Genomic DNA, 136,866 nt, shown 5'->3' on the forward strand with positions numbered 1-136,866 from the left:
ACCGCATCCACCATATGTGGGGTTCAGCTCAATAGTGGTAGGCACTGCAGTCAGAGACAGTGACACAATGGCACAGTTCACAAAGAGGATTTGCCTGTTTTCTTTATTCTCATCCACAAGCAAAATATAAGGCCTTTACATTCAGGCAAAGATACAAAATAAATTCCTGCTCGGCTGAGCACTAACTAAACATAAAATTACCCTTTCTATACGGGCGGCCTACTACCAGCCACACGACACAATTCAAAATAAACTCAGTGTCCTTTTTGTTGCTTTAGCAGACTTCAGCAGCAATGGTGAAAGCCAGTCAGTTCAACCAGTCCCCCACCCAGACATGCTCATAGTGCAAACCTTTATAGTCCAGAAATGAGCTGAGCTCCATCACCTGGTGGAGAGCTCTATATGAAACCTGTTCTGGACAGGAAGGGAATGAGGAGCCCCGCTACCAACCTGCATCCTCATTCCATTAAAATCCAGGCCCGACAACACCATTTACCAAAGTCCTCAGCAAACTATGTTTTGCTAAGGCAGACCATCTTTCCCTGGATTTCTGATATCTCACCCAGGTTTCCTAGTTGAGATATCCACCTCCTGTAGCGTAGTACATGGTATATGAAAGAAACCTAGGCGAAATATAACGATTCTCTACTACTTTTCCACAATGGATAGATAGATAGATAGTGGAAAGATACATAGAAAGATAGATAAATAGATAGATAAATTGATAGATATATAGATAGATAAATAGATAAATTGTTAGATAGATGGTTAGATAGATAGATAGAAAGATAGTGGAAAGATAGACAGTTAGAAAGATAAATAGATATGTATTAGATAGAAAGATAGCGGAAAGATAGACAGTTAGATAGAAAGATAAATAGATGTTTGATAGATAGCCATGTTATAGATGGATAGCTAGATAGCTAGTTAGAAAGATATTAGAAGCTTGATAAATAGATATGCGTATACATAGATAAATAGATATATGGATAAATAGATAGATGGTTAGAGAAATATATATGTAATGTATAAATAAATAGATAGATAAATAGATAGATAATAGATAAGTAGATATGTGATAGAGAGATAAATAGATAAATAGATAGATAGATAGATAGATAAATTGATAGCTCTTAGAAGCTAGATAAATAGATAGATAGATAAATTGATAGATAGATACATGTATAAATTGTTAGATAGATGGATAGATAGATAGAAAGGGAGACTTCCGGTTCTGGCGCGTACATGGGAAGACGCGGGTGAGAAGCGCTCCATGACCCACGGCCCGAAAATCAGGGAGCCCACATAATTAGGGGCTTAATACCCCATTTAAAATCTTCCCAAGGGGTCCTGGGGACATCATATGGATAAATACCTGCTGAAGGGTGGCTCCCAAGAAGCGCAGTGCTCCCTCCCACAAAGAGAAGACAGGCAGCAGCGGGGAAAGATGGTGGCGACAGCAGAAAGATCCCACAAGCAAACGAGATCTGCTTCTCAGCCTCCTCAGCGCCAAGCAGAAGCAACGGCCAGTGATACAGAGGAGGATAAGCTCCAGGCGCCTACCGACCAGGATCTATCAGTGTCCTGTAGATCAATGGCGATAGAAGTTGCTAAATTACAGGCGCCAGATATAAAAGCCACACTTGAAGCGACGGTTTCATCGGCATTACAACAACTACAGAGAGAGGTATTACGGCATACTACACAGATTGCTGAAATGGAACAAAGAATAAACCTAGTGGAGTAGGAACTGGAGAAGGCCCAATCACAAACCGGAGAGGTACTCCACCATAATCAAGCCTTCAAAAATAAGGTAGAGGACCTGGAAAACCTCTCCAAACGGAGCAACTTGAGAATTGTGGGTTTGGCAGAATCAGTCCCCCCGAACCAACTGTCTCAAATTTGTGCGGTAGAAACACTGCAAGCTTTAGGGCTGCAAGGCTCATTTACTGTAGAAAGGGCGCACAGGTTGGGGTTTCAAAAATCCCCAGATCATAACTGTAACGGACCGTTCAGCACACAACTCCGTTCAGACGATATCCTCCTTTCAATGCACAGGCAGCTACTGCAAGCACCAGTCTGCCGAACTGCAAACTACACGAACACTGGAAACCGCGGAACAGGAAAAGCATACAATCGGCTTACACTCCTGGCAATCAGCACACAATCCAATTCCCCCAATAACGAGACGGCACTTCGTTTTGAGGTCAAGCAGAACTGACTGTACTTCAAGTACAGCCTCTTTTATTCATAAACCACAAACATAGTACTGCCCACAGGGTTTTGAAATACAACCAATCAGTAATATACAACACATACAATGTAAGTACAGCAACCAATCGTTCACGCCCCCAGAGGACCAGAAGGGAGACTGCGACACAGGACAGATACAACATATCCCCACAATGCATCATGGTTTCCTCCTCTCTGTCCCGGAGACAACCGAGGAGCAATCCAATTATCTCTCAGGACAAAGGGAAATCACCAATACACATGTGTAGACAACAGGACAGACATCACCATTTAAACACACAATGGGACAATGGCACAATAGAAACACACCCAGCATATTCCTCCCAAGCTGACAAGTTACACTTATTATAAATTGTTACAACTTTGTGAGTTTACATTGTACATACATATAACTTACATCAATTTAAACAGTATAACTTGGGGACAAACCTATCCAAAATTTACTTGAATAGGTTCAGGGGTTTAAAAGTTAGTAAAAGTATCTTAAAGGGCTGTAATCCAGGGGCAGGAGGTGGGCAAACAGCCCCCTCCAAAACACTGTGGCGAAGTGGCTTTCGCCACATATCTTCCCATTCGGGGGGAGACTAACCAGGTAGCTGACCTTCTGTCGGTCAGTGCCTGAGTTAGTCGAGTCAACCACCCACAGTAAATTACAATCAACAAGGCAGCTCCCCCTCAATAATATACAATCTGCAGTGCAGTCCCCCCCCAACACTTGGTTACTGCACCCGTGGAATTTTGTAGCTTGTTTCGGACCCATGGCTTCACCATGGCTGTGTTGGGCACTGGTCTCTTGGCTTTGTGGGTCATTGAGTGAGCAGAGACCGGCAGTAATCTGCCCTGGTGCCAGCGCTTCAGCTGGGGGGACCTGCAGATAGACAAGCCTGGGACAAGGGGACAAAGGAGGGCAGAGGCCAACTGTGCTCTGCCCAGTTGCCAGCTCTTCCGCTGGAGCAATCGGGGTATAGTCCTGCCCGGTGACAAAGGGAAAGTTAGGGCAGAGGCCAGCGGCGCTCTGCCCAGATGCCAGCTCTTCTGTTGGGAGGGGGTCAGAGGAAGCTAACGGCTCCTCTACTGACCTCAGTACCTCGGTAGGGGTTAGCTGTGGAGGGTAGGGATCGCTTACCTCCTCCTCCTGATACTCACACTGCCGCTGGAGATCTGGGCCGACTGCCCAGCATCCATGTAGGGCTGGTAGAGAGACTTCGGTCCCATCTCCCCTTGCCTGCTGGGAGTCCTCCCAGGACCAGTCTAGGAGGTCTGCGACCTCCGGTACTTCTGGTCCCTGTTGGGGGAGAGGACCTACTGTCTCTTCTCCCATGAATACACACTGGCGCTGGGGAGTCAGGACGGCACCTTCAGCTCCCTGTAACTCACACTGCCGCTGGGGAGCAAGGACGGTACCTTCAGCTCCCTGGGACTCACTTGGCTGCTGGGGAGAGAGACCAACTATCTCTGCTCCCTGCAGGACACACTGCCGCTGGGGAGGAAGGACAGCGCCTTCAGCTCCCTGTGGATAACTTGGCTGCTGTGGAGAGGGACCAACTGTCTCCTCTCCTAAGGGTACACACTGCCACTGGAGAGAGAGACCGGTTGTCTCTGCTCCCAATACAATACTCGGCTGTTGGGGAGGTAGGACGGCACCTTCATCTACCTGTAACTCACACTGCTGCTGGGGAGCAAGGACGGCATCTTCAGCTCCCGGGAACTTGCTCGGCTGCTGGGGTATCTCCCCCCTGTCTACCGCTGCCATGGCCTGCAGGTACTCTCTGATCCTCCACTTCACGATCTGGACGAGGCCCTCCGCAGGGTTGGGTCCCAAGAGAGACAGCACCCCATTAACCTCTCTATCAAACTCCTCCTGAGTGTAGCAGGGCTCCATGCTTGCTCTGCTGATTTTGGTTCCTTTTTAGATAGGGGCGCTGTACGGGTACTAGCGTTGCCCTCAGTTTGTAATCCAGGAACTGGTGTTGCCTTGTAGCTGTCCTTCTGGGCCGTGAGAATGATCCCGTTGCTTTCCACCAATTATAACGGACCGTTCAGCACACAACTCCGTTCAGACGATATCCTCCTTTCAATGCACAGGCAGCTACTGCAAGCACCAGTCTGCCGAACTGCAAACTACACGAACACTGGTAACCGCGGAACAGGAAAAGCATACAATCGGCTTACACTCCTGGCAATCAGCACACAATCCAATTCCCCCAATAACGAGACGGCACTTCGTTTTGAGGTCAAGCAGAACTGACTGTACTTCAAGTACAGCCTCTTTTATTCATAAACCACAAACATAGTACTGCCCACAGGGTTTTGAAATACAACCAATCAGTAATTTACAACACATACAATGTAAGTACAGCAACCAATCGTTCACGCCCCCAGAGGACCAGAAGGGAGACTGCAACACAGGACAGATACAACATATCCCCACAATGCATCATGGTTTCCTCCTCTCTGTCCCGGAGACAACCGAGGAGCAATCCAATTATCTCTCAGGACAAAGGGAAATCACCAATACACATGTGTAGACAACGGGACAGACATCACCATTTAAACACACAATGGGACAATGGCACAATAGAAACACACCCAGCATATTCCTCCCAAGCTGACAAGTTACACTTATTATAAATTGTTACAACTTTGTGAGTTTACATTGTACATACATATAACTTACATCAATTTAAACAGTATAACTTGGGGACAAACCTATCCAAAATTTACTTGAATAGGTTCAGGGGTTTAAAAGTTAGTAAAAGTATCTTAAAGGGCTGTAATCCAGGGGCAGGAGGCGGGCAAACAGCCCCCTCCAAAACACTGTGGCGAAGTGGCTTTCGCCACAATAACCTGGGACAATTCAGACCAAGGCCCACTATTGTAAAGTATTTGAACTATGCAGCAAAGGAAGCAATCCTTAATAAGTACAGGCGTAGCCCACATCCGGGGGCATAAGGTGCTGCTATCAGTGACTATTTAGCGGAAGTTGCAAGGCCCAGGAGAGCTTTATCGCACATCTGCTCCACATTGGTCAAAAAAAAAATCAAGTTTGCTTTGCTCTACCATGCAACACTAAGAGTTTTCCGACCTGATGGCTGCACGGAAACTTTCCTTACTCTGAAGGAGGCAATGGAGGTGATGGATTTAGAGGATGGTTTTCCTACTTCTGAAACAAGCCACAGAGGGGAAGGCTGGCGGGAAGAAGACGGTGAGAAAAGGCACCAACAAGACGTAGATCTCCTAGATCAGGGGTGGCCAACCTTACAGACACAAAGAGCCAAAAAAAAACAAACATATTTACACACGAATCACTGTATTTTTCACCTTACAATATGCACCTAGGATTTAACAAAGAAAAATTTGAGAAAAAAAAAATATTTTTCATCAGACCTCAGATCAGACTCCCATTGCTCCCATGCTTAGATCAGACCCCCATTGCTCAGATCAGGACCCCCCCCCCCATGCTCAGATCAGACCCTATTGCCCAGATCAGGACCCCCATGCTCAGTTCTATCATTTAAAAAAAATCTCTTCCCTCTCCTGATCAGGCACTGGGTTCCTGCTCGGGCACCTGCTACTCTGCAGGTCTGACACGCTCTCCACTGTGACCTGATGAGCACAACGTCAAGTCATAGTGCGTGTCTCCAGGTACTACGTTCTCACACTGTGTGCATCAGGACCTAGTGGAGAGTGAGCTGGAGCTGCAAAGTAGCAACAGTGCCCGATCATGAAAAGAGATCTGAGCATGGGGTGGAGAGTGAGCCGGCCTGACTGCTTCTCGGCTCCACAGCTAGAGCTGCAATTGAAGAAGCAAAGAGCCGCATGCGGCTCAAGAGCCACGGGTTGGCCACCCCTATCCTAGATCTTCAAGTAACTTGGACTTGCCAGAAGTCCTTCATTCTCAGGATCAAAGATCAGTATGGGACTAATGTCAACTTTTAACTTTTTTCTGTTGTCCTGAAATGTCAGGGTGTTATGCCTAAATTAACAGGTTTATCTAGTCACATTTATGATAGACGGAAATGAGTGAGTATTGATTGTATACCATATATAAGAGGGAGAAAAGAAAGGGAAAAATTAACTGTTGGGAGGACAACTAGATAAATAGTGCTTAAGGGAGGTGGAAGTAACGGTGTAAAATGATAGATTAAGGTAAAGTGCAAGATGGCAAGTGGCGACGACTATGCCAAAAAAGGTGCGAAAAAAGAGAAGTCCATTAATTATAAGTTATCGTTGTTTTTCAAATGTTGGGGTGTTGGGTTAGAAAGGGGGATGGGAAAACAGAAAAAGGAATAAAAGAGGAGTCTATACACACATTCCATGTTGAAAGGGTGATCAATCTAAAGAGACAGGTCTTTCCGGTCAGGGAGTGTCTTCTGCAGACAACGCTTCGATGGAGATAACATGAGAGTTGCCACTTGGAATATAAAGGGTCTACGATCCCAGTTCAAACGTATGATGGTCTTGAGACACTTAAAAAAACTCAAGATAGATGTGGCTTTGCTCCAGGAGACACACCTGGATGAACAAGACTTCTGGAGACTCTGCAAACTTTGGGTGGGCCAGGTACTAGGTTCCTCTTCAATGGGGAGGAAGGGAGGAGTTATTATCCTAATACATAAACGCCTACAATATTATATCAAATTCATGTCAATGGATGGTGAATGAAGATTGATCAAAATAGTCTTAGAATTCCCGGGGGGGATTACTTACACTATACAACATATATTCTCCTAATCATTCCTAGCAGGGATATTACCACAAACTAGAATCAGCAATACTCCAAGAGGGGAAGGGCCACATTTTGGTAGCAGGGGATTTCAATAGAGTGCATAATGAGCTGGAAGATAGAAGACAACACCTCCTTCAGACCACATCATAATCCTAGGCGTGGTTACACACTTTCCCCGCTACTCCAATGGAGAGGGAATATACATACTTCTCACATGCTCAATCATCTTGTCTAGGCTGGATTATTTCCTAATATCCCCCCGACCTTCTAATGAAGGTAAAAAACATGGAGATTGCTGACCTTGTTATCTCAGACCACGCCCCAGTAGTACTAGAGGTTGTAGATAATATCCCAAAAGGTACGGATTTTATATAGAGGCTACCACACCAGCTAACAACAGATGAAGCCTTTTTAGACAAGTTAAAAGAATGGTGGGGGGAGTTCTCTCAAGACAATGACAGTCATAAATAAATAATGTGAAATACCAGCTCACTATATCTGCGGTTATAATGTATCCGCGTGCTCGGTGTCCTGGTTTTTCAACCTCCTGGTTCAGGTACATAGAGAATGGGTAAATTCAGACTCCAGCACTCACTTTTTTCGAAGTATCAAGTTCTCCATTTTATTCAATAGTTGCACACGGACAGTACAGGGCTCAAGATCTCTCTTGGTACAGGCTGTTTGACGCGTTTCGAAAAGTCTTATTCGTAACAGTGGAGTGCATTTGGCGCTTTCAGGTTTATATAGGAAATCAAGTGTGTTTGATTGGCGCTATAGTTACTCCCACCTGTGACTATGCACTGGGTGGAGAAAAAAAAAAAATAGCATGGGGGGGTCAAAATTTCTCCCCTTTGCACAACACTTGTTTCCAATGGTTATCACCTGCAGCGACAAAGTCATTCCAATCAAATGTCTGACATACATAGAGTTACATAATATTTCATTAAAAACAAAGTTGTTTCAGTATGTACAAATATCTCTTCCAGCATATTAAAATTGCATAGCATAGAAAAATAAAATCCCATTACTCCAATCATGCATGCAGTTCCTAAAATGCACAAAAAAATAAACCCACCACCGCTTCGCCCTATAGTCAGTGGTATAGGGTCTCTAACTGAAAGATTAGGCAATTGGTTGGACTGCATAATTCAACCTATGGTCAAGAGGACACCGGGTTACATCAAGGACACATCAGAAGTCCTGCGATCATTTTATAACAAAAAATGGAATTCTGAATACAAATGGTTGACGGTAGATGTGGTCGCATTATACCCCTCTATCCCACATCCTATTGCACTTGAAGCATTGGAGTATCATCTCCACAAGTACAGTGGTTATGGAAATGAATTTATAGATTATGTCCTGGATGTAACCCGCTTCCTCATGTGCCACAATTATTTTTTATTCGACAATGTGTTCTACCTCCAAATAAAAGGTGTTTCAATGGGGGCCAAATATTCCCCAGCTCTTGCCAATTTAACCATGATCTACTGGGAGCAAAAATATATATATAATGTCAATAATCCTTTTGCACACTGTTTGAGCTGGTATGGCAGGTACATCGACGATCTGCTCATAATATGGAGTGGCGATGTACCTGCCATACATAAGTTCGTACAGTATATTCAAAATAATAATTATAACCTCAAATTTACATACAGTGAGGATTCTAGCACGATGAATTTTTTAGATTTAAAATTGACAGGTATTCCTAATAAGGTCATACAAACAGAAACGTACCGCAAAGAAATTGCGGGGAATACAATTCTAAAGGGCGGACAGTCATCACTGCCACCATACTATTAAATCCATCCCAGTCGGAGAATTTATACGGGCCAGGAGAAACTGTAATACACTGGAGGCCTTCAAACGTGAATGCCAAATTATATGGAGGCGCCTCTTGGAAAGAAAATATCCTGAGTGGATGATTTCAAGAGGATTACAAATAGCTAAAAACAATTGTAGGGAATCATTGCTCTTCAAAAACAAAAATAAGAAAAACAAAAACAATAATACTACCAAAAGAAAACATGGCAAAAATAAATGTAGAAATGAAAGGATACAAAAACAAGCAGATTACACTGCAAGAACTAACAATAATACTGAGGAACCAAAAGGTATAACAGAAGACCCAAATGAAAATAACAAAAATGAAATTAAAAAACCACAACCTACTCTAGTACTGACATATAGTCGCCAATATAATTCAATACGTAATATTGTTAACCACTTCCCATCTGGGCCCTTTGCCCCCTTCCTGACCAGGCCAAATTTTGCAAAACTGACATATCTCACTTTATGTGGTAATAACTTTGGAACGCCTTTATTTATCCAAGTCATTCAGAGATTGTTTTCTCGTGACACATTGTACTTCATGATAGTCATAAATTTGAGTCAAAATATTTCACCTTTATTTATGAAAAAATCCCAAATTTACCCAAAAATTTGAAAAATTCGCAATTTTCTAAATTTCAATTTCTCTGCTTTTAAAACAGAAAGTGATACCTCATAAAATATTTATTATTTAACATTCCCCATATGTCTACTTTATGTTGGCATCATTTTGGAAATGTCATTTTATTTTTTTAGGACGTTAGAAGGCTTAGAAGTTTAGAAGGAATTCTTCAAATTTTTAAGAAAATTGCCAAAATCCACTTTATAAGGACAGAGTTCAGGTCTGACGTCACTTTGTGGGGCCTACATAGTGGATACCCCCATAAATGACCCCATTGTAGAAACTACACCCCTCAAGGTATTCAAAACCGATTTTACAAACTTTGTTAACCATTTAGGCGTTCCACAAGAATTAAAGGAAAATGGAGATCAAATTTTAAAATTTCACTTTTTTGGCAGATTTTCCATTTTAATCAATTTTTTTCTTTAACACATCGATGGTTAACAGCCAAACAAAACTCAATATTTATTACCCAGATTCTGCGGTTTACAGAAACACCCCACATGTGGTCATAAACAGCTGTATGGGCACACGGCAGTGCGCAGAAGAAAAGGAACTCCACATGGTTTTTAGATGCCATGTCCCATTTGAAGCACCCTGATGCACCCTTACAGTAGAAACTCCCAAGAAGTGACCCCATTTTGGAAACTAGGGGATAAGGTGCCAGTTTTATTAGTACTATTTTTGGGTACATATGATTTTTTGATCATTCATTATAACACTTTATGGGGCAAGGTGACCAAAAAATTGGTTGTTTTAGCACAGTTTCTATTTATTTATTTTTACAGCGTTCACCTGAGGGGTTCAGTCAAGTGACATTTTTATAGAGCAGATTGTTACGGACGTGGCGATACCTAATATGTATACTTTTTCTCATTTATTAAAGTTTTACACAATAATAGCATTTTTGAAACAAAAAAATTATGTTTTAATGTGTCCATGTTCTGAGAGCTATAGTTTTTTTATTTTTTGAGAGATTTTCTTATGTAGGGGCTCATTTTTTGCGGGATGAGGTGACGGTTTTATTGGTACTATTTTGTGGGACATACGCATTTTTGATCACTTGGTGTTGCACCTTTTGTGATGCAAGGTGACAAAAATTGCTTGTTTTGACACAGTTTTTATTTTTTTATTTTTACGGTGTTCACCCGAGGGGTTAGGTCATCTGATATTTTTATAGAGCTGGTTTTTACGGACGCGGCAATACCTAATATGTATACTTTTTTTTATTTGTTTCACTTTAACACAATAATAGCATTTTTGAAACCAAAAAAATGATGTTTTAGTGTCTCCATGTTCTAAGAGCTATAGTTTTTTTTATTTTTTAAGAGATTTTCTTATGTAGGGGCTCATTTTTTGCGGGATGAGGTGACGGTTTTATTGGTACTATTTTGTGGGACATACGCGTTTTTGATCACTTGGTGTTGCACCTTTTGTGATGCAAGGTGACAAAAATTGCTTGTTTTGACAGTTTTTTTTTTTTTACGGTGTTCACCCGAGGGGTTAGGTCATGTGATACTTTTATAGAGCTGGTTTTTACGGACGCGGCGATACCTAATATGTCTATTTTATTTTATTTTTTCTATTTTTAATTTTTTTTTTTTATTCCTTACTTGGGAACTTTTTTTTTTTACATGTGAAACTTTATTTTATTTTATTTTTTCAACCCTTTATTTTTATTTTATTTTTTTTACACTTTTCGTCCCCCATAAGGTCATACAAGACCTCTGGGGGACATTTGCTTCACTTTTTCTTTCTTTTTTTCACAGTTGATTTCTCCTGTAACTGGGGCTGACATAGTAGCCCCAGTTACAGAAGAAATGCACCCCTATAGAGGCTGTACAGCAGCAATCCTGCGCTGTACAGACTCAGAGCAGGGCTGATCGAGGTCTCTGAGAGACCTCACACAGCTCCTGCACACTCCGGTCACGGCGGTCACATGACCGCCGGGCCGGAACAGGAAGCGCTGTGCGCTTCCTTCTCTGCAGACACAGCGCTCGGTGAGCGCTGTGTCTGCAGCGATCGTGAAGGCAGGGACACCTGGGCACTGTCCCTGCCTTCTCTAAGGGTTGCCCTGCTGTCACTGACAGCGGGCAACCCGATCAGCAGCTGCACGATTAGCGTGCAGCTGCTATTTCTGACAGGACGTTCTAAAACGTGCTGTCAGAAATAGACGTCCACCCATAGGACGTTTATATCCTATGGGCGGACGTGAGGCGGTTAAAAAATACCTCCCAGTTTTGTACGAGGACAATATACTCAATACTGTACTCAATGAGGGTTGCAGGATTGTATCCAAAAGACCACAAGCAATAGGAAATTCCTTGTCCCCGTCCATGTTTACACGTGAATCTTGTCCACAAATAGACACATGGCAGACATACAAGGGCTTTACACGCTGTGGCAGTCAGCGCTGCCGAACTTGCAACTACGTACAAAATACAAAAACCTTTTGCAATGCAGATCAGACACAGACTTATAATATAAAGTCCTACATAAATTGCAATACAAAAGCAGTAGTTTATGTGATCCTCTGCGAATACTGCAACAAAATGTACATAGGATGCACCATAAGGAAATTTAAAAACCGCATCTTAGAACACCTGAATTATATAGATAATCCCTCTTATACCAATATATCAAACGCAGCCAGACACTTCATTGATAGACATAATCGTAGCCCCAAATACTTCAAAACATATGCTATAGAACAGGTAAAAATACCTATTAGAGGAGGAGACATAAAACATCAAGTTAATTTGAGAGAGGCCTATTGGATATTTAAATTGGAGACAAGATATCCAAAGGGCCTTAACCTAAGAAGGGAGATTATGCACTTCTATTGATTATTTATGGTGACAAATGGTTTAACATATTTATGCCCTTATCCTGTTCCTTCTTCTGTTTTGCACTCATATTGTGTATGAACCATATTGATGTATACAATTACAGGCATGTTTCTCAACAATTTTTCTTGAAAGAGAAACCAAAAAATAACGCACATATAATGTGAACGGATCCTGATGTAACGCAGTGTTTTTCCTAGCAGAGTTTTCTTTTCTTTTCATGTCAGTCTCTTCTTTTTTTGTTTTATTTTTCTATGCTATGCAATTTTAATATGCTGGAAGAGATATTTGTACATACTGAAACAACTTTGTTTTTAATGAAATATTATGTAACTCTATGTATGTCAGACATTTGATTGGAATGACTTTGTCGCTGCAGGTGATAACCATTGGAAACAAGTGTTGTGCAAAGGGGAGTAATTTTGACAGCCCCATGCTATTTATTTATTTTTCTCCACCCAGTGCATAGTCACAGGTGGGAGTAACTATAGCGCCAATCAAACACACTTGATTTCCTATATAAACCTGAAAGCGCCAAATGCACTCCACTGTTACGAATAAGACTTTTCGAAACGCGTCAAACAGCCTGTACCAAGAGAGATCTTGAGCCCTGTACTGTCCGTGTGCAACTATTGAATAAAATGGAGAACTTGATACTTCGAAAAAAGTGAGTGCTGGAGTCTGAATTTACCCATTCTCAGTCATAAATAAAGTCCTGAATTATTTTGGGACACAGCAAAGGCAGTTTTGAGAGGACATATTATAGCCTACACGGTGGGGAAAAAAAAGAAATAACAAAAAAATATGACGAGGCCGCAAAATAGCTGAGAGAAATATTCACCACTTTTTTAGATAACCCGTCAGAATTGCATAAAATCCATTGGGTAACAGCAAAACATAACTTTAATTATTATATGGAGATCTAAATGGCTAGCTGATCGTAAAAAGGCAGATTTTTTCAAATATGGCAATAAGGCGGGTAAAATATCATCGAACCTGTCAAAATCATTTAATAGTCGACTTACACACACAATATGTGAGACTGTTTTTTCGTCACATATTGTACTTCATGACACTGGTAAAATGAAGTCCAAAATATTTTTTTTTTTGCATCAAAAAATACCTAATTTACCAAAAATTTAGAAAAATTAGCAAATTTCTAAGTTTCAGTTTCTCTACTTCTGTAATACATAGTAATACCCCCAAAAATTGTGATGACTTTACATTGGGGATGTTACAAGGCTTAGAAGTTTAGAAGCAAATCTTGAAATTTTTCAGAAATTTACAAAACCCCAATTTTTAGGGACCACTACAGGTCTGAAGTCACTTTGCAAGGCTTACATAATAGAAAGAACCCAAAAATGACCCCATTCTATAAACTACACCCCTCAAGGTATTCAAAACTGATCTTACAAACTTCGTTAACCCTTTAGGTGTTGCACAAGAGTTATTGGTAAATGGGGATGAAATTTGAGAATTTCATTTTTTTGCCTAATTTTCCATTTTAACCCATTTTTTCCACTAACAAAGCAAGGGTTAACAGCCAAACAAGACTGTATCTTTATTGCCCTGACTCTTCCGTTTACAGAAACACCCCATACGTGGCCGTAAACTACTGTACGGCCACACAGCAGGGCGTAGAGTGAAAGGTGCGCCGTTTGGTTTTTGGAAGGCAGATTTTGCTGGACTGGTTTATTTACACCATGTCCCATTTTAAGCCCCCCTGATGCACCCCTAGAGTAGAAACTCCCTAAAAGTGACCCCATCTAAGAAACTTCACCCCTCAAGCTATTCAAAACAGATTTTACATAAGTCGTTAACCCTTTAGGTGTTGCACAAGAGTTATTGGCAAATGGGGATGAAATTTGAGAATTTCATTGTTTTGCCTAATTTTCCATTTTAACCCATTTTTTCCACTAACAAAGCAAGGGTTAACAGCCAAACAAGACTGGATCTTTATTGCCCTGACTCTGCCGTTTACAGAAACACCCCATATGTGGCTGTAAACTACTGTACGGCCACACAGCGGGGCGTAGAGTGAAAGGTGCGCCGTTTGGTTTTTGGAAGGCAGATTTTGCTGGACTGGTTTAATTACACCATGTCCAATTTGAAGCCCCCCTGATGCACCCCTAGAGTAGAAACTCCCTAAAAATGACCTCATCTAAGAAACTAAACCCCTCAAGGTATTCAAAACTGATTTTACATATGTCGTTAACCCTTTAGGTGTTGCACAAGAGTTATTGGCAAATGGGGATGAAATTTGAGAATTTCATTTTTTTGCCTAATTTTCCATTTTAACCCATTTTTTCCACTAACAAAGCAAGGGATAACAGCCAAACAAGACTGTATCTTTATTGCCCTGACTCTGCCATTTACAGAAACACCCCATATGTGGCCGTACACTACTGTACGACCACATAGCGGGGCGTAGAGTGAAAGGTGCGCCGTTTGGTTTTTGGAGGGCTGATTTTTATGGACCGGTTTATTTACACCGTGTCCTGTTTAAACCCCCCTGATGCACCCCTGGAGTAGAAACTCCCTAAAAGCGACCCCATTTTGGAAACTACGGGAAAAGGTGGCATTTTTTGGGGACTATTTTTAGGGTACATATGATTTTTGGTTGCTCTATATTACATTTTTGTGAGGCAAGTTTACCAAAAATTGAAATTGTGAAATTTCATCTCCATTTGCCATTAACTGCTGAGGAACACCTAAAGGGTTAATAAAGTTTGTATAATCAGTTTTGAATACCTTGAGGGGTGTAGTTTCATAGATAGGGTCACTTTTAGGAAGTTTTTACTCTAGGGGGGCATCAGCGGGGCTTCAAAAGGGACATGGTGTCAATAAAAAAGGTTATCAAAATTCCAGAAACCATGTCGGTCCTTTCCTTTTGCGGCCTCCCTTTTACTGATACAGCAGTTTACGACCACAAATGTGGCATTTCTGTAAACTGCAGTATCAGGGTAATAAATATAAACTTTTGTTTGGTTGTTAACCCTTGTTTTGTTACCGGAAATAACGGATTGAAATGGAAAAGTGCCAAAAATAGCGGTTTTGGCACCGTTTTTTTTTTTTTTTGACCATGTTAATCTGGGGGGTTGGGTCATGGGATATTTTAATAGAGGAGATTCTTAAGGACGCGGCGATACCTAATAAGTCTACTTTTTTTTTACAATTATTTAGGTTTTTGACTATATTATCCTTTTTGATACAAAAAAAGTTTTTTGTATCTCTAAAGTCTAAGTGTCATTTTTTTAATTTTTTTTAATCCGATTATCTTATGCGGGGGCTCATTTTTTGCGGGATGAGCGGACGGTTTTATTGGCACTATTTTGGGGGCTATATGACTTTTTGATCGCTTGCTATTAAACTTTTTGTTATGTAAGGTGACAAAAAAAATCTTTTTTTGCACCTTTTTTTTTTTTTGGACTGTGTTAATCTGGGGGGTTGGGTCATGGGGTATTTTTATAGAGGAGATTCTTATATAGAGGACACAGTGATACCTAATAAGTCTCCTTTTTTTACATTTATTTAGGTTTTAGACTATATTATCCTTTTTGATACAAAATTTTTTTTTACATGTACAACTTTACCTTTATTTTCCCTGCCTAACCCAAACTTTCCCTATGCTTTCCCTATGTACCTGCGGTATAGATGGGGGCTGCTGGGGCACAGATTGGTTCCTGGGGGGCACAGATTGGGTGATGCTGGCACCGATGGACACGACGTGCAGGCAGCTCCTCTCTCCTCCGGCTCTGGAACACAAAAGGAGGAGGAGAGGAGCGCTTGCATCTTTTGAATCTGTACATGTATGGCGGAAGTTACCACCTTAAAGATGGCGTCCGCTCAGGGAACCTATTATGTTGCATTAATAGCCCAAAACCTCAAGCATGCTACTCTAGCAATTACTAGAATATACTAATACATGCCTGCAGGTGGCAGCACTGTAAAATAAACACAAATAGTCAATTCCAAATTGTCAATCCTACTTTGAGCGCGGCAGGTTACAGGTGTGGTAGGTCCTGTTTACACCTAGTTCATTCTTTACAATCTTAAAAACTGCACTGCTCTTCAACAACTCCAATCAGACCACTTTGGTGTGTGTTGATATTCATCAATACGCCAATCACTGTTTTCATGCCACAACGCCAATCACTGTTTTCATGCCACACATCTGTTAGCTTTTCCTGTATTGGTCAAACCAGATAGGCAAAGATAGTGAAGCACCACAATAGATCTTTTTCTAAAATCAGCTTTTATTATATTCACAAACTTGAGAGGAATACAGGCATATCAAACAATTTAACCGGTTTCCCGTCTGTCACCCGACCAATAAAAGCATTGTGGCAGGCGCAGCACTATGAAGTGCCTTTTGCGCTGTGGCATTAGAGGAATTTTGATATCTCTGACTTTTTAGTCCAACCAGACTGTCTGTTTCTCTGTAATTCCTCTAACGCCATTCTATGGAAACAGTAGGTTTAAAGAGCACACCAAATGCTTGGAATACCTTCTTAATTAACTTCAACTTTTCTTCATATACAGTCCTGATCAAAAGTTTAAGACCAAGATCATATTTTACATTGTTGGATCTTAACAAGGTTCCAAGTAGAGCTTCAACATGCAACAAGAGGAAATGAGAGTGAGACAAAACATTTTTTGAGCATTCAATTAATTGAAAATAACAATTAAACTGTAACAGGCTGTTTTTCAGCTGATCCAAATTTTAGGACCACATGCCTTTAACCCCTTAAGGACTCAGCCCTATTTCACCTTAAGGACTTGGCCATTTTTTGCAAATCTGACCAGTGTCACTTTAAGTGCTGATAACTTTAAAACGCTTTGACTTATCCAGGCCATTCTGAGATAGTTTTTTCGTCACATATTGTACTTCATGACACTGGTAAAATGAAGTAAAAAAAATACATTTTTATTTATAAAAAAATACCAAATTTACCCAAAATTTGAAAAAATTTGAAAATTTCCAAGTTTCAATTTCTCTACTTCTATAATACATAGTAATACCTCCAAAAATAGTTATTACTTTACATTCCCCATATGTCTACTTCATGTTTGGATCATTTTGGGAATGATATTTTATTTTTTGGGGATGTTACAAGGCTTTTAGGGTACTTTCACACTTGCGGCAGGACGGATCCGACAGGCTGTTCACCATGTCGGATCCGTTCTGCGGCTATATCGCCGTGCCGCCGGACCGCCGCTCCGTCCCCATTGACTATAATGGGGACAGGGGCTGAGCTCCGGCGCAGCACGGCGGTGCACGGCGAAAGGCCGCCGGACTAAAATTACTGCATGTCAGGCTTTTTAGTCCGGCGGCTTTCGCCGTGCACCGCCGTGCTGCGCCGGAGCTCCGCCCCCGCCCCCATTATAGTCAATGGGGATGGAGCGGCGGTCCGGCAGCACGGCGAAATAGCCGCAGGACGGATCCGACATGGTGAACAGCCTGTCGGATCCGTCCTGCCGCAAGTGTGAAAGTACCTAGAAATTTAGAAGCAAATCTTGAAATTTTCAAAAACCTAATTTTTAGGGACCAGTTCAGGTCTGAAGTCACTTTGCGAGGCTTACATAATAGAAACCACCCAAAAATGACCCCATTCTATAAACTACACCCCTCAAGGTATTCAAAACTGATTTTACAAACTTTGTTAACCCTTTAGGGGTTCCACAAGAGTTAATGGCAAATGGTGTTAAGATTTCAGAATTTAGATTTTCTGGCAAATTTTCCATTTTAATTAATTTTTTTCAGTAACAAAGCAAGGGTTAACAGCCAAACAAAATGCTATATTTATTGCCCCGATTCTGTAGTTTTCAGAAACACCCCATATGTGGCCGTAAACGACTGTACGGGCACACAGTAGGGCGTAGAGGGAAAGGTGCGCCGTATGGTTTTTAGAAGGCAGATTTTGCTGGACTGTTTTTTTTGACACCATGTCCCATTTGAAGCCCCCCTGATGCACCCCTAGAGTAGAAACTCCATAAAAGTGACCCCATCTAAGAAACTAAACCCCTCAAGGTATTCAAAACTGATTTTACAAACTTTGTTAACCCTTTAAGTGTTGCACAAGATTTAATGGAAAATAGAGATACAATTTAAAAATTTAACTTTTTGGGCAGATTTTCCATTTTAATATTTTTTTTCCAGTTACAAAGCAAGGGTTAACAGCCAAACAAAACTCATTATTTATGGCCCTGATTCTGTAGTTACAGAAACACCCCATATGTGGTCGTAAACTGCTGTACGGGCACACAGCAGGGCGCAGAAGGAAAGGAATGCCATACGGTTTTTAGAAGGCAGATTTTGCTGGACTGTTTTTTTTTACACTATGTCCCATTTGAAGCCCCCCTGATGCACCCCTAGAGTAGAAACTCCAAAAAAGTGACCCCATTTTAGAAACTACGGGATAGGGTGGCAGTTTTGTTGGTACTAGTTTAGGGTACATATGATTTTTGGTTGCTCTATATTACACTTTTTGTGAGGCAAGATAACAAGAAATAGCTTTTTTGGCACCGTTTTTTTTTTGTTATTTACAACATTCATCTGACAGGTTAGATCATGTGGTATTTTTATAGAGCAGGTTGTCACGGACGCGGAGATACCTAATATGTATACAATTTTTTTGATTATGTAAGTTTTACACAATGATTTCATTTTTGAAACAAAAAAAATCATGTTTTAGTGTTTCCATAGTCTAAGAGCCATAGTTTTTTCAGTTTTTGAGCGATTATCTTGGGTAGGGTATGATTTTTGTGGGATGAGATGACGGTTTGATTGGTACTATTTTGGCGTACATGCGACTTTTTTGATCACTTTTATTACCTTTTTTGCGAAGTAAGGTGGTCAAAATTTCAATTTTATCAGAGTTTATATTTTTTTATTTTTATGGCGTTCACCGTGCGGGGAAAGTAACATAACCGTTTTATAGATCAGGTCCTTACGGACGCGGCGATACCTAATATGTGTAGTGTATTTTATTTTTTATTCAGTGATAAATGTGTTTTTTTTGCTTTTGCAATTTGTATGAATTGTATTATTGTATGGCTCAGTATGGTGGAACTGTAAGTAAACATACATATAACCAGATCAGTATACAGTTCTAATCACAATACTAACAATAGGAACATTATATAACTGTTCTAAATAGCTATTTTGGCCTCTCTGCTTCCATAAAACACAGCTCTTAGTGGAGTGAATGTCTGTTCAGTTCCTCTCCTCTTGTGTAATGATTATAGCAGCTCCTGCTAGGGGGATTTCCCAGACAGGCTGTGTGTGAGGCTGGCTGTGATTGGTCAAAACTCCTGCTGTGTGTGAGGCTGGCTGTAATTGGTCTAGACCAGTGATAGGCAAACTGCGGCTCTCCAGCTGTTGCAGAACTACAACTCCCAACATGTAAAGACTGCCTATAGCTTTCAGCCTACAGCAGGGCATGGTGGGAGTTGTAGTTTTGCAACAGCTGGAGAGCCGCAGTTTGCCTATCACTGGTCTAGACTCCTGCCCAGCAACAACAGTTTAACTCTATGCTTTCTGTTGTTTCTGCTGTGTCATTGAGCTTACCTTACATTATATAATGAATCTTAACCACCTCAGCTCCCCTAGCTTACACACCCTTAATGACCAGACCACTTTTTACAATTCTGCACTACACTACTTTCACAGTTTATTGCTCGGTCATGCAACTTACCACCCAAATGAATTTTACCTCCTTTTCTTCTCACTAATAGAGCTTTCATTTGGTGGTATTTCATTGCTGCTGACATTTTTACTTTTTTTTGTTATTGATCGAAATTTAACGAAATTTTTGCAAAAAAATGACATTTTTCAGTTTCAGTTGTAATTTTTTTTTTTTAAAAACGACATCTATATATACATTTTTCTCTAAATTTATTGTTCTACATGTCTTTGATAAAAAAAAAAATGTTTGGGTAAAAAAAAAAAATGGTTTGGGTAAAAGTTATAGCGTTTACAAACTATGGTACAAAAATGTGAATTTCCGCTTTTTGAAGCAGCTCTGACTTTCTGAGCACCTGTCATGTTTCCTGAGGTTCTACAATGCCCAGACAGTAGAAAACCCCCACAAATAACCCCATTTCGGAAAGTAGACACCCTAAGGTATTCGCTGATAGGCATAGTGAGTCCATAGAACTTTTTATTTTTTGTCACAAGTTAGCGGAAAATGATGATTTTTTTATTTATTTATTTTTTCCTTACAAAGTCTCATATTCCACTGACTTGTGACAAAAAATAAAAACTTCCATGAATTCACTATGCCCATCACTAAATACCTTTGGGTGTCTTCTTTCCTAAATGGGGTCACTTGTGGGGTAGTTATACTGCCCTGGCATTTTAGGGGCCCTAATGTGTGAGAAGTAGTTTGAAATCAAAATGTGTAAGAAATGCCCTGTGAAATCCGAAAGGTGCTCTTTGGAATGTGGGCCCCTTTGCCCACCTAGGCTGCAAAAAAGTGTCACACATCTGGTATCGCCGTACTCAGGAGAAGTTGGGGAATGTGTTTTTGGGTGTCATTTTACATATACCCATGCTGGGTGAGATAAATATCTTGGTCAAATGCCAACTTTGTATAAAAAAATGGGACAACTTTTCCCATTTTTTTTATACAAAGTTGGCATTTGACCAAGATATTTATCTCACCCAGCATGGGTATATGTAAAATGACACCCCAAAACACATTGCCCAACTTCTCCTGAGTACGGCGATACCACGTGTCACACTTTTTTGCAGCCTAAATGCGCAAAGGGGCCCAAATTCCTTTTAGGAGGGCATTTTTAGACATTTGGATCCCAGACTTCTTCTCACGCTTTAGGACCCATAAAATGCCAGGGCAGTATAAATACCCCACATGTGACCCCATTTTGGAAAGAAGACACCCCAAGGTAATTAAAGAAGTGATACCTGACTGATCCCCGATGCTTGCTTCCCAATCACTGGTCACAGCGGTCATATGTTTGGGTTGAGAGTGACTTTAGAAGTACAGGGACTAGTGAGGACACTGAAAGCAGCAGAAGGAGAGCGACAGGGGATCAGAAAGGTATCTCTAAATTTATTATTTTATGCCACTCCAATCAGTTTTCAAAAATAAATTTTACTTGGAATTACAACCTCTTCTTAATCCAGAGCGCCGGTGCGTTCTCTAACAGCTGATCAGCGAGGATCCTGGGTGTCAGACCCCTACCAATCAGATACTGATGACCTATTCTTTGGATTAGGTCACCAGTAGTGTTGAACGAATTGAAACATGTGAAGTAGAATTCAATTAGAAGTTTAGGAAAAATTTAGTTCAGCCACAAAGCTGAATTTCCTTGGATAAGGTGAGTAAATTTAATTTTTTTCAACCCAAAAGGTCATATTGAACTAGCGTATTACCTTTTTTAACGGCTGTTAGATGGTTACACTTCTGTCTAAGTGGCTGGTAAAAACGGTCCCAATGATTAATAGGCTGAATGGGGTTTTAACATAGCGCTTCATGACAAATTAATTCGTAATGAATCACACTGTCAAAATTCGTCGAAGCTGGCGAATCAAATTTTTTAAAACTTCGTTCATCTCTAGTCATCAGTATAAAACTCTTAAAAAAAACTTTTAAAGGAGACTGCCAGACCAAACCTCACAATTAATATAGACATTTGGAGCCTAAAATGACATCTGGACCCTGTTCTTTTTGTCTGAACCCAAGACCTGGTCGTTAACTCTCTGTGTACTGGTCTAGTTCCACATCTACTGATTCAGTTGCATCTGTTCTCTCAGATTTAGCTTATTCTACTGATTAACCTCTTGTCTACTAATTTAGCTATATCTGCTCCCTCCCGATTTTGACTTCAGCTAGTTTGATTATCCTATCTTCTTTCCTTTGGTCATCTGGTTTGGTTTCCTGTGAAACGGCACCTGTTTTCTGTCACCTTACTTCGCAGACGTCACCTGGGTCCCTAGAAGCCAATACCAACATGCCTTGTAATGGGCTCTGGTGAATACATAGGGGTTTCCTTAGACTCTACAAACTGGAGTGGTGTATGATCACAAGTAGCTGTTTCTCGTTTGTTGGTTGTGTTTTGCATGTTCATGCAAAAAAAAAAAACAAGAAAAAAAAACTTACTGAAACTGAGGTGTTGGTTGCAAACAGACTTACGTCCCGGCATGATGAAAGCTCTGGAATTGGGAAGATAAATTCAGTCACTCACAGGTGTGACATATTCTCTGATTGGAGTGTACTTTCCCCTTTTCTTTTCCATCTGACCAGACTGCAATGATGGCTTCTCCTGACCATAACTCATCTATGCGGACACTACTTTAAAGGCTACATGGAAACGATAGCAAGAAAATGATCATCACACAGCCATTTTAAGAACAATGACTACAAATTCCAATCCTGCTGCTTTCTTCACTACTGTGTCTGCTGCTACCAAAGGTTTTTGCGCTCCTGTACCTGCCCTCAAATACTGTACTTCAGAAACAAGTATACCTTAACTATGCTTACCTAAATAACTGCCTCAGGTGGTAATGTGCCCATCTCTGTGTCCCACACAGTAATAGTCACCTGTTAGAGAAATCTCCACAGTATTAATACCCCTCTTTGTTTCCCCCACACCGTTATATTGCCCCCAACACTCCTAAATGAAAATACCCATTTAGTTACTTACACAGCAATAGTGCCTGCCCCAAGTAAACCACAACACAATTAATGTGCCCCTGTAGCACCCCCTAAATTAATAGTAAAGAGCACCTTTAGTGCCCTCACATAGTAATAGTGCCTCCTAAGAAAGCTCAAACACAAGTATCCCTTTAGTGCCACTGCCACCACATAGTAATAGCAACTTCTAAAAAAAAGTCCCAACACAGTAATAGCAATAGTGTTCCCCCCAAAAAATTATCAAATTAATACCACTTAACCCCATTCCCACAAAAAGAAGCAACACAGACTAGAATTTTGTGGTGATACACACAATCAGGATTTGGCATAAGTAATGTACAAAATAAGATATCTGGAAACTTTCGCTGAAGCAGCAGCAAAACTAAAGTGTTGAATATAGGAACAGAAACTGTATTTGTGGTAACCAGGCAATCCAGGAACAAACAGGGAAGGCTCAGCAGAGCGAAGTTCATATTTGTCATAGTAGGATTGAGTTCTTAGGGGCCATTCACACAGCATTATTTTTATTTGTAAATTTGTTGTGGTGCCTACAGCGTCCACATGATGTCTGCCTCCAATTGGGACTTCTTGGAGCAGAGGGCGGACAGACACTGCTTAAAGCTGTGGCGTGACTTGTTCGAGCTTCAGCACTATTTAAGGGCTCATGCACACGACCGTATGTATTTTGCAGTCCGCAAAAAATTGATCCGCAAAAAATACGGATGACGTCTGTGTGCATTCTGTATTTTGCGGAATGGAACAGCTGGCCCGTAATAGAACAGTACTATCCTTGTCCGTGATGCGGACAATAATAGGACAAGTTCTATTTTTTGCGGAATGGACATATGGACATACGGAAACGGAATGCAAACGGAGTAACTTCAGGTTTTTTTGCAGACCCATTATAATGGTTCCGCATACGGTATACAAAAAAAACTGAACTGACACGGGAAGAAAATATGTTCGTGTGCATGAGCACTAAATCTGCTGTGTGAACATCCCCTTAAAATGTAGCTTTCACTGTAACTTTTTATGTGTATTTTAGTAGTATACTTTATTGGGTGATTTTGTTCTCTTTTTTTATGAAAAAAACTTGCTCTGAAGCTGTTGCTTAGAATGCTCTAAATGAGCATTGCTAAGGAAAACAGTCTTCGGTGTTCAGCACAGTAGAGTATTGTACACTGAAGACGCTCCCAGCTCACTTAGCATCAGAGAGAGCCTACCTCTGCCCTCATTGCCCCCCTCATACACTGTTTATATACTATAAAACCACTTCTCTATGACTGCTATACTGTCAGCGGTGAGAGCTGACAGCGCATCTATTCTCTATGTCCCCAGGGTGATTAATAAATAATTAGCCACCAAGGAAAGGCGGGCAGTTAGCGCTTATCATTGACAGTCAGTATAGAAGTCAGGTTCAACAGGAGATGCTGTACCGGGTAAATCAACTACGGGGTGAGCATGTTGAACAGCTCGTGGTGCCCAAGGCGTATCGCAAGCTCTTGTTGGAGTTAACCCACCGACATGTTCTTGGGGGACACCTGGGCCAGCAGAAAACGCAGGACCGGATTCTACAGCGATTCTACTGGCCCAGTGTGTTCAGAGAGGTGGAAGAGTATTGCAAGTCTTTGCCAACCTGCCAGATAACCAGCTCCCAGCCAGATTTCCGTAGGTCTCTGGTCCCTCTCTCGATTATTGAGTTTCTATTTGAGCGGATCTCTATGAATCTCATAGGCCCAGTACCGAAGTCCGCTAGAGGGCACCAACACATCTTGGTCATCCTCAACTACACCACTCGGTACCCGGATGCGGTGCCACTGCATCATACATCAGCCAAACTCCTAGCTAAGGAGTTAATGGAGATGTTTTCTCAAGTGCGTCTGCCTAAGGAGGGTCTGACTGACCAAGGGACCCCATTTATGTCCAAGGTCATGAGGGAACTCTGTAAGTTGCTCCACATAAAACAGTTACGGACGTCTGTGTATCATCCGCAAATGGATGGCCTGGTAGAGAGGTTTAATCAAACATTAAAAAATATGTTAAAAACAGCGGTGTCTAAGGATGGGAGGGATTGAGACCTTCTTCTGCCCTATCTCATGTTCGCAGGTCGAGAAGTGCCCCAGGCCTCTACTGGGTTCTCGCCCTTCGAACTGCTATACGGCAGACATCCTCGCGGTCTGTTAGGTGTTGCCAAAGAGGCGTGGGAACACCAACCCACACAGCACAAAAGTGTTGTTGAGTACGTCACCCAGATGCAAGGACGGATGGAAACAGTGTTACCTCTGGTTAGGGAGCATATGGAGGCAGCACAGTGAGCCCAGAGCAGGGTCTACAATCGGCAGGCTAGCGTCCGGAACTTTAACCAAGGTAATTGGGTGTTGGTTCTTGTACCGACTATAGACAGTAAGTTCCTAGCTAGGTGGCAGGGGCCCTACGAGGTACTTGAAAAAATTGGAGCGGTAGATTACAAGGTACACCAGCCAGGGAGGCGAAAGCTGGAGCAGGTGTACCCTGTGAATCTGCTCAAACCATGGAAAGATAGGGAAACCTAAATAAAAGGTAAGGTTGCTCACTCCGTTTGTAGCTATGGATTGGGTGCTACCAAGCCTAATGACTCACCCAGTCATAGAAACAGTAGAAATATGAAAAATAGTAAGGCTGAGAACTCACCACCTGGGCCAAACAGAGATACGTACACAAATGGGTAATGGTGACAATATTTATTACACCTGATGCAGATTCAACGATTAAAATATACAATATTAAAACAATAACATCTAGCTAAAAATAAAACAGTGGAAAATAATATGATTAAGAACAATAAGATAAAAATGTGCAATACAGTAATAGAAGATGCTATGAATGTCTTCAATGGCATATAAAACCCTTAAGGTTGGATATTATCAATTAAAATTCAATGTTCTGAAAATTGATAAATAATCGCCGATAAAGTGCCCAATGTTTTTTCGAATAAATGTCTAATCAAGATGAATTTTCCTCAGTGGTGGCGCGCAGAAGGGATCTGTCCCTTTTTATACTCAACATCATTTAAAGTTCAATGGAACAAAAGTACGGAATGGATCAGGTCGAATATAAAATCAGGTATGGAATAATCGGAATAGCGACATATATAAAAAAGAGAGCACAGTCAGAATATATATTTATATCGCAGTTTTCAGCGATAGTCTCATTTTAACGTTTGCCATTGTATTCTGTCATTATTCTGCAGAAATTACAATCACAACAGGAAATAAACTCATATCAAGATGCCATAATCAATCTAAGTGATCTCAATTTAACTGAACCTCAAATCAAACTTTTAAACAAAGGGCTAAAATTTGCCCCTACTACAAAAGTAAATAAATTCGATACGTATATAGGAATTGAAAAATATATCCATAAACTTTGTCTTAAAAAATATTTCCTAAAGAACCCAATCACTGCAAACTTGGAGGAAGACTCAAAGTATAGACATACTGAATTGAGACCAAAATCACTAAAATTCCCCAGACAAGAAATCAGTCCTGAAATGAACACATTCCGCAAAAGCGTTGAACAAGACATAAGATCATTAAATACCAAATTTACAAAAAATAATCTCTCTAATTTAGAAATCCAAGCAATAAAAAATTTACAATCTATGGAAAACATCACAATACGCCCCGCTGATAAAGGTGGGGCGATTGTAGTTATGAACACTCAAGATTATAATGAGGAATGTAAGAGACAATTAGCTGACATAAATACCTACACCAAATTGAGCGCAGATCCGACAGAAAATTTTTAACTAATTTTAAAAGATTACTACTAAAGGTATACAAAATAAGATTTTATTAGATTGTGAAGCAAAATTCATCCTAGATACACAATGCAAACTCCCTGTTTTTTATTGTTTACCTAAAGTCCACAAAAATCCAGTTAAACCACCAGACATCTAATGGTTTTATACATGAGATACAAGATTTTTTAACATGTAATAGTAAGAATGTTATTTATATTCTTCAATGTCCGTGCGACAAACAATATATAGGACGCACTAAAAGAACTTTAAAAGAAAGAATTTCTGAGCATTTTAATAAAATTAGAAGTGGATCAGACAAACACACTCGAGACATTTTAAATTGCATCATAACCAGGATCCAAACTGTCTCTCCTTTGCTGCCATCGAAAGGGTTAAATCACATTGGAGAGGTGGGGATTTCATCAAACAAATGTCCCGTGTTGAATCAAGATTCATTTTTAATTTTGATTCAATAATACCCATGGGCTTGAATGCCGAATCCGAACTCTTTGGCTTCCTTTGAGTCGGATGTGAGGGTGGGAGCCCTTCATCTGACGTTGGCCCAGAGGTGGTTTGTTTTACCCACTCTGGTCCCTTTGGGTGGGGGGCTTCCACTCATTCCCTCCTCACCAATGAAGTTAGAACTGGACAAGAATGTTTACCACTTAGTTTACACCAGATTTTAAATACATACATTTTAATATATATCTTATTATATGTATTTTGAATGTTTTATATTATATTTTAAGAGTTATACAATATATAATTTATATAATTTATATATACAGCAGTGAGGGACAACAAAACGCATCTTTTTGGAAAAAAAACGCATCTGCGTTTTAAAAATCGCATCAATACCACATATGAAAATGTATGCAGAATAATGACAGAATACAATGGCAAACGTTAAAATGAGACTATCGCTGAAAACTGCTGTATAAATATATATTCTGACTGTGCTCTCTTTTTTATATATGTCGCTATTCCGATTATTCCATACCTGATTTTATATTTGACCTGATCCATTCCGTACTTTTGTTCCATTGAACTTTAAATGATGTTGGGTATAAAAAGGGACAGATCCCTTCTGCGGGCCACCACTGAGGAAGGGGCTAGGAAAAGACCCCGAAACGTGTCTGGTTACTTCAAGACCCGCACATCAGCTGATGAATATGTACTGACCCCCACATCTTGGAATCGGATTCTTATTCTGTTGAACCTTCGACTTTCTGGCATACAGTGAACACCTCGATTTAAAACAAACTGGGTCCTGATAACTACGAAACTTTACCTGCACATCCCCCATATCTGAAAAGGCTGGGAAGACCACTGGAGACTGGCTACATTGGGGATCACAGAACTGCTTGAATCGCTCCAGCTGACTAACCACAATCAGGTACCGCCGGATCCGACATTGTTAGCCACGTGGGACACCACTGTGTGCTCAAGTCAGACGGCAATTGAACTATATCGAGAGGTGTAATCACTGCATTTCATTCATTGAATATATGCCGAATATGTCAGAATAATTGAAAATTCATCTTGATTAGACATTTATTTGAAAAAACATTGGGCACTTTATCAGCGATTATTTATCGATTTTCAGAACATTGAATTTTAATTGATAATATCCAACCTTAAGGGTTTTATATGCCATTGAAGACATTCATAGCACCTTCTATTACTGTATTGCACATTTTTATCTTATTGTTCTTAATCATATTATTTTCCACAGTTTTATTTTTAGCTAGATGTTATTGTTTTAGTATTGTATATTTTAATCGTTTAATCTGCATCAGGTGTAATAAATATTGTCACCATTACCCATTTGTGTACGTATCTCTGTTTGGCCCAGGTGCTGAGTGCTCAGCCTTACTATTTTTCAGATAGGGAAACCTGTATGGAAGACAGCCCACGACCAGGGTTCTTAGGGGAAGCGGTTTCGGCCCCTCTGTAACCAGGGAAGAGGCTGCCACAATGAAAATTGCTGACAGCCGCTTCTTTAAACAGGCTCAGGAAGCCAGGGAGTTCATTAGTCGGAACACGGATGTGTTCTCGGACCTCCCTGGACGCACTTCCATAATCCGGCATGACGTTATCACTAAGCCTCAGGCAAAAGTCCTGTTAAAACCGTACCGAGTACCTGAGGCTCGGCAACAAGCCATTGCAGACGAAGTGCAGCTAATGCTCCAGCTAGGTGTCATCGAGGAGTCAAAAAGTGAATGGGCCAGTCCGATAGTCATAATACCCAAGCTGGACGGGACATTGCAGTTCTGTAACAACTTCCGCAAACTGAATGAGGTGTCCAAGTTTGACGCATATCAATGCCCCGAGTAGATGAGCTTATTGATGTTAGGACAAGCCCGGTATTTTTCTGTGTTGGACCTCACCAAAGGGTACTGGCATGTACCCTTGATGGAGGCTGCCAAGGAAATACCGGGTTTCATCACATCAGAGGGGCTGTATCAGTACAAAGTATTACCCTTAGGTCTAAATGGTTCTCCCGCCACGTTTCAAAGGCTAATGGACTTTTTACTACGCCCACATCGTTGGTACGCTTCGACGTACCTGGACGATATCGTTATCCATAGCGCCGACTGGGAAAGTCACCTACCTAAAATACAGGCTGTAGTGGACTCCCTTAGGAACGCTGGCTTAACCGCTAACCCAAAAAAGTGCGCGATAGGGTTAGAAGAGACCAAGTACCTGGGGTATGTAATTGGGCGTGGAATGATCAAACCTCAGGTGAACAAAATTGAGGCAATTAGGAATTGGCCCCAAACTGTCACTACTCGGCAAGTGAAGTCGTTCCTGGGTATGGTGGGGTACTATATGAGGTTTGTCCCCAATTTTGCTACAGTCGCCACACCATTGACAGGCCTTTTGAAGGGACACAAGTTAATGACGGTTCAGTGGAATGAACAGGCGGAAAAGGCTTTCTCCGCTTTTAAGTTATCACTGTGTGGGTCCCCGGTATTGGTGACACCTGACTTCAAGAGGGAATTTGTGGTACAGACCAATGTCTCTGAAGTAGGCCTCGGAGCTGTACTCTCTCAGGACATCAATTGGGAGGAACATCCTGTTATTTTCCTGAGCCGAAAGCTTACCCCAGCCGAGACTAGGTACACTATAGTGGAGAGAGAGTGCCTGGCCATCAAATGGGCACTCGAGTCTCTCCGCTATTATCTGTTGGGGAGAAAGTTCCATCTGGTGACCGACCACTCTCCTCTCAAGTGGATGAGCCAAGCCAAAGAGAGGAATGCTTGGGTGACCAGATGGTTCTTTTCGTTACAGAGCTTCAAGTTCTCAGTGGAACACAGGGCAGGCAGGTTACAGGGATACGTGGATGCCCTGTCCCGGGTACACTGTCTCGCAAGTCTTCACCCCCTCAAGGTTGAACAAAGGGGGAGGTATGTAGGAAGGCGCAAGGGTCCGTCATTGACGGAAGGTATGTGTCACTGAGATTTCTGGCCTCGGTGAGGTAAGAGCCGGTAAAACACAGGTAGCACTGTCAGGTGGTGATAATTTACTCCTCTCTGACAGTGAAGCTCTGGCAGTCTCTGTGTTGGGACCTGGGAGTTTGGACCTGGGTAAAGGCCTGCTACCTTGTTGGTGTTAGAGCAGGCGGTTTCTGCTATGTCCAAGGACTTCTGCATTGCTGCATGGTGTGAACAATCACCAGACTAAAGGTGACTGTTTTCATTGAAACTGACCTTTTGTTTTGCTTATCCTTATGTGTGAATAAACACTGAACTGTTTAAGTTAAAGACGTTGTCATTGCCTCTATACTGCGTCCGCCAGTCTGTCTATCAGAGCAAATCCCCACAATACTTTTTCAAGGCACTGTATCAGATCTTGATTTACACATTAGAAAGAGAATTAAAGCAGAACTCAGGATCAGGGAAGAATTTAACCATGTCTTAGAGGTGTAGCAAGTTGTGGTTGAAAGGTTCAGAAAATATAGGCACATAGCAGGGTTAGACTATAATCAAAATAATGGCTCATGCACACGAACATATTTTGTTTCTGTGTCCGTTCCTTTTTTTTTTTTAAGATCGTATGTGTAACCATTCAGTTCAATGGGGCCGTAAAAAACGGAAATGACTCCTTGTGCATTCCATTTCTGAATGTCAATTCCTTAAAAAAATACATGTCCTATTGTTGTCCGCATTACTGACAAGGGTAGGACTATTATATTAGGGGCCAGCTGTTCCGTTCTGCAAAATACGGAATGCACATGGATGTCATCTGTATTCTTTGCGGATCCGCGTTTTGCGGACCGCAAAATACATACGGTCGTGTGCCCTGAGCCCTAACAGAGTTGAGTTCATAGAGCAAACAAGTCACCTGGGTCAAAAGGGATCCATCCAGTGGGGGAGAAGTGAATCACAGCACAGTCTGAGAGCTGTGATACATTATCCCATTTGCCATGATTTTTTTTCTTTCCTTCCCCGGTATAGATTTACTCCCATGTTAGGGAAAATAGATTTTAATCTGTTTCTTTTTGGGCACAGCCACATGGTCAGGTTTCTGCATGCATTTTTGGAAGCCAAAACCAGGAGTGAATAAAAAAAAAAGAGAAGTAGTATCTGTCGTTCGTTTTATGATCCACTCCTAATTTTGGCTTCCAAAACTGCATGCAGAAACCTGACAATGTGACTGTACCCTTATAGTAAAGGGAAAATGAAATGTGCTGCTTTAGGGCTCATTCACACGAACGTGTGAAGCCCGTGCTGTGGCAGGCGCAGCACTATGAAGTGTCTTTTGCGCTGTGGCATTAGAAGAATTTTGATATCTCTGACTTTTAGTCTAACCAGACTGTCTGTTACTCTGTAATTCCTCTAGCGCCGTTCTATGGAAAAAGGTTTAAAGAGCACACCAAATGCTTCAAATAACTTCTTTATTAACTTCAATTTTTCATTATATATAACACTGCCGCCTCTGCAGCAGATAGTCCATGTACATAACACGTGTTGAAAAGATATCACAAAATGGCGGTATGCTTAAGATGGTGGTTCAACTGTTCAATCTTGTCATTCAACATAAAATGGTGGTTATATTTCTCTCTTGAGTATCTGTACTCTCACTTTAAGTTATTTAAGCACTTTATGATCTCTCTGAGAGGTATATCTCAGGTCTAACTAATAGTTCACTTGCTCAATTTGGGCGCAATTTGCAGTATGCAGTTAGCAGTAACTATTTTCAGATTGGTTGAGTATTATCTAGTATGGTTGTATGCAATTTGGATTGTAATATGGCATTTGAATTTGGATTGTGAACTTTGCAGATTGCAATTGTATGCAATTTGCAATTGAATGCTTCAAATTTGTATTTGGTGAAACTGTAAGTAAACACACATATAACTGGTTCAGTATACAGTTCTAATCACTATACTAACAGTAGGAACATCATGTAACTGTTCTAAATACCTATTTTGGCCTCTTGTTCCCATAAAACTGGACTCTGACTGGAACTGTGTGACTGTTCAGCTCCTCTCTCTGGTGAGTAATGATTCCAGCAGGGGAATTCCCCACACAGACTGTATGTGAGGTTGGCTGTGATTGGTGAAAACACTTGCTGTGATTAGTCTAGACTTCTGCCCAGCAACAACAGATTAACACTATGCTTTCTGTTGTTTCTGCGGTGTCATTGAGCTTTCCTTACATTACAAAATGAATCTTAAAGGCATATTATCTTTTTCTGCTTCTGTGAACACAAAATATAACAGTTATATGACATCCAAAACATGATGTCACAGTAAATAACTTTGCTTTTGTCTTTAACACATAAACATAGGAACTGTATTAAGGTTATTAGCAGGTCTAGCTGTATACACATAGAACAGGTCTTAGCTGGCCAGCTACATGTGGTGTGGACTGCAAATTGCGGTCCGCAATGCAAGGGCACTGTCCGTGGGGCAGGCGCATGGGGATCTCAGACCCATTCACTTGAATGGGTCTGCGATCCTTCCGTTCCGCAAAAATATACAGAAAGTTCTATCTTTTTGCGGTGCGGAAGCATGGAACGGAACCCCAGAAAGCACTTGGTAGTGCTTCCGTAGTGTTCCGTTCCATTCTTCCATTTTGCACCGTTCTGCATCTCCGGATTTGCGGACCCATTGAAATGAATGGGTCCGCATCCATGATGCGGAATGGCCATGTAACAGTGCCCATGTATTGCGGATCCGCAAATGCGGTACGCAATACGGCAACAGCCTTTAGAGGCATTCTGTTATTCATTCCATCATAATAGAAGTCTATGGGCTGCAAAACGGATCCATCCCGTTTTCGTTATGCAGGGGAGGACTCTGCGTTTTTTTTTTACCATGTTCACTATGCAGTAAAATTGACCTGTTACCTTCATTCTCCAGGTCAGTATGATTACAATGATACTACACTTGTATAGTATTTCTTGCGTTTTAATATTGGGGGAAAAAAAACTTGAAAAAAAATTATTTTTTTCATCTCCACAGTCTGCCATTTTTGGGGAGTTGAAGTGCCAAAAATTGCGAATTGGCCATTTTTTTTGTTTTTTTTTGTTATGCCATTCATTTTATGGGATTAATATTGTTATATTTTATTAGTGCAGACGTTTTCACATGTGGCGATGCCCATAATGTGTATTTATTGCATTGGTTATGTACTTTTATTTTGATTTTGGGGAAAGGGCGGGGTGATTTGAACATATATATATACTATTATTCACACGTCACAGCAGCGACGTTTCGGTCCTCTTACTACTTACAGAGGAGTGCCGTGGATTTCTTCAGTATATATATATATATATATATATACACTGCTCAAAAAAATAAAGGGAACACTTAAACAACACAATGTAACTCCAAGTCAATCACACTTCTGTGAAATCAAACTGTCCACTTAGGAAGCAACACTGAGTGACAATCAATTTCACATGCTGTTGTGCAAATGGAATAGACAACAGGTGGAAATTATAGGCAATTAGCAAGACACCCCCAATAAAGGAGTCGATCTGCAGGTGGTGACCACAGACCGCTTCTCAGTTCCTATGCTTCCTGGCTGATGTTTTGGTCACTTTTGAATGCTGGCGGTGCTTTCACTCTAGTGGTAGCATGAGACGGAGTCTACAACCCACACAAGTGGCTCAGGTAGTGCAGCTTATCCAGGATGGCACATCAATGCGAGCTGTGGCAAGAAGGTTTGCTGTGTCTGTCAGCGTAGTGTCCAGAGCATGGAGGCGCTACCAGGAGACAGGCCAGTACATCAGGAGACGTGGAGGAGGCCGTAGGAGGGCAACAACCCAGCAGCAGGACCGCTACCTCTGCCTTTGTGCAAGGAGGAACAGGAGGAGCACTGCCAGAGCCCTGCAAATTGACCTCCAGCAGGCCACAAATGTGCATGTGTCTGCTCAAACGGTCAGAAACAGACTCCATGAGGGTGATATGAGGGCCCGACGTCCACAGGTGGGGGTTGTGCTTACAGCCCAACACCGTGCAGGACGTTTGGCATTTGCCAGAGAACACCAAGATTGGCAAATTCGCCATTGGTGCCCTGTGCTCTTCACAGATGAAAGCAGGTTCACACTGAGCACGTGACAGATGTGACAGAGTCTGGAGACGCCGTGGAGAACGTTCTGATGCCTGCAACATCCTCCAGCATGACCGGTTTGGCATTGGGTCAGTAATGGTGTGGGGTGGCATTTCTTTGGAGGGCCGTACAGCCCTCCATGTGCTAGCCAGAGGTAGCCTGACTGCCATTAGGTACCGAGATGAGATCCTCAGAAACCTTGTGAGACCATATGCTGGTGCAGTTGGCCCTGGGTTCCTCCTAATGCAAGACAATGCTAGACCTCATGTGGCTGGAGTGTGTCAGCAGTTCCTGCAAGACGAAGGCATTGATGCTATGGACTGGCCCGCCCGTTCCCCAGACCTGAATCCAATTGAGCACATCTGGGACATCATGTCTCGCTCTATCCACCAACGTCACGTTGCACCACAGACTGTCCAGGAGTTGGCAGATGCTTTAGTCCAGGTCTGGGAGGAGATCCCTCAGGAGACCGTCTGCCACCTCATCAGGAGCATGCACAGGCGTTGTAGGGAGGTCATACAGGCACGTGGAGGCCACACACACTACTGAGCCTCATTTTGACTTGTTTTAAGGACATTACATCAAAGTTGGATCAGCCTGTAGTGTGTTTTTCCACTTTAATTTTGAGGGTGACTCCAAATCCAGACCTCCATGGCTTAAAATTTTTTATTTCCATTTTTTTATTTTTGTGTGATTTTGTTGTCAGCACATTCAACTATGTAAAGAACAAAGTATTTCAGAAAAATATTTAATTAATTCAGATCTAGGATGTGTTATTTTTGTGTTCCCTTTATTTTTTTGAGCAGTGTATATACAGTACAGACCAAAAGTTTGGACACACCTTCTCATTCAAAGAGTTTTCTTTATTTTCATGACTATGAAAATTGTAGATTCACACTGAAGGCATCAAAACTATGAATTAACACATGTGGAATTATATACATAACAAACAAGTGTGAAACAACAGAAAATATGTCATATTCTAGGTTCTTCAAAGTAGCCACCTTTTGCTTTGATTACTGCTTTGCACACTCTTGGCATTCTCTTGATGAGCTTCAAGAGCCAGTCCCCTGAAATGGTTTTCACTTCACAGGTGTGCCCTGTCAGGTTTAATAAGTGGGATTTCTTGCCTTATAAATGGGGTTGGGACCATCAGTTGCGTTGAGGAGAAGTCAGGTGGATACACAGCTGATAGTCTTAATGAATAGACTGATAGAATTTGTATTATGGCAAGAAAAAAGCAGCTAAGTAAAGAAAAATGAGTGGCTATCATTACTTTAAGAAATTAAGGTCAGTCAGTCAGCCGAAAAATTGGGAAAACTTTGAAAGTAAGGGCTATTTGACCATGAAGGAGAGTGATGGGGTGCTGCGCCAGATGACCTGGCCTCCACAGTCACCGGACCTGAACCCAATCGAGATGGTTTGGGGTGAGCTGGACTGCAGAGTGAAGGCAAAAGGGCCAACAAGTGCTAAGCATCTCTGGGAACTCCTTCAAGACTGTTGGAAGACCATTTCAGGGGACTACCTCTTGAAGCTCATCAAGAGAATGCCAAGAGTGTGCAAACCAGTAATCAAAGCAAAAGGTGGCTACTTTGAAGAACCTAGAATATGACATATTTTCAGTTGTTTCACACTTGTTTGTTATGTATATAATTCCACATGTGTTAATTCATAGTTTTGATGCCTTCATAGTCATGAAAATAAAGAAAACTCTTTGAATGAGAAGGTGTGTCCAAAATTTTGGTCTGTACTGTATATATATATAGTACAGACCAAAAGTTTGGACACACCTTCTCATTCAAAGAGTTTTCTTTATTTTCATGACTATGAAAATTGTAGATTCACACTGAAGGCATCAAAACTATGAATTAACACATGTGGAATTATATACATAACAAACAAGTGTGAAACAACTGAAAATACAGTATGTCATATTCTAGGATCTTCAAAGTAGCCACTTTTTGCTTTGATTACTGCTTTGCACACTCTTGGCATTCTCTTGATGAGCTTCAAGAGGTAGTCCCCTGAAATGGTTTTCACTTCACAGGTGTGCCCTGTCAGGTTTAATAAGTGGAATTTCTTGCCTTATAAATGGGGTTGGGACCATCAGTTGCGTTGAGGAGAAGTCAGGTGGATACACAGCTGATAGTCCTACTGAATAGAATGTTAGTATTTGTATTATGGCAAGAAAAAAGCAGCTAAGTAAAGAAAAACGAGTGGCCATCATTACTTTAAGAAATGAAGGTCAGTCAGTCAGCCGAAAAATTGGGAAAACTTTGAAAGTAAGGGCTATTTGACCATGAAGGAGAGTGATGGGGTGCTGCGCCAGATGACCTGGCCTCCACAGTCACCGGACCTGAACCCAATCGAGATGGTTTGGGGTGAGCTGGACCGCAGAGTGAAGGCAAAAGGGCCAACAAGTGCTAAGCATCTCTGGGAACTCCTTCAAGACTGTTGGAAGACCATTTCAGGGGACTACCTCTTGAAGCTCATTAAGAGAATGCCAAGAGTGTGCAAAGCAGTAATCAAAGCAAAAGGTGGCTACTTTGAAGAACCTAGAATATGACATATTTTCAGTTGTTTCACACTTGTTTGTTATGTATATAATTCCACATGTGTTAATTCATAGTTTTGATGCCTTCATAGTCATGAAAATAAAGAAAACTCTTTGAATGAGAAGGTGTGTCCAAACTTTTGGTCTGTACTGTATATATATATGTATATATATATGTGTATGTATATATATATATATATATATATTAAAAAGTATTACTTTTTTAAACTTTTTTGTAACTATAACTGGCAATCATTACATTGCCCATTGTGTTCTGTGATGGCTATATAGCTATCATTAAACACTTCATTTACAATATACCAATACAGTGCTGCCACCTGGTGGCCTGTATTGGTATATTTTACTAATAGCTGTCAGAGCCTGCTTGAGGCTTCAGGCTATTACATTAATAATGTATCAGGTTCCCCAATCTCAGCTGGGGAACGCTGTTACGGGTGTGGGAGTGCGGGGTTCCTGCTTCCTGACCGCTCACATTTGACTACGGTATCTGCGGGGTTAAATGTATGAGATCAGCCTTATGGCTGATTACATACATTCGCTGCGGGTCTCTGCTGTTTGAATTCCTCATGTAACCCATAATGCATAAAATTACACCAACGAATTTCTTATCTGACCTCCTCTGCCCTAGACCTCTATCCCCCATACCTCCCCCTGCCATCCTGGTGTCCCCAGCTAGTCCTATCTTCTAAATCCCTTAGAATTTATCCAGTCATTAACATCTTGTGGATTCAAAAAAATTCTGATTTTCCATCATATATAATTCTTAATTTAGAGGGAAAAATCATGTAATATTTATTGTCCGCTAGGCGCAGTCTTTTCTTCACCTCATTGAAGGACATTCTTTATTTTCTAGTTTTATCAGAATAATCAGCAAAAGAGCATAATTTTACATCCTTCAAATTCTAATGGCTGCATTTCTCTTGCTAATCTCAACAAGCAGTCCTGATCCTTAGAACTCAGCAAGTGAAGTAGAATCGGATGTGGATTAGCTCCAGGTACTTGAACTCTTAAAGGAACTCTATGAGCCCTCTCCACAGGAATAAATTTACATAAGGAATCTAGACCAAAGATCTCTGTAATCCACTTAACAACAAACTGGACACAGTCTGTGATTTTGGTACTCCAATTTTCCTTAGAATACATCTACGGGATCTGTCCTCTAAATCACTCTAAATCATTTCTAGTTAAGTCCTTTATAGAACATTCAATGGTTTTAACCGATTGTACCAAATTGTATTTGTATTTTTTTTAGAGCGTTTTGGGCTCTAACTTGACTTGATCAATTACCTTACCAGGAATCTTAAATGGAGAATCACCCTTATTGGGCTAATTTCTTTTACACATCCTGCCCTGGGTAGGAGGGAAAATGGACTTGCAAAGCATGTCTCAGTTGCAGAAATCTATAGAAGGCCTGGTGTGGGATATCATAGTGGTTTATAAGAGTTTCAAAGTTACACTCCACACTTCACCATTGAGCATATGTTGTATGGTATGTTCAGGCAGCAATAGATTGTGCCACAAGGACCAACCACGAAGAGAACCCTCTAGATTAAATAGGGTCCGTATATGGGACCACACATTATGTGCCAATATATGGAGTGCTGGAATATTCCAAAGTATTCCAAATGCCGAGGGCCCCCCTCAAGGCACATCAGCTATTTAAATCTTCATCTCCCAATAGCTCCTCCTCTCCCAATTCAGCTACACTTAATACCCATGATCTTAGATACCTAACATGAGCAGCTAGATAGTACAGAAAGGAATGGGGGAACCATGATTTAGGGATGGGAGTAGTAGACATGCTGTAAGGTGTAAAAAAAAAGTTTAGGCAGCACCATAATCTTGATAAGGTTTCCTCTACCTACTAACGACAGAGACAAGGCTTTCCACGGTCTAGTTTTTAGCGTGATCCATTCCAAGAGGGGATCCATATTAAGGTGGAAGAACTCTAGCGGGGTGTGTGTAATTTCTATCCTCAATCTACTCAAAAGCCCTAATAGAGACCCTCGGGATGTAAATACAAACACTCAACAGTCAATAGACCAAAAAATATCCCTTTAGGGGTCTCTACTAAATAAGTATAGGATAAAAAATGATATCTTTATTTCTTCATTTAAAACACTTAATGTCAGGGGGAAAAAAGGGGAATTTTATTAAAACTATCAGTCCAAAGTAGGGTTTAATGCTTGTTAACCTAGTGGCTGCTAGTGGATTCTAGCAGTAACTGGGGGGTAAATGTCACCTCTACTGACTGTTATGCACACAGCCAAGTGCGCTATGCACTATATTCAGGGACAGGTCAGAGGATTGGTGTTATAGAGTTGTTGTTAACTTTAAGGGTGTGCTGTATCCCTAATTTATTAAGGGCTGTGTTGAACTGTTGGCAACAATGCGGAGCTTTATTGACAATAGGGTCAGGCAGACAGTTGCAATGGTTAATCAATGCTTAATCCATTGGCAAACAGCTTGTACATATAACATGTCTTGATATCAGGCATACATTGTTAATAATTTCACTGCACAGCTTGTTTGCTGTTAATTTTGCCTGTTTATATCACAGGCTTAACACTTGTATCGATTGCCCTCAAGATGTAGCAATATGCTCTGAGCATATGAGCTCAGTAGGAGACGCTGTTGCTGATCGCTGTTTGGATGCTACCCCAGCCTCACAGTAACAGACCTTAGTGGTCACACAAACATCTGACTAATTAGCCCTCAGTATTCCCTATCGCTCACTAGGATGCCGACTTGAACTGCCTAAAATTGAAGCGCAGCACTATTGCACCCCTCCCGACATGTTTCGCCACAGAAGTGGCTTCGTCAAGGGATGTGGGGTACTACCAACTGATATGCGTAACAGGAACCTGATAGATCATTTCTATCCTGAGATATGTGAAGTGGTGGGCTATACGAACTGGGAGACCCGTGGCCCATCATTACCATCCATGGGATAAACAACTGATTTATCCCAGTTAATACACAGACCGGATGGACACACATGGCACGCTGAACACTGAATGGCATCCTACATTGAGCTTTTACTGCGGGAGCCGAAAAACAAGAGGGGGGCGGGAAGCAGCCGACAGTGTACGTCCTACATCATCAGCATCACCCTGATTGTCTACAATTTCTAAGATCTTTCATATTTCTCAAAGTATTTACCCCAGACAACTGGCTTGAATACACTGATAAATCTCCTGCTTCCCTTCATATAGTATTAGTATATTATAAAATGTATATAAAAATTATATAACTGGCAGCCACCACTAGGGGCAGCACACTGTGTAAGAATTTATACAGTAACCATGGATATCAATGGAAGCTTAAATACCCATCCCTATTTTGTGAGCTGCCACACCTAATAAAATTCAGGCTGTCCAACATAAATCTACAAATAGATATAAAGCTAGATTTGCCTCATATTGTCTAGAAACTTGTGCTAATATTATATTGCTGAGAAAAATGAAGCTTTAATAAATGCAAATGAGCCTCTAGGAGCAATGGGGACATTGCTGTTACTCCTAGAGGCTCTTCTCTCTTTGCAATGGCCATGCCCCCTACACTTTGATTGACAGGGCCAGGAAGTGTAAATGTGATCATGCCTGCCTGGCCCTGTCAATCAAAATGCAGAGGGCACGGAAGTTGCAGAGAGAGCAGAGCCTTTAGGAGTAATGGCAATGCCCTTGTTGCTTCTAAAGACTCATTTGCATATATTAAAACTCCATTTTTCTCAGCAATGCGGCACATATGAACATGGGAACAACACAGATGTCTTCAGCTGCCAAGTGCACATACAACAGGGCAGCCAGTTTTATAGGTACAAAACTGCTGGCAGGTGCCCTTTAAAGAAAGAAAACAAAAACACATAAAAAAACCAAAACACATGTTTCCCATGAAAACTAAAACATGCAAATTTGGTGTCATTATAATGACGTATACAGTTAACATGTTATTTATACCACACAATTGATGGAGTACAAAAACCAAGTCCTCATACAGCTATATCAATGGAAATATCAAAATTATGGCTGTCACAATGCAGTAAGAAAAGATGTACCTTTTTTTATTACTTTATTTGCCCCAGATTATATATATTTTTATATTCTTTGTAATATAATTTTTCATTAAGTCTCTTGACTACTTGACTCCATGGCTGCAGGATGTACAGCGACGTTGTTCATTTACATATGTGTATCTGCTCTGTTAATGCTAAATTAATTTCTATGTTTATATATATACGCATCCAAAAGCAACATTTTGCATCAATTCTTCTCATACACAAGATATGGCGTGGTGCCAAGATAGCCACAGACGTAGGAGTTGTTCTTGTCTTATGGAACCTTCTGAGTCTGACGTGTTCCTTCATGTGATTATATTTATGAGTATAAGGATGCCAGTGACAAATGACTTCCTGTACCATTAGAAACAGAGAGTTAGAGAATCACATATTAGCTGAAAGATATTGAGGGTCATTTATTAAAAACTGGCGTTTTACACTGGTCTTTGATAGCCCCTGCGCTGCCGGAGGATGCGCTTCATTTATGAAGAGGCGCACACCTAGTCACAAACTAGACGCATCCTCCTGCAGTCTGTGTGCCTAGTTTGAAAACTCGTAGTTTTCAGTTGTTATTTCTCTGGCCTAACCCTTTCCACACCCCCACAACTCCCTCGCCACTCCCAGTTTTGTTGCACAAGTGTTTAAAAAGTCGAAAAAATGTGGTCTTGCAACTTTTTAGGCCATTGGGTAAATATGACATGGGGTGGTTTTATGATAGTCTTCCTGTTATATTTCGGGTGGTCCTAGTGGTTTACCAGTTTATGCCAAATGTCTCCAGAGGTCTAAGGTGAAGTAAGGGCTTTAATATACAATATACATGGTGTTTATAGGGCATTGGGAATTTTGGCAGCCTTACCTCACTTGGAGGCAGATTGCAGCAGCATACGCCTACTTGGCTGGGCATCCTGCCCACCAGCTGACAAGTCTGTCTGTTCGGTGTTGATGGTGGAGGAGGGGCAAGACTATAGGAAGAATTAAATGAATTATTTTAAATATATATTTCACTTTGAATGTAACAGGTTTGCATCCATTGTCAGGAACATAACACAATGGCTCACTTAAGGTTTAGAGATAACTGCTCAGTAATAATCAAACAACTAATCTGAATCTTTGCCCTGGAAAAAATAAAAATAAAAGTGGCCCTATGTTGTAGACGGGTCCAAATTGACAGAAGGCATGGCCAATATATCTCTGTAGGCCTGGCAATACTGTAGTGCAGCACAAAATACTGCTGCAGCAGAACCAAATACACAGTGCACAAAATACTGCCTCCCCTGCCACACCATTCAACTCTATCACCATCCTGAGGACAGCAATACAGTTGAATGCAGGAGGGCACTTCCTTCTGCCAGCCAGTTGCATAAGTACCAGATGCTACTAGCATTAATTAATGGTGAGAACATCAGATCTCTATGTACCCAACAGGCGGCCGTGAGAAGGCCTTGGATGACCCTCTGGGCATCGGCCCACCAGGAAATTTCCCTGTAGGGTCTATGGCCAGTCCGCCCCTTGGAGCAAGAAAGCTATCAAAGTTATATAGTGAAAGTGATACTGAGTGGCTAATTTGATGGAGACTGGTGGAACCTTGACCAATAGATGGAATTCAGGGCCTGCATGGCTAAGTAAAGTAGGCACTTTGGCCTTTCCCTGATCAAGGCCTCATGCACATGAACATTGTTTGGGTCCGCATCTAAGCCGCATTTTTTCCAGCTCGGGTGCGGACCCATTCACTTAAAAAAAAAAATACATGTCCTATTCTTGTCCGTATCACGGACAAGGATAGGACTGGCCTATTGTGGGCCAGACCTTCCGTTCTGCAAAATGCGGAACACATACGGCCAGTATCCGTGTTTTGCGGATCCACGATTTATGGACCGCAAAACACAGTACACCCATGTGCATGAGGCCTTAATGAAATGTTCAGCCTGGGGATGTGTAGGAACTAGATATACAGTATCACCCTATTCACTCCTATGGACTTTTTCACTTTAGTTTTTTCAGTTATGTTGCAGCCTTGTGCTAAAATAAAAAATAAAAGTTTTTCTTCATCAATCTGCACTCAATACTCCATAATGAGAAAGTAAAAAGAGAATTTTAGAATTTTCCACAAATTTATTAAGAAGAAAAAACTACAATTTTGCATGGACATAAGTATTCAGACCCTTTTCTTTGACACTTTACATTTAGCTCTGGGGGCCTCCCATTTCTCTCAATCATCTTTGAGATGTTTCTGCAGCTTGATTGGAGTTCTCCTGTGGTAAATTCAGTTGATTGGACATCATTTGGAAATATATACCGCTGTCTATTTAAGATCTCACCGCTGACAATGCATATCAGAGAGAAAAGCAAGCTATAAGGAGAGAACGGCCTGTAGAGCTCAGAGACAAGATTGTGTGGAGGCACAGATCTGGAGAAGGGTACCAAAAAATCCTGCTGTACTGAAAGTTCCCAAGAGCAAAGTCGCCTCCGTAATTCTTAAATGGAAGAAGTTTGGAACAGCCTGACTCTTCCTAGAGCTGGCCTCCCCACCAAACTAAGAAATTCGGGGAGAAGGTACTTAAGAGAGGTGACCAAGAAACCCTGTGTGCAGATGGGAGAAACTTACAGAAGGTGAACCATCACTGCAGCACTCCACCAATTTGGGCTTTATGGCAGAGTGGCCAGAAAGAAGCCTCTTCGCAATAAAAGACTCATGAACGTTTGCAAAAAAAAAAAGCGCCTCAAACTGTGAGAAACAAGATTTTCTGGTCTGATGAAACTAAGATTAAATTTTTTGGCCTCAATTCTGAGTGTCATATTTGGAGGAAACCAGGCACTGCCCAATACCATCCTTACAGCGAAGTATGGTGGTGGCAGCAACATGCTGTTGGGGCGTTTTTCAGTGGCTGGGACAGGGAGACTGGTCAGAGTTGAGGGAAAGCTGAATGAAGCAATGTACAGAGATATTCTTAATGAAAACCAGATCCAGAGTGCTCTGGGTCTCAGACTGGACCAAAGGTTTACCTTCAAAACGACAATGAGCCTAAGCATGCCACTAAGACAACACATTAGTGGCTTAGGTACACCTCTGTGAATGTCTTTAAGTGACCAAGCCAGGTAATCGGCGGTAAAGTTACACTGCCAGATAATCACTAACAAACGTTCCTATGAACGCTCTTTAGCAATTATCTTTGGGATTCTCGGGCCGTGTAAAGGGCTCTTTAGAATGGGAAACTTCTTCTAGATCTCCTATTTGCAATCAGACAGATCCCTGGATCAACATGTTCTGCAATGTTAAGTATCATTACCATTAACTCAGTATATTGTCTTCTCATGGAAAATAACCAAGGCTTTATCCACTAACATAATGGCTTCTATTTTTTACAGGATCCATGACAGATTCATTGGCCCAGATTTACTAATCCTACAGATAATGTAAACTTAGTCATGCTGTCTGGACCTGCACCAGATTTATCACAGGGGCTCAGGCTGGATGATGAATTTGATGCGGAAAAAGGCACATTTCTCTGACTCTATACCAACTATTGGTTGGTTTAATTTGAGACAGAATTTTATGCCAGAATTGTGGGGTGGTCTTGTTGCCTCTTAGGCCTTGCCCCTTTTTTCTAGTGAAGCTCCACCGCTTCCCACTAAGCCTCATCTCCTTTTTGACCAAGTTGGGAAAAGAGGGTAGTACGGTAATCCTAGTTGAGCCAAATTGTACCAATTAGCTACACTTGTTGGACAGTTTCTAGACGCAGACAAATCTGGACCATTTTGTTTTGTCATGATCTATTACGATGCATTTTTAATTCTGATGTGCCCCATGTGTAAGAAATATGATTATCGACAATATTAATATTAAATAAGATGATAATAATATTGACCAATTAAAATATTCCTACGTAAGTTCTAGAGGACAGTCAGCAAAGAAAGCACACCAACAAAAGTGTATATTGAAAGAATCAATTGTGCAGCATTGATATTGATAAGATACAAATAAACCAAAACCACTTTAAGCAATAAAACAGATATTTCACAGACCATAACACACCTATATGTAGGACAGAAACACCATTAAATTACAACACTATTTCACAGATTCCTGGCCTGAAGAATCCTAGACGTAAATCACAAAAGCAAAACCAGTTAAGAAAACGATATTACATGACCTAAAAACAAGACATAATAACCATTCAGTAATGTAGAATCATTGAGTTATAGCTACCAGAATCAGGTAGGTTATTTCCTACTTCAAAGGCCAGTTTTGATCTCTGTGTGTTTCTTCCCAATATGCACCATGAGAATAAAAGGTGTCACATTTTCCCACAAATTTCATATTATGACAACTCTAATCTCCTGTCATGAGATCACACTGACTAGAGACATAACGACCATTTGTGATACAATCTAGTATTCGTATTTGAATAGGAGAGTCCATCTGCCCTCAGGATGCCTAAGGCAACTTTCACACTAGCCTTTTTACTGGATCCGGCAGGGTTCAGCAAAATCGCTTCCATTACTGATAATACAACCATCTGCATCTGTTATGAACGGATCCGGTTGTATTATGTTTAACATTGCCAAGACGGATCTGTCATGAACTCCACTTAAAGTCAATGGAGGACAGATCAGTTTTCTATTGTGGCAGATTGTGGCAGAGAAAACGGATCCGTCCCCATTGACTTGCATTGGGGGTCATGCTGGATCTGTCTTGCTACGCATCCCAGGACAGAAAGCAAACTACAACATGTTGCAGTTTGCTCTCCGGTCTGGGAACGCAACTAAACGGAACGGTATGCATTTTGAAGCATTCTGTTCTGTTCAGTTTTTTCCCCATTGACAATGAATAGGGACACAACTGAAGCTTTTTTTTCCGATATTGAGCCCCTATGACGGATCTCTAAAACGCTAGTGTGAAAGTAGAAACACTACTGTAGACATCCTGATTAACAATACAGAAGGCTTCTCTACAACAATTGACCCAAAGACTATTAATTTGAAAACCTTTTCATCTGCTACATCAATGACTCTACAAATTCATTAAATTATAACTCAACCTATAAGACATCTTATATGACAATATCTTCATTTTTTATGACATATCTTACATATGGACTAATGATGAAGTATCAAAAAAAGTTGGAAACACTCATGGAAACAGCAGCATGAACAGAGTCAAAAATTCCTGCATGCACTGGCTAGGAAGGAGAAGATGTGACATTGGGAAACCAGTAAGGAAGAAAGTGATCTGTGATTGTTAAATAGTAAAACTTAACTTTTAATGTGAACCTACTGATAAAAAATTGCCCCTCAAAATGATAATACAAAATTCTAATCTTTGAACAATCTGCAATATATGGAGCTGATATAGAAGTAAGTCACCAACTTATAATAAGATACTGGGAGACATAAATCACTTCATCAAGTAGGATTATAGGTGCACGGCGGCACTATAGATATAAACCATTTGCCCTACCGCTCCGTCGAATGGTTCCTGTTATGCAGCAATTACCTCTCAGACCTTTGATGCAACGAGTCTTCAATGGTTTGAAAAAATATGCTGCACACGGGTAGTAATTGTGGACTAGATCTACCTATAGATGCACTATCAAGGGGTCCTACACTAGCCCTACAGGCCTAACCACGGCGCACCCACTAAAACAAGGGTGACCCCGTCCGGAACCTAACCCTGGAATTGAAAGACCCTAGTTAGCCCTCTCCTAGAGGATCCCTACATGCATGTTTCGCTTTCGGATGAGGAAAAAGCTCATCTGGGGAAACAACAGGAAGCTGGGCAGGTGAATACCTCAAAGTGCACACACAGGAGGTGAAGGGGACAGTACCAAAAATGATAATATGATAAATAACAAAGAAAATCGATATTTGGTCCAGAGTGTGCGTGTCAATACAGATAATATATCAAAATGAAGCAACTGAAATTGAGCTGCTCGTTTAAGCCTGTGTGTGAAACCGTACGCAGTGTGAATGTCCAACAGGCTTCTCGTTGTAACAAAGTTCGGTCCCAGTCGCCACCACGAGTGGGGGGTCTCATTTGCTCTATGCCCATGGACCTAATGCACCTTGGTGACACTCGTTAACATGCCTGGACACAGCCATGTCCCTTTTGTTCTCAAAGTCACCAATGTGTTCCCCCAGGCGCCTGCGTAATTCCCGTCTGGTCTTCCCAATATATTCCTTGCCTCACTCACAGGTAATCTTATAGACTACACCCTGGGTACGACAATTAATAAAATCTTTGATCGGGAATGTACGTTGCAAGTTGGTACTGAAAAAGGACTTTCCGGTTTGTATGATATTGCAGGCTATACAGCTGCTACACCTAAAACTGCCAATTGGTCTACAATCTAGCCACGTTCCTTGTTGGGGATCCGGCATGTAATGACTGTGAACAAGGAGATCCTTAAGACTGTTACCCTTTCTGAATGTAATCTGTGGATACTTGTGTATGACTTCACTGATATCAGGGTCCATAAGAAGAATGGGCCAATGTTTCTCAAGGATCCCACTTGTACGGTCTGCAGTACCATCAAAAGTGGCAATCCCAATTTTTTTTTAGCACCTTCTGTTTTGTTTTTAGGCACCAGAAGTTCTGTGCGGGCTGTTGTAATGGCCCTACGATAAGCTTTCCTTAGAACTTCATCCGGGTACCCTCTTTCTAGAAATCTCATCCTAAGAACATCCTCTTGTTTCCTAAACTCTGTTCCATTTGAGCAGTTACGCCAAAGGCGCAAATATTGGCTGCATGGGATCCCCCTCTTGAGATGCAGAACAGAGTTAGTAGAAGTGGGTTTCCTGAAAATTGTGGTTGGTGTTCATCAGATCCCTTCCTCGAAATATAGATATCCAGGAAGGGGAGGGTATCTGTGCTAGATTCATGTGTGAATCTAAGTCCAATGTTGTTGTTGTTGTTAGGACTATTTACAAAGTCCGAGAAGGTGGATTTCGTGTCGTTCCAGATGACAAAGATGTCGTCGATATACCTAGCCCACAGTGATATGGGCACGGTATCCGGCAACATATTATCATCAAAAACCACAGTTGATTCCCACCAGCCCAGGAGCAAATTTGTGTAGGTTGGTGCACATGAACAACCCATCACTGTGCCCCTGAGCTGGTGGTAAATCTTGTTACAAAAAATGAAGAAATTGTGAGTAAGTAAGTACTCAAGGAGTCTCAAGATGAAATTATTATGTGCAGTGTATTGGCGTCCTCTCATACTTAGATAGTATCGCACTGCTCTGAGTCCAGCCTCATGGGGAATAGATGAGTAGAGGGCCTCCACATCTATACACCCCAGGATGGACCCCCTATCAGTGGTAATACCATCCAGTCTCTTAAGAAGATCCATGGTATCCCTAATGTAAGATGGAAGGGACACTACAAAAGGCATAAGGATTTTATCGATTTATTCCCCAACGTTCTGGCTGATACTGCCGATTCCGGAAACAACCGGCATCCCTTTCAATGGGCTAGTGCCTTTGTGGATCTTAGGTAGACTGTAAAAAGTTGCAATTACCGGGGATTTCGGATAGAGAAAATCATATTCCTCCTGGGAAATTAATTTTTTGGCTCTGGCGTCCTGAAGGATATTTTTAAGTTCAAGCAGATATAACTCGGTAGGATTAGATGAAAGTATCTCATAACCATTTCTATCTCTTAATATCTGCTCGCACATACTTTTATACTCGTCAGAGTTCATGATTACCGTGTTGCCCCCTTTGTCAGAGGGTTTCACAATAATCAAAGGGTCGTTTCTCAGGGTAGTAATTGCTTCCCACTCTTCCTTAGTACAATTTGAAGCTGGAATAGATGAGGACAATTTAGAAAAATCTGCTGTTACAAGTTGGGAGAAGACATCTAGACATGAAATATCGCTGGGGGGTGGGGGGGCATTTTTGTACTTTTATTTCTAAGTGAAGTAAATGGCCCCTCCCCCTCCAGACGATCGTCCCCTTCTCCCAAACTGTCTAACAATCTGACATCGGATAGCATGTCTAAGGGACGCCCAAGTTCCAGACACTGTCGCTTATCTTTGTTTTTAAAGAATTTATGCCATATCAATTTACGAATGAACAATTGTAAGTCCTTAATCCAAGAGAAGGCATCAAAGCGGCGTGTTGGAATGAAGGAAAGACCCTTGCTAAGAACAGCCATTTCAAAAGTATTAAGTAATTTATGAGATAAATTGATTACTTTAGGGCCTGTTGATCCCGTGTTTTGGGTCGATTTCTCAGTGGGTATGTTATCCGACCCCTGGTCTAAAACATTTGATGGTGTATGCGCTGCCACGCATGCGCTGATGTATTCAGCACCAAACTGGGGAGGCGTGTCTCCAAACCAAGCCTTGTTCTGGAGTCTGTGCCACATTTAAATTCCGGCGGGCTCCGAGGCCGCCTTAGGCTATATCGGGCCCATGGAAGACTACAATTTCCCTGTAAGGAGGAAGGGGGTATTCATCTATTACCCTCTCCTCCTCCTCCTTTGATAAAATATTTGCCAGCTTAAGCCATATCAGGTATCAGGGCTTACAATCTCGATATCCAGGGTGCACAATTAATATTGCTGTGTGTGCACTTTAAGGTATTCACCTGCCCAGCTCCCTGTTGTTTCCCCTGATGAGCTTTGTCCTCATACGAAAGCGAAACATGCATGTAGGGATCCTCTAGGAGAGGGCTAACTAGGGTCTTCCAATTCCAGGGTTAGGTTCCGGACGGGGTCACCCTTGTTTTAGTGGGTGCGCCGTGGTTAGGCCTGTAGGGCTAGCGTAGGACCCCCTTATAGGGCATCTATAGGTAGATCTAGTCCAGATCCCTCTCCGTGTGCAGCATATTTTTTCAAAACATCGAAGACTCGTTGCTTTGAAGGTCCGAGAGGTAATTGCTGCATAACAGGAACCATTCGACATAGCGGTAGGACAAATGGTTTATATCTATAGTGCCGCCGTGCACCTATAATCCTACTTGATGAAGTGATTTATGTCTCCCAGTATCTTATTATAAGTTGGTGACTTACTTCTATATAAGCTCTATATATTGTGAGTTGTTCAAAGATTTGTATTTTGTATTATCATTTTGAGGGGCAATTTTTCTATCAGTAGGTTCACATTAAAAGTTAAGTTTTACTATTTAACAATCACAGATCACTTTCTTCCTTACTTATGACTAATACTGGTGGTCTATTTAAATATTCCTATCTGTAACCCAATTTTATGACATCGAGACACCAAAAGATAAATTCATGGCATTGAGCTTTTGATGCAGCAAACAGACATGGAGTATGATCTTCTAGTGTATTTTCATAAATTGCATCTAAATCCATCTCCACTGTGAAGTCATCCAACGGTGAACAATTCAGGGTACCGTATATACTCGAGTATAAGACGAGTTTTTTGGCACATATTTTTGTGTTCAAAAAGCCCCCTCGTCTTATACTCGAGTCTAGGTCTGTATTATGGCAACTTACATTGCCATAATACAGACCATGACATGTTGGGGGCCGGAGAAGCTGTTACTTACCTTTACAGCTGCTCCGGTCAGCTCCCAGCACATCCGCGCGGCACCTCTGTTAAAGGGACACTGACAGGCCCAATAAGCATCCAGGCGTTCTGAAGCCCCGCCCAGCTCATCAATATTCACTTCGCTGGGCGGCGGCTACAACTCTCTCCGACTCAAGTGCCCGGCGCATGCGCATAAAGCAGAGGCTGCAGCGGCCTCTAAGACGCAGACTGTCTGTACGCAGGCGCGATGTGACCCCGGCCGGGCGCATGCGCTGAAGATTAGACGGAGGACGTGCCCAGAGGATTGAATTGGCCATGCGCAGGATCTTGAGTCGGGGAGAGTTGTAGCTGCCGCCCAGCGAAGTGAATATTGATGAGCTGGGCGGGGCTTCAGAACGGCAGTTGGGAGCGGCTGGCTGGGCGCATTTTGAGATGGAGACGAGACAAGCAGGTTATAAAACTTTAGTTTTCGGTATTTATAAGGTGGACAGGGGGGATACTTAGATGATTTTAATACACTTGATAAGACCTGTACTGTCATATATATACCTAAATATGCTTATTGGGCCGGTCAGAGTCAGACTCCCATCAATCTGAGTCACCCTCTTGCAGATGTGTGTATATAATGTAGAGTGTGTGCATTATATACACATACACTCTGCATTATAGCTGCATTTCCCACCCTAGTCTTATACTCGAGTCAATAATTTTTCCCATTTTTTGGGGGGGTAAATCTAGGGGCCTCGGCTTATATTCGGGTCGGCTTATACTCGAGTATATACGGTAATTAAGGCACTTGATGGGGCACATTGAATGTCATAATATGGAGTCAAATATGGTGAGTCTGGTTTCTTTGAATTCTATGACATACACTGTACTGTAAAGAGATATACATTATTAATTATTCTACTTTGTTTATGTACTACTTTGCACTTCATTATATATGGATGAATTATTGTATTAATTACCTTCACAATGTTATGTCACATCACCTACCATTTGCACTTGTAACAGCTTGAGAAAGGCCTCATTGAGTTGAGGCTGAAACATTGGTATAGGTGAATAAAGTGGTCACCATATTTTTTTTACTCATGTTGGAGTGCTGCCTCTTTTCTTGGATGAGATCTGCAAATACATATATTCTTTTATTGGAATATAAAGACATATAACAAGAACAGTCAGAGGCAGATAAGTAAATGCTGTTTTTTAAAAGGCAGTAAAATATCTCTTCATGTGATGTGATTATTTTTGCGAGAATTGGGCATGTGACAAAAGCCTTGGCGTGAGAGGAGAAAGGGAAGTAAAGCAAACAGAATGATAAACTGGCAAAAGTAGTCCTATTGGAACAAAAAATGGTGTAAAATATGTTTAAGATGTCCAATATGATATATGGATGCTAAAGAGGTATTCCGATCATATGACAAATCCCTTGAAACTACTAAACATGTCTAGTTTGTCCCTATTTGGAGAATCTTGATCCTGTGTCCCTTGGAGTCCTTAAAGGTTGGCAGAACCTTGCCACACAAAGAAGGAAAACCAGACTAGAGTCTGTAATCTCTCGGATTCGGAGGCATAAAAGGACAGGAGTCAGGACCCACATTTCATATACTTATTGGCCATCTCCTATAAAATATTTATCATCATGTTACAGTCTGGTTGCATGCTTTTCTTTTTTTTTGCATATAATCAGGCTATAAAGTGTTTTGAATTAAGTCCTGGTTTGGATACAGTGTCGGACTGGCCCAACAATGTACAAGAGGGTCCTATGGTGGGCCAAAGCTCTGATACCATAGTGGGCCCCAAAGATCCAAAAAACTGCTGGAACAGCAGAAGATTTTAACGTTAGTTTAAAACTAGCCTAGCCTTTTTTATGTCTTATGCTCTCTCTCCACTTTGATAGACCGGGCCAGACGTGATCACATTTACACTGCCTGGCCTAGCCAATTAAAGTGCAGTGGGCGTGGCAGTCGCAGAGAGAGCAGAGCCTCTAGGTGTAATGGCAATGTCCCCATTGCTCCTAGAGGCTCATTTGCATATATCCAAAGTTAATTTTTCTCACCAATGCGGGCAGATATGACCATAGGACCAACCCAGATGCCTTCAGCTGCCAAGCGCACATGCAACAGGTCAGACAGTTTCAAAAAGGTAAACTTTATTTTCCTTGAGAAACCTGGCTGTCTCCTAATCCCTGTACCGATGCTGCTAGTTAGCATACAGGCTGGCCTAAGTGAACGGGGCGCACAGCGGGGGAACAGAGAAGCCGAGCTGAAAAAGAAAAAGCACCCTGACATCTCCTAATAAAGCCCTACACTGCCAGGTAATAATATTGGAATCTTAGGACCAGTGAAAGGTCCTCTTTAAACCTCTCTATCCCCATACACACAGCTTTCAGGATAGACAAACATATAACACAGTATTTTCACACATATTTAACCCCTCTTATGCAGTGGGCGCTAGCCCACTGCATTTTACACTATTTTGAGCCTTACTGAATAGCAGCTTTTTGTTCATCTACCAAACAATGAAATAAAAAGTGATGAAAAAACTATATGTACCCCAAAATACTATGAATAAAAACTACAGCTTGTTATGGTTTAATAATTATTTTAGTAAAATGATCTCCAAATCTAAATACCACTCCTTCCCTTCTGTGCCCTGCTCTGTCCCCAAGCAGAAATTTATGACCACATTTTGGGTATTTTCGTACTCAGGATAAATTGCATAACAGTTTATGGGATGCTTTTACTTTTAAAAATGACAAATTTCGGTCTAAAATAATGTCCTACTGTAAAAAATGTAATCTTATATTTTCTCTGTCCACTGTTATTAAATTCTATGAAACACCTGTGGGGTCAAAACCATCACTACACCCCTACACTACAAGTGGCATAATTTCCTCAGGATTTCCCCTAAATTAATTCAGACCCCAAACCAAACCCTCTAAATTAAAGGGGTCATCTAGGATTTTAATGTTGATGACCTATCCTCAGGATAGGTCATCAATATTAGATTGGTGGGGGTCCGACATTCGGCACCCCCACCGATCAGCTGTATGAGGAGACAGCATGTGCGCACATGCCATCTCCCATCTCTCTTCCTGCTTACCGCTGCTGTTTATGGCAAAGCAGCAGTGAGCAGGAAGAGAGACAGGAGACGGCACATGCGCACTGCCCATGCCGTCTCCTCATACAGCTGATCGTCAGGGGTGCCGGGTGTCGGCCCCCCATTGATCTGATATTGATGACCTATCCTGAGAATAGGTTATCAATATTGCAAGCCCGGACAACTCCTGTAATCCAGATCATACCCAAATATTAATCAGACCCAATACTACAAAATTTATTCGGACTCCAGACCATACTCCTAAATTTTAACAGACCCCTTAGGTTTATCAGACTGCAACAACTGTACACTTGCCACTAGATCCTGATGCCTGCCAGTGTGAGGACATTGTGTGCACCAGTGCAGTGGTGCTTCAACCAGACAAGGACCAGGGAGTGAGGAGTGGTGAGTTAGATTAGCCTTGATCACCATTCTCTGGTTTTATTGTACCAGAGAGAGCTTCCCTGCAAAATTAAGAAATTACATTGAAATCAAAACCTGGATTTAAATGCCATCAAGATGCTGTGGAGAGATTTGCAAGAAACCACCATCATACAGGTAAAAAAAATAAGAATCTCCATGGAGGAGCAGGACATTTTTAGATATTAGAGACTGGTATGCAGTTATAAAAACTAAACCAAACTCAACCCAATTTAGGTTGTTTCTGCCAATAGGGTCAATACCAGGTATTATTAGGTGCAAGAGTGCACTTATTTTTCTACAGAAGGACTTTTTTTGTTGTTGAATTCCATAATCTACAGTATATCTTTATATTCTGTTTAGACTAAAAGAATTTCTAGAAAAAAAATTACCTGGGATGCCCTTTTTCGTGTGTAAGTAAGAAATGTACTGCATGCTAGCTGCAGCTGCTGAAAACAGGAAGGAAGCAGAGTTGGATGATAGATGTGGTCATTTAATACCATGTCACACTCATACTTGTCCCGTGAAAGTAAAAATATAAAAAAACACAAACATCAGCAAAATGTAGCTCATAAAAACCTGAGAAAAGCATAAAAAAAAGGGAGAACCAAGTACGGTGAGAGGAGGTAATGAGCATAGCGGCAGGAGGGGAGGCAGGACACATATTACATATACAGCTGTGATGTAAGCAGAAGTGCGTAGACTATGTGGAAACTTTCTGAATCACTCTAAGACACAGGATATGAAGTGACTTGGACTAGAATTGAGATGCCTTAGCGTTCTTGTTCTCCTAGACATGAGTAGCATGTTGACTTTGGTTTGGGTCCCTTCATAGCTCATCGGTAAGGCTGCGAGGCATATTCAAATGCTCTGAGAATTGTTTCAGTTAAGATGGTTTCCAGGATTACAACAAAGGGTCTGTTTTTTTCTTTCTTTCTAGAAACAACGCCACTCTTGTTCATGGGGCTGTGTCTGGTACTGCAACCCATCCCGTTTAAAATGTAAATGAATGCTGAAGAACCAGCTCATGCTCAATAGTGGTATTGTTTCTGGAAAAGGCAAACCCTTTCTTCTAATCCAGAAAACCCTTGTAGTACTGTATAGTGAATATTTAACTTTTTGTAATCTGCTTTGGTTGTACAAATGAGAAATGCTGACCAAAATGACTTTGTTTCCTCTTTTATGGCCAGTTAGGACAGCAGGAAGAAAAGACGAGTGACTTCGAAACAGGTTTAAGAATTTTCTATACAGCTTTTATATCGATCGCTATTATATCATTCTCTTTCTGTCACTGTAAATAAGCCTCTTGTATGCACACTTTGTAGTGGTTATTGTACAGGTGAAACTCGAAAAATTTGAATATTGTGAAAAAGTTCATCTATTTCAGTAATGCAACTTAAAATTTTAATATTGTGAAAAGGTTCAATATTCTAGGCTCAAAGTGTCACACTCTAGTCAGCTAATTAATCCGTACCCCCTGAGCAAAGGGTACCTCAAAATTGACTTTGGGGTTTCATAAGCTGTAAGCCATAATCATCCAAATTATAACAAATAAAGGCTTGAAATATCTCGCTTTGCATGTAATGAGTCTATCTCATATGTTAGTTTCACCTTTTAGTTGCATTACTGAAATAAATGAGCTTTGCACGATATTCAAATTTTTCGAGTTTCCCCTGTACTTCAAGTAAACCAGTTCAGCAGGGGAATAACGTGAATCTCCATTGTCTGAAGGCTGTATTTCTAGCACTGGCAGTAGGACTTTTTGTGCCTCACTCATTAGTATCCAGAGCCCAGATGTGACTGTAACCTCTGCACTCCCTATTTTTACACCTCTGCAGTTCAGGATCAGTGTATTTTCATTTGTACTGGTGGTGGTGTAGGTGTTCTTCCCTTTTTTTCCCCTTTACTCTTCTTTTTTATGTTTTTACATATTGGACTGCTTATAAGACATAATAGAATTATGAGCCCCTGTTACACAGGGGAATACAACCTGATGTAGCTTATCTGGTTCTGCTAAGACCCATAGGCTGTAGCAACTATTCCTTGAGCACATGGGTAAGTGACTTTGTAGTAAAACGTCGCTGCCATCTGGTTGTCTTTGCATTCGGTTATGTACAGTATATAGCTGTATTATGGTGTAGGGTGGCTTCTTATCTGAACTCCTCTGTGGGATATGTGCATGGCTTTATAGTATACAAAGTAAGGCATCATGCATAAAACCGTATGTATTTTGAAGTCCACATATTGCATCTGTGTTTTTTGCGGACCCATTGACTTCAATGGGTCTGTAGTCAGTATTTTGTTGTTATATCTTTTTTTGCAGAACAGACATATGGATGCAGAAAGCAGCTGGATTATCCGCTTTCCAAATCCGTATGTTTGTTCTGCAAGAAGATAGAATATTACGCAAAAACGGACGGAAACAAAAAACAGAACAACGGATCCGTGAAAAACGGACTGCAAAACACTGAAATAGCCATACGGTAGTGTGAAAGAGGCCTTACCCTACAAGTACTATCTCCAAAATAACAACTAAGGACCATATGTTGATCTACTCTAGGTTAGAACGTGTGGGTACGACGCATGATCTGATATTTTAGATCGCTATGTTGTTCTTAGAGAAGACCTTAAAGTGAATCTCCACCTTTGATCAGCATGTAATTTTTAGATCCAGAATTTTGTATTGATTAATTTCACAATATATCTTTATAACATGAAGTAGAAAAAAGTAGTAGGGCACACCTACACTTGGTTACACATGGAGAGTTATTTTAAACAATATATATTTATTTCATAAAACATTCAGAATATTTATAGGAATACAAAAACTGTAGTTAAAATACAAAATATCTAAAATCGCGTCACCGATCCCTCTCCCTGTTAGTTACTTGAAGAGCTTCAGTTTTCGGTCTTGTAGCTTATTTTATGAGAATTATTGATCATATTACAATACGCGTTTTGGAGTTAACTAAGACTCCTTCCTCAGTGGTCCATGTCTCACCTTAATACCAGCCAGGTTGGTGAGGCTACTGGACAGACGTTACATTAAGTCACTTTATTGGGATCACTACCTATGTGCATCAAGGATATATAGAGACTTTACCTTTCTATGTGATATATATGTTTTTTATGTGAATTTTGTATTTTAACTACAGTTTTTTATTCCTATAAATATTCTGAATGTTTTATGAAATAAATACATATTGTTTAAAATAACTCTCCATGTGTAACCAAGTGTAGGTGTGTCCTACTACTTTTTTCTATTTCATATTTGCTACTTAGAAGATTGGGTGGATCTTTTCAGCAGGAGCACCCATTCCATATGTTGATTAGTAGGTGAGCCATCTCTATCAATAATTAGCATTATCTTTATAACATACAGAGTTCTGCAAACATCCAGTATTCAAAGATAAAATGATTGCTAACTGTTGCCACCACTAGATGGAGCTTAGGAACTAACAGTACACTATTTCATTATTGTGTTCAAGGGATTTACAGTAAAGAATAAGAGTGTGTGCTTCCTCTAGTGGTGGCTGTAGGCAGAATTGTATCTGTTATATATGTCAATGCTGGCATTTAGAGTTCTGTATCAGACAAACAGCACCAATAACATACTGTATATTAGGAAATTAATTAGCACAGCATTTCACATATATTTAGTTCTAGACATTCAGATTAAATATATTTACAGTTTTTGTCTCCTGAATTGAAAGTATGTGCTGTACATTAGTTTTCTTCAAGTTTGAAAATTTTTCTTTCTTCCAGCAGAGATGCGTTTCCAGTATGTGCTGACTCTAATCACAGGACTCATAGAATGCATTTGCTTTGCGGGGATCACCTTTGGGTGGGCCTCCCTTGTGTTTGTGCTAAAGAAGGAGAATTACTTTAATGACCTGTGTCCAGACACAAAAAACCAGTCTACCAATGCTACAGGTGGTAAGTACAATATAATGTCAAAATTTTGTCTGCCAAAATGTGATTTAGAATTGTATTACATGGTCACAAACTTTTCACGAAACTTTGCAGAAATCAGTTGAATATAAGAAACTTTTATCACTCTTATACACTGTGCCTCCTAAATTAAAGTTGGCTATACATTAAAAATATATCTCTGACAAACCCACCAATTTTGGCGGGTTTAGACAAAAATCTAATTTGTATGGCATCCTTCAGACTTGACAACCTCTTCCCCCCCCCCCCCCCCGCCTTTCCCCCGGGTGATGTCTGGGTAGATAAGAATCAGGCATGTTGAATTTCAACTGCTTGATCCTTTTGTATTCAGGAAGGTAAGCCTTTGCCAGAGGTATCTGACAGTGGCTTACTCCCCTCTCCCCATTCGCAACATATACATTCTTGGCCAAGCTAGGCAGACATATGTATCAGATATTCGGGAGAGATAGCTATTAACCAAACAAGCGTTTGACCTTTATCTCATGTGTATAGCAACCTTAACATTCTCTGTCTTAAGATGAACTTTCAGCTCACTCCTCTTCCCCACTTTAATTCCACCTCCCCTTTCCCTCTCCATAGACTTCTTATGGGCATCCTATGTGATCCTTTATTGAGTTCATACATCTATCTTTCCATGTAGAATATTAGTTTAGGAGTGAAGGGGGTGGGAGTAAAAGAAATTTTCTCTGATAAGATATATTACATAATTTTCTGTATTCATCTCTACGTTTTATTCATGTAAAGTTGTGTTAAAAGATAGTGATCATTTAAAGAAATGTACAGCCCATTCAGGGCATCTTCAAACAGCTTATTGGCTGGGTGTCGGGAGAAGGACACCCACTGATTTGATATTGATGACCTATTCTGAGTATAGGCCATCAATATCAAAATCCCCGATAACCCCTTTTAAGGGATTTTCTTATTTAAACAACCCATTTTCAAATACTCCATTAAAGGGGTTGTCTCACATCAGCAAATGGCATTTTTCATGTAGACAAAGTTAATACAAGCCACTTACCAATGTATTGTGGTTGTCCATATTGTCTCCTTTGCTGGCTTGATTCATTTTTCTATCGCATTATACAATGCTTGTATTCAGGGGTTGTGACCACCCTGCAATACAGCAGAGGTGGTCGTGCTTGCACACTATAAGAAAAGGCTCCGACCTCCCTGGTGGGCGGGACTGCAGGAGTATGCATAAGCTGGTGCTTTTTCCCATACTTCATTTCTCCTGTGATAGCGCTGGATTACGCACAGTTTCCTGATCATATACCATCAGTATTGTCATCAGTCTGGCTTCAGGATTTAAATGCATATTCCTTCCTCCCTGCATTTTTGATGCACTCTCATAGACTATAATTAGAGATGAGCAAATTTCTAAAAAATTAGATTCGGTCGGTTCGCCAAATTTTCCGAAAAGATTCGATCCTAATTTATTTGTGGAGAATCACGTTAAAAACAGCTATTTCCTGGCTGCAGAAAGCCTGTATAGTGGTGTAGAACACTGTGCCTTGCAGTAACACGCATAGGGAGTCTGCTGTGGTAGTTAAACAATACTGTGAGTCAGTATGACATGCAGATCACAGGCGTCACTCTTAGAATCAGTGCACACTTCACTTATTTGGGCAGTTACAGGGCCAAAACTGACCAAATAACTCAAGTATGAACTCAGCCTTACAGGTCAATGTTAGCGTCCAGAAGAAGCGCACTCCTTTTACACCGTCGTCAGCTGTTTCCACATAGATGTCTACAGAACCTGTTCTATTAAACGCTTTTACAAGTAGAGCCCCCCTGACAGAATGGAGAGGGTGTCAGCAGTAAGTTTGTGTTGACCTCACTGATAATTTTGCCCTTCCTCTGATCTGTCAGAACAATAACGCCCAAATAATTGATCTTGTCTATTGAGCATTCGCCTTCACTTGGTCAGCATTTGGTCAGTAATCCATCAGTATTGCTAAAGCCAAAAAAATTAGACACACAACGGATCCTGGAGTGCATCCAAAACAGAGATGAATGGAATATTTGCATGTCTTCTGTGTTTTATACCCACTCCTGCTTTTGGCTACCAAATCATAAGCCAATTCTGATGCATAATAAGGGCCATGTCATACACGCCTGCTACATAGACAGGATCCGTTGTGTGTCTCATTTTTCCTTCCTTTTGACAGATCAGAAGAAGGGTCAAAAAAATTATGATGTCAACCATGCCAAAAAGGCAAAATAGTGGCCCAGTCATGAAGTGGGGAGGCTGGGAACAGCATGAGAAGTCCATAGAGTGGCCCAATGTAATAGTAGTGAGGTGGCAGCAGCATGATGGGACCACAGAGTGGCCCAGTGACATAGTGGTAAGGTGGCAGCAGCATGAGGAGACCACAGAGTGGCCCAGTGACAAAGTGGGGAGGTGGCAGCAGCATGAAGAGACCACAGAGTGGCCCAGTGATATAGTGTTGAGGTGACAGCAGCATGAGGATAACACAAAGTAATGATGTGGCAGCAGCATGAGGAGACCACAGAGTGGTGAAGTGGCAGCAGCATGAGGAGACCACAGAGTGGCCCGGTGACATAGTGTTGAGGTGGCAGCAGCATGAGAAGACCACAGAGTAGTGATGTGGTAGCAGCATAAGGAGACCACAGAGTGGCCCAGTGACAAAGTGTTGAGGTGGCAGCAGCATGAGGAGACCACAGAGTGGCCCAGTGACATAGTGTTGAGGTAGCAGCAGCATGAAGAGACCGCAGAGTGGCCCAGTGACATAGCGTTGAGGTAGCAGCAGCATGAAGAGACCACAGAGTGGCCCAGTGACATAGCGTTGAGGTAGCAGCAGCATGAGGAGACCACAGAGTAGTGATGTGGCAGCAGCATGAGGAGACCACAAAGTAGTGATGTGACAGCAGCATGAGGAGACCACAGAGTGGTGAAGTGGCAGCAGCATGAGGAGACCACAGAGTGGCCCAGTGACATAGTAGTGAGGTGGCAGTAGCATGAGGAGACCACAGAGTGGACCAGTGACACAGTGTTGAGGTGACAGCAGCATGAGGAGACCACTTAGTGATGTGGCAGCAGCATGAGGAGACCATAGATTGGCCCAGTGACAGAGTGGGGAGGTGGCAGCAGCATAAGGAGACCACAAAGTGGCCCAGTGACATAGTGTTGAGGTGGCAGCAGCATGAGGAGACCACAGAGTGGCCCAGTGACATAGTGTTGAGGTGGCAGCAGCATGAGAAGACCACAGAGTGGTGAGGTGGCAGCAGCATGAGGAGACCACAGAGTGGCCCAGAGACATAGTGTTGAGGTAGCAGCAGCATGAGGAGACCACAGAGTTGCCCAGTGACATATTGTTGAGGTGGCAGCAGCATGAGGAGACCACAGAGTAATGATGTGGCAGCAGCATGAGGAGACCACAGAGTGGTGAAGTGGCAGTATCATGAGGAGACCACAGAGTGGCCCAGTGATATAGTGTTGAGGTAGCAGCATCATGAAGAGACCACAGAATGGCCCAGTGACATAGCGTTGAGGTAGCAGCAGCATGAGGAGACCACAGAGTAGTGATGTGGCAGCAGCATGAGGAGACCACAGAGTAGTGATGTGGCAGCAGCATGAGGAGACCACAGAGTGGTGAAGTGGCAGCAGCATGAGGAGACCACAGAGTGGCCCAGTGACATAGTAATGGGGTGGCAGCAGCATGAGGAGACCACAGAGTGGACCAGTGACACAGTGTTGAGGTGACAGCAGCATGAGGAGACCACATAGTGATGTGGCAGCAGCATGAGGAGACCATACTTTGGCCCAGTGACAGAGTGGGGAGGTGGCAGCAGCATAAGGAGACCACAGAGTGGCACAGTGACATAGTGTTGAGGGGGCAGCAGCATGAGGAGACCACAGAGTGGCCCAGTGACATAGTGTTGAGGTGGCAGCAGCATGAGGAGACCACAGAGTGGTGAGGTGGCAGCAGCATGAGGAGACCACAGAGTGGTGAAGTGGCAGTAGCATGAGGAGACCACAGAGTGGCCCGGTGACATAGTGTTGAGGTGTCAGCAGCATGAGGAGACCACAGAGTGGTGAAGTGTCAGCAGCATGAGGAGACCACAGAGTGGCCCAGTGACATAGTGGTGAGGTGGCAGCAGAATGAGGAGACCACAGAGTGGCCCAGTGACAGAGTGGGAAGGTGGCAGCAGCATAAGGAGACCACAGAGTGGCCCAGTGACATAGTGTTGAGGTGGCAGCAGCGTGAGGAGACCACAGAGTGGCCAAGTGACATAGTGCTGAGGTGGCAGCAACATGAGGAGACCACAGAGTAGTGATGTGGCAGCAGCATGAGGAGACCACAGAGTGGCCCAGTGACAGAGTGGGGAGGTGACAGCAGCATGAGGAGACCACAGAGTGGGCCAGTGACATAGTGTTGAGGTGGCAGCAGCATGAGGAGACCACAGAGTGGCCAAGTGACATAGTGTTGAGGTGGCAGCAGCATGAGGAGACCACAGAGTGGTGAGGTGGCAGCAGCATAAGGAGACCACAGAGTGGCCCAGAGACATAGTGTTGATGTAGCAGCAGCATGAGGAGACCACAGAGTGACACAGTGACAGAGTGGGGAGGTGGGGGCCAATACCAGTACCAGCTGAAGATGGCAGTAGGGGGACCTGGCATCAGGTGTGGCATCAGGCGGGTGGCAGCATCAGAATAGTAGCTGAAGAAGGTAGCCAGAAGAAACAGGCCTCTTTTGTCAAAGTGTAGGTGTGGCACCATGGATGATTTAGTCTGATTCATCAGGCACTGGTGTTTGAAAATCCTGGCTGATCCACGCCTGATTCATCTTCACAAAAGGTCAGTTTCTCCACATTTTGGCCAGTTTTCCTTGGGGTAACTATGGCCACCGCCGCACTAAACACCCGCTGTGATGCCACACTGCTGACCGGGTAGGAAAGCTTGTCCTTAGCAAACTCGGCCAGTTGCAGTCACAAATCAAGTTTGGCTGCCCAGTAGTCCAGGGGATCTTCGATGTGGGGTGGCAGGGTGTACTCCAAGTATGCCACAACCTGCTGGTTCAGGTTCTGCTCTATGTCTGCCTGCTGTTGAGTAGTTTCTTCAGTAGGCGGGTAAAGAAATCTGCTCATCAGCGACTCTAGCCTTAACTTGCTGCTGATGATGCTGGTACTGCTTCTGCCCCCCCCACCCACGGCAGCCATGGCAGTGGAACGTTAGCGCAGAGGGCCCACCCGGGCAGACCTGCGTGAAGGATGTCTTGATAGTAGTTTGTACTCCCTGTCAGCGGGTGTAAAAAAGGCCCCCATTTGGACCGGTAGCGAGGGTCTAACATGGTGGAGAGCCAGTAGTCATCCCTCTGGCGAATGGTGACAATTTGGCTGTCACTACGCAAGCGAGTATGCATCGGGCCATTTGCGCAAGTGACTTGGAGGGACTCCTTGCCTCCATCTCCACTGCATACTGCCACGGTGTGTCTGGGTCCTCTGCCTCTTCTTCCTCATCGCCCTGTAGCTCCTCTGGCTGCTCCTCCTCTCCTGTCACTTGTGTAGAAAAACCACCCATTTCTCTACACATTGCTTGTGCTCGAATGTCCTCCTCCTCCTCTAGTTCTGCCACCACAGAACTAGAGGAGCCGTGAGATGTAGTCGCCACGTCTCCTGTCCCCTGGCCAGTATCTGTTCCAGGACATGAATCAGTGGAATGATGTTGTTCATCCCGTAGTCAGGGCCGGTGCAAGGATTTTTGCCAACACAAGCGAAGCTACATTTTGGCGCCCCCCCCCCCCTCGCAGCTCACCTGGCCCTGGTCCCGTCTGCAGCAGCTGGCTTCTCCTCTGTGTGGTCCTGGTATCTTCTCTCTGCTTCAGACAATCGCTGGTTTGAGGACCGTATTTTTCGCTCTCTAAGACACACCTAGGTTTTAGAGGAGGATAATAAGAAAAAAATATTTTCCATTACACCTCAGGTCAGACCAGCAATCAGACCCCCAATGTTAATCAGACCTCAGATCAGACCCCATGTCAGACATCATCCCCCATCCATCAGCCCCCCATGTCAGCCATCATGCCTCCATGTCAGCCATTAGCCCTCCATATCAGCCATCAGCCCCCCCATGTAAGCCATCATGCCCTCATGTAAGCCATCATACCCCCATGTAAGATTTCTCCCCCTCCATGTCAAATCACCCCCCTATGTCACATCAGCCCTCCATGTCACATTTCTCCCCCTCCATGTCACATTTTTCCGCCCTCCCCCAGGCTGCGCCCTAAGGCAGTCGCTTGGTCTGCCTTATGGTAGCACTGGCCCTGCCCGTAGTCCTGGCGACTGACAAATTGACCTCCTCAAAGGGCCCAAGCAAACGGCACATGTCACAGAAGAGCTGCCACTGGCTAACATCGAAGTTACACAGGGGGGGTACCTCTGTCCATCTGTATCATCAAGAAATCGTTTATGGCCTTTCACTGTTCATATAATCGGCCCAACATATGGAGGGTGGAAAATCGGTCCAACATTTGGAGAGTGGAATTCCAACGGATGGAAATGCCGCATATTAGCCTATGTTGGGGGGTGCCATTCTGCCGCTGCAGCTCAAGGAGGGTGTGCTTTGCGGTGTACAAGTAGCTGAAGTGCATGCAAAGTTTCCTGGCCATTTTCAGGATGTCTTGCAGATGGGCGGAAGACTTCAAGAAACGCTTTACAACCAGATTGAACACGTGCACCATGCAGGGCGCATGGTTCAGCCCTCCTTGACGCAGCATGACACCATGTTCTTCCCATTGTCGATCACCATGGTTCCGATTTTGAGTTGTCGAGGAGAAAGCCAGGATTTGATTTCTTGATGAAGGACGCAGAGAAGTTCCTCCCCATGTGGGACTCCTTTCGCCCAGGCAAACGAGGTGCAGAACAGCGTGACACCGTAGTGCCCTGCACATGTGGTATGCTAGTGGGGCACTGTAAATTGTCCCTGCAGTGGAGGCTGAGGACAAGGTGGAGGATGAGGAGGCAGAGGTGGACATTGTCGCAGGACCAACGGCGTGAGAACGTGAAGGCGGAAGCAGTGTCACCTGGCCAAGTTGGCTGGGCAGGAACCACGTTTACCCAGCGGGCCGTAAAGGACATATATTGTTCTTGACCGTAGTTATAGCTCCCCATGTCGGCGCTGCCGTGCACTTTGGCAGACCCTGACAGGTTCAAGAACTGGCCCACCTTCTGTTCTACATATGTGTGCAGGGCTGGTACTACCTTTTTGGCAAAAAAATGACGGCTTGGGACTCTCCACCGTGGCTCGGCACAAGCCATCAGTTCTCTGAAAGGTGCAGAGTCCACCACTTGGAAAGGGAGGGACTGCAGCACCAGCAACTTGGCCAGGAGCACGTTCAGCTTCTGCACCATTGGATGAGTGCATGCATACTGTACCACATCGGAGCCACGGTTCTCCCAGGCCACTTTATGATGATGCTGCATGTATTGACGCAGGGCGGTGGTGCCAATATTGGCACCCTGCCCACTCTTCACCTTCTGCCCACAAATTCGGCAAATGCCTATGAGTATGGCATTTTCACACCGTTGAGTATGGCATTTTCCCCCCAACACTCTTCACTGACTGCCTGCTTCTGCTGCCTCCGTGAACCCCTGCACCGCTAGTTCCCAGGCAGGTAGTCTCCTGCGAAGTGGGCGGTCTACCCTGGTCAAGTTTGGCTCTCAACCTCCCACTGTTGCCACCCTGCTGACTCCTGGCCACGCTACCACCTTGCTGGCTCAGCCGCTGCCTCACGTGCAAGCTGCCACCCTCTTCTCCTGATGATGATGAAGCCCTATCTTCACCTGGCTCCCAAGTGCGATCGGTTTCATCATCATCCGCTACTGTCTGCACATCATTGATGTCCCCCTTAATGGTCTCAGGGCCAGGAGCCTGACCACTCGCAACATCAGCTCCCACGCGACTCTCATCATCACTACTTGCCCGCCTACCGGAGGAAGCGGCAGATCTCTCCTCCAGATCTTGGCTGGGCAGTAGCTGCTGACTGTCCTCTAGTAGCTAATCCTCGATGAAAAGTGGAGCAGAGCCTACGGCATATAATACTTCTCTAGCAGAGGGAACAGAAAAGGACAAAGGCAGGTTGAGGACAGGTGAGGGCACAGGGCCTGCTCCCGAGCCATGCCAACTATAACTCGTGCTGTGACTGAAGAACCCACCGACTCTTGGCTGGGGGTGTCTGATGTCACTTGCGACAAAGTAGAAGACCGAGTCAACCATCCAAGCACCGCTGGGTTGCTGGTCAAGACACAACTGCTAGATAACACCGGGAGTTCAAGCCTCTCGCTGCGACTCCTGCTGTCCCCTCCCCTTCTGCTGCCTGCTACAAAAACATTTTGGCCACTGCCCGTTCCCTTTGAAGGGCCTGTCACTTGTCTGTCTGACATACTGTTAGATAAAATAATTAAATTAAAAAGAAATTAATACACCCCAAAAAAGCTGAAGAACAATGTAACTTGACCACAGAACGGCAAATAAGACGTACTTTTTTTTACAGTTATACACACCCAAAAAGGCTATGTTACTGCACCGAAGAATGGCAAATAAGATGTACTTTTTTTTTACACTAAATCACGCCAAAAGAAACTTTAGAACAATTTAAATGCACCGCAGAACAGTTAATATGACGTACGTATATTTCCTATAAATACACCCTGCAACACAGCACTTGCACCCCAATAACAAACAAGGTTTGCTGGAGTTACAGAGGTATCATCTAGTGCAAACCTAAAAGCAGCAGTATTTTATATGTATGTATTGATGGTGTCACAGTCATATATAAAAACTAAAGACCAATAATTTTTTTTATAGGGTGCCCGCCTCAGGATGAGCATTTTTCGCTAATATTTACAGTGGCAGCTTTCATGAACAGTGCCATGACCTTTCCCGGTGGTTATATTTTTGATCGCTTCGGAACGGCAGTGACAAGGTTTATTGCTATGTAAGTGAAAATTCAACAGTTATATTCTAATCATATACGTGCACCACAAATATGCAAAAATTGTGGCTCCTGCATCCTTGCCTCCCTAGATTTGAACTTATGTGGGGGAGATGAGCAGCTGATCACCAGTGGGTCTTCCTTTCTGGGAAGAGGAGGTCCCCCATGCATGTCAATCTATTTCATTATAAAATTTCTTTAATGTGTGGTCTTTTTTCTTCTTTTCTAGTTGTCTATATACAACAGCAACCCTCCTTATTGCACTCTCTACAGCAGGTAGGTCATGGTAAAGTCCTTACAGGTAGAAAATGTTTACCATGTTGGAAGACTGAAGCACAGTTCTGTTGTCAAAGGTGTAATTTAAAGCTCCAGGGTAAAATCTGTTACAGCGCCAACAATGATGTTCCATTTATATATTGGAGTCTTCTTATGTGGTAGTAGTAGTGTCTCTGAAACCTCTCAAGCTTAAAGGGTTTCTGTCAGCCCACTAAACCGTTTTTGTTTTTTTTTTGTTTAAGAATAATCCCTACACTGCGATCTCTGCATACATAAGTAAAATAATAATTTACGTTCAGTAGAATTTGATAAAACGCTATTTTTATAATATGTAAATTACCTTTTACCTTTTAAAGTAGGGCGGCTACTTGCTGGTAGCAGCCGCATCCTCCGATCCTAATGACGCCCCCTCCGCATTGTGATTGACAGGGCCAGGGAACGGAATCATTCTCTGCTGGCCCTGCCTGTTTTTATTCAATATCTGGCGCCTGCGCCGCGGCCGTACCTATCTTCAATCTGCGCAGGCGCACTGAGAGGCGGCCACTCACTCGGCCGCTCGCTCCTCAATGCGCCTGCGCCGGGTGTAGATGTGACGTCATCGGTGGTTTAAGGGCCTGGATGCTACTAATATTTCTCACCCCCATAGCTAGGTCTGATGGTTTATTCATTGTCATGTGCTTATGATGTGTTATTGTGCTCTCTCCCAAAGTAGACAAATTTGCTCTCATTTCCCCATTTGCTACAATTGAAAGTGTGATAAAGATGATCTCTTTACCACAATGAAAAACAAGATCTAGTCACACAGTCCATTAAAGGAACAGTAAACCTGGCTGTTGTTGTTGTGCCTGAACCAGTTATTGCAAAAGTCGAATGCATTCAAGGCGTGAACATGGGAGATCAAATTTGATGTTAATAAATGTTTAAATTCTCAATGTACATTTTTAAAAAATGTTTCAGAACGTCTTACAAAAGTAGAAGTCACACTCACCTCACTGATCCCCAGTGCTCCTGTTCTCACATTACTCAGGGCCCCCGCCGGTCTCCATTTACAGGTCCCTCTCGACATTTGAGTGATCACATTTCCTGTTCAAGAGGTAAAGGAGACCAGTGAGGCACCCGGGAAGCATCGGAACGAGAGTAGCATGGGATAGGAGAGTATTACTTCATAAAAAAAAATTTAAGACATTTTGTCACTTTTTACAAAAATGTATACTGTGCGGGCAACTCCATCAGCACTAAATTTCAAGCAGCAGATTCCTGTAAAAGCAAATGAGATGTTGCTGTAAAAGTTGTAATCTACAGCCCCTTTACACGGACCATCGATCAGGGCAATTATTGGGAAGAAGCATTCCTTGGAACGCTCCTTCCCAATGATTTCCCTGTGTAAAGGTTCTGCACCAATAAACCAATGAACGAGCAAATGTTTGTTCATTGGGTGAATGCATCGCTAATTATTGCTTCTGAGCAGCAGATCTTATTGTGTAAACAGGGATCTGCTACCTAGAAACAATAAATGTGTATGGGAAGGATCGATGCAGGTGAGTGCTGCATGTAAATGTGACGCAATGGGTTACACGTCACTGGTGCAGCCAGCCATCAACATCTGGTTTGACGTGGGTCACGTGGCTGCTGCAAATGAGCCATGTCAAGTCGGCTGTTGATGTGGAGAAACCAGGGGTGCACCTAGCCTTTCTGCTGCCTGAGGCAAGAACTAAAATGGCGCCCCCCCCATGCCAATTTCTTAACCTAACCCCTTTGCCACAATGAAAGCGCTCATTGCCCATGGCCCTTCCGCTGCACCCCTTCTTGCTCCTACCTGGTGCTGCCTGAGGCAATCGCCTCACCTGGCCTCATTAGTGGTGCACCCCTGGGCAGTGGCGGATCCAGAGCCTGGTCTCGGGAGGGGCACTTCCAGATTATTTTCTGTCCGCCGCCACAAAACAATGGTGCTTATAAAACAGACTCCACAGTGTAGCGGTATACTGTATACTGTGTGGCAGAGTGTAGGCTATGTGTGTATAACAAACATATTTCACATGAAAACTTACAATTACTTGACTTGGCCCTTGGGGATCTCGGACGCCACTTCCACACTTTGGCCGGGGGCTCGGTGGAGCTGATGTTGTGTTTTATCCTAATGAGAAAGATTTCATAATAAGGATTTGGAGAAGGGGCAGAGAGATAGCTGAGCAGGGAGAGGCTGGTGCTGCTACTAGGGGGTCATACCATGGGGGAGTAATAAAGCCCACCATAATGCCCCCCCAGTAGAAATAATTCTCCTTATAATGTGACAGTGCAAAAAATACCCCCTTGTAATGCCCCCAGGTGAGCTAATGTCCCCATAATGTGCCAGTATAAAATACCCCTATATAGTGCCCCCAGTAAATGCCCCCATAGTGCTCCACACCCTCCTTCCTCCTAGTGCCCCCCATAATGTACTAGTATAAAATGCCCCAGTAGATGCCCTCAGTGTCCCACATAATTTGCAAGTATAAAATACCCCTTCTTAGTGCCCCCCGTAGATGACCCCATAGAACTCCTCTCCCCCTTCCTCATAGTATAATGTGTCCCAGTATAAAATTGTACTGTACAGAGCGTCCCATATAAAATAACCCTTCTTTGTGGCCTCAGTAGATGCCCCTATAGTGCCCCCAATCATGTGCCAGTAATAACAGCCCCCCCGTGCCAGTAATAACAGCCCCCCCTGTGCCAGTAATAACAGCCCCCCTGTGCCAGTAATAACAGCCCCCCTGTGCCAGTAATAACAGCCCCCCCGTGCCAGTAATAACAGCCCCCCCTGTGCCAGTAATAACAGCCCCCCCTGTGCCAGTAATAACAGCCCCCCGTGCCAGTAATAACAACCCCCCCCTGTGCCAGTAATAACAGACCCCCCTGTGCCAGTAATAACAGCCTCCCTGTGCCAGTAATAACAGCCCCCCGTGCCACTAATAACAGCCCCCCTGTGCCAGTAATAACAGCCCCCCTGTGCCAGTAATAACAGCCCCCCATGTGCCAGTAATGACAGCCCCCCTGTGCCAGTAATGACAGCCCCCCGTCTGCAAGTAATGAGAGCCCCCCCGTGCCAGTAATGACAGCCCCCCTGTGCCAGTAATGACAGCCCCCCCTGTGCCAGTAATGACAGCCACCCCTGTGCCAGTAATGACAGCCCCCCCTGTGACAGTAATGACAGCCCCCCCTGTGCCAGTAATGACAGCCCCCCTGTGCCAGTAATGACAGCCCCCCTGTGCCATTAAAAGTATTGTATATATTAAAAAATAAAAAAAAACACACATACTTACCTCCATATCAGCGATGCGATGCAGGCCTCTTCCGGCCTGTGTCCTGCTCTGTACGGCTCAGGTGGCGGCGCGATGACGTCATCGCACCGCCTGCGCCGGCCTCTGATAGGCTGCGGGCCTCGTGCCTGCAGCCTATCAGAGGAAGGGAAAGGGACACGCCTCTCCCTCCCCTGCCTCAGCACAGCCATCTGTATCGCTGTCCTGAGGACGGCGATACAGATGACTATGGAGATGAGCGCTTCCTGAGGATCCGCCACTGCCCCTGGGGGAAACCCAAGACCTGCAGCATCCTAAGGGAGCAATGGAGCAGAAATCCACTGGGGTGGATCAGGTAAGTATGATTCTCACTGTGGGTCTTGCCATGCCGGGGGGAGGGGGTCTGCAGAGTAAGTCTCCAGGGACGAATATCCACTTTAAAGCCTCATGCAGACGTCCGTGGTTGTTATGACGCCGTGCGCTTCGTGCCGCCGCTGCTGTACAGCAATACACTCGTATAGATTATATGAGTGTATTACTGTACAGCGGCGGCACGAAGAGCACAGAGTCGTAGCAACCAATGACGCCGTGCGCTCCTGCACTAAGGAGGATGCCAGTCCGGTATCTCACAGACCGTGTTCCACAGACGTCTGCATGAAGCTTAAGGCTTGCAAAGTCGCATTTTGAACATGGAATTTTCAGCTGCAATTCTTTTGAGATTTTATCCATATACAACCTATTTATGTATTTATTTTACCAGATACGGCTGTACTCATATTTCCTGCTCTTTCTTTGCTGGCAATTGGTGGAATATTCTTAATTCTGACTAATATGCAGGTCAGTTTAAATATACTGTATATTGATAATTAATCATTGGTAAAAAGTGTACAATATTATTTTAAAATTAGGGCCACTTTGATTGTGGGAACCAGAGCAGGCAGTAAAGTAGCCCCTCAGTCACTTGCCAGTGGTAGACAGGTTTTCAGGTATTTTCAGCCCACATCAAACTGCTATATAGAGCCCAAATCATACTGCTATGTATGGCCCACAAAAACCAACATACACAGTGAAAGCTCTTTGAGACGACCACCCAAATTTGCATTGAAAAGTGGAGAAAGGTGGTCTTTTTGAAGATGGCTAGAATATGTAATACATAGAGGAACTTAAAATCTGTAATAGAAAATCTGGTCTGCATAAGAGGGTGGTCTTCTCTACTAGGTAGTCCTGATCAAAAGTTTAAGACCACTTGAAAAATGGCAAAAAATCATATTTTACATTGTTGGATCTTAACAAGGTTCCAAGTAGAGCTTCAACATGCAACAAGAAGAAATGGGAGTGAGACAAAACATTTTTTGAGCATTCAATAACGATTAAACTGAAACAGGCTGTTTTTCAGCTGATCCAAATTTTAGGACCACATGCCTTTAAAAGGCCAAATCTATGCAAAGATGTGGATTCATTGTCATTTTCTGTCAGGCAGTCAGACGTTGTGATGCAAAGGCAAAAAAACTCTCCCTTTTTGAACGTGGTCGGGTTGTTGAACTACATAAGCAGGGTCTCTCACAGCGCGCCATCGCTGCTGAGGTGGGACGCAGTAAGACAGTCATTTGGAATCTCTTAAATGATCCTGAGGGTTATGGAACAAAAAAGTCAAGTGGAAGACCCCAAATAGTTCCATCAGCACTAAGCCGGAGGATCCAATTGGCTGTCCGTCAAGACACTGGACGATCCTCGACCCAAATTAAGGCCCTTACTGGTGCTGACTGCAGCCCCATAACCATCAGATGGCATCTGAGACTGAAGGGCTTCAAAAACAAAAAATGTCTTCAAAGACCTCGTCTCCTTGAACGCCACAGAACTGCTTGTTTGGACTTTGCAAGAGAGCACCAAACATGGGACATTCAAAGGTGGAAGAAAGTTTTATTCTCTGATGAGAAAAAATTTAACCTTGGTCCTGATGGTTTCCAACGTTACTGGCATGACAAGCAGATCCCACCTGAGATGTTTTCTACGCGCCACAGTGGAGGGGGCGCCATAATGGTCTGGGGTGCTTTTTCCTTCAGTGGAACAATGGAGCTTCAGGAAGTGCAGGGGCGTCAAACGGCCGCTGGCTATGTCCAGATGTTGCAGAGAGCATTCCTCATGACTGAGGGCCCTCGTCTGTGTGGTAACGACTCGGTTTTTCAACAGGACAACGCTACAGTACGCAATGCACGCAGGACAAGGGACTTCTTCCAGGAGAATAACATCACTCTTTTGGCCCATCCTGCGTGTTCCCCTGATCTAAATCCAATTGAGAACCTTTGGGGATCGAGGGCAAGGGAAGTTTACAAAAATGGGCAACAGTTCCAGACATTAGATGGCCTTCGTGCGGCCGTCTTCATCACTTGGAGAAATGTTCCCACTCACCTCATAGAAACGCTTGCATCAAGCATGCCGAAACGAATTTTTGAAGTGATAAACAATAAAGGCGGAGCTACTCATTACTGAGTTCATGTTTGGAAGTTGGATTTCTGTTTTTGGGGGGGGGGTTAGTTTTTTTTTTGAGGTGTGGTCCTAAACTTTTGATCAGCTGAAAAACAGCCTGTTTCAGTTTATTCGTTGTTTTCATTAAATTGAATGCTCAAAAAATGTTTTGTCTCATTCCCATTTCTTCTTGCTGCATGTTGAAGCTCTACTTGGAACCTTGTTGAGATCCAGCCATGCTAAATATGATTTTTTGCCATTTTTCAAGTGGTCTTAAACTTTTGATCAGGACTGTATTTTGGATAGGTTTCACTGTAATGTCCAAATGATATGCAGTATCCAAATAATACTCTCATAATACTGCAATTGAGTTCTGAAATAACACCACCATACACTATTAAATAATACTGGTTGGTCTTATCTTCTGCGGCCTTCCAGGAAATATAGACCCTGGGTACCTCTCTGGTTTGCCATCCCCCACATTTCTTTTTGTTAACCTACGCTTGAACATTAGGAAATTTAAAGTACAATTCCTTAGTATACAATTGTTAACAGATTTACTCCATTCATGGGCAAGCACATTCAAATACCAGAGCGAGGCAGAATCGGGAAGATTAAATTCCAGGGACTTGCTGTCAGCCCATCTGCAGAATACAGGCAGCTCATGAGCAGACTACAGGTTATACAGGTTATGAAGGCTGTATTTGCTGTGTCATAGAAAAAGGAAAGCTACTATTAGCCTATATCTGGATCTATATATGGATTTACAAACCAACAGCAACTGCAAATTTGAAGATCATTTTGTACATTGTACAAGGTAGCTTTAGTCATGTAAGAGTGCAGTAAAAATTAATAATAAAACTTTCTTTTTTTTTGCAAAGGTGGGAAATTTGTTTGGTCCTCAACGTTCTACCATAATAACGCTATACAATGGAGCTTTTGACTCTTCTTCTGTTATTTTTCTAGTTGTGAAGGTAAAAGATCTATCAATGAAAAATTATTTGTAGCATTTCTTAAAGGGGTTGACTCACTTCAGCAAATGGCATTTATCATGTAGATAACTACAAGGCACTTACTAATGTATTGTGATTGTCCATATTGCCTCCTTTGCTGGCTTCATTCATTTTTCCATCACATTATACACTGCGCGCTCCATGGTTACGACTACCCCGTAATCCATTAGCGGTGGCCATGCTTACACTATAGGAAAAGGCCTCTCTGGTGACTGGGACAGAGGGAGAGCGCATACGCGAGTGCTTTTTCCTATAGTGTGCAAGCACAGCCACCGATGCAGGGATGCAGGGTGGTCAGAACCTCTAGAAACAAGCAGATGCATTTTTCTTGCCAAAATAAGGGGTATCTGATTATGGTTGTAGTACGTGTGATGATTGTGTACCCATATAAATACTATAAATTCACATACACTTGACGGACAAAGTTCCCTACCAATAACCTGAATAAAAGATCTCACCTTGATGTGTACATAGATAATGCTGCCTTATTGTAGACATGAATAATCCCACTATATGGTACACATAAAGAACATACTTATATGTGTAGAAATAAGTGCTTCCATTCTGTGCCAATGAACAATGCCTCTATACTGTACACACAAATAAGGTTGCTATAAACTGCAAACACAAATAATATCACTAAATACTGCACACATAGTGTCCCCATATCTTGCAAAATAACCGTACACAGTGCTTCCTCAGTGGAAGGGAATATGGGGGAGATTTATCAATGCTCTAACGCCAATATTATGCCGTTAAAATGTTGCAAATTATTATGACACATGCCATAATCATGACATATGCCGTATTTGCGCCATAATTTGCAAATTCTGGGGCGGGACTTAGCATGAGGGGACAGAGCATCTGCTCCCTAATGAATTTAATATCATTTACACCAGCGGGTCCAGAGATGCACCTCATTTTTTAAGAGACATCTGCCTCTTAACTCCTTTCTGACCGACCGCCGCAAACTTTTTCGGAAGTATATAAATATGGCGCCCACTGTCTCTCGCGTTTTTAAACTGCAGACACCTGGAGCTAATGAATGCGATTGATGATAGCACACATTTAACCCCTCAGATGCTGTGGTCAATTATGAAAACAGCATCTGGGAGCTCAAAAACTTGGGATCCCACATGAGATGTGGGGGAGGTGTCTGGATATGTATGCAGCAGCCTCGGTCCTCCTGAATGATCTAAAGCTGCTGCAGTTAGGTTCCTATGGAGAAACTATTAAAAAGTGTAAAAAAAAAAAAAGTTACAAATATAAATTTTTAAAAAAAATTTAATTACTCCCCTTTCCCCAAAATTATAATAAATAAACAATTTTAAAAAACAAACATCATAGGCATCACCACGTGCAAAAATTTCCATACTATTAAAATATAAAAAAAATATATCCCATATGGTGAATGGTGTAAAGGAAAAAAAATTTTAATCACAGATTTGCCACTTTTTTTGTCACCACCTCCCCCAATCATCATAAAGTCAAACACTCCAAAATGGTATCCATGAAATGGTATGCAAAAAATTAGCCCTCTGTACACATAAAATAAAATAAAAATTATGTTTTAATATGGCGATGCAAAGAAAAAATTTGTTATTTCTAAAAGTTTTTTTTCAGTATTAAAACGCAAGACAAACTATATAAACGTGGTGTCGTAATTATACTGACCCAGAGAATGAAGGGAGTAGGTCAGTTTTACCGCATAGCAAATGCTGTAAAAACAAAACCCATAAAACTGTTGCAGAATTAGTTTTTTTCTATAATTCCACTCCATTTGAAAAAAAATAATCAGCTTCCCACTACATTGTATGCAACAGTAAATGGTGCCATTAAAAGTACAACTTGCACTCTTACCGTTATGTGAATGGAAAATCAAAAAAGTTATGGCTCTGGGAAGGCTGGGAGACAAAAACGAAAAAATAAATAAAAAACGGAACTAGCCCGGTCCTGAAAGGGTTAATAAATTTGGTGCATCACACTCTGGCACACAGGAGATCAAGTCTGGCGTAGGAAACTCCAGTCTTGATAAATCTCTCCCTATGGCCTCCTGCACACGAATGCGTGCTTCCCGTTGCCGTATTGCGGACCGCATTTGTGGATCCGCAATACATGGGCGCCGTTCAATGGCCATTCCGCATCACGGATGCGGACCCATTCACTTTAATGGGTCCGCAAATCTGGAGATGCGGAGTGGTGCGGAACGGAAGCACGGAACGGAACCCTACGGGAGCACTACGGAGTGCTTCCGTGGGGTTTCGGCCCGTACTTCCGTTCCGCAAACAGATAGAACATGTGCTATCTTTTTGCGGAACTGCCGGATCGCGGCCCCATTAAAGTGAATGGGTCCGCGATCCGCTGCGGCTGCCCCACGGACGGTGTTTGTGCATTGCGGCCCGCATTTTGCGGGCCGCAGCGCGACCACGGGGCGCACACGTTTGTGTGCAGGAGGCCTATGACTGCATAGTCCGAATACACAAGGTTAGTATGTAGTCTGTTAATATAGAAACATATAGATTTGCATAGGAGCTGTATACATTAAACAGTAGGTTATAGAAATTATTTGTAGGGTTGCTTCATTTTTTCTTTTTTTGGATGCTTTGTGGTGAAAATGGTGCACAACTAGAAATTCTAATTAGCATGTATGTGAAGCCAACTGTTAGCATGTATATTAGAGGTATGCAGTTGTGTGTTTCTAAAGCTGTCCATATCATACTTGGAGGCTACCAGAAAAAGGGGAGACCTCCTGGACTCCAGGAAGAAGTGACAAATCTCCTGGGATCTACATTGAAAAGCTGCTTTTTTTTTCCCTGGAGAGCAGATCTCCATGAATTTCAATGGTATCTGGCACTGTATCACCAGACGCCCAAATGTACATTGAGGAGGCTGGGCACCCACACGAAAGGGGACATGATGCTTCTATTATCGGGGTGTGGTCTAATAAACATATAGCAAATATTGTAAATTATGGCAAATGTCCATTGTCGGGCCAAGGGGTATGGCTATCGCTATGGCTGATGTATATATCTAAACTGTATAGAATTAATTGCGGTACCAGCGCTGGGATAAAGGAAAAATGTTGAGCGAAGGGTAATAGAAAGTACCTGTTCTGATGAAATGGTAATTAAATACTGCTATGATGTACAGGAATTGTTCAGTCCATCGGTGATGCAGAATAAGTAGCAGTGCTTCTTGCTCAACTTCGAGAAACGCACACCGCTCCGGCCGGTAGCTGGCGTGCACGCGAAGGAGCCTGTTGGTATGGGATTCCGGAGCGTGGAGTGTGACATCACAACGATCCTACGGCAAGTTCCAAGGACCAAAAAACCAATCCTACGCGTTTTGAAGCCTACGGGCTTCTTCGTCAGGGGTGCATCCCTGACGAAGAAGCCCATAGGCTTCGAAACAGGCTCCTTCGCGCACACGCCAGCTACCGGCCGGAGCGGCGCGCGCTTCTCGAAGCTGAGCAAGAAGCACTGCTACTTATCCTGCATCACCGATGGACTGAACAATTCCTGTACATCATAGCAGTATTTAATTACCCTTTCATCGGAACAGGTACTTTCTATTACCCTTCGCTCAACATTTTTCCTTCATCCCAGCGCTGGTACCGCAATTAATTCTATACATTTATGAATGTTTAATTGGATCGGGCAGCTGATATCCTTTTAGGTACTTAGCAGTGGCTCTGTATACTATTTGCTTACAGAGATAGGAAAGTGACCCACTGACAGCGCAGGTACAACCATATTATACTTACTATATATCTAAACTGTTTATCCTAGGTCCTCTATCAAAATGGAATTTCACTCCAGGATTTGTTTCTCTTCATATCAAGCTGCAGTATTTGCCACGTTTTAAGGACAATTTTCTTGATGCCGAAGACTCATATCCCTTTCCCTGTACCAGAAGGCTACAGATATGGGTATGCACATCATTATAGTTTTTATAGGCTTTTGGATAAATTTTTTAGAGGTTTAAAGAGAATCTGTCAGCAGTGACCTCCCTATCAAACTGTTTACTTAGACAAATAGCTGTAGTCCACCTAATAAAAACACAGTTTTTCTTTTGTGGATCTGAGGCTCCGTTCCCGAGTTATGATACTTTTTCTTAATATGCAAATTCGGTTTGGTGTAACGAGAGCATCGCTATTGCTCTTGTTGCACCAAAGCTATGCTCCTCTCTATGGCCAGCCTCTCCTTCGCTGCTTTGTCATTGCCTGGGAGGTGCTTCCCACAGACAGGAGCAGAGTGTGGGTGCAACAAGAGCAATGGTGACTCCCTCATTGCACCAAAGGCCTAATTTGCATATTAAAAAAAAGTATCATAATTTGGGAACAGAGCCTCAGATCAACAAAAAGAAAAACGGCTTTTTAATCAAGTGCACCACAGCTATGTGTCAATGCAGATAGCAGGATAGAGAGGTCATTGGCGATAGTTTCCCTTCAGAACATGTTTATACTAGCCTTTGTTCACACTTGTTATTCCCTTTCCATCAGGGTTCTGGTACTTCTCATTATCATATTACAGCTCTATACAAGTCGTATGGCACCCATAGAAGTCTTTGGGGCCATGTTGTATTCCTGTAGGCCTTGCCATGTTCAACTAGGCGTTATATTATGCAGATTTTTTCCCTTAAAAAATTCCCCACTAGGGGAAAAATATCTATGCGCTATGGTGCCATATAGAGGCACCATACAGTCATACAAAAAGTGCTTACTGCCGCATACTATTGAGTTGTGGGGACTCTGTACAGCTGTGTTATATGTGCTGAGCCGAACCAGAATTGGATGTTCTTCTAACGCTCCTACATAAGGCCTCTTCACAGTTCTGTTTGTCACTGACCGCACATATACCCATTGATTTTAATCTGTTTGTTCACACCAGGGGTCAGTAAAAAAAAAGAGATGTGCTACTTGGGTCCGTGATGCAGGCCATGTTGGGTCCATGACAAAACATGTTTGGTCCAATTTTCACTGACCACAGATAAGAGATGCCCTGGAAATTAATTTTCAGCTGAGCAGTGTCTGTTAAATTATAAAAAAATGTGAAACGGACACAGAAATGTGAAGAAGGCCTAAAACTTCTACATACAATATAGGATTGTAGTCTTGAAGAGGGGTCTTTGAAAAGTTTCTATGTAAAGGCAAAGCAAATGTCTCCAAATTGTATAATTGACTGGGAAAGAGTTAGACATTTGTACTGTGCAAACACTGCAATAACATACACCCCAACAGTACCATCTTTGTTGGGACAATACCAGGAACCGGACCAAAAGAGGGGCAGGGTTTAAAGGGTTTTTCTGGGATTTTAATATTGATGACCTAGCTCCTCGGGTGGATGTGATGATGTAGACCGACGTTCGGAGTTACTCCTGGGCTCTGGATTGATCTGAAGACCCCCTCTGCTGGCTGTCCTGTCTGGTTGTGGCGGATTGCTGTGGAGGCCGCCTGTTTGCCCGGTGGTTCCGGATTCGGATGGCTGTTTGGCTGCCTGCGATTGTGGTCAGGTCTCTTCCCTCCCCGCTGCCTCCCTTATATGAAGATTTTATTTTGGTCTGTGCAACGGCTCTTGCTCCTCTAACCCCGTGTGTCTTCTGGTGATTTCCGCTGCCTGCTTGCCTGCCTGCTCCTTTCCCCTGCTCTCCGGCCCTGTCCTCCTGAGCTGCTGTATCCAGACCGGTTAGATCTTTCCTTGTTGTATTTTCTTTATTTTTTTGTTTTTTTTTGTCCTGTCCTGTTTTTTTGTGGGGTGCAAAAGGCATCTCACTTAACAGACTAATGTATAATGTATAAAATAATAATTTTATGTATAAGTAACATCCTTTATAACAGATTATATATGAGTACCTTATTTAGGGAAAAAAAAGAGAATTTGAAAAGGGAAGAGAAGAGAAAGAAGAAAAGAAAAAAGAGAGCGATAAAAGAAGGAAGGAAGAGCAAGGAAAAAATAATATCAAAAAATAGGCCCAAAGCAAAATAGACGCTCAGTGGAATTTTCAGAGACCTTTGGAATTAGCAAAAATTTATCAGTTTTTGACTTCTCCAAAGATCAATACCAGAGCAGGACGAAAAGGGTCTCAGGATATTAATCCTAAAAGAAATATCAATTCTTTAACCGTGGTGGAAGAAACATTGAATGAATTCTCCCAAGCTGAGGGGACGCAGAGGGGGGAGGAAGGAGAGTTATCCAATGTTGAATCTTCCTCTATAAAAGAAATATTGCTGGCAGTAAAAAAAAAATGGGGAATTAATACAGGACATGTCAATGCAGCTCGGGTCAATCCAGTCTGATGTAGCCCTGCTTCGTGATAGAGTTAATATTATAGAAAAGTCCGTGGGCGCCATACAGAATGAATTAAAAATATCAAAAACTGAAATTTCCGCACTGAAGACAGACTTTAACCTGCTCCAAAAAAAAGTTGTAGATCTGAAGGATAGGTCAAAGAGATGCAATGTGAGAATTCTGGGGTTACCTGAGGGTGTCGAGGAAAAAAATCTGGCTCAAATGGTACAAATGTTTAATTTTGGAGAAGTTTGGAAAAGTGCATTTTTCTCCATTGTTTTTGGTGGAAAGGGCAGACGATGTAAACTAGTTCCTGGAAGGCAGCCACGGACACTCCTGGTGAAGATATTGGTCTCACAAGACAGAGATATGTTATTGAGAAGGGCAAGGGAGTGCTCTCCTATTTCATACAATGGGAACAGATTGGCTTTTTTTCTGGATTTTTCCAAGGAGATTCAAGAAAAGAGGCGTACTTTTACTGCGGTTAAAAAACGTTTACAGGAAAAGGATATTAAGTATTCATTTGTTTATCCAGCTAAACTTCGGATCATTTTTAATGATGGAACTCATTTTTTTGATTCTTACGACGTTGCTATGAACTAGCTTGATCAGAATAATATGTGATTGGTTATGTTTTCCTTTCCTGATTGATAGCAGTCGTTGGGATAGGTGGTAGTGAGAGGGGGAGGGGAGGTCTTAGTTGAGCGATCTGTTGCAGAATGTGGTGGATCAAGTGAATTGGGGGGGGGGTAAATACGTTTTTTGGGGAGAGTGGGGGGAAAGAGAGTATTGGGGGGGGCTTGCGATGCATCTCATAGGTTAAGGAAAGAGGGGTTGGGGCTACTGGAAGCTCCCACGGTTTGGGACGCTTTGGTTGATTTAATGTCAGTTAGAATCTCAACTTGGAATGTTCAGGGTCTGGGTGATAAACTAAAGAGACAAGAGGCTTTTGATTTGGTACAGAGACATCTTCCAGCCATTGTCTGTTTGGTGGAGACCCATCTTACTGAGAAGACTTCCTGGCGTGTCATCAGAGGATGGGCTGCCCAAACCTATCATCCTACTTTTACTAGCTATTCCAGAGGAGTAACAGTTCTTATTCATAGGGCGATTGATTATGTCTGCGAGGCATCCTCTGTTGGCAAGAAGGGGAGATATGTTTTTCTATATGGTAAACCTGCTGGAAAACTATGTATTTTGGCCTTTGTTTATATTCCGCCTCCTTTCTCCCTACATGTACTTAACTCTCTGCTTACTATTATGGAGCAATGGCCTGAATGTCTCTCCTTAGTTATTGGGGACTTTAATTGTGTCATTAATCCCACTATAGATAGGATCTCTATGGGAGGGGACTGCCATACCTTTCCCCAGGGGTCACCCTTAGCCCAGTTTTGTCAGGAATCCGGCTTTGGGGACCTTTGGGGATGCTCAGGGCAAGGGAGAAGAGTCTATTCTTGCGTAAGCAAATCTGGAAAATCTATGTCCAGGATAGATCTGGCCTTAATAAATGAAAAATATATGACTCATGTAAAACGGATGAAATATGAGGCCAGGTTTCTCTCGGACCATGTACCTCTCTCCCTTGAGCTATGCATGGCTGATGATAAAGATATGGTTAGACCCCCATTCAGATTAAATCCTTACTGGATGTCGGTAATGGATAATCATGAATTAATACAACAGGAAATTGCGTGTTTTTGGGAGATTAATTATAATTCAGTTAAGACCCAAGTAGTATGGGATGCATTCAAGGCCTTTATGAGGGGGAATTTTGTTAGTAACATTTCTAATCTAAGGACAGGGTGCAGTATTAGGGCTCATGCACACGACAGTATTTTGCGTTCAGTATACTGGACGTTTTTTGAGTTCAGTATACGGAACATATACTGAACCATTCATTTCAATGGTTCAGCAAAAAATACTGAAGTGTCTCCGTGTGCATTCCGTTTCAGTATTTCAGTATTTCCGTGCCGTGAAAAGATAGAACATGTCCTATTCTTGTCCGCAAATCACGGTGCTTGGCTCCATTCAAGTCAATGGGTCCGCAAAAAAAACTGAACACATACGGAAATGCATCCGTATGTCTTCCGTTTCCGTTCCGTTTTTTGCTGAACCATCTATTGAAAATGTTATGCCCAGCCCAATTTTAGCTATGTAATTACTGTATACTGTATATGCCATACGGAAAAACGGAACGGAAAAACGGAACAAAAACGGAAACACAACGGAAACAAAAAACGGAACAACGGATCCGTGAAAAACGGACCGCAAAACACTGAAAAAGCCATACGGTCGTGTGCATGAGGCCTTAAAGAGAAGGCTTTAAAAGAAGCAGCGACATTAGCTATGGATGAGTTTTCCAGGAACAAGATAGAAGAAAACAGAAAAGCCATGCAGAATGCAACGCAAGCATATTCTGACTTTCTGCTTGACAAGGCCCAGCAGAGGTTATTTTTTAAGGGTCAAAAATATTTTACTGAATCAGGTCATCCAGGAAAATTCTTGTCGAGGGTGATTTCCAATCAAGATTTAAAAAAAAAACAGATAGGTAATATCCATCTAATAGATGGTAGAATCGTTAATGATCAAGAGTCTATAATGGGGATCTTTTTTTGCACAATTTTTCAGACCTATATAGAGCAGATACCAATATTACGGATGAAATGACAGATTCCTATCTGGACGCCATTTCTTTTCCAGTTCTCACAGATATTCAAAGGGAATCGCTTGAGGTAGACTTTTCCCTACAAGAAGTAGAGGCTGCAATTATAGTTTGTTCTGGTAATTCCTCCCCTGGGTCAGATGGACTTCCATATGAATTCTATCGTAGGTACAGGGAGGCTATTCTACCTAGTCTACTGAGGGTATTCATTGACTCATTAAAAGATGGGACTCTACCGGAATCAATGACATTCAATCAATATTGAAAAAAGTTAAAGGGTTTCTACCACCAGAAATACTGTTATGTAGCTGACTGACATTAGCGATGCGCTAATGTCAGCACTACATAACAGTATGTTTCTAACATTAGTCCCTGCAGCCGTTTTTGTAAAAAAAGCACTTTTATTATATGCTAATGAGCCTCTAGGTGCTATGTGGGCGTAAAATAAGCACCTAGAGGCTCCGTCCACTCACGCTTTATCTTGCCCAGGTCCCCTGTTCTGCCCGCCCAGCTCCTCTTGATTGATGCCACGGTCCACCGCATCGTTGACGAAATCCAGCGCCTGCGCCGTTCACTTCTGTCTTCGGCGCAGGCGCAGTGAGTGAAGACCGCTCTCCTGATGCCGGCTTCCTCACTGTGACGTAGTCGGCGCAGGCGCAGTGAGGAATCCGGCACCAGGAGCGCATCATTCACTTACTGCGCCTGCGCCGAATGTCAGCGCATCGCTAATGTCAGTCAGCTACATAACAGTATTTCTGGTGGTAGAAGCCCTTTAAGGACCTTTTGGATTTGGGGTTGCTGAATACCAATGTGAAGCTTCTTTCAAGGATTCTGACTAGAGATGGCCTTGTTGTTCGCCCGGCGGTCGTTTCACGGCGAACTTTGCGTGTTCGCAATTCGCCAAACATGCGAACATATGGAGATATTCGCACCCGCCATATTCTTTTACATTGTGAAGAATTTTGACCCATGACACATCCATCAGGTGGTACAGGACAGCCAATTGAGACGTTTTAGCACACGGACATACCCCCTACCTTATAAATAAACCTGATCTGGCCGCCATTTTACATTCAGTGTTTTGCCAGTGTAGGGAGAGGTTGCTGTGTGGAGCAGGGACAGACTGTTAGGGACACCAAACGCTAGCTAATAGGGCCACAAAAGTTATTTTAAGGACTGGTATAGGTGTGCTATCGATAGATGTGATACACAGAGGGGTGCGATATATATTTATAATATACTTTTATAATGAGTCAAAAACACATAGATCTATATAGTGATCACCTGGAAGTCAGGGACTTAGGGGCTTACTAGGGCCATTTTTATATAGGGTAAGGTTCCGGATGGGGTCGCTCTTATCAGGGCGGGTGCTCTGTGGTTAGGCTATCAGGGCCAGAATAGCACCCCCCTGTAGGGCAATATCAGGGACAGTTCTTTGACCACCCTGTCCTTCAATACCACATCATCTAGCCCAGGGATAGATGTTTTTTGCTTTCCCTCCGGGATTCATGGATGTGCACTGGGACCCCCCGGATTGTGGTAGGACATATGGTTTCTGATTTGGTGCCGCCGAGCACTTGTTATTGCCTACCACATCTATACTTTTTGCTTAACTTTAATATTTACATTTATTTTCATTTTGAGGGATATCTTTTCCATTCACACGTCCGCAAAATGGGTCCGCATCCGTTCTGCAATTTTGCGGAACGGGTGCAGACCCATTAATTTTCAATGGGGCCGGAATGTGCTGTCCGCATCCACATTTGCAGATCCGCACTTCCGCATCAGTGCTTCCGTTTCCGGAAAAAAATAGAACATGTCCTATTCCTGTCCGCAATTGCAGACAAGATTAGGTATTTTCTATTATAGTGCCGGCGATGTGCGGTCCGCAAATTGCGGAATGCACATTGCCGGTGTCCGTGTTTTGCGGATCCGTAAAACACTTACGGATGTGTGAATGGACCCTCATAGTAACATTATTAAAGGTTACGTTTTATCTTTATGTATATTCTAATGGATTGCCTTCCTTGTACAATGTTATAATATACTGTACTTTCTATGTTAGAAAGTATAATATAATGCATTTGTATTGTGCGGCAGTTGTGTGCGGTTCTGCTGCGATACTGCAGGTATATAGAGGGACAAGCATTATTGGAACAAATAATTTCTACTGGTGTGATATACCAGTCGCCCCCAAAAAAACTGATTGAGGCGGGGTGTTATATACAATATACTTTCTATATAGTGCATTTGTATTGTGCAGCAGTTGTGTGCGGTTCTGCAGCGATACCGTGTTATATACCAATATACTTTCTTTATAGTGCATTTGGGTACTGTATAGTGCATTTGCGCATGCGTGTACGCAAAAATTATATTGCCGATATTTTGCATTGAAAAAAATTATGAATGGAGATTGCAAATTCGAATAATACATCTGGTATGTCACTGTCCATGTTGTGGGACTATTTGTGCACTTCTAGTAATTATTTCTTGGCTGCAAATATGAGCTGAAAGTTTTTCAGGTTCGACTGCCATTAAAATGAATGGGACCCGCCGCGAACATTTGATCGTGTTCGCGCGATCGCGTTCGCGAACCGTCCCGGCAGATGTTCGTCCATTACTAATTCTGACTACAAGACTCTCCAAGGTTATTTATTTAATCAGACACCCAGACCAGAATGGGTTTATTCCAAATAAGGGTACTGATTATAATCTTCATCACCTGTTTACGAATATTCAGTCTCCCGCTCCATCCTGTCCTTGGATGCCTCCAAGGGTTTTGACAGGGTGGAGTGGAGATTCCTCTGGAAGACTTTGGTAGGATGGCGTTTGGAGATAGATTTATAGATATGATCAAATTGTTGTATACTGTAGATCCCCTTTGGCAAGATTGAACATTAATGGGAGTTTGACAATGAGCTTTGCTTTAAATAGGCTGTCCTCTTTCTCCATTGTTATTTGATATTTATATTGAGTCCTTAACCATGGCTGTCAGTCAGGATTCTAAGATTGAAGGGTTTGGAGCCATAGGGGTGGAGGACCGCATTTCTTTATACGTGGACTATGTCTTATTTTTTATAGTTCACACTAACACAACTCTTCCAAGACTCATCCAAATAGTTAATTCTTTTGGCAAGGTCTCAGGCCTAGATATAAATGCCAGTGGATAGTTCTGTACTCTCTACTGAGAGAACTTTGACTATGTTAAATGTCTCTGACTCTTTTCAAAATTTTGGCATGACTATATCCCCTAAGATTGAAGATTATTTACAGCTTAATTTGATTCTATTATTAACTAAATTGAGGTAAAAAACTGGGATATGGCTCCGACTTCCTTTATCCAGAGCCGATAGAGTCTCCTTGGTAAAGATGGTGATTTTGCCCCAGCTCTTCTATATCCTTAGGAACTCACCTATATGGATAGAGGATAAGTTTGTTATGCTTTTTGAGAGAATCATTAATGACTTGTTGTGGGGAAGAAAGTGGGTAAGGCTTAAATTGGAATATTTATACAAGCCGTTGGATCAAGGAGGTTTGAATCTTCCCTATTTCAAGGGCTACTATGGCTATACTGTGAATGGAAGAAAAGTGCATTGTGTACCACTTTGGTGAGGAGATCTCTATATAATAACATATTTACATTATTGGGGTCGGGACAATTCATTACTACGCAACAGGAGTACAGAGAGGCGAAAAAGCTATTTAAGGCATGGGACATTATCAGATGATGGCTGGGAATAAAAGGATCTCTTCAGTGTACTCCCCTCTTGTATAATTTTCAACTACAGGCCAGGGACCAGTATTGCCAAAAAAATAATATTCTATATGTTGCAGAAGTAGTGAAGAATGGAGAGATACTTCCGTTCTCGGTGCTAGCACAAAGGGAGACTGGTTGGTTTGTCTTGGTTTAGATATTTTCAATTATGTTCTGCATTTTCTAGTGTAAAGAATAAATCACTTCTGGAGATAGATATTTCTACTTTTGTAAATGCTCTCTTAGGGAATTCAGGTCAGAGGGTTAAGATTGCACATTTGTATAAATTATTACTTAAGGCACTATTTATTAAAACACAATAACCAGAATAAAGGGCCTGGGGAGTTGATTGCCCAAGGATTCAATTTGAGGGATGGAGAAATATATTTGCGAATTTGAGTTTAATCTCTCACAACTTTAACCACGTATTGATACAATTTAATATTTTGCATAGATTATATGTTATGCCCTTATGGCTTAATAAAAGTGGGCTAAGAGATAGTTCTAAGTGTCCACGGTGTGGCCTTTTTGGGGCTGACCACCTACATATGCTCTGGTCCTGTCCAGAATTAAAAGAATACACATAAATTGAGACTCCCGATTCCATTTATGGTTGAATGTTATATATTGAGTGATCTCTCTAAGATAAACTACCATAAATATGAGAAGATTCTCTTTAATAGAATATTGTTTTTGGCTAGACTTTTGATTACTCAATTTTGGTTCTCACGAGATGTTCCAAATTTGAATATTTTGATAAATTTGGTTAATAGGGTTAAAAATTATGAGAAAGTCTTATATAGGCAAAGAAATAGTTAGGAGAAGTGTACTAAGGTATCGGAGGCCTGGAGGTTTTAATCCTTCTCGTCCCCAATTTTATGTTTCCACTTCCACAACTTCTATTATCCTCTTTCTTTTTTGTTCTTTTTTTTTTCCATTTGCTGTCTGTGTTTGGAGGATAGAGGTTTTTTTGAGACGCATCACAAGGGAGGGTTGAGAAATAGGTGGATATGGGGAACTTAAAATAATAATAATTGTATATTGTAATTTTGTATGAGAATGAAAACGGTTGTATATGCTCTTCCCTAATAAAGATATATAAAAAATAATAATAATATTGATGACCTATTCTTAGAATAGGTCATCAATATCAGATTGACAGGAGTCTGACACCCGACACCCCCGCAAATCAGCTGTTTGAAAAAAGGGCAGCGCTACGTACGAGCACAGCCTTCACTTCATTGTTTACCTGCTCCCTGTTGACAGCGCATTGGTAAGCAGGTGTAATTACAAGCCGTCCAATTCATTTCAATGGGACGGCTCTGTAGTATTCAAACGAATAGGAAGAAGCCGTTTCATAAAAGTGAATGGGACGGTTTGTAATTACACCTGCTCACCACTGCAAAAGGTAAACAATGAAAGGAAGGCAGCGCTCACACAGAGCGAGGCCTTCGATCGGCGGAGGGTGCTGGGTGTCGGACCTCCGCCGATCTGATATTGATCACCAATTGATGATATGTCACCCAAATTAAAATCCCAGAAAACCCATTTAAGCAAATTCCACATGTTCCTAGGACAGAGTTTAAATGTCCTGAGTTTTGGAATTTAAATGTTGATAAGTATGTGCTATTAGCCAGATGTAGTACCTTGGCTGGAAGATATAACAGGTAAATATACAGATATAATGTTTATAATGCTTGTCCTCTGAAGAAGTCTCATTTATTCTCGTCAGTTTGGGCTGTGAAGAGGTCAGTCAGAAAATATCCATGTCATCAAACCATTCATCTAGACCAAATGATGGAGAAAAAGGGCAGAGAACAACAAACACCTCCATAAAGCGTGTCGAAAAACACGGTAAGAGTTGTCAATCTACCAACTAACCAGTAACCATACAAATGCTATAACACAGTAGTGCTGCAGGTTTTATTTGCAGTGGTATCAATGCTTCCATGTCTGACAGATTTGTGATGGATCACTTTTTACAGATCAAGATAAAAGGGCATCAGTTCCTAACAGATCCTACTGACTTTATTGAGATTCGGAAGGGCTGGCCACTAAGCCTAATAATAGGCGCAACTTCTTGATCTGTACAGATCACTTTAATGCAGTTATCTGCTTGTGTCATTCTAATCCTGCCTGTAATGATATCACCTCTGTGTATAGATAAGACAGGATCCTCCATACACAATAGGCAATTGTCAAAGCGTATCTATTCTTTCCTTGTACAATGACCTCTGCACAGGTCACAGAGCATGCCCAGAAAACTCTCCCATAGAAGTCAATGAGGTTTCTTCTAGACCATTGTGTCTATGGCCCATGGGGCTGCTGTAAATGAATTTTCTTAATGATTTCTAAATGCTGTTAAGAAGAGTTCAGGCAAGATGGTCGCCCCCATAACCACATTCAGGAAATAGAATAAATCTGTAATTAGAAAATGAAAACAGATTAGAATAAAGGAAATGTGTTACTATCTGGTTATAACTGGAAGATAACATTTTTGGTGACACATTTCCTTTAAATTATTGCATAATTGGAAAAAGTTAATAAAGTCCATACAACACCCAAAATTACTCTTTTAGTTCTATAGTTAAAGAATGAACAACTATCAAAATGTGCATGATGTTGCATATAACTAGCTCCAATGTGGGGAGGGGAGCCTAAAGAAACTAAAGTGTCAGATTTTTAAGAATTTTTTAACAGATTTGGATGTTTAAATGTGGAGTCCATTTGATCTAATGACATGTGGAACATCTCTCCTCAAGAAGGTAGACAATAGGGATGAGCGAATCGACTTCGGATGAAACATCTGAAGTCGATTCGCTTAAAACTTCGTTTCAATACTGTATGGAGCGAGCGATTCGTACAGTATTAGAATGTATTGGCTCCGATGAGCCGAAGTTATTACTTCGCGAAGTCTTGCGAGACTTCGCATAATAACTTCAGAAATTAATTTATACTGTAAAAAAAAGATTTTCCGAACTCTGTTTTGGTTCCAAGGTACCACTTGGAACCGAACCTGAGTTCGGGAAATAAAAATGAACGAAGGGTCCAGCTTCCAAAAAGTGACGTTCTTTATTCTAAAAAGCACATGTTCATTAAAAATCCAACATAGCAACCAGGTCTACACATTTCGGATCCCCTAATACTGATCCTTGCTCATGACTCATGAGTAAGGATCAGTATTAGGGGATCCGAAACGCGTAGACCTGGTTGCTATGTTGGATTTTTAATGTATATGTGCTTTTTGGAATAAAGAACGTCACTTTTTGGAAGCTGGACCCTTCGTTCATTATTAGTTCTACTATTGTGCGCCTGGTTCCCAGCTCAGTCCGTGCCTCCATTACAAGTGATATCAGGTGAGCGCAGCCTTGGACCTTTTTTTTGCTGAGTTCACAAAATGATTTTTTTACAGTATAAATCAATTTCTGAAGTTATTATGTGAAGTCTTGTGAGACTTGGCGAAGTAATAACTTCGGCTCATCGGAGCCAATACATTCTGATACTGTACGGAGCGCTTGCTCCGTACAATATTGAAACAAAGTTTTATGCGATTCGCTCACCCCTAGTCTCTGTAGCTCCACATACATGTAACTACTATGACTTGAAACATAACTAGGGTTATCAGCTAGACCAGAGAGCACTGTTTGAAAGCTCTGGGCTCAGAACTGTTTGGGAAAAGATAGGTTGGTGGTTGGCTCACACCTGGGTGGTAATGGACGGGTGCTACTAACTCACAACTTGGGTTCCCGGAACCAAAGAAAAAGTAGATAATGGGAAAAAAAGGAGTGAGCACTCACACCATCTGGACCATAGGATATATTTATTAATTAGTATCCAATAAATCATTCATATAAATGCACTCAAATACAATAAAACTTCATAAAAATAGTAGTTGGTACCAACACATAAAATGACACTGAAAAATGGTAATTGTGCAATCCTTGCGTTATTAATGTTCAAAATTGGCACTTTGTACCGCCTAGAATTATGCAGTAAATAGATCACTATTGGTAGTGGTAATACCGCAAACCGCAGTCGGAAATTAGAATGTCCCGGAGAAAAGTACCTATGACTCCAAATGGTATTTAAGTCTCCTCGTGCATGTGGTTATATATTTCAACAGAAAAGTCTCTCCACGAATGATTAAATATAACCGCCCAGGACTGTAGGTTTCACGCCACTTAATTTACAGTTCAAGTTCCTACCTGAGTCCAAATTGTCCCCCGCTAAGCCGCCCTTCCACGAGGAGCGAGTGATGCCGGCTGCTACGGCGTCTCACGTCGCAAGTCTCGGGTTGCTGACGTCACTGTATCGCGGGATCACGAGATTCGGCAGGCAGGGATAATACTTTGTCGGTGGCACCTGTAGTTGTATCCTGTATCCTGGAGCGGTATTAATATTAGTGGATTTCCTTATCGCATGGCCATGCAATATCTTTAATCAAAGTCCAGTGGGTTAGGTGGGCGCTTTTCTTCCTGTCACCAGACGCGTTTCGGGGCGTCTACACCCCTTCCTCAGTGGTAAAAGCGCAAGTCCTCCTTCTCCACCTTTTATAGTCCATTCGGTATTCTAGAAAATCCGGATTTTGGACATATATGCTCCATTGCGGTTTTCATGCGGTATCATTGCGGTTTTTTCAACCTAGTTGCGTTTTTCCAAAAATTAGGTTGGAAACATAGTAGGATTGACCAATACCCAATTTATACGTTAAAATAACATTTTAATACATATAAAAACACAATAATAGGCCTAAAAATATAAAAATATAAATAGACATACATCCCAATCATACAAATTTTCCCTATATTCTATCGGCTGAAGAGTATATATGTCAAGAGCATACAAATGTTCATGTCAGAGAATCTGGCGCCCACCTAACCCACTGGACCTTGATTAAAGATATTGCATGGCCATGCGATAAGGAAATCCACTAATATTAATACCGCTCCAGGATACAGGATACAACTACAGGTGCCACCGACAAAGTATTATCCCTGCCTGCCGAATCTCGTGATCCCGCGATACAGTGACGTCAGCAACCCGAGACTTGCGACGTGAGACGCCGTAGCAGCCGGCATCACTCGCTCCTCGTGGAAGGACGGCTTAGCGGGGGACAATTTGGACTCAGGTAGGAACTTGAACTGTGAATTAAGTGGCGTGAAACCTACAGTCCTGGGCGGTTATATTTAATCAATCGTGGAGAGACTTTTCTGTTGAAATATATACCCACATGCACGAGGAGACTTAAATACCATTTGGAGTCATAGGTACTTTTCTCCGGGACATTCTAATTTCCGACTGCGGTTTGAGGTATTACCACTACCAATAGTGGTCTATTTACTGCATAATTCTAGGCAGTACAAAGTGCCAATTTTGAACATTAATAACGCAAGGATTGCACAATTACCATTTTTCAGTGTCATTTTATGTGTTGGTACCAACTACTATTTTTATGAAGTTTTATTGTATTTGAGTGCATTTATATGAATGATTTATTGGATACTAATTAATAAATATATCCTATGGTCCAGATGGTGTGAGTGCTCACTCCTTTTTTTCCCATTATCAGAACTGTTTGGGATGCTCCATATTCTGCCTCCAGAAAAGTAGTGATCCTTCTTGCAGAAATGGATACAAGCAAGGATGGACTAGCCATAGACCCTTACAGGGAAATTTCCCGGTGGGCCAGTGCCATGAGGGCCATCTGTGCCCTCCTTATGGCTGCTGGTCGGGTACATAATAATCTGATGCTCTCAGCATTAAATAATGCTAGGAGCATCTGGTACTTGTGCACTTGGCTGGCGGCCGCAGGTACACATCTGAATTCAACTGTATCGCCATTCTCAGGACAGTGTTACAGTTAAATACTGCAGCAGGGGCAGCAGTATTTTGTGTTGCACTGTAGTATTTGGTTTTGCTTGTGAGGTATTTTGTGCTGCACTAAGGTAATGGCCCCGCCTTCTGTCAGTTTGGACCCTCATACAACATTAGAGCCACTGTTAGTTTTTTTTTTCAGGGCCAATTTAAATTCCAAGTCCACCTCTGAAATCGTTTGGTAGTGTTGGAAATTTACTTACATGGTAGCTATCTATAGCTTTCACTAGATGAACACTTTACTGTCTTCTTGAGGAGAGCTACTGTATTTTGCATACTTGTTCCCTGCTAGATTGTTTTAAGGCTCAGAGTGGCATAAAAAACAATATAAGACATTCACCTCTACCAATTCCTGCCACTCCCGTTAGTATAAATCTCTAAGAATTCTGAGTCGGGAGCTTGTAATAGACCTCATCCTAGTGGGCGCTTTTTTGTGGCACATGGGTGACAGAAAGCATAATCTTGGATTCTCAATAGAAAATAATCTATATAGTAGACAACAAACTGAAATAGCTACATAATGTATATTTTATGAAACAGTAATCTGAGCCATCATGTTTTCTTTCTACAGACATTGAGGTTTCATTTCGGAGTTGTGTCCTCTCATCACTTTTTTGGTGGCACCTGATTTGGCTTTCTCTTATGCAACTTAGACACTATTTATTCATTGCAACTCTGAACCCTACTATCACCCACTTAAGTGGAGGAGACCCCCACCTAGGTTTGTATTATAAGTTATTATTAGGGATGAGCGAATTTCATATTTTGAATCTCATTTTCAGTTTGGGTTATGGCATAATGTGAATTGCGTTATGGATTAGGCATAAGGCCATCCTTCATATAAGATAGGGCCGGGGGCTATCCATAGTATTCAGTATATTGGGCAGACTAGATGGGCCAAATGGTTCTTATCTGCCGACACATTCTATGTTTCTATGTTTCTATGGATTCCGTTACACAATTCACATTATACCACAACCCGAACCGAAAACGAATTTCAAAATATGAAATTCGCTCATCCCTAGTTATTATGTACGCAGTTATAAATGGCTGTATATACACTGCGTGCAGAATTATTAGGCAAATGAGTATTTTGACCACATCATCCTCTTTATGCATGTTGTCTTACTCCAAGCTGTATAGGCTCGAAAGCCTACTACCAATTAAGCATATTAGGTGATGTGCATCTCTGTAATGAGAAGGGGTGTGGTCTAATGACATCAACACCCTATATCAGGTGTGCATAATTATTAGGCAACTTCCTTTCCTTTGGCAAAATGGGTCAAAAGAAGGACTTGACAGGCTCAGAAAAGTCAAAAATAGTGAGATATCTTGCAGAGGGATGCAACACTCTTAAAATTGCAAAGCTTCTGAAGCGTGATCATCGAACAATCAAGCGTTTCATTCAAAATAGTCAACAGGGTCGCAAGAAGCGTGTGGAAAAACCAAGGCGCAAAATAACTGCCCATGAACTGAGAAAAGTCAAGCGTGCAGCTGCCAAGATGCCACTTGCCACCAGTTTGGCCATATTTCAGAGCTGCAACATCACTGGAGTGCCCAAAAGCACAAGGTGTGCAATACTCAGAGACATGGCCAAGGTAAGAAAGGCTGAAAGACGACCACCACTGAACAAGACACACAAGCTGAAACGTCAAGACTGGGCCAAGAAATATCTCAAGACTGATTTTTCTAAGGTTTTATGGACTGATGAAATGAGAGTGAGTCTTGATGGGCCAGATGGATGGGCCCGTGGCTGGATTGGTAAAGGGCAGAGAGCTCCAGTCCGACTCAGACGCCAGCAAGGTGGAGGTGGAGTACTGGTTTGGGCTGGTATCATCAAAGATGAGCTTGTGGGGCCTTTTCGGGTTGAGGATGGAGTCAAGCTCAACTTCCAGTCCTACTGCCAGTTTCTGGAAGACACCTTCTTCAAGCAGTGGTACAGGAAGAAGTCTGCATCCTTCAAGAAAAACATGATTTTCATGCAGGACAATGCTCCATCACACGCGTCCAAGTACTCCACAGCGTGGCTGGCAAGAAAGGGTATAAAAGAAGAAAATCTAATGACATGGCCTCCTTGTTCACCTGATCTGAACCCCATTGAGAACCTGTGGTCCATCATCAAATGTGAGATTTACAAGGAGGGAAAACAGTACACCTCTCTGAACAGTGTCTGGGAGGCTGTGGTTGCTGCTGCACGCAATGTTGATGGTGAACAGATCAAAACACTGACAGAATCCATGGATGGCAGGCTTTTGAGTGTCCTTGCAAAGAAAGGTGGCTATATTGGTCACTGATTTGTTTTTGTTTTGTTTTTAAATGTCAGAAATGTATATTTGTGAATGTTGAGATGTTATATTGGTTTCACTGGTAAAAATAAATAATTGAAATGGGTATATATTTGTTTTTTGTTAAGTTGCCTAATAATTATGCACAGTAATAGTCACCTGCACACACAGATATCCCCCTAAAATAGCTAAAACTAAAAACAAACTAAAAACTACTTCCAAAAATATTCAGCTTTGATATTAATGAGTTTTTTGGGTTCATTGAGAACATAGTTGTTGTTCAATAATAAAATTAATCCTCAAAAATACAACTTGCCTAATAATTCTGCACTCCCTGTATATATATATATATATATATATATATATATATATATATATATATATATATTCACTTATGTGATGTCCAGGCCCCTGGACAGTTTTGTGGAATTTATGGACATTCAAAATGACATCAACCATATTATGTGAGAGATATGTGACGTGCAAAAATATGACATAATCATTTTATTTATAAATTTTTTTCAGTGAGTAAATATACAAATGTTTTTGCTATATCCCAGTTTTTTGGGGTTTTGTGTGCTCCTTGGAATGGACTCATTATGGACAGGCACAAAAAGAAACACAAAGGTAATGACTCTAAAATGTGTTTTCATATTCTGATTATTAACACATCCATTAAAAAGATAGATACAGGGGGTAACTAAAGTGGTTGTGATGGCAACCAGGCCCTGATGCCTGAGAGGGCCCCAAGGTGCTTTTGCCACATACGAAGACATCATATTATAGAGCACAAGGTAGGTGGGGAGCCTCATACAGATTCTGCCTTGAGCCAAGATGCTAGCTAGATATTAAAAAAATATTCAGCATCTGAAAGCAGCAATGAATCTCAAAAAAAGTTTGAACAGGGGCTACAAAAGGCTGGAAAAGTAAATGGAGCTAATAAATAAAAAATGCTGGAGAGGCAATTTGCTACTAAGTCGCATAACTGGGTATAAAAAGAGCAGGTTAGAGAGTTTCTCAGAAGCCAAGATGGGCAGAGGTTCACCAATCTACAAAAAACTGCATCTAAAAATTGTGAAAGAATTTTATAAAAAATGTTCCTCATTGTAAAATTGCAAGGACTTTGAATATCCCATCATCTGCAGTACATAATAGCATCAAAAGATTCAGAGAATCTAGAGAAATCCATGTGTTAAAGGAACAATGCTAATGATCAATATTGGATGCTCATGCTCTACGGGTCCTGAGACAGCACTGCATTAAAAACAGACATGATTCTGTACTGGAAATCACTGCATGGGCTCAGGAACACTTCCAGAAAACACTGTCTGTGAACACAGTTTACTGTGGAATATACACAAGTTAAAGCTGTAGAAACCATGTCAACACAATCCAGAAACACCACTGTCTTCTCTGGGCCAAAGCTTATTTAAAATAGAAAACTGTTCAGTGGTCAGATGAATCAAAATTAGAAATTATTTTTGGAAGCCATAGACACTGTGTCACATGGACTCAAGAGGAGAGGGACCATCCATCTTTTTATCAGCACACAGTTCAAAAGCCTGCATCTCTGATGGTATGGGGTGTGCAGCTTACACATCTGGAAAGGCACTATTGATGCTGAACAGTATATAAAGGTTTTAGAAAAACATATGCTAACATGGAAGGCCTTGCATATTCCAGCATCCATCACAACAGCATGGCCTTGAAGAAGAAGAAGAGTCCAGGTGCTGAACTGACCTGCCTGAAATCCATACCTTTCACCAATAAAAAATATTTGTTGCATCAATGAAACGTAAAAATCCGGCAAAGAAGGCCCGTCCTATTAAGCAGCTAAAATCCTAGATCAGACAACAATGGGACAACATTACTCTCCCAAAACTCTAGCAACTCCTGGACTCCTCCCTTCCCAGATTTTTACAGGCTCTTGTTAATTAAAGAGGGGATGCTACACAATTTTAGATATGGCCCTGTCCCAATTTTTTTAATGCATTGCTGCCGTCAAGCTCTGAATGAGTTACAGTATTTTTTGCTCCATAAGATGCACTGGATGCATCTAGTATATAGAGGAGGAAAATAAGAAAAAAAATATTTTTACTCAGATCTGACCCCCCATTACTTCTTAGACCTCAAATCACAACCCCATTTTTCTTAGACCGTAGGTCAGACCACCAAGCTCTATCAGACCTCAGATCTGACCCCCAAGTTCCATGAGACCTCTGTAATCAGACCCCCATTCCAGACCTCAGATCTGACTCCCACCAGACTCCCGATTCCTCCTCAGAACTAAGATCAGACCCCCATCATACCCCCATCCCTTCTCAGATCAACCTCAACCTCTGTATCAGACCCCATAATACCCAAAATCCACCTCAGATCAGAACCCCCTTTCCTCCTTAGACCTCGGATCATACTCCCATTTCTCCTCAGGCCTCAGATCAGACCCCAAACGCCATCAGACAAAAATAAATAAATGAATTTACCTGCTCCGGACTGTGCTAACACTCAACATTCCCTGGTCTTCTGCTGGCCTAGCACTGCACTGTGGCCTGACATTGCACAGCATAAGGTTATAGTGCGCGCCAACTTGCACTACATACTGACGCTGTACGCAGTCAGGACACGTGCATTGCGGCGCCTGGAAGAGGAACAGGGAGCAGTGAGTACACCTAGCACAGTGATTAACTCACCACTCCCTGAGCCTCCTGCATACTATAAGAAGAGGTGAATAGTGATCTGGATTATTTAAGACTTAACTTTTACTTTAAATATAATATAAAATAAATGAGATATATCCCTCAAAATAACTAGAAGCTGAATACACAATACCGTTTTCCACTGCCCCACAATCGAAGGGACTCTTATGAAAACAGTGACAGCTGTGTCCACACTTACACAATCAGTGTCGGACACTAGAAGGTAATTAGAGCTGGTATGCACTAGTACCTTGATGCACAAAGGAAAGGCAGCAGCAATCAGTATATACTGACACCTGATGTGCAAAATTCAGACAATATCGTAGACAAAGGCATTTAGCAGTGTATACATAATGCACAACGACACACAACAAAACAACAGAAAACATACAATGATTAGGTGTTAGAAGACACCGTGCAAATAGTGCACAGTTACACCCATATCATAAGGTGCACGGCGGCACCATTGAAACCCAGTGTCCTACCCTACAGATGGTGGGTTCTCCAGACACCTCCGTTCCAAGTTTTCTGGTTAGGGTGGTCCGGTTCGACAGTAGAGAGTCAGTACGATGTGAAGGGATCACAGGGAGATGTTCCTTTCTATCCCTAGACGACCCTCGGGACCCTACAATAGTCCTGTTGGTCTAACCACGGGGTGTCCCACTAATTGGGCCCCTGTCCGGAACCTAACCCTAGAATTGCATTCCCTATTTAGCCCTGGAGAGATCCCAACATGCACGTTTCTGAGGCAGAAACAATCCTCTCATCACGGGAATATATAGAATGGGCCAAAAGAGTATGATTCGCTTGCCGGAGATAATGTTCACCGGCAAGCCAATGCTGGGAATGGTAATCACCAGCAGGTACAAAAGCCACTAGGAGCGATGGCTCCTGGATGGAGTAGAGTGCACAGATAGGTGCACAGCATACAGGGAAAGAAAAAAGGGAGACAGATGAAGAACCCCCTCCCTTCGTTGCAGTACACAGGTTGAGACCGCTGGCATTGATGTTACCTGGTTTTTCTGCAAGAGCCCGCCTTGCCCGCCTCCGGAAAGCGAATCATACTCTTTTGGCCCATTCTATATATTCCCGTGATGAGAGGATTGTTTCTGCCTCAGAAACGTGCATGTTGGGATCTCTCCAGGGCTAAATAGGGAATGCAATTCTAGGGTTAGGTTCCGGACAGGGGCCCAATTAGTGGGACACCCCGTGGTTAGACCAACAGGACTATTGTAGGGTCCCGAGGGTCGTCTAGGGATAGAAAGGAACATCTCCCTGTGATCCCTTCACATCGTACTGACTCTCTACTGTCGAACCGGACCACCCTAACCAGAAAACTTGGAACGGAGGTGTCTGGAGAACCCACCATCTGTAGGGTAGGACACTGGGTTTCAATGGTGCCGCCGTGCACCTTATGATATGGGTGTAACTGTGCACTATTTGCACGGTGTCTTCTAACACCTAATCATTGTATGTTTTCTGTTGTTTTGTTGTGTGTCATTGTGCATTATGTATACACTGCTAAATGCCTTTGTCTACGATATTGTCAGAATTTTGCACATCAGGTGTCAGTATATACTGATTGCTGCTGCCTTTCCTTTGTGCATCAAGGTACTAGTGCATACCAGCTCTAATTACCTTCTAGTGTCCGACACTGATTGTGTAAGTGTGGACACAGCTGTCACTGTTTTCATAAGAGTACCTTCGATTGTGGGGCAGTGGAAAACGGTATTGTGTATTCAGCTTCTAGTTATTTTGAGGGATATATCTCATTTATTTTATATTATATTTAAAGTAAAAGTTAAGTCTTAAATAATCCAGATCACTATTCACCTCTTCCTATGACTTATGCGAGTGATCATTTATGAATATCATTCTTTTTGACCTCCTGCATACTAATGACCACTTTCATAATGCAAGTGGTCATTAGCATTTGCACCATAATATGTACTGCCATTTTCCCCACACTTTTCAAAATGTGTCTTATAGTTAAAAAAATATGGTAACTTTTTCATGAAGTTTTAAAATATCTCACTTTCAACATCTGATGTGTTCTATGTTCTATTGTGATTTAAAAAAAAGGGTCTATGAGATTTGCAAATCATTGCATCTGTTTTTATTAGCATTTATTTACCTTTATATAGTGTCCCAACTTTTTTGGATATTGATGACCTATCCTGACAGATCAGCCATTTGAAGAGGCCACTCTGGTGAGCGTTGCATCCCCCCCTTTACTTACCAAGCACATTGTACAGCGACTGTGCTTGGTTTCGCAGATCGGACTAAGCTGCCCAAGGTCATGTGACCAATGAATGTGATGTCACTGGCCAAGGAAGAGGCCACAGTGCTCACCTGAGCGCTGCAACCTCTCCATACAGCTGATTGGCAGGGGTGGTGGGAGTCAGACCCCCACCTATCGGATATTGATGACCTGTCCTGAAGATAGGCCATCAGTATCAAAATTGTTAGCAAGCCCTTTAATCATACAATCGATTAGCTTCTGTCCTTCTTGTCAGGGAATAAAACTAATTCTATGCATCTGATCTGGCTTTGAGGAAAGGGACCTGGCTCAGGTGGACGTGCACATTGCTATACACTCTGAACACCAGATGTAGGTACTATGTAAGAAGATGTCATAATTCTGCACTGAATTTTCTTTTTTCTTTAGATTTTTTAACAGCATGCAAATTGCAAAGAGTGTTGAACTACACAATTAATATGCTATGTAACAGTGGGATAACCCCTTTAAGGGATGTGCACATTAGGCCTTGGCACCTACAGCATTAGCAAGTGCTTTCATGTATCATCCATTTGGTTGTACAAAGAAATGTAAAGGCAATGTGTTGTTGTTTAATCCACAAATTGCTCCATTTCTTCCCAATGGGGCAGAGGTATTTGTCTACTCTACCGTCCTACCCCTCATCCTTATTCACGGCAGCTTTGATAACAATTTCCGCATTATATTTTCTCAGTTACAGAGCCGCTTGATGACCTCCGCTCTTCAGTCCTGTCTTTGTTACTGACCACAATTCAGTGCATCCTCTTTTCACTCTGCGCCTCAATTTCCGAGCTTCCTGCGTTGTATCCAACTTTCATCCTCCAAGTACTTAATCGGTCCTTCTTGTATGGAGGAAATGCTGCCTTTCTGTCTATAGCGTAAGTAACCTTTTGGAAAACATAAAATATATTTTCACCGAACTACGAGACTATAAGGGAAGACTATGGTGCCTATGGGGTTGCCACATGAGAAGTCATTAGTGTTAAATATGGCTCATGGATTAATGGTCTATTTTTGCTGCAGTTTTAATAGGGTAAACTTTCCAACATTTTTGTCTTGTAGGTTCCCACCTGCACACTTTGGAAAGCTGTATGGACTGTTAATGACTCTTTCTGCAGTGGTATCTCTCCTACAATATCCAGCAATTTATATTATTCGGACGTACCTGCACGGAGACCCTTTCTATGTATGTTAACAGTTTTATAGATGAAGATGAACTCGCTACAAATCTGTAATTTGTTACTCATGAATGTATTTTTATGTTTTTAGGTTAATATTTCTCTATTGATCCTGATGCTTTTAACCGTTGGACACCCAATTAATGTTTTTCGGGTTTGGAGACAAAAGAAACATTTGAGACACAAGGCAGAAGAACAGTCATGGCTTTAATCAGTTTTAGAGAATCTATCACCTTTTTGGTTTTTACTTATATTGCAAGAAAACAGAAATCTTTGAAAGTATAAATTGAAATATCTTAAGGACAAAGTGGGAACCCCAGTGCCCAAATGCTGCAATAGTATACCAAGAACATGGTTATACAGTAAATTTAAAAGGCATTATGAAGAGGTCTCAAAAACTCATCTCTAGCACATACAGGGGTGCTGCAAGCTCCAAGTCACCCCCCCCCCCCCCCCCAAAAAAAAAAAAAATTTTATATTCATATATATTTATCCAATATTATCTAGCCCCACATACACTATACAGACACCAATAATATGCCTTCAATGATTGAAGTTGTTTTCTTATGCTCACTTTTTCCTCTAGACCAGGTCACCACAAAGACTCCTTCCAGCACCCTCTCTAACCTTCATCGACCTACCAATCACTTTCCCATTTATCCCTATTACCGTACTTGCTGTGTGGCATAATTGATCCCAATACTGTACATTAGATATAATGTCAAAACTATAGTTACACCCCAAACAGATAGTGCCCATATTGTGCCACAGACATTAGTTATGTCTCCATCAGTAATAGTGCACTACACAGTAAAAGTAAACCACTTTATGCTCCACAAAATTACAATAAATTACTCCCCATGCTGTCCTCATTCACAGACTTTCCCCCATGCTCCTCCTCTCTCACAAAGACTGTTCCTCATGCTCCATTCATACAGATTTTATGTCCTGTTCTGGTTTTTGTAGCTTTATGTTATTCACTTGAAAGGAAACAGTGGCGGCGGGACTCCTCCAGGGATAGGGGTCCGAGGCAGTTGCCTAGTTTGCATCTCCTCCCTCCATGCCAACCCTGACTTCAAGAGACATGACTAGTAGCTCTTCTAATCTAAACATTTCAACAAGGCTTCCTTTCCTGCATTCATTGGGAGAGCATTTAAGAAGATGACATTGTAGAGCCTTTAGTGTAAGTATTCAGTATGAACAAAGAAAGATAGCCTACTTTTTATTAGTACATAGTCACTTGTGAATAGTCATGTAGAATTTGGCAGCTGTGTATAGAAAAACATGACCATATGCCTAGTAAGCCTCACGTGATGAAAAGCAGTGACAGATAGGGACCTTAAAGGGAATGTATTACCTGTATTTTTTTTTACTAATTAAAACTATATAGTGAAGCATATCCTTTCTTTCTAATCTGTTTTTGCTCTTAGCTGTGAAGACACCAAATAATCTAGGTATCTTTGGGACAATAAATTTATAGCACAAAATGATTGGTGAGCAACCTAAACAATAAAAAAAAAAAAACATGGCAAAATCTTAATAATAACCTATGCATACCACAAAATGGTGCCTATACAAAGTACAGGTTGTCACACATAAAACATAAGTGGTTCCATGTCAGAATAGAAGTAAAAATGTTATGATGTTCAGATTGTGGAAGACAAAAAAAGCTTTACCTGTCTTAGTTACCCTGTGCAACCATTGTAGGGTATTAAATACACGTAGTAGCAGCACAATTAGTAGCATAAATTTTAAAATGTAACTTTATTTTATGGGGTTAAGGGTTTATCCTATCTGGCACATTTATGGCATATCAATAAGACATTCCATAAATGTTAGATGGTGGAAGTCCCACCTGTAAGAGCTGCTCCTACGTATTTCAAGAACAAGGCCCCGAAGTGAATGGAGAGCAAGCAGCACTTGAGTGGCCGACAGGGGTGCACCACCAATAAGGCCAGGTGAGGCGATCGTCTCAGGCAGCACCAGGTAGGGGCAAGTGGGGGGCAGTGGAAGGGTCATGGGCAATGAGCGCTTTCATTGTGGCAAAGGGGTTAGGTTAAGAAATTGGCATTGGGGGGGGGTTCAGTTTTCACCCCAGGCAGCAGAAAGGCTAGGTGCATCCCTGGTGGCCGACCCTCTATTCACCATTATGAGACTTCCAAAAATAGCTGAGAGGACCAGAACCACGGTACATAAATACAGCACCAGAACCAAGCTCATTACATAAATACGGCAACAAAACCAAGTTCATTACATACATATATTAGGAGGACCAAGCAAAGTACATAAATACAGCACCAGAACCAAGCATGGTATATACATATAGCACCAGAACCATGCTGATTACATAAATACAGCACCAGAACCAAACATGTTACATGAATACAGCACCAGAACCAAGTCCATTACATAAATACAGCAAAAGAACCAAGTTCATTACGTAAATATATTAGCAGGACCAAGCACAGTACGTAAATACAGCACCAGAACCAAGCATGATACATAAATATAGTACCAGAACCAAGCTGATTACATAAGTACAGCACCAGAACCAATTATGGTACATATATATATATATATATATATATATATATATACACTGCTCAAAAAAATAAAGGGAACACTTAAACAACACAATGTAACTCCAAGTCAATCACACTTCTGTGAAATCAAACTGTCCACTTAGGAAGCAACACTGAGTGACAATCAATTTCACATGCTGTTGTGCAAATGGGATAGACAACAGGTGGAAATTATAGGCAATTAGCAAGACACCCCCAATAAAGGAGTGGTTCTGCAGGTGGTAACCACAGACCACTTCTCAGTTCCTATGCTTCCTGGCTGATGTTTTGGTCACTTTTGAATGCTGGCGGTGCTTTCACTCTAGTGGTAGCATGAGACGGAGTCTACAACCCACACAAGTGGCTCAGGTAGTGCAGCTTATCCAGGATGGCACATCAATGCGAGCTGTGGCAAGAAGGTTTGCTGTGTCTGTCAGCGTAGTGTCCAGAGCATGGAGGCGCTACCAGGAGACAGGCCAGTACATCAGGAGACGTGGAGGAGGCCGTAGGAGGGCAACAATCCAGCAGCAGGACCGCTACCTCCGCCTTTGTGCAAGGAGGAACAGGAGGAGCACTGCCAGAGCCCTGCAAAATGACCTCCAGCAGGCCACAAATGTGCATGTGTCTGCTCAAACGGTCAGAAAAAGACTCCATGAGGGTGATATGAGGGCCCGACGTCCACAGGTGGGGGTTGTGCTTACAGCCCAACACCGTGCAGGACGTTTGGCATTTGCCAGAGAACACCAAGATTGGCAAATTCGCCACTGGCGCCCTGTGCTCTTCACAGATGAAAGCAGGTTCATACTGAGCACATGTGACAGAGTCTGGAGACGCCGTGGAGAACGTTCTGCTGCCTGCAACATCCTCCAGCATGACCGGTTGGCATTGGGTCAGTAATGGTGTGGGGTGGCATTTCTTTGGGGGGCCGCACAGACCTCCATGTGCTCGCCACAGGTAGCCTGACTGCCATTAGGTACCGAGATGAGATCCTCAGACCCCTTGTGAGACCATATGCTGGTGCAGTTGGCCCTGGGTTCCTCCTAATGCAAGACAATGCTAGACCTCATGTGGCTGGAGTGTGTCAGCAGTTCCTGCAAGACGAAGGCATTGATGCTATGGACTGGCCCGCCCATTCCCCAGACCTGAATCCAATTGAGCACATCTGGGACATCATGTCTCGCTCTATCCACCAACGTCACGTTGCACCACAGACTGTTCAGGAGTTGGCAGACGCTTTAGTCACGGTCTGGGAGGAGATCCCTCAGGAGACCGTCGGCCACCTCATCAGGAGCATGCACAGGCGTTGTAGGGAGGTCATACAGGCACATGGAGGCCACACACACTACTGAGCCTCATTTTGACATGTTTTAAGGACATTACATCAAAGTTGGATCAGCCTGTAGTGTGTTTTTCCACTTTAATTTTGAGGGTGACTCCAAATCCAGACCTCCATGGGTTGAAAAATTTGATTTCCATTATTTTATTTTTGTGTGATTTTGTTGTCAGCACATTCAACTATGTAAAGAACAAAGTATTTCAGAAGAATATTTAATTAACTCAGATCTAGGATGTGTTATTTTTGTGTTCCCTTTTTTTTTTTGAGCAGTGTATATATATATATATATAGGAAAAAAAATTACCAGCAGCACCACCAAGCCAGAAAACAAGTAGAGAGGGTGCACTGTCCGAGTATGGTAACTGGTGCTTACCCACTGATACGGAACAAAGAAATCGGACTGCACTCCAGTTGTGTCTTCAATGAAAAAAGGTTTATTCACCCATAGGTGGCACAAGCGACGTTTCGGCTCACAATGAGCCTTTCTCAAGCATTGATAGGATGTGAACAGGTTACATATAAAGGGGTGTCAATCATAACAATTGGTGCTTAAACTTAATTAATAATTAAAGTCATATCTGCAGAAAAATATTACAAATAAAACAACATATTGCCAATTCAATGTAATTGAATAAAGTGAAAAATACAGTGAGTGCATAAAGTGCATAATGCATCAAAATCACATCTGAATTCATCAAAATCATAATTGGTCACAGCTGTATTCTACTCAGGACATGATGATTACAGAAATCATAATGATACACATGTGTGAGAGGAGAAAACAAGTTAATTGATACCTGGAGTAGTGCTAGCGACCACGCTGTCCATCGCACTGTACAGCGCGTCCTTGCAGTGTCTATGCGCATGTCCCGACCGGCTACTGCGTCATACTACGGCGCCCTCCATGGGACGCACGCGCGTGGTCAAGTCACATATCAGTGACGTGGGCGACGTATGCTGCAGTAGATACACGGGATGACGTGAGCTACCTGGAGAGGAAGCGCATGCGCGTAACTAGTCCCCGGTATACTAACCACCATATTGGATCAGGGAATACTGCACTATTGTAGATATATAATGTATACTATGTAAATTGCCGTTATGCGTTCCACATTATGTCACTAAATATATAGGCAGGTTGGAAGCATAAAAAGGCAAACCACCCCATTCACAACCCACCTACGTATCTATAGTCAATATTTAGTCCATTAGGGTGTAGACTATTTAAGGTCTGAATCCAATACATTTCTCTTTTTTTGAGTAGAGAAATCCGATCCCCACCTCTCCGTGGCATTTGCACCTGATCAATGATCCAGCACCTAAGTTCTTTTTCACTGTGCTTTTTTAAGCTAAAGTGTCTGGGAACTGGAAGGTCTGTGCGTCCCTTTCTAATAGTATAGCGGTGGTTGTTCAATCTGGTCTTTAAGTCGGTGGAAGTCTCTCCCACGTAAAGGAGTTGACATGGGCATGATAGAACATATATGACGTACGAAGAATCACATGTTAAGTGAAACTTGATAGGATATGTCTGTCCTGTCTCAGGGTGTGTGAATACCCTAGACCTACATATCACACGGCAGTTGACACAATGTAGGCATGGATAACACCCAATGCCACATGGTGCCAACGTTGTCTGCCTGGAAACTGCTTTGGGTCCCACGTCAGCTCTCACCAGCTGATCCCGGATGTTCTGACACCTACGATAGGCACATAGCGGTAATGCCTCAAATACTGGTACTGACCCTCGGCAACATCTTAATATTGCCCAATTTTTCTTTAGGATTTTGTTTATGGCAATGCTGTGCTCAGAATACGTGGACACAAACGTAATTCTACTGTGGTTCTTACTTTTTTGATTACCTAACAACAGGGTATCTCTGTATACCGCTGACGCTTTTTGTTTTTGTGCCTCAAGAAGTGTACTGGGGTACCCCCGTTGTTTAAATTTGGTCATCATCCCATCTACTGTTTGTACAAAGGTCTCATTATCTGCCACAATCCTCCTAGCCCTTAAAAATTGTGAGTAAGGCAAATGCTTTACCATACTCCTGGGGTGACAGCTTTCATATCTTAACATCATGTTTTTATCAGTGGGCTTTGTATACAGTTCAGTAGAAATAACCCCATTGGACACAATTACATTAGTGTCCAAAAACTGAACAGCAGTATCCGAATAAGTGACGGTGAACTGTAGTTCATCATCCACTCCATTCAGATATCTGTGGAAGTCCTTCAGTTGTTGTTCGGTCCCAGTCCAGATGAGGAAGACGTCGTCTATGTACCTCCACCATCCCAGTAAATACTGGGCATGGTGGGAGCCATAGACGACATCCTCCTCAAACTGGCGCATGTACAGATTCGCATAGGTTGGGGCCACATTGGACCCCATCGCCACGCCTCGCTTCTGGACATAGTGTATGCGGAGGTGTATGCGTTGAATGAACTTAAAAGGGATAGTGACTTAACGGTTAAACCCGCCGACAAAGGCGGTGCTGTTGTGGTGATGGACACTGTTAAATATGTGAAAGAAATTTTAAGACAGTTGAGTGATACTAAAGTGTATAATCCGTTACCACACGATCCAAAATTCTGTATTATACGGATGATTGATGAATGTGTGTCTATGGCCCTGAGGGCAGGGATAATAGATGAAGGGCTCAAAGAATACTTGTTGGTATCTCACCCCATCACGCCGGTAATTTATGTATTACCAAAGGTCCACAAAACAATGGTGGACCCTCCAGGGCGCCCCATTGTTTCGGGCACTGACTCAGTATTTGGCCACGTGACGATCTTTCTTGACAAGGTGCTACGTGTCTTCTCTACTGGGGGTCAGTCCTACATCAGAGACACATCTGACTTCTTGATAAAACTGAATCAAGTGAATTTGGATAAGACTAGAGCAAGCATTCTGGTCTCTTTTGATGTCATATCCCTCTACAATTCTATTGACCACACTAAAGGTATTTCTGCAGTTAAGAAAATGCTGGATATGTCGTCATTGACATCTGAGGCCTGCTCTTTTATTATTGATTTACTCACTATTGTACTTGAACACAACTACTTCCTGTTTCAGGACACATACTATGTCCAGAAGCGAGGCGTGGCGATGGGGTCCAATGTGGCCCCAACCTATGCGAATCTGTACATGCGCCAGTTTGAGGAGGATGTCGTCTATGGCTCCCACCATGCCCAGTATATACTGGGATGGTGGAGGTACATAGACGACGTCTTCCTCATCTGGACTGGGACCGAACAACAACTGAAGGACTTCCACAGATATCTGAATGGAGTGGATGATGAACTACAGTTCACCGTCACTTATTCGGATACTGCTGTTCAGTTTTTGGAATACTAATGTAATTGTGTCCAATGGGGTTATTTCTACTGAACTGTATACAAAGCCCACTGATAAAAACATGATGTTAAGATATGAAAGCTGTCACCCCAGGAGTATGGTAAAGCATTTGCCTTACTCACAATTTTTAAGGGCTAGGAGGATTGTGGCAGATAATGATACCTTTGTACAAACAGTAGATGGGATGATGACCAAATTTAAACAACGGGGGTACCCCAGTACACTTCTTGAGGCACAAAAACAAAAAGCGTCAGCGGTATACAGAGATACCCTGTTGTTAGGTAATCAAAAAAGTAAGAACCACAGTAGAATTACGTTTGTGTCCACGTATTCTGAGCACAGCATTGCCATAAACAAAATCCTAAAGAAAAATTGGGCAATATTAAGATGTTGCCGAGGGTCAGTACCAGAATTTGAGGCATTACCGCTATGTGCCTATCGTAGGTGTCAGAACATCCGGGATCAGCTGGTGAGAGCTGACGTGGGACCCAAAGCAGTTTCCAGGCAGACAACGTTGGCACCATGTGGCATTGGGTGTTATCCATGCCTACATTGTGTCAACTGCCGTGTGATATGTAGGTCTAGGGTATTCACACACCCTGAGACAGGACAGACATATCCTATCAAGTTTCACTTAACATGTGATTCTTCGTACGTCATATATGTTCTATCATGCCCATGTCAACTCCTTTACGTGGGAGAGACTTCCACCGACTTAAAGACCAGATTGAACAACCACCGCTATACTATTAGAAAGGGACGCACAGACCTTCCAGTTCCCAGACACTTTAGCTTAAAAAAGCACAGTGAAAAAGAACTTAGGTGCTGGATCATTGATCAGGTGCAAATGCCACGGAGAGGTGGGGATCGGATTTCTCTACTCAAAAAAAGAGAAATGTATTGGATTCAGACCTTAAATAGTCTACACCCTAATGGACTAAATATTGACTATAGATACGTAGGTGGGTTGTGAATGGGGTGGTTTGCCTTTTTATGCTTTTGTATTACGTCAGATGATTCTTTTGCAGTAGACGGATTTATTGGCTATAATACATTTTTTTAAAATTAGTTACTTAAAAATCAGTAACTAAAAAATGAAAATTGTGAAATGAATCATATATATATCACTGCTAATATATTTTTATTTCATTATTTTAGGTACACTTATACTTTTGGAGAAGGTATCTTGCAAAGTTGATGGACCTGGACAGTGGATGAGAGACCTATGTTGAAAAAAATAGTTTTCTTACTACTTATATATTGTTCTCTTGTGGTGTCTTGCACATGTCCCGAAGGTGTAATATAGGGAATTTTCGTGCCAATTGCTCCATTTTTTCCAATCTTTATTAGGATGGAATTTAGGTTTATATCGTTTTATGCTGCCGACTTATTAATAAGTAACGTTTTGATACATGATAATGAGGAGAATCCCTCTTGGTCACGTACTACAGCAGGTTTGGAACCCACAGTATTGATGGTACCGACGTACTTGCAGGACTGGGGTAACGATTGGAATTGAGCCTCTTTCTTGGAAAAGGAGGGGACTCTTCCAACCTGCCTATATATTTAGTGACATAATGTGGAACGCATAACGGCAATTTACATAGTATACATTATATATCTACAATAGTGCAGTATTCCCTGATCCAATATGGTGGTTAGTATACCGGGGACTAGTTACGCGCATGCGCTTCCTCTCCAGGTAGCTCACGTCATCCCGTGTATCTACTGCAGCATACGTCGCCCACGTCACTGATATGTGACTTGACCACGCGCGTGCGTCCCATGGAGGGCGCCGTAGTATGACGCAGTAGCCGGTCGGGACATGCGCATAGACACTGCAAGGACGCGCTGTACAGTGCGATGGACAGCGTGGTCGCTAGCACTACTCCAGGTATCAATTAACTTGTTTTCTCCTCTCACACATGTGTATCATTATGATTTCTGTAATCATCATGTCCTGAGTAGAATACAGCTGTGACCAATTATGATTTTGATGAATTCAGATGTGATTTTGATGCATTATGCACTTTATGCACTCACTGTATTTTTCACTTTATTCAATTACATTGAATTGGCAATATGTTGTTTTATTTGTAATATTTTTCTGCAGATATGACTTTAATTATTAATTAAGTTTAAGCACCAATTGTTATGATTGACACCCCTTTATATGTAACCTGTTCACATCCTATCAATGCTTGAGAAAGGCTCATTGTGAGCCGAAACGTCGCTTGTGCCACCTATGGGTGAATAAACCTTTTTTCATTGAAGACACAACTGGAGTGCAGTCCGATTTCTTTGTTCTATATATATATATATATATATATATATATATATATATATATATATATAGCACCAGCTCAAAAACAACTCAATCCATATATCATTTTCATAGTCAGGTTAGTTCTTGCCATATAAGTATGTGAAGTGTGACACTACAGAATCCAGTACGGACTGAACAGGTCTAAAGGTATGCTGGGAGTTGTAGTTTCACAAAAGAGAATGCTACCACACATCAGCACACTGTAGACCAGGCATCCTCAAACTGTGGCCCTCCAGCTGTTGCAAAACTACAACTCCCAGCATGCCCGAACAGCCTACAGGTATCAGCCTACAGCAGGGCATTGTGGGAGTTGTAGTTTTACAACAGCTGGAGGGCCGCAGTTTTAGGTTACCTGCTGTAGACCATACAAGTGACTACAGCACTGATCAGACAGTTAGTGACTGAGTAAACATTTACATTTAATCCGGCCACTCACAGCTCATGTTTCTCTGAAAACTGCCATGAAAACTTTTCCCAAAGACTGCAGAGTTTTTGGTAGCTATAGGGGCTTAAGAGGTAGCAGTCACATCTGGACCTGTGGGCCAAAAGAGCCCTCTGCAATATAACAAGACACCAGTATTATAATAGTACTATGGGGGCCTGTAACAGACTTTACATACAGGCAAAATCAGCGGCTGCAGAACTTCATAATTCACATCTCAGCTGCTGCAGAACCTCATAATTCACATCTCAGCTGCTGCAGACCCTCATGATACACATTTCAGCTGCTGCAGAACCCCTTAATACACATCTTAGCTGCTGCAGAACTTCATAATTCACATCTCAGCTGCTGCAGACCCTCATAATACACACCTCAACTGCTGCAGAACCCCATAATACATACCTCAACTGCTGCAGAACATCATAATACACATCTTAGCTGCTGCTGCAGAACACAACAATATACACCTCAGTTGCTGCATAATCTCATAATACATACCTCAGCTGCTGCAGAACCTCATAATATACACCTCTGCGGCAGGACATAATACATATATCAACTGCTGCAGAGCATCATAATACACACCTCAGTTGCTGTAGAACATATCAATAATAACAAAAAACTTATCAATAGACACCTATAATCTCATAATACACACCTCAGCTGCTGCAGAACCTCATAATACACACCTCAGCTGCAGGACATAATACACAACTCCACTGCTGAATAACATCATAATACATACCTCAGCTGCTGTAGAAATTCATAATACATACCACAGCTGCTGCAGAACATGATAATCTGATGTTACAGAACATATATGACTTTGATCACATCTGTGTTAGGGACCTCTATCGCAGATGAGGTTATAAATGCTGGACAAAATATTGCTGCCTGCCAGGCTCCATAATGGAAACCCATCAGATCTCCTCATAGTCAGTGGGATCTGTCAGGGGTTGTCATCCGTGACGTGCCAGATCCCACACTACCGTGATTTTCGTTGTTGTGCTCCTATGACAGAACAGACCAAAGAAATTCACTAACACAGATGTGAACAAAGCCTAATACACACCTCAAATATTTTGAACATCATAATAGTGACAAGAGAACTACAAGTGTCCTCATGACCAGATTGAAAGAGGAGAGAACTACAAATTCCAGCATGTCTAGACTGTTATTATGGGACATCAGTAGACATTATATGGTGAGGGATATAATAGGAGAGAACAACAACTCCCAGCATTTCTGGGATGTTATTATGGTATCTCAGGGGGCAATACAGTGAGTGAATATATGGAAAGAACTACAACTCCTAGTATTTGACACATAGAAAATGAGAAACCACTAACCTCTCCTCCATATAAATCACAGGAGCTCTGCTCCCTCACATCGTGACATCACACAGGTCCTTCACCACTTCTCCCCTGCACTGCTGAGCTCTGGTTACAGCATGATGAAATCATTCAGGTCCTTTTCCACCTGGTATTTCAGTACCCCAGAGAACTACTGCAAAGAGTTCATTACTGCTATTAAGGTAATTTAAAGAGGACCTTTCACCGATCCTGACATTGTGAACTAAGTATATATACATGACTTATACAGAGGCGCCCAGGGATCTCACTGCACTTACTATTATCCCTGGGCGCCGCTCCGTTCTCCCGTTATGTCCTTCGGTATGTTCGGGGACTTGGTTATAGTAGGCAGAGACTTAGGGGACTTGGTTATAGTAGGCGGAGTCTGCCCTTGTTCTGCTGGGCGTCTCCTGCTCCTAGGCTGTAGCGCTGGCCAATCGCAGCGCAGAGCTCACAGCCTGGGAGTTTTTTTTCTCCCAGGCTATGAGCTGAGTGCTGCGATTGGCCAGCGCTACAGCCTAGGAGAAGGATACACCCAGCAGAACAAAGGCAGACTCCGCCTACTATAACCAAGTCCCCGAACATACCGGAGGACATAACGGGAGAACGGAGCGGCGCCCAGGGATAATAGTAAGTGCAGTGAGATCCCTGGGCGCCGCTGTATATGTCATGATACTTAGTTCACAATGTCAGGATCGGTGAAAGGTCCTCTTTAATGTCAAGTTAAATGGTGATTTATTGATAAGCATTCGCTTCCTTATGCACTGTGTGATCCTAACAGCAACGTATGTACTCTCACAGTAACGTTGTGAATTCAGTAGCCTGATTCGATGGGCTGTCAGCCAGACAAAAAGTGCTGCATGAAGCGGCATCTGTCTGGCCGAAACCCAGCACTTATGCCGGAAAAACTGTCAGATCACCATCGGATCCTATCATAACAATGGTGATCTGGCGATACACGGTCGTACCTAGCAATGCTAAATAAAGTGTGCTCCAGTAGCCTGATCCTCAGCAAAATTAGGCTACCAGAATTCAAATGTAACTGTAGACGGTTCCTTACAATGGCACCTTTCAATGATTGGGATATATCAGACAGTAATTGTAAGACCACACAGTGTGCTGGCTAGCCAATGACCTCACGATTTTACCACTTCTTAGCCTTCTGATGAGATTCCAAAGCTCAGTGGTAAGAGCACTGGCCCTATAAACCAGGGGTTGGACGCTCAATTCTTGCTGGGACCTTGTTTGTATTTTACATTTAATCAGAATATACACTCAGTGATCAACCACTGGGCCGCCACTGTACATCTAGTCCAAGGTTTAAAAATTGTGCTTGCTCACAACCAGAGAAGGCCCTTAGCCACAGGGTTTCTGCTGTTTTAAACAGCAGACCCCTATAGCTAATGTCTGCAATCGGCGATAATGCCGATCACAGACATTTAACCCCTCAGATGCCGTGTTCAATAGTGACCACGGCATCAGAAGCGGCTTCCCCTGGGAACATTGCTCTCCTGGGGCTCAAATGGCTTCCCCGCTGTTTGTGGAAGGATAGTAGAATGGAGACGCACATACAGTACAAAAATAGTGCTGGCCACGTGCACATGATATACAGTATATAGAACCATAGGGTGCATAATTACAGAAACATAGGAGGTTACATGGGAATGTTTTAGGAAACACAAACTGCAGTTTGTTCGTGAAGCAATGATTCTCTATGGCAGTGGTTCTCAACCTTTCTAAAGCCGTGACCCCTTAATACAGTTCCTCATGTTGTGGTGACCCCCAACCATTACATTTTTTTCCTTGCTACGTCATAACTAATTTTGCTACTGTTATGATGACCCACCAAAAACACGCACAGACACCAATACACCAAATGTTAATTCAAATACACAAGTATTCATTCATAACCACAGAACTTTAGTATAAATACAAAATATTTGTAAACCAAATAAATAACTTTAAAATAAATAATAAACAACAAATACCCCCTAAAAAATAAATCAATGGTGCGCACAGTACCCCTCAAATAAATAACTCAGTGGTGCTCACAGTACCCCCCCCCCAAAAAAAATAAAAAAATAAATCTGTGGTGTTCAGGGTACCCCTCAAATAAATAAATCAATGGTGCTTCAAGTCCCCCCCAAATAAATAAATCAGCGGTGCTCAGGGTACCCCCAAATAAATAAATAAATCAGTGGTGCATCAGGTTTCCCCGAAATAAATAAATCAATGGTGCTCAGGGTCCCCCAAATAAATAAATCAGAAGTAATCAGGGTCCCCCAAATAAATAAATCAGCGGTGCTTCATGTCCCCCCAAATAAATTAAGCCTTGCTCAGCCAAATAATTAAAATAAAATTAGCCAGGCTCAGCCAGGCTCAATTAAATCATTGGTGGCAGTGGTGCTCAGCGGCGGTGTCATTAACGAAAAAACTCGGACCTCAGCAGACAGGCGTCAGGCTCCTTCAAGCACAGGCAGTGATAGGACATCACTTCCTGTGCGTGAGGATAAGGGGCCGCTGCCGTTGTGCGGGCGACCCACAATAGGAAGCCTCAGGCGACCCCCCGGAAAGGGCCGATCGACCCCCTTTTGGGGTCACGACCCCTAGGTTGAGAACCGCTGCTCTATGGGGACGAGCGATTGCAATAGTTACTCCCCCTACAGAGGAGATTATTGCTGAATGTAAATACAGTGCTCATCTCCTCTGACAAGAAGCCAACTACTCAGAATGAACAGTTTATTCCCAATAATTGCCTGTTCATGTAAAGGGGGTTCTACTGTGATTTTATCTGTTATATAAAGGATTATTTTTTGTCATTGATACAGCAGTGTAATACCATTATAATACAATTCAAAATATAGTCAAGGCCCCAGCAAGAATTGAACTCACGACCCCTGGTTTACAAGACCAGTGCTCTAACCACTGAGCTATGGAGCCTCTATGTTAACATGTTTACTGATGAACTGAGAGCTGCTTATATGTCTACTGTTCAGCTGATTGGTGAGGGTGCTGGGTCTCAGACCCCAACCAATCAATAAAATCATAGGCATTGCTGTGTCGTAATATAAAAATATTTATCCTGTACGGTGAACATCATAACTGAATAAACAAAACCAAATGGCTAGGCTACTTTCACACTAGCGTTCGGGGCTCCGCTTGTGAGCTCCGTTTGAAGGGGCTCACAAGGGGCCCCGAACGCATCAGTACTGCCCTAATGCATTCTGAGTGGATGCGGATCCGCTCAGAATGCATCAGTCTGGCAGCGTTCAGCCTCCGCTCCGCTCAGCAAGCTGCTTGCAGCGTTCGGGTGTCCGCCTGGCCGTGCGGAGGCAAACGGATCCGTCCAGACTTACAATGTAAGGCAATGGGGACGGATCCGTTTGAAGATGACACAATATGGCTCAATCTTCAAACGGATCCGTCCCCATTGACTTTCAATGTAAAGTCTGGACGGATCCGTCTGAACTACTTTCACACTTTGAATTTTTTCTAAACTATAATGCAGACAGATCCGTTCTGAACGGATCCAAACGCCTGCATTGTAGGAGAGGATCCGTCTGTGCAGACACCAGACGGATCCTCTCTGAACGCAAGTGTGAAAGTAGCCTTATTTGTCGTTTCTTGTCTTTTTACCTCCCAAAAACTGAATAAAAACTGATCAAAAAGTCATACACACTCCAAAATGGTATCAATAAAACGTATTAAAGCACAGGAAAAACTATATAAATGTAGTATCGTTGTAATCGTACTGATCTGTAGAATGAAGGCCACAGGTCAGTTTTACCACATAGGGAACACCAGAAAAACAAAACCCAGAAAACTTTAGTGGAATTGCTTTTTTTTCCAATTCCACCCCATTTGGAATTTTTTCCAGCTTCCCAGTACATTGTATGCAATAGTAAATGGTGCCATTAGAAAGTACAACATGCCCTACAAAAAACAAGTCATCATATGGCTATGTGAACAGAAAATGTAAAAAATGACTCTGGGAAGTCAGGGAGTAAGAAGCAAAAAAGCAAGAACGGAAAACCGCCATATCAGGAAGGGGGTAATAATAGTTGATCAGTATATATGCTGTAGTCATCTGAAGGTCCTAAATTATGTACCTAAAGAGGGAAGTCTTGTCTCATGTGTAGGCTGTGTAATACAAATTAAATTTAAAAGACAAACAAGGCTCCAGTAAGAGTGCCTTCACACGCGGCAGATTTTGTGGCAGAAAATCTGTTCCATTCATCTGGATTTTTACAAGCCCTATTATGGAACAGATTTTCAGTTGCAGAATTTTCTGCCACAAAATTTGATGCGTGTGAAGGCAAACAGCCAGCTGCTTAGTATACACGACCCGTGCGCGGACCACTGAACTACGGAGTCTCATTGGAAGCCTTATTTAGGTGCAGGATAGTAGAATGGTAATGATAAACTGTATATAAAACAATAGGGCGCATAGTAGCAGAAATATTTGTGGGTAGAAGGGAATGTTTTAGGAAATGCAGACTGCAGTTTTGTTTTATTAGATTGCTTGTACATGGTGCAAGCAGTTTCTGATAACTACCATGTGTAAAGATGGCGCCGATCAGTTGCCTAAAAGCAATGATTCTCTACGGGGACGAGCGACTGAAGTAGCAATTACAGAGATTCTTGTTGAATGTCAATGCCTGGCTAATCTCCTTTGACGAGCCAGCAATTAACTGGAACAAACAGTTCATCTCCAATAATTGCCAGCTCACGTAAAGGGGCTTCTACTGTGATTTTATCTCTTATATAATTGATTACTTTTAATAACTAATAAAGCAGTGTAATACCATTTCAATACAAAATGCAGTCAAGGCCCCAGCGAGAATTGAACTCGCGACCCCTGGTTTACAAGACCAGTGCTCTAACCACTGAGCTATGGAGCCTCCCACATACTAACAAACTGTAGTCTGCACTTGGAGAGGATGTACAATTCCACCCAACTTACACAGTGAAAATGACAGCTGCTCATGTGTCTACTCTAAGGCAGCGCCGATTGGACAGCAGTTGTGTTGTAATATACCTCATTCCAGGACAAACAATGAGTCATGAGCAGGACGTGAAACAGGACGTGTAGTACAAAAAGCTGATGAGAAGCAAGACATAGACAGTATGAGTGTGTGAGAATTATTAAAGGGACATCCCAGTTATGTGGCATATGTGTCATAGTGATGCAGTAGCATAGCAATACACCATACACATGGTGTATGGAGCAGTGCTGCAATTCCCTGTATAGCAGGTAGACGGGGACATTGCTGTTTAGGGTGTGCTATGGAGGTCCTGAGACCAGAAAGTGATGACATATCCTACAGTGATGTCTTTACTTGTGATGGTGGGAATGCCCCTTCATCAATGCACATGTTTGCTATTGGCAGCATAGAAGTGGGTGCTAACCACTCTTGGACTGGCCCAAAGGGGAGCAGTGAATCCCCCGGTGGGCCCCCGGGCAAGGTGTGCCCCTAGTCCCCCACCCCCGGAACAGATAGCAGTAGACTAACTGCACTACATATAGACAAGCAGTATCTCAACAAGCCTATGCCTCCATATAAATCAGTAATTAGTCTTACCAATAATTGTTTTTCCAGGAGTGCAACATGACAGCACATGGGAGGATGTCCATCCCCATCTCTGTAGGGACATGAAGTGAGACAAGTTTAAAAGGTCCCCCACCCCCATTGACCAGTGTTTTCCAAATTACTACACTTGATAGATGCCCCTTAAATGTATTTATTCTTTGTCACATCTTACAATGTTAACTTCACACTGCAAAATCAAATAACATGGGTGGGTAATAGGAGTGCTGTCATGTTGGACTCCTGGAAAAACAATTACAGGTAAGACTAATTACTGATTTCCAGGACGTCCCCCCATGATAGTACATGGAAGAATTACCAAATTAACCGATTAGGGAGAGACCACAGCTTGAAGGACCTTTCGATCAAAGGTCAATTTATGACTGGACGGTAAGACCAACCTGTAGTGTCTACAAAAAGTGCCATAGCTAGACCAAGTTGCTGCTTGGCAAATTTTGTCTACCGTAGAGCATGCCCTTTCTGCCCAGGAGGTAGATATCGCCCTGGTAGAATGTGTAGTGTCCCACTCTGTAAATGTGGGCACTACACAAGGGTCAATTGGGTCACATTGTTCTCCACCTCCTGTGGAACATGGTTATTGTATTTTATATTGTATTTTAATGTGAATTAGCATGTTATTTATGTTTATCTCCTGTGTACCAGGCCTATAGGGGTTTAGTTCCTCCTCCTAGACAGTAGAGGGAGCTAGGGAATCCCCTAGTATAAATAGTTATGCCCAGACAGGAAAGAAGCAGTCAGAAAGTGAGTGTTCAGAAGCCAAGAGTCACCTTAGCCAGAGAAGAGCTGAGGAGCAGCTTCTGACATGCAGCTAGATAGCCCAGGCTTCTAGCTTGCCACCAGGAGAAGAGCCTGCCTCCTGAGAAACCCAGTTCCCACAAAAGTACAGTGCAGAGCCAAGCTTGTTCCAGCCAAACAGAGAGCTGAAGGGCAGAAGTATATTTAAAGCAAGGAGTCATATACTAGAGGAAGTTTTCCCTAACCAAGGATAAAGCCAGCAATAGGGCATATGGGCCTTGGGATAAAGACAGACAGGATCTGAGGAGAAGTGCAGCCTGATCTGTAAGTGTTTAACCCTCTGAGTATCTTGCAAGAACATTGTGCCTGCCATTGGATGTAAAGCCTGCATGTGACCTACTTTTAACCTGCGGAACTGACCAAAAGACTGTAAATAGTTAACCTGTTCAGTAAAAGAATATTTTGGTTCACTGCAACGTGTGTTCCTCCATTATTACTGCAACAAATTGGTGTGCCACCGTTACCGGCACTGGCGTCACGAACTTTAAGGGATCTTGCCACAGGCACAATAAACCTACAACACCCAGGGCACCTCACCCACCATCTGGCCTGGTCACTATACACAGAGAGTGCCCCAGAGGATCCATGTGCCAGCCTCTCCATCACTACTGTATGCCTGCCCATGGTATACAAAAACTTTGAGTACCAAGAGCAACCCTCGTTTTGCCTATTAACCGTGACCTCACAATCGCTCACCCTGCAGGGCTGCGTACTGCAAATGAGCCCTAATGGAGACCGAACAGGGTTTGTTCTGAAGAAGATAGGTCTCTTGAATAGTCTGCTTGATCGATCTGGTTAATGTCCTTTTGCTGCCTTCTCCAAACTGGACAAAAAGGTTGGAGTCCTTTCTACAGTCTCCTGTAGATATTTAAGAACAGTTCTCCATATGTTCTCTAGGCAGTGAAACCGTGCCTCTCGTGGATTTCTAGGGAAGGCACACAAAGAGGGCAGCATTATTTCTTGTTCCTTATAAATAGATGTTACCATTTTAGGTACAAAGGCTGGATCTAGTTTTAAAATTAATCTATCATCCAAAATTCTCAAGTAAGGTTCTCTTATAGATAGGGCCTGAATCTACCCTATTCTACGGGTCAAAGTGATTGTTACCAAAAAAAGAGGCTTTCCATGATAAGTATTTTCGGGATATAGAATCTATCGGTTCAAAGGGAGCTTCACATAGGGCGTTTAGCACTAGCGAAATATCCCAAGGTGGAAAAGTCTGTCTCAAGGTGGGCCTCAATCTGCTTATAGCATTTATGAATCTCTAAATCCACCGATGTTCGGCTAAAGGGTAGTCGAAAAAGGAGTATAAGGCTGAAATCAGAGTGCTAGGCCTTAGCCCTGGATCAAATCCCTTCTGTAAAAAATCTAAGATTTGTGCTACTGAAGGGGAACAGCCTGAGTGGACTACTGATAACCAGGAACCAAATCGTTTCCAAATATTATTGTATTTTGCTGATGTTACCGACTTACGGCTCTTTTGTAGGGTTGAAATAACAGTGTCAGATAAACCCTGCCTTTTTAGCATCTGCCTTTCAGGATCCATGCTTTCAAATGTAATTTCTTCAGATCTGGATGAAGTACAGGTCCCTAGAAAAGAAGGTTCGGTATCAACGGTAGTGATACTGGCTCTTCTAGGGCCATCTTTTTTAGGAGCGGATACCAACTTCTCTTTGGCCATGCTGGTCCTATGAATATGATTTTCCCTGGGCTCTCGTTGATCTTTCGCAGAACTGCCAGGATAAGAGGAATTGGTGGAAAGGCATATGCTAGCTTCATGTTCTATTCTTGAGACATTGCATCCACCCCTAAAGGGCTTTCCTTGGGGTTTAGCGGAAAGATGTTGTCTGTCTATTCTTCCTGGAAGCAAATAGATCCATCTGAGGAGATCCCTATTTGTGGCACAGCTCCTGAAAAACCTGTTTGTTCAACATTCATTCTCCTTGTAAAAAAAAATTCCTGCTTAGGAAATCCGCCGTAATGTTTTCTACCCCTCTCAGGTGTAAGGCCGAGATTGATAGTACAGTGTTCTGAGCCTAGATGAAAATCTGTTTTGCAATCCTTTGAAGCTGAGGTATTTGTGTCCCTCCTTGGTTTCTGAGGTAACATACTGTGGTCATATTGTCTGCCAAGATTTTCAGATGTTTCCCCCTCAGGCTCTGGCTTGGTACTTTAATGTTTTCAAAACTGCTGTTAGTTCTCTTGCATTCGAGGATCTTTGTTTTTCTATCAAAGACCATTCTCCTTGAAAAAAATGGTCTTCTACTTGGGCCCCCCCAAGCCTCTCAGGCTGGCATCAGTAGTCACTGTCGTGAAGGGATTTTTGTTCCAGAGTACCCCTTTTTGAAGATTTACTGGATCTATCCACGTTTAGAGTATTTTTTAATTTCATTGGTATTAAAATCCTCCTTTTTTAAGGACTTTGGGTTTCTGTCCCATCTGGAAAGGATCAGATTTTGCAGGGGTCTGGAACGAAATTGAGCCCAAGGAACCATGGGGATACAGGACGTCATTATTCCTAACACGTGCATTACTTCCCTGATAGTACAACTTCTCTTCTTTTTGAAGTAGGATATTTATTTTATGAAGGCCTCTCATTTGGGTGTTGGAAGGAAGCCTGTTTTACAGAATCCAGAAGCGTCCCCAGAAATTTTTTCCTGTAATCCATTTGGAGATCTGATTTTTTTCGATTGACCAGCCACCCTAGGTCGTAAATTAGTGTACGGGGGTCACAACTACATACTTTTTCAGGACACCAGGATTAAGGTCCAAACAACGCTTTTATTTAGCACCAGCACAAACATAAATGATACAAAATAAACACCTGCCTGTCTAGGCACTTGCTAATACAAAATAACATATCCCTGACTCACCTAAAGAGCCCTGTTCACACACGGAAATCAAATGCGGCTTTCCTCAGCCAAACAGTCCAGCAGCCTCCAGGCTGTGCAAATACGAGTCCCTTTGGGGGATTGTGGTCCAGAAGTCCTCCCGACTCTGGCCTTGTGACCCTTGTGCCGCAGGCGTCACTAAGCCTCGTGGTCCCCCAGCCTACCCAGCTGAGACCACTACAAACCTCTGTAGGTCTCTGTTCCCGGGTAACACACTCCCCTAACTGACACCCTGGGAGGTGCTTTATCCCAGTCTGATTATCGCAGACCTCACCTGCGATCCTCTTTGGACCAAGGGAACACCCGTCCTGGAAGAGTGTGGATTGGTAGATCCCACTTCCAGTCCTATTTGCCAATCCAACTAAAATCCAGTCCAGAATATACCAAAAACAACCTTGTCTCAGGAACCTACATGCTGATGAGACTATTGCATCCCGGATTTTAGCTATCCCACCCAAATAAGGTATCTGAGTGGGATATACACACCTTCCCGCACTGTCCACCTTATCACAGTAGATTCAGAGTTGTCTGAAGATGTTCTGTTAGGACTTCCTGCGATTCTGCTGCCAAGAGAAAATCGTCTAGATATGGGACGATGATTATATTCAGTTGTCTTAAATAGACCATTATTTCCACTACTATCTTGGTAAAAATTTGTGGGGCCGATGAAATCCCAAAGGGTAGGCACTAAAATTGGTAGTGATATAGTATGTCACCTATCTTTGATATAGTATGTCATCTATCTATCTGCAAACCTGAGATATTGATTATACTCCGGATGTATGGGAATGTGGTAGTAAGCGTCCATAAGGTCTATTGTGCAAATTAACGCCCCTGGTGTGATGAGATGGGTTGCTGTCTGGATTGATTCCATCTTGAACCTGTAGTAACTGATCCACCTGTTTAGAAACTTCAGATTTATGATAGTCCTGAATGATCCATCCGTTTTTGTTTTTTTATAAGAAATAGTTTTGAGTAATGGCCCTTGAATTGTTGGGACTGTGGAACTGGAATTATGGCTTTCATGTTGGATAATTTTTGTATATCCCATACCATCTGGTATTGCAGCGACGTTGTTTGAGAGATCATTACACAAAATTTTTGAAGAGGAAGGAATCTTAACTCTAATTTGTAGCCCTCTTGAATCGTCTGGATTACCCAAGGGTTTTGTGTGATCAGAGTCCATTTCTGACTGAAGAACAGCAGCCTTTCTCCTACTGGTCTGGCGTCATTTCTTTCCTGTGTTATTGGTGGTATTCGGATTGAGTAGGAACTCTCTGCATTTTCCACATTTAGGGTAGCTCCATCTTCCGGTCTTACCCTTTCCTCATCCAGAAAAAAATTGTGCTTGTCTTGGTGTTTTCTGAAAGGACTGAGTCTTCCTAGGTTTCTCTTTTGGGAAACCTTTTTCTCTATCGGCCGCCTTTTCTAGAATCATGTCTAATATTGGCCCAAACACATAGGAACCCGAAAATGGAATGGAACATAACTTGTTTTATGAAGCAATGTCGCCAGACGAGTTTTTTAGCCATAGAGCCCTCCTGGGAGTATTTGCTAATGTACCATTTCTGTCCGCGAACCGAATAGACTCGGCTGAGGCATCCGCTAAGAAATCTGTAGCCATCTTTAAGAGCGGGACAGAGTCAAAAATCTCTTCCCTGTCTGTTTTTAGTCTTAGATGGTTTACCAACTGATTTAACCACAGCCCAATCGCTTTGGCTACAGATGTAGCCTCAATATTAGTGTTAATCAGAGCTGAAGAACATTTCCAAGCTCTTTTAAGAAGGCCATCGGTTTTCCTATCCATAGGATCCTTCAAATGCGAGGAGTCCTTAAAGGGAATAGATGTCTTTTTTAGCGACTTTGGCCACCTGAACATCTATTTTTAGGATGTCGTCCCATAGCTTTGTATCGTCTGGATTGAATACAAGACGATTTTTTTATTCTCTTGGAATAGATAATTTTCTTTCTGTATCTTCCCACTCTTCCAAAATCATTTCTTTTAAATTGGAATTAACAGGGAATAAATTCATCCTCTTAGCCCTCAAGCCCCCGAATATTTCATCTTGTATTGATTTAGTTTGCTGAACCTCTTCCATCTCCATACTCTCTCTTACTGCTGATAGCAAGGAGTCTAAGTACTCTAAAGAAAATAAATATTTTTTCGAGTCGTCCGAAGCAACTGAAGGCAGACATTCATTTTCTTCTACCTCGCCTTCAGAAAAATACGGACCTTTCAAATGCTCATCTGAATCTGACTCAATTTGAATTCTTATCTTTTTGGGTGCAGGAGGGGAGACCAGAGGAGGAGGGGTTAGACAAGAAACTGTCGCCTAAACCTCTTCCCGAATCATACATCTAAGATCCGATAAAAAAGACGGTTGTTCCTCTTTAAGCAGTTTGGCAATGCAGTCAGTACATAGTTGTTTTTTGTATGCCTCTTGTAATTTTTGGCCACAAGTCGCACATTTCCTCGGTCTTTTCCTAGGTTCTGGCAGGGTTTTATGTCCCGCCTCTTTTTCCACCTAGGAAACAACCGAAAAAGCCAGCTCTTTAGTTAAAAAGGAACACCTGTCTACTGTTTTTTGAGAAGGGAAGATAAGAAACTTACATGCCCCTGTGCAGAGGTGTCAGAGACTGTCTCAGCCTTAGAAGACATAAGGGCCTCCATGGTAGGGTTTCCAGACTTATCTAGGAGCGGTTTCCCCCTTTTATGGGGCTTACCTTTCTTGCCCACCCTCTACAGCCGCAACGCACCTCCTCTGTCTTCAGGGGACTAAACCCTTCAAGTGGCGGAGTCGACCCCATACGCGAGACCGTATTTGCCGGGTCTCCAGCGTACTAGCTGTGTGCCGCCATCTTCTTTTTGTCACTTCCTGTATGCGCACCGACGCCGGAAGTGACGTCAGATGCAGCAGTCACGCATGCCGCCCCCGCCGCCTGGGTGAAGGATGAGAAGGCGTCTGCTGAGCCGAGGGCCCCCGGAGGGGAGGCGGCCTCAGCCCCTCATCTACCACAACCCTTAAGGTATGATGAGGCTCCCTTGTTCCGAGTTGTGAGGGGAGACCGGACATCCCCCGACAGAGCTTGAGCCCAAATAAGTTTTCTTCCTCTTATCTTTGTATCTTTGTCCCCCTTCATGGGAGCTCACTCTCTATCCCTGTAGGGACAGGAAGACACTGGTGAATGGGGGTGAGGGGGGACTTTTTAAACTTCCTGTCCCTACAGAGATGGGGATGGACATCCTTCCATGTGCTGTCATGGGGGACACCCTGGAAAAACTGTATAGATTATTTTAAAAACTACCAAGTTTATTATTATAGATGTATCGGAGGACTGAAATTACCAGCCTCAAGGACCCACCTTCTAGAAGTCGCTGCAGGGACCTCCATAATCAATCATCTGCTGCTATGTGAGCAGTTTATATTGTATTTGCATGTAGCTCTACAGTGGGCCACCAGAACAAATTTACTGATGGTCCAAAGGCACCCCAGTCCAACACTGCTTATATGTGGCAGTCTATGGAAAGAATAAAATGAGGACAGATGCTCCTACTGGCATTTACACCATGAATTTCCCAAAAAAAGGTGTTATTGGACATATATAGCGCTAAAAATATAGCTAATCATTGCTCCCAAAGGATAGTACTAGTGTTGGTCAAGCACCAAAGTGCTCGGGTGCTCGAGTAGAACACCTCTGGATGCTCGGGTGCTCTACCGAGCACTCGAGCACAATGGAAGTCAATGGGAGAACCCGAGCATTAAACCAGGCACCCCCTTCTCTGAAGAGGGGAGGGTGTCTGGTCCACATGAAAAGGGACAAGAGAATAAAAGGAGGGGGTTAGTCACCTGGTTCTCCCAATGAAGATCAGAGTATCTAACTTGCAGGGCGCCAAAGATGTGGATCCAATAAGGAAGATAAAATTAGTTGCTTTGATAACTATTTGGACTAGTCGGTGGAGGATCTATGTATAAACATACACATGAAGGCTGCCAATGAGATAAACCTAGCAAGTTGTGATACCTAGACTAGAATAAACAATTAGAGAGAAAAAAAAAAAGAGGGGTTTTATCTCAACAGGGGGCGCCACTCATAGCTTGATTGCATATAAACTTATCATTACCATCATAAATGTTTAAAAGGTTATTCTTTTAAAATATATATTTTTAAAAAATATTTTTTTTTTTACCGGAGTCACTCGGTCTGGTGGATTGGAATACAATTTAGCAGTGAGAATTCCACACGGTTTATAAACCATATAAAATCAATCTGTAAAGTGGAATTGAAATTGTACTCACTTCACCCAGGAGGAGAGATGGGGGGATAAACTCAAGACATCCCCAAACCCTACCTCCTGCGCCTGGTTCGCTTCTGGGATATCAGGAAATAACGGCAGTCCTCTGGCTGGAACTTCTTGTCAAATCCTTTATTTAGACAATCAGGGTAGGGTGAGGAGGAGGCCCAACGCGTTTCGGGGATATATAGATCCCCTTCATCAGGAGCATATACACTTTAAGGCTAGCTGGCTTATTTAAAACCGAATATGGCGCCAAAGACAGTGTTTGAAACGTCACTTCCGGTCCACGTGTGTCCATGCATTCCAACATGGAACGCAAAACCGGAAGTGAGGTGTACAAAATACGGAGCATCTCAATCTATATAATTTATAATCATTCGCCTATACCAGGCTACTAAACAGGATATATTGTGCAAAGATCAATAACAAATATAGTTTGTAATACAATACACTAGTCCCGTCTCTCTTCCAGATATGAACGAGTAGCCGGAAGTGAGATCACTTCCGGTATATGAGGTACCCGAATATATAGTCTGTGGGATACACGAACTTGTCCTCTGTGGAATGGAAAAACATGTATCGGTCATACTGCCAAAGAAGAAAAGGAGAGGTGGAGGCTTTGATCGGTGTTTCTTATTAAAGAGTCTGTGACCGGCGGCCGTGGAGTGACGTCACCCCCAGATCTCCGCCCACTTCCGCTCATTGGAACGCAAGTGGCAGAGCTCCGGGTCCCGTCACTACAAAAGATTCATGTACGCATGGGCAAGTGTGTTCCCCTTGTCTCCCTTCCTCGGTTGCCCAAGGAACAGCGTACTCTGCCACCAGCGTTGTCAGCTGGAAATTTTTTGAGCAATTTTTCCACAAGGACCTTCTGGTATTGCACCATTTTGCTCGTCCTCTACACCACAGGAATGAGAGATGACAAGTTCTCTTTGTAGCGGGGGTCGAGAAGGGTGAACAACCAGTAATCGGTGTTGTCCAAAATGCGTAAAACGTGTGGGTCACGGGAAAGGCAGCATAACATAAAGTCAGCCATGTGTGCCAGAGTCCTAACAGGAAAGACTTCGCTGTCGTCATCAGGAGGATGACTCTCAATCTCCTCTTCTGCCCACCCACACAGAACAGATGGAATTAAACTTCCATGGGTACTACCCTCTGTAGCGGAGGCAACCGTCTCCTGCTCCTCCTCATCATCATCCAATTTGCGCTGAGAAGACGAACTGAGGGTGGTCTGGCTATCACCCTGTGTACTGTCATCCCCCATTTCCACCTCTTCCACATGCATAGCGTCCACCTTAATTGTGAGCAGTGAGCATTTGTGTAGACACAGAAGTGGGATGGTTACGCTGATAATAGCGTTATCGCCACTCACTATCTGTGTTGATTCCTCAAAGTTGCGTAAAACGTTACAATAGTCAGACATCAATGCCCACTCACCGCATGTGAGGAGCGGAAGCTGACTAGAAAGGCAACGGCAATGTTGCAGCTGGTATTCCACTACTGCCCTCTGCTGCTCACAAAGTAGGACCAACATGTGGAATGTCGAGTTCCAGCGCGTGCTCACGTCGCACAACAATCGATGAACTGGCAATTGCAAGTGCTGCAGCAGCATTGCCAGACTGGTGGAAGCTGTCGATGACTTGCGGAAATGGGCACTCACGCGGCGCACTTTTCAGTAGCTCAGGTAAATTGGGGTAGGTTTTGAGAAACTGCTGAACCACTAGGTTGAACACGTGGGCTAGGCATGGTATGTGTGTGAGCTTGCAGAACTCCAAAGCCACCACCAAGTTACGGCCATTATCAGACACAACCATGCCTGGTTGTAAGTTGAGTGGCGAGAGCCACAGCTCAGTCTGGTCCCCCACGGCAATCCGGACGAAAACGGATGGCATTTGTCAGACAGATCCGGATGCGGATGCGTCTGACAAATGCATTGAAATACTGGATCCGTCTCTCCGGTGTCATCCGGATCCGGTATTTATTTATTTTTTGCATTTTTAAAGGTCTGCACATGCGCAGACCGGAAAACCGGATCCGTTTTGCCGGAACACTTAATGCCGGATCCGGCACTAATACATTTCAATGGAAATTAATGCCGGATCCGGCATTTCGGCAAGTGTTTAAGATTTTAGGCCGGAGAGAAAACTGCAGCATGCTGTGGTATTTTCTCCAGCCAAAAAACGTAAGAGGGACTGAACTGATGCATCCTGATGCATACTAAACAGAATGCACTCCATTCAGAATGCATTAGTTTTTTTCCGGTATTGAGCTCCTGTGACGGAACTCAACACCGGAAAAGAAAAACGCTAGTGTGAAAGTACCCTTAGCACGGCCTGTTGCCGCTTCCCCACTGCAGTGCTACACTGCTTCCAGCTTCTGACCGATGTCTGACTGGTGCTGTAAGATGATAATTCAAAGGTGAAAGTTGAGGAGGAGGTTGTGGCGTAAACCCTGATGGAAGTAGGGCCCACAATCCTTGGCGTCGGTAGCACCTATGCCATCACAGGGTACAACTCGCTCCTGGCCTCCACAATGTTCACCCAGTGTGCCGTCAGAGAAATTTAGCGTCCTTGGCCAAAAGCACTTGTCCATGTGTCCGTCGTTAAGTGGACTTTCCCAATAACTGCGGTGGTCAGGGCACCGTTGATTTTACGGGACACATGCTGGTGTAAGGCTGGGACTGCACAACGTGAAAAATATTGGCGGCTGGGGACAGAGTAATGTGGGACGGCCACCGCCATCAGGCTGCGGAAAGCTTCAGTGTCCACAAGCCTAAATGGCAACATTTCCAGGGCCAGCAATTTGGAAAGGTGCGCATTTAGTGCTATGGCCTGTGGGTGAGTGGCTGGGTATTTGCGCTTTCGTTCAAAGGCCTGGTGTATAGACATCTGCACGCTGCGCTGGGACACAAAGGTGGATGTGCTAGCTGATGGTGCTTGCGAAGATCCAGGTGCATGTTGGAAGGCATCCAGGCCTGCGTTTTGGACAGGGGATTGGCCAGCACGTAACACAGGGGAAGAGGAGGCAGTGGTGTGACCCACAGACACTGATTGTGGACCCAGGCGTTCGGCCCACCTATTATGGTGCTTTATTACCATCTGGCGGATCATGCTGGTGGTGGTGAGGTTGCTAGTGTTCACGCCCCTGCTCATTTTGATATGGCACAGGTTGAAAATGACAATTCTTTTATTGTCCGCACTTTCCTCGAAAAAACCCAGACTGCGGAACAACTACCCCTTGGCAAGGAATTTGCCGCAAGGGGGTGCTTGGGGGAACAGTTGTGGGCCTGTTTGGTGTGGCCTGCCTTCTCCCTTTTGGCACCCCACTGCCTCTTCCAGCCTTTTGTGGTGCTGCTGATCCCTCCCCCACTGTACTGCCATCCTCGCTCGGCTTGCCACCTTCCTAAGTTGGGTCAGTGACTTTATCGTCCACCACCTCCTCTTCCACTTTCTGACTCTGGTTATCCTCCTGACTTGTTGACCTAACAACCTCAGTTATTGACAACTGTGTCTCATCCTCATCAACCTCTTGAGACACTAATTGCGGTTGACTTATCAGCAACTGTTCCCCACCGTCATCTTCTTGTGACTGTGGATGCTCAAGAATTTGGGAATCAGGGCACAAGATCTCCTCATGTCCCTCTTCAAGCGGTCTTGGCGAGAGGGCCAAATCAAGGAATAGCGCTGAAAAGAGCTCCTCGAAATATCAGAGTGTGGGATCACTTGTTTGCCAAGACTCTCCATGGTGGGAGGAAGGAGGATCAGGTTGAGTATTCTGTTGACCAGACTCTTGGCTACTGATATTGGATTTTGTGGAAGACAGGGTGGTGCTTAACCGACTGGAAGCATTATCTGCTGCAATCCAACCGACCACCTGGTCACACTGGTCTGACTTCGAAAGTGGTGTCCTGCGCTGTCCTGCAAACTGGGACATGAAGCTAGGTATCGTGGATGAGTGTGTTTCTTGTGCTCTGGCAGCAGGCACAGTTTCACCGAGCCCAGTGCCACGGCCTCTGCGTGCACCATCAGCAGCACGGCCACTTCCCCGTCCCTTGCTGCTTGCCTTGCGCTTGCAGGTATGTCACACGTACAGTAGTGCAGGTTTTGTTACTGTCACCACCGGCTAATAAAAAATTACACTGAATTAATGTCCCTGATATTTAGGTTGCACAAACGTTATACAGGAGGTATAGCGCAAGTAATGTCGCTGTCACCACCGTCTAATAAAAAATTACACTGAATTGATGTCTCTGATATTTAGGGTGCACAAACGTTATACAGGAGGTATAGCGCAAGTAATGTCGCTGTTAGCACCGGCTAATAAAAAATTACACTGAATGAATGTCACTGATATTTAGGAGGCACAAACGTTATACAGGAGGTATAGCGCAAGTAATGTCGCTGTTAGCATCGGCTAATAAAAAATTACACTGAATGAATGTCACTGATATTTAGGAGGCACAAACGTTATACAGGAGGTATAGTGCAAGTAATGTCGCTGTCACCACCGCCATATAAAAAATTACACTGAATGAATGTCACTGATATTTAGGATGCACAAACGTTATACAGGAGGTATAGTGCAAGTAATGTCGCTGTCACCACGGCCTAATAAAAAATTACACTGATTTAATGTCACTGATATTTAGGTTGCACAAACGTTATACAGGAGGTATAGCGCAAGTAATGTCGCTGTCACCACCGCCTAATAAAAAATTACACTGAATGAATGTCACTGATATTTAGGATGCACAAACGTTATACAGGAGGTATAGCGCAAGTAATGTCACTGTCACCAGCGGCTAATAAAACATTACACTGAATTAATGTCACTGATATTTAAGAAGGGCAAACTTTATACAGGAGATGTAGCACAAGTAATGTCACTGCCACCAGCATCAAAAAAATTTGACTGAATGTCACTGATATTTCGGATATGCAAACGTTATACAGGAGATGTAGCGCAGGTAATGTAACTGTCTGCAGTGGACACCATCTACGAAAAAAGTACACTGGATGTCACAGATATTTTTAGGCTGCGCACACGTTAGACAGGAGATGTAGTGCAGATAATGTCGCTGTCTGCAGCGGCCCAAAAATTGCAAGCTGTTTTGCACAGGTTTAGCTAAAAATATATATTGCTGCCAGATACAACTATAATCCTTAAAAGGACTTTTAGGTCTCTAACAATTCCATGCAATTTAGCGCAGGTTGTGCTAATAATTATATTGCTGCCAGATACAACAATAGTCCTTAAAAGGACTTTTGGGTCTCTAACAAGTTTTTTCAATAACAATATTAGTATTTCACTCCCTACACTATCTGTCCCTTTTTCAGCATAGCTCTCCCTGACTAAGACTGAGCCGAACACGTGTCATCGGGTGCTATATAGCACCCGATGATGCGTTCCGGCGAGCCAATCATTGTAATGCCAGTAGCCAACATGGCTAAGGCATTACAGTGAATGGCAGTACTTACCTGCACGTTTATTGGCAGCCAAAAAACGTGCGGGGATGAGACTCGAGCATCGTACTCGAGCACACGCGATGCTCGAGTAAAATTAGTGTTCGGCCGAGCATGCTCGCCCAACACTAGATAGGATCACTAAGCTGTTGATTCTCAAGCTGTGCATGATATGAGGCATAACCTTACTCTGTACCGATCCTGCATTTCTCAGTGCACATGGCATGCTCCATTGGATGCCATATGACATACCAAAAGAGGCCAACAGAGAAAACTGATCAGTACTGTACATCCCTTTAAAATCACTATTTATGTTTGTGAAAAGGTTGAGGGTACGTTCAGATCAGAGGTAGAAACCAGGCGGGCTGTAACGGCAGCCTGCCGGAGTGTGAGATAGGAGAAACAGCTCTCATTGTTTTAACACTGTTTGTGTGATTAAATTAAATATTCTGGGCTGACATTCTGCTGTTTGGCCACAAGATGCTGTTGTTTCCAAAACACAGCTAACAGGCTGCATATATTTCCATATTCATGAGAGGTGGAGTTTCAGAGCCTGGAGAAGAAAAGGAAGCAGCCATCTAAGGGTACTTTCACACTAGCGTTAAAGTTCTCCAGTATTGAGTTCCGTCATACGGGCTAATTACTGGAAAAAAACACATCAGTTTTAACCTAATGAATTTCAATGCATTTGTGAGACGGATCCGTATCCGGAAGCAAATGATGTCTGTTTGCATACGGATTTCCGGATGCCTGCCGGATTCTTCTAACGCTAGTGTGAAAGTACCCTTAGAGGAAGCTGAGACTGAGGAACTGTGTGAGCAGAGAATCCGACGGCATCCAGGTGTGAGCGCATCCCTCAGTGACCAGAGCTGCAGCTAAGTGAAGTTGATCATGTTCAAGACCCTGATCCTGTCCAAAGGAACAAGGATTGCTTCCAGGAACGCTGATGAGCAAAGCTACATACACTGCGGTACTGCATGCTTATTGGAGAGGCATTTGTTCTGTTCAGAGTCACCAGCGGATGCAAAGCAGACCCGGGTCGGTAAGATCGTGCACGCACCTCATTACAGTGTTGGCGCCTAGAGACTGAGACCAGGCCTGCAGTTAGTTAGGGTCTCTGTTTGTGTCAGGCCACAAGTGTTACTACTATTCATTGCAAGGACTACATAATTTAAAGTGACATTCCACATTGGAGAGCTGATAAAATTCCAACAAACTCAAGCCAGCCTGGCGTTTTGCTCAGAAGGAATAATCAGGCATGTGCTACAGGACCAGTTATGGGAGGGGGAATCCTGTAGAACTTTGTAAGATTGTAAGCTGTTGTGCTGCACCACAGGCTAGCCTGTACCACACACCCATACAGTGGTTCTTGTTTTTTTTAATGGTAATAACAGGTAAGGTGTGGCAGTTTAGTTGTGCCCGCCAGTAGGTAAATTACTGCATTTTTCTATCTATCGGAGGGCGCGGTGCTGTGCAGCACAAGGGTCTCAGCCTTCGGGCTGGGTGTATGTAAATTTATTGTATGTTCCCAGCATTTGTGTTTATTGCCACATTTAAGTAAAATTCTGTTTTGGCAAAAGCTGGTGTTGGGGTTGCTATACTCGTTCCTGACTTCACTGTATCCTGGGGTACACAGCTTACCACACCGATACACAGCTTACAGGAGTTTACCCTAACAGGCATAGCTGGATAATGCCGGGAACCTCCAGTTCCCCATTTACTATAATTACATTGTATATGTTATAGTGTATATAACCCGAATATATATACATTTCTTCTAGTGCTACACTTTCCTTGTATCAGAAGAAGGAGGCGATACGCTTCCAAAAACACTTTTATACAATAAAATGGTTGTTTGGTATCCTGGGGTCCTAAAGCCTTTTTTTTCTGGGATTTATCTACTGAAACCTTTTGAACCTCTGGTGGGCTTGCTGCGGTTACCATCTGCTCTGCTCTTCATGTGCTTCTCAGAGTTGCACCTGCTGTTGCACAACCCTATTTGGTGAGTAGTGCTACTTATGCAGCGTCCCACATATGTGTGTAAAGGAGACGCTTCAAACATCTGTAATTGTAATGTATGGTATTCTTTATTTTCTGGCTGGCAATGTCATTACATCCATCCGCCCCTAGGTGGTGCTGGCATATAGTATGGTACCAGCTGTGTAGGAGCGGGCTTATCCTACCTCTGCTGCAGCTGCTCTGAAGACTTTGGCACCCTCTCCACAGTGACCGGACGTGCACAGCGTCAGGTCAGAGTGCGGGCCTGCACGTATTAAGGGGCAATGAGTCTGAAATGCATTGTTGTTCCCCGATGTCCTCTTCATGTAAGCACTTATGTTCTTTTTCTTGTGATTTTCTGTGGAAATCATCCTAGTCCCTTCATTGGTGGCACAGTGGCCACAGCCCCTCCTCTTCCCCTCTGCATTCTCATTGGTGGCAGCGGCAGCAGCACAGGAGGGAGGGGGGACTGCTTTCTTCTTCCTTCTCCCCTGTGCTGCTAATATTTCGAAACCTGCGACATCCCTGGCCTGCTCCCCTCTGTGAGCCGCATATGTAGAGGAGAGCGTGCTCCTCTAAGAGCCGCAAGTGAAGGTGCTAGGAGCCGCATGCGGCTCGCGAGCCGCGGGTTGGCCATCCCTGGTATATATAGTGGGGTGTGTCTAGATTAGAGCAGAGTGTTGGGCAATATACTCTCTTGCCTAATGTGTCCCTGACACATGATTTCGGTGATCAGCTTGAATTAAGTCTATCCGGTACCGGGAGAATGAATCAGATAAACACTGAACACATGTCTAGTTCCAATCCATTCTGGTTTATTTCACAGTTGGCAAACAGTTATAATAGAGGGGGTTGAGCTTCCTTGACATCCAATCATATGTTAGCATTAGTATTCGACCTATGGTATGATCACACATGAGCTCTGCATTAACATAATAGATGACTCATAGTAACAGCATTTGACCAATCAGGTATATACACATAGGCCAGCAGACACTTGAGCCAGATGACCTTATATGGTTAGAAGGCTGTTCAAACTTACAGGAAGTTTCTCACATTCCAAAAGGGGGAAGGGAGAAGGGAGATTTTGTAAGTGTACTGGCCAAATGTAATACACGTTGCTGAGAGGACAAAATTGAGTTACTTATAGCCCATCAATCCCCTCTAAGAACCTTATATATATACCTTATACTATATGGTTCTTTCTCTGCTCTTCTTTTGTTTGCTTGTAAGCCTTTAGGTATTCCATATACCCTTCAGGAGTATAATCCTCAGGCTTTGTTGGGGTTGTGTTTGCCTCTTCTACCTCTACCGGAGTATAGAGGGATGTTGAGTGTACCCCTCTTTCGGCCACCTTTTGACATATGGCTAGAAGGGAGGGCACACACTGTAGACAACAGCAGAGACACACTATTGCAGCGACCACAGCGAGTGCCACTCCTAAAACATATCTTATTTGACCAAAGTCAGGTATTCAGCCAAAAAGCCAGTCCCACCAACCTTGGTCAACATCTTGTTTTATATGTTTTCTCATCCCCTCTAATTGGCCTAGTTTATCTTTTATTCCACGGGAGTGATCTGATAAATTGAAACAACACATCCCTGCCAACGCTGAGCATCCTATACCATGTTGGAGCAATAAATAGTCAATAGTTGCCCTATTCTGCAAGATAGCCTTTTCATACGATTGTATATCCAGCAGCATATCTTGCAGAGTTGCACTAGTGACATTTATCTGTTTTACCATATAACAGGCAAGTTTTGATATTGTCCTGTGGTTATATATGGCCAAACCTGGTACTCCTATCAAAGACATCCCTAAACTCATGTATTTTGATCTAGAGAGGAGATTCACATTATAATCACAATTTTCTGGTAGCTGTAGGGAAGTGTCTCTCGTGTGTCGTGTCTGCATGGCTGGAAATAGTGGTATCATTGCTAATGTCAACCTAGCTATTGTACAGGGTCCCTCTGTAATATTGGCCGGTATGTATGTGTAACTAGTATTCCCACAGGCCAATACCCATCCTGCTGGTAGAGGTACATGTTTGTCTAGGGATGGTACTGTTTTTGTAATATTACATTGCATATTCTTTCCTGATACTATCTTTTTACAACTACCTAAATCTCTATCACAAATATTTGGTTTAGTCTTATTCTGCATTTTTGCTTGTATGCAGGGAGGCAATAGTGTCTCATCACAGGTGAAGTTATAACATATTCCTGCTGCTGTGACAAGACCTGTAATTATTTCTATCATATTACTCTGCAGAGTCTCATATATAGGACAGTCATAACAAGCATGATAAGGATTTACATATCCATATTTAACATCATGATCCTGCAACTCTGTGTCATTCCATTGGGAACGTAGGAGCTCCGTCCATACATCTACTGGGGTGGGGACTGCTACCAGACATGTCTCCAAAATGTTAAATGCAGATAAAGTGGTTCGGAGACAAAAGTCAGTTAAGTTCAGAGTTTTGGCCAGGTACAGCCAAAAGTTCTCCTTTGTCTTCCACAGATTGTCTTCCCCTCTGCATTCTGTTTTCAGGTATGTCTGTCTGTTCCACAGCCATGGGACAGTGAATAGGAGACACAAAACTGCAATTATCAAAGCACTACATTTCAGCCATCTCGAGGAATTTCCCGACTGCGTCATCTCGTTGGGGGTCAAGGCTGTCTGCCTCCGTTAGTACCCCTTCTGTATCTTCTTCGAGGTCAAGGCTGTCTGCCTCCGTTAGTACCTCTGGGCCTCGTTGGAGGTCAGGGCTGTCTGCCCCCGTTAGTACCTCTCTTTTCTTCACCAACTTAATCCTTGTGGCGTGGATCCACGTGGGCGACTGTTCAGTGAGGACTGCTGTTCTGGTGATCGCGACTACCTCGGTGGGTGGTCTGTAGGTGAAGCTTCCTGGTTCCTTTCCCTTCTTTAAGATCTTGATCATCACCTGGTCGCCTATCGGGAATGGACGGGTTGATTCCTGTGAAAGAGAAGGAGACTTACAAGCAACTTATTTTTTTTTTGTTTTACTGAGGACCTTGATCAGGTTATTACTCCTCTCTGATCAGGTCCAAGTCCCCTTCCTGCACTACCAGGGGGCGTCTTGCCTTGCCCATGGTGTGGGAAAAGGCCTACCCATGAGTATTTCAATGCTGTTATGTCCTACTCCGTGGAAATGTGCTATTAAGATGGAAGCACTGTGTTGGGGAATGCATAACTTCCCCTCTTCGCAGACTAATCCTATCTCAGGATTTTTCTGCAATACTGAATAACACCAGTCTTACTGTTCCTGTTCAGTGGCATACCACTGAAGATCAGTAAGCATTTGCAACATCTCAGGGGTTGGAGGTGCCAGACATGGCATCTCCCAATGGTTACACAAACCTGTGAGGTTGCATTTGGCCACTCATTTCGCCACCTTAACTGCCAGTGCATTGCCCTGTGAGACATGATCCTTACCATTTGCTGCCGTGAATCCTCTCCTCTGCCAGATCATACCATGGTCCCACACTACCCCATGTGCGTATCTACTATCAGTATAGATGGTGA

General features: G+C 42.7%; 1 protein-coding gene and 2 non-coding genes across 12 annotated transcripts; 1 reads left to right on the plus strand and 2 right to left on the minus strand.

Annotated features, from left to right (window-relative positions):
* Window positions 1-53,958: 53,958 nt before the first annotated feature.
* SLC43A3 (solute carrier family 43 member 3) lies at window positions 53,959-101,336 on the plus strand. 10 transcript variants are annotated; one of them, XM_040437041.1, is made up of 15 exons: window positions 54,575-54,782; window positions 55,131-55,170; window positions 55,888-55,995; window positions 57,706-57,876; window positions 66,719-66,848; window positions 67,075-67,121; window positions 71,157-71,233; window positions 73,744-73,836; window positions 77,664-77,803; window positions 88,311-88,432; window positions 93,024-93,173; window positions 95,263-95,364; window positions 100,406-100,589; window positions 100,774-100,897; window positions 100,981-101,336. In XM_040437041.1, the coding sequence occupies exons 3-15, from the start codon at window positions 55,992-55,994 to the stop codon at window positions 101,098-101,100; spliced, it is 1,464 nt and encodes a 487-aa protein (XP_040292975.1). In that variant the 5' UTR covers window positions 54,575-54,782; window positions 55,131-55,170; window positions 55,888-55,991; the 3' UTR covers window positions 101,101-101,336. The 10 variants fall into 10 exon arrangements, with proteins under 10 accessions (XP_040292972.1, XP_040292973.1, XP_040292981.1 ...); XM_040437042.1 differs by having other exon boundaries at window positions 57,709-57,876; XM_040437038.1 differs by lacking the exons at window positions 54,575-54,782; window positions 55,888-55,995 and adding an exon at window positions 53,959-54,078.
* A 13,795-nt stretch (window positions 101,337-115,131) lies between these two features.
* TRNAT-UGU lies at window positions 115,132-115,204 on the minus strand. The gene has a single exon. It is a non-coding gene; the product is annotated as a tRNA-Thr (tRNA).
* A 1,888-nt stretch (window positions 115,205-117,092) lies between these two features.
* On the minus strand, window positions 117,093-117,165 carry TRNAT-UGU. Its single transcript has one exon. It is a non-coding gene; the product is annotated as a tRNA-Thr (tRNA).
* Window positions 117,166-136,866: the final 19,701 nt, after the last annotated feature.

This window comes from Bufo bufo, chromosome 6 (genome assembly GCF_905171765.1).
Source record: "Bufo bufo chromosome 6, aBufBuf1.1, whole genome shotgun sequence".
In the NCBI taxonomy this organism is placed as follows: Eukaryota; Metazoa; Chordata; class Amphibia; order Anura; family Bufonidae; genus Bufo; species Bufo bufo.

Excerpts from the sequence above, each read along its gene's own strand:
- SLC43A3 (XM_040437038.1), top strand. The coding sequence starts at position 54,040 with ATGCTGTGGAGAGATTTGCAAGAAACCACCATCATACAG. Across the intron at positions 57,877-66,718 it reads GTCTACCAATGCTACAGGTG|GGTGCCCGCCTCAGGATGAG; the intron begins GTAAGTACAATA and ends TTTTTTTTATAG. Across the intron at positions 100,590-100,773 it reads GCTGCCTTTCTGTCTATAGC|GTTCCCACCTGCACACTTTG; the intron begins GTAAGTAACCTT and ends TTTGTCTTGTAG.